The 121,973-nt window shown below is 40.5% G+C and overlaps 2 protein-coding genes across 2 annotated transcripts; both read left to right on the top strand.

The window, feature by feature from the left end:
- The first annotated feature begins 13,781 nt into the window (after window positions 1–13,781).
- On the top strand, window positions 13,782–18,890 carry UTP23 (UTP23 small subunit processome component). The gene is made up of 3 exons (XM_055546374.1): window positions 13,782–14,091; window positions 17,358–17,532; window positions 18,441–18,890. The coding sequence occupies exons 1-3, from the start codon at window positions 13,904–13,906 to the stop codon at window positions 18,822–18,824; spliced, it is 747 nt and encodes a 248-aa protein (XP_055402349.1). The 5' UTR covers window positions 13,782–13,903; the 3' UTR covers window positions 18,825–18,890.
- An 11,098-nt stretch (window positions 18,891–29,988) lies between these two features.
- On the top strand, window positions 29,989–113,126 carry LOC129626867 (endogenous retrovirus group K member 19 Env polyprotein-like). Its single transcript, XM_055546373.1, has 3 exons — window positions 29,989–30,199; window positions 101,013–101,061; window positions 109,758–113,126. Exons 1-3 carry the CDS (start codon window positions 30,151–30,153, stop codon window positions 110,251–110,253), a joined length of 594 nt encoding a protein of 197 aa, XP_055402348.1. The 5' UTR covers window positions 29,989–30,150; the 3' UTR covers window positions 110,254–113,126.
- Window positions 113,127–121,973: the final 8,847 nt, after the last annotated feature.

The following is a 121,973-nucleotide window of genomic DNA, read 5'->3' as shown; positions in this document are numbered from 1 at the left end:
CAGAGGAAATCAGCAAGGATATAAAGGAATTCAGCAAAATCATCAATCAAAGGATCTAATCAACATTTATAAAACATTCCACACAATACCAACAAGATACACAGAACCCCATGGAACACAGAAATCATATCCTGAGTGAGGAACCAACCTCAACAAATTTAAAGAAATTAAAATCATTCAAAAAATCATTCAGAGCATGTTCATCAAGCAGAACAGATTCAAACTGGAAGTCAAAATATAAAGGTAACTGAAAAATTTCCAAATACTTGAAAACTATACAAAATGCTTCTTTTAAAATTTATTTTTAATTGAAGGATAACTGCTTTATAACATTGTATACAACATGCTTTTAATAACCCATGGATCAAAGAGGAAATCTTAAGGGAACTTTTAAAACACACTGAATTTATTCAGAGGAAACTGAATGAATATGAAAATATTAATATAAAATGTCAAAATTCATGGCACACAGTTACAACAGTACTGAGAGGAAAGTTTATAGCTAAATGGATATATCTGCATTCAGATGCTTATATCTTTCCTTTTCTCCTTTGCTTTTCGCTTCTCTTCTTTTCACAGCTATTTGTAAGGCCTCCCCAGACAGCCATTTTGCTTTTTTGCATTTCTTTTCCACGGGGATGGTCTAGTGGAGGTGATAGAATTCCAACTGAGCTATTTCACATCCTGAAAGATGATGCTGTCAAAGTACTGCACTCAATATGCCAGCAAATTTGGAAAACTCAGCAGTGGCCACAGGACTGGAAAAGGTCAGTTTTCATTCCAATCCCAAAGAAAGGCAATGCCAACGAATGCTCAAACTACCCCATGATTGCACTCATCTCACACGCTAGTAAAGTAATGCTCAAAATTCTCCAAGCCAGGCTTCAGCAATACGTGAACCGTGAACTTGCAGATGTTCAAGCTGGTTTTAGAAAAGGCAGAGGAACCAGAGGTCAAATTGCCAACATCCACTGGATCATCAAAAAAGCAAGAGAGTTCCAGAAAAATATCTATTTTTGCTTTATTGACTATGCCAAAGCCTTTGACTGTGTGGATCACAATAAACTGTGGGAAATTCTGAAAGAGATGGGAATACCAGACCACCTGACCTGCCTCTTGAGAAACCTGTGTGCAGGTCAGGAAGCAACAGTTAGAACTGGACATGGAACAACAGACTGGTTCCAAATAGGAAAAGGAGTACGTCAAGGCTGTACATTGTCACCCTGCTTATTTAACTTATATGCAGAGTACATCATGAGAAACGCTGGGCTGGAAGAAGCACAGGCTGAAATCAAGATTGCCGGGAGAAATATCAATAACCTCAGATATGCAGATGACACCACCCTTATGGCAGAAAGTGAAGAGGAACTAAAAAGCCTCTTGATGAAAATGAAAGAGGAGAGTGAAAAAGTTGGCTTAAAGCTCAACATTCAGAAAACGAAGATCATGGCATCTGGTCCCATCACTTCATGGGAAATAGATGGGGAAACAGTGGAAACAGTGTCAGACTTTATTTTTCTGGGCTCCAAAATCACTGTAGATGGTGACTGCAGCCATGAAATTAAAAGACGCTTACTCCTTGGAAGGAAAGTTATGACCAACCTAGATAGCATATTCAAAAGCAGAGACATTACTTTGCCAACAAAGATCCGTCTAGTCAAGGCTATGGTTTTTCCAGTGGTCATGCATGGATGTGAGAGTTGGACTGTGAAGAAAGCTGAGCACCGAAGAATTGATGCTTTTGAACTGTGGTGTTGGAGAAGACTCTTGAGAGTCCCTTGGACTGCAAGGAGATCCAACCAGTCCATTCTGAAGGAGATCAGCCCTGGGATTTCTTTGGAAGGAATGATGCTAAAGCTGAAACTCCAGTACTTTGGCCACCTCATGCGAAGAGTTGACTCATTGGAGAAGACTCTGATGCTGGGAGGGCTTGGGGGCAGGAGGAGAAGGGGATGACAGAGGATAAGATGGCTGGATGGCATCACTGACTCGATAGACGTGAGTCTGAGTGAACTCTGGGAGTTGGTGATGGACAGGGAGGCCTGGCGTGCTGTGATTCATGGGGTGGCAAAGAGTCGGACATGACTGAGTGACTGAACTGAACTGAACTGAACTGTATACATTATAAAAGATGATATATCTCAAATCAATAACCTAATCTTCCTCTTCAAGATCCTAAAAAAATAAGACCAAAACAAGCCTGCAACATACAGAAGAAATTAAACAACACTAAACATATTTGATCATCCAAAGAAGGTTGCTCACAACCATTCAGTTGTACTTTTGCAGCCCTCCAAAAGGCAGTTTTGATGTTGTGGTTATTATTTTCACTATCGATATTCATATACTGGAAAAGACAAATTTACCCTATATTCCCAACAATATGTTCTTCATTCTCTCTATCCAAGGAACTAAAGTTTTCAGCAAAGTTCTATATTGGCTGGAAATATTTCAGATTTAGTCAGAGGCACAGAGAGAGGATGGCAAGGACCTTCCAAAGCAAGCTGTGGGCCCTGTCCACGGTTGATTACCACATGGGGACAAGAACCAAAGGAGAGCCTGCCATACATGAGTGAAAAAATGAAAAAAATAAACAGTCTGACTGGGTCTGCTTTTGTGGCATGGTAACTCAACCCACTTGGAAAACACAGCCCAGTGAGTGTCAGACTGTGACCAGTCCATGCCTTAGACCCAGCATTAGAGCTGTTTCTAATACTCACAGTATTAGAGCTGTTTCCTCTCACTTGGCTAAGACTTACGTAAATACCCTTCAATGCAATAAAATAGACACCAAAGTTGAAGCAAAGAATTTCTTAAAATGTCAGTTTATTCCTACTCAGTATTAGGATGAGCCAAAGGGTTTTGTTTTTTTTTTGAACGTCAATTTATTCCTGTTCAGTTGTTGGCTTTTTCCAGCCCTCTACGGAAGGCAAGTTTCCTTTGGACATCTTGACAGTCTGAGTTGAGCAGGGGCTTTTAGGCAACCTCTATAGGGCCAACTTAGCCTCGGTTCCAGCCTCGGTATGAAGGAAGAGGGTAGAAAGTCCTCTGACCTTTCTATTTACTGTCCCTCTGGGAAGTAACTATATGCTCATGACATACAAGTGAAGGATGGTTCTTCTTTGGTAACCATTAGGAACAAATAAACCACCATTTTTAATAAAATTTTCAGTGGGAGCCTGTAAGGGTGTATGCTTTTATCTCATCTGTGTAGATTATTTTCTAGGAAAGGAACATAAAAATCTCCTTTTCGCCTTTCATCCCCTGTTACGGGATGGTTACAAGTCCTCCCCAAACATTGGATTAGTCAGTTCAGTCGCTCAGTCGTGTCCGACTCTTTGCGGCCCCATGAACCGCAGCACACCAGGCCTCCCTGTCCATCACCAACTCCCCAAGTCCACCCAAACCCATGTCCATTGAGTCAGTGATGCCATCTAACCATCTCATCCTCTGTTGTCCATTTCTCCTGCTGCCTTCAATCTTTCCCAGCATCAGGGTCTTTTCAAATGAGTCAGCTCCTCGCATCAGGTGGCCAAAGTATTGGAGTTTCAGCTTCAACATCAGTCCTTCCAATGAACACCCAGGACTGATCTCCTTTAGGATGGACTGGTTGGATCTCCCCACAGTCAAAGGGACTCTCAAGAGTCTTCTCCAACACCACAGTTCAAAAGTATCAATTCTTTGGCACTCAGCTTTCTTTGTAGTCCAACTCTCACAACCATACATGACCACTGAGAAAACCATAGCCTTGACTAGATGGACTTTTGTTGACAAAGTAACATCTCTGCTTTTTAACCCTAACTCCATTGTTAGGGTGTCATAAGTAAGAGGGTATAGAGAGAAGCAGGAAGTCTACTTAACACTACTCAGTTATAAGGAAGGATCAGAAACACGCTACTCTGGAAATGAGAGGAAAGGGCAAGCGCTGTCTCATCTCCTCCCCTCTAAAAGAACACATAGCGCCATCACAATTGAACAAGGCCGGGGAACAAAACTCAAACATAAGCAAAGCCAGAAAAAACAACACACAAATGGGGCAAAACTGAAGTTGTGAATTAAATTCACACACTCTTTAGAAGTTCACAAATATTTGCTTGACCAAAGAAAATCATTTGGCTTAAAACGCTAAACACTTTGCTTAATATTTAACTAGAAATGAAAAGATGCCTTTGGGAGATACTTGAAAGCAGCTAATAGCAACACTTCTGCATTCCAGCCTCTTCACGATGGTATCTGGGATAAAACAAGAACATATACAGAACATCCTAAATGTCTTTAAGGTAAAACATTATACAGGTAATATTATTTTTCCTTTAAAAATAGATTTTGTTGTCTAGATTTAACAAACAGTCCATCGGTTAGGTTAGCCCATCAGTTTGGGCTATGAGCAACCAAAAATAAATAAGTAAACAAAAATCAGTTTAAATTATTTTAAACAAGAAGGACATATGTATACCTATGGCTGGCTCATGCTGATGTTTGACAGAAAACAAAATTCTGTAAAGCAATTATCCTTCAATTAAAAAATAAATTAATTAAAAAAGAAGGAAATGTATTCTGCCACACAATTAAATGTCTAGAGATATGTACACTACAAATGAAGCAGCATAAAGACTCCAGTTCTACATTTTTATGAGTCTCTTGTCTGTCTTCTGTCATGTTTTGGTTCTGTCCACACCCTGGCTGAAGCTCCAATACTCTGGCCACCTGATGGGAAGAGCCAACTCACTAGAAAAGACCCTGATGCTAGGAAAGATTGAAGGCAAGAGGAGAAGGGGATGACAGAGGATCACTTGTTTGGATGGCATCACCAACTCAATGGACATGAGTTTGGGCAAACTCCAGGAGATATTAGAGGACAGAGAAGCCTGGCATGCTGCAGTCCATGGGGTCTCAAAGAGTTGGACACAACTTAGCGACTGAACAACAACACGAATTGGCTAGCCACCCCTATAACCTCAAAATAGCTGCTAGTACTAAAGAACACAGTACACTTCATTTTTATAATTCTTGTAAGAAAAATAAAACCTATTCCCCAACTATGGGGAAAAAAGTCTTTCTCTTTAATCTTAGATTGATTTAAATCATATGCCTTCTTCTGTATACTTATGTGGAATGAGATTAAGGGAGGTTATACTATGAAGAACCAAATGGTTTGTTCAGTATTATGAAAAGTCACAATAGAGAGGGTAAAGAGAGAGCCAATGAAAAGAAAATAATACTATGAATTATATTACCTATGAATCAGCATGTAGGTATTTTCTATATGTTTGTTAAAATAATAATAGTTTTTTAAATGATATTTGATCTTCTCATTCCAGTATTTTGATGTATGACCTACCAACTAATATTAAAAGAAAATGAGTCCCATTGAAAACATTAGCACAGATTCTAAGAGTGACTTTTATTTGGTATAATATCATGTAATTAATACCTTGTATTGGTGTAATTCAGTTATAAATACAAGACTTTGAAATAGTATTCTACTGAAATATTTAAAGCCTGTTTAATTTCTTGCCACCAGAAATTCAGTTTCTGCCCTGAAGTCTCCCTGCTGCTTAAAAATATATACTAAACTGTGAGTGAAAGGGTTGTCTTCAAAATTTTGTTTAATATAAATAAATAATGTTTTTAGAAAATCCTTTAATGCCATATTTGACATAATTCTCAATTTTTAAACTCCTTTAGGTAATAGTAATAATATTTGGTTACCTAGAGTAATTTTATAAGGATTCATTAATCTTCTAAAAATGCTTTGATAGGTTAAAAAAAAATGACCCCATACAGCATGAACTTCTCTGGCAGTTTCAGTTATGATTTCATTAAATTTCAAATGATGGTTTATTTATTACGCATGTATCAAAGTACAACATTTTGCACATTGCTACCACTTTTCAACTTTTTGCTTTTCTCTCCCATTGTATGTTTTTACTACTTTAATTAATACCACTGAACACTTTGTTAGTGAAACTCCAGTGGAGAGCATTATTCAGACCTATTGTGAAATACTTAATTCCTTTTAACTTACCTCACATGGCAGTATTTTTTCTCTGTATAATTTCATTCAAATAAACTATTTAGCAAGCAAATTTGCTAGTCTAATTTTACACCCACCTGACAACAGCCATCTGATAACCAATGGTGAATTATGTGCTGATCACTGTCTGGTTTAGAAATATCCTTGACAAAGAGCAATCCCTTGTGATTTTTTTTCTAAGACACAGTTTCTCCTTCATCATTTCAGGAAGAGTCCATGGTACTAGCTAGGCCAACAGACAGAAATTTTGCTTGCTTCCTTTAATTGACAGCTGGGTGACACAAACATTTCCTTGATGTTTCTTGCCCAAGCAGCTAAGGGTCTTCATATTTAGCTAACTTTTCCAAGCAGGAGATACATCCAACTGACACTGTTAGTTCAAATCAAATTGTTTATACTTTCAAAATAAGCAAATGTCAAGATAGCCTCTATAGAATGTAAAAAAATTTAGTTTATTTTATTTGAAAAAGTATTTTACGTTTACATCTACTTCTGCTTTATTGACTACGCCGAAGTCTGACTGTGTGGATCACAACAAACTGTGGAAAATTCTGAAAGAGATGGGAATACCAGACCACCTTATCTGCCTCCTGAAAAATCTGTGTGCAGATCAAGAAGCAACAGTTAGAACTGGACATGGAACAACAGACTGGTTCCAAATCAGGAAAGGAGTACGTTAAGGCTATATACTGTCACCCTGCTTATTTAACTTATATGCAGAGTACATCATGCGAAATGCCAGGCTGGATGAAGCACAAGCTGGAATCAAGACTGCTGGGAGAAATATCAATAACCTCAGATATGTAGATGACATCACCCTTATGGCAGAAAGTGAAGAGAAACAAAAGAGCTTCTTAATGAAAATGAAAGAGAAGAGTGAAAAAGTTGGCTTAAAACTCAACATTCAGAAAACTAAGATCACGGCATCTGGTCCCATCACTTCACGGCAAATAGATGGAGAAACAGTGGAAACAGTGGCAGACTTTATTTTCTTGGGCTCCAAAATCACTGCAGATGGTGAATGCAGCCATGAAATTAAAAGACGCTTGCTGCTGGGAAGAAAAGTTATGACCAACCTAGACAGCTTATTAAAAAGCAGAAACATTACTTTGCCAACGAAGTTCCATCTAGTCAGAGCTATGGTTTTTCCAGTAGATGTACAGATGTGAGAGTTGGACCATAAAGAAAGCTGAGCATCAAAGAGTTGATGCTTTTGAACTGTGGTGTTGGAGAAGACTCTTGAGAGTACCTTGGACAGCGAGGAGATCCAACCAGTCCATCCTAAAGGAAATCAGTCCTGAATATTCACTGGAAGGACTGACGCTGAAGCTGAAACTCCAATACTTTGGCCACCTGATTCGAAGAACTGACTCACTAGAAAAGACCCTGATGCTGGGAAAGTTTGAAGGCAGGAGGAGAAGGGGACGACAGAGGATGAGATGGTTGGATGGCATCACCAACTGTATGGACAGGAGTTTGAGCTAGTTCCAGGAGCTGGTGATGGACAGGGAAGCCTGGTGTGCTGCAGTCCATTGGATCACAAAGTCAGACATGATTTAGCAACTGGACTGAAGTGATTTTACATTTCAAAAAAAAAAACTTATAAACTAGGATTTTGAAACTGTTCAAAGAAAGGGTAATTATATTGGCAAAAACTAACCAACATCAACGTTTCATCAAAGACATCTGCCAAGATAAAATTCTCTAATTCTGGCAAGTAGTTTTAACTTGGGCTTCTGTGATGGCTCAGCAGTAAAGGAACCAGCCTGTGATGCAGGAGACAGGAGTTCGATCCCTGAGTCAGGAAGATCCCCAGAAAAAGGAAATGGCAACCCACTCCAGTATTCTTGCCTAGGATATCTCATGGACAGAGGAGCCTGGAGGGCTACAGTCCATGGAATCGTAGGAGTCGAACACAACTTAGTGACTAAACAACAGCTACAACAAACAACAGCATACTTGCATGCCCTTACAACCGGAGCAAGCAATGGCACCCCACTCCAGCACTCTTTTGCCTGGAAAATGCCATGGACGGAGGAACCTGGCAGGCTTCAGTCCATGGGGTCACTAAGAGTCGGAACGACTGAGCGGCTTCACTTTCCCTTTTCATTTTCATGCATTGGAGAAGGAAATGGCAATCTACTCCAGTGTTCTTGCCTGGAGGATCCCATGGGCAGAGGAGCTTGGTGGGCTACAGTCTATGGGGTGGCAAAGAGTCCATTCGGAGTGAGGGACTGAGTACACACACACAGTTTTAACTTAGTTTAACTAGGTTTAACTTGGTTTAACTACATTTTAACTTAGTCTGTCAATGTTTGGGTAGGGCTGTATATAAAAGAAAAAATGTTTCGATATAGGGTTCTTCTTGGGTGAAAAAAATGTACCATTCTGGTGAGTGGTATTGATACTGGAGGAGGCTCTGCATGTGTGAAGGCAAGAGCTACATGGGGAATCTCTGTATTTTCCTTTAAATTTTGCTATAAACCTAATACTGCTCTAAAAAAAAATACAGTTTCAAAAATGAAAAGAAATCAAAAATAATATTTTTAAACTACAATAGAAGTTTACTTTTCTTCTTATGTAAAACAAGCTCAGAGGTAAAAAGGCTAGATTTGGAAAGGCAGTTTCATAGTCACCTATGGCCCAGGCTCTTTCTCTTTTCTACTTTGCTAGCTTAGCACATGGCCTCCATCCTCTCATTTACCTCTTGCTCTAAAATAGGCTACAAAGTCCACTTTATCACATCCAAATCCTGGAAGTGGTTAGAAAGATGATGGAAAAAAAAAAAAAACAAACAGAAGTGCCCACCACCAAATGAAACCAATTTCCTTTAAGCAGCTTTCCCAGAAGTCCGTTGTAACATTTATACTTAACATATCTTTGGCTAAAACTTAATGACTATACTTAACTGCACAGAGTCTGGGACATGGATTCTCTTTTCTGGGCGCACTACTGTCCAGAATGAAATTAGGATTCTACTACTAAAGAAAAGAGAAGAGATATTGTCAATTCACAGTTTGTGTCATATCCATTAGGTTACATGCGGGATTTTGTGGGAAATTTCATGCAGTCATTAAAAATAATGAAAAAGTACTATGCCAATTAACTCAGAATATGTGTGGAGAGGATTTTTACAAAGATCATTGGGTGAGAAAACTAAAATAGACAGAAGTGATAAAATATGATTTCATTTTTGAATAGCAAAGTGACAAAAATCTCTAAATATGTATGCAGATGTACATGCAAATGAGTATGTGAATATGAAAAAAATCACAGAAGGGTACCCAGTAGATTATTATGTATTATTTTGGCAAGGAAGAGGAGATGACTGTCTTGTGTTGTTCTATTGTTCCTCTTGTTATACTAGGCCTGTGTTATTTTTATAATTTGAAAACCATAAAATGTTTTTTTAAAATATGGCAGCAGAACCAACCTTTGTAACACCTTCCTTTATATATATAAATTCACAGTAAGCAGGTCCCAGATGGAGTTTAGAGGATCTTAGTGAAGGACTAATAGGCTCTCAATGCAAACCAGTCTACCTAAGTTGCTTTAAATTATTTATTTTGGGAAATTACTTATTTAAGGAATATGTTAGCTGGGTAACAGTAGGGGAACATTGCATTCCTTTGGAGCTAATGGATGTTAACAAATGTTTGTAAATATTTAAATATGAATATAAGGAAGAATAATATCATGACAGATATCTTTACTGAATTATTAGAATATGAGTGTTTATGAAATTAAACAAAATAAGCTTTATGAATTGTATTTAATATTTACCTATTTAATTCCATTTAGGACATGAATCTTTCATGAAAAGTCTTGTTTGGGAATTAGTCATACCTTGCAAGAATAAATCATACTTATGTCAACTTGGCTTCATCAAAATTTCATGAAGAAAGAGCTTCACAATTGTGTACAACAACATATAAATTATATTTGATCCAGGTGTAATAAAGAATACGAAGACTATGAAAAAATAAAGAAAAATAAATTAATCCCCTACTGCAACTGAATGTCTATTTGGCCTGGAAAATGTCCAGTGTTTGAGTGACCTGAGGAGGAAAAAAAAACAGCAGCTAGCAATGCTGAGACATTACTGTTCCTGCACTCTAAGATCAAGAGAATTTTCAATGATTATTTTTAAAAGTTAATAATATAATAATTTTCAAAGTAAAATTTCAGGTTCAAATTTATATCCAAATAGTTTGTCCAATAATGGCAATATTTGGTTCCTGCCTTTGTTGTGGCCAAATGTTGATTTTTCAATACTAGGTCATTTGGTATCAGGCAAAGACATACTCAGTAGACCCAGAGAAGGCAATGGCACCCCACTCCAGTACTCTTGAAAATCCCATGGATGGAGGAGCCTGGTAGGCTGCAGTCCATGGGGTCGCTAGGAGTCGGACACAACTGAGCAACTTCACTTTCCCTTTTCACTTTCATGCATTGGAGAAGGAAATGGCAACCCACTCCAGTGTTCTTGCCTGGAGAATCCCAGGGACTGGGGAGCCTGGTGGGCTGCCACCTATGGGGTCGCATAGAGGCGGACATGACTGAAGTGACTTAGCAGCAGCAGCAGCATACTCAGTAGACCACTTAATGAAAATGCCCCATTGGGCAAACAGTGACACTTTACTGCAGATAGTCCTTCTGGAACACTAATATGCATAATAAATGACTTGCAGGAGATTGTAATAAATGCCACCTCCTCTCTGAATAGTATCCTTCTCCCTCAATACTTGTTCTGAATCAAATGGGCATATTAAACAAGCATACTTGCAGCCTTTCTGCATGTCCCAGGATCATGTTTTGAGAAACACTGATGTAACAGAAAATTTCATTTTAAACTTGATAATCACCAGTATCTACTGTCTTCTTGCTTGTGAAATAAGGGATGGTTGTGTAAATAGCACTGTCACATACATAGACCTTGAAAAAAATTGCTACAGTTTACTAAATTGAAAAAAATACAAAAAAAGAATATGACTCAACCCTAGTCCTGAACCACATATTTCTTACTAGTGAAATATGGCCAACAGAATGGTAGATAAATCTGTGAGTCTGTTTTTAAAACTGTTTTAACTGTTTTGCAGGACTGGGATAGTATATTTTCTCTGTCTGTGGTGGGATTATAGTCAGAGTGGGGTTGTTGTCACACAGGGATAAAGAGAGTATTCAGATTGAAAGGTCATGAGGAATTCTACTCAAGAACTGTGATTCCAGTCCCACAGTAACTCTTCATGGCTTCCAACTCCTAGATTTATTTTCGGTTAAAAGATGCAGCCATTTAAATGATGTTGTACTGGGAATCAAGACAGGGTTTGCATTATAAATTTCAATTCCAGTTTCATAAACCTGTGTCTTCAAATAAAACCGCAAATGCAAATAACACATCTCTATCATTTTGTAAGTTATTCTTCTGTGTTGGTTCTTTCAATCTTCAGCTAGAACTAGATCTGGGACAGATCCAGGTCAAAAGAGAAAAATGCAAAATCCCATACTCCCACTCTCTAATTATTTTGCCTAGAATTGAAGTAGATATGTAGCAATTAGTCATCAGGACTCAAAATTTTCAGATTCACCCTCTTCATTAATCAAGTTGACCAAGTAATTTCTAAACTTTTGGTCTGCTTTGTACCTCCCTGTTAGTAGCCCAGTAGGTAATCTTCCTACCTTAGAGACTATAGACATAAAAGAGGTTCTTAAAAGTCATCTAGTCCTGCCAACCTATTTGACAGTGAGGAAGTTGAACACAGCTTTTATGGGGAGTTGCTCAAGGTCAAATGACTTGGGTTACGGAAAGAATGAGAACTCTAGTTAGGGACACTGACTCTTGGAAAAGGAGGCTCTTGAGAAGTCCTCCTGAAACATTCCTTGTGACTCATTTAGGATGGTCTCCAGAAGAAATGCAAAATGGTAGTACTTTTTGCCCTGACATTTGCCTCTTTAGAGAAAGTGGTCTTATGGGGGAGATGTGGAGGGGTGCCAGAACACTTGAACTTCAGTCAGGAGACCTGGGTTCCACTGGTAGTTCTGACACTAAAGAACCAGGTGACCTTAGTACTCAGGCTCAACATCTTTATAGGAAGGTAACCATTGCAAACTGGCCCAATCACAGTCATCCAAAATACTTTGATCCCTTTCTTCCCTCATTTAAGAATTATTAGCCTCTTGAGAAACCTATATGCAGGTCAGGAAGCAACAGTTAGAATTGGACATAGAACAACAGACTGGTTCCAAATAGGAAAAGGAGTACGTCAAGGCTGTATATTGTCACCCTGCTTATTTAAATTATATGCAGAGCACATCATGAGAAACACTGGGCTGGAAGAAGAACAATCTGGAATCAAGATTGCCGGGAGAAATATCAATAACCTCAGTATGCAGATGACACCACCCTTATGGCAGAAAGTGAAGAGGAACTCAAAAGCCTCTTGATGAAGGTGAAAGTGGAGAGTGAAAAAGTTGGCTTAAAGCTCAACATTCAGAAAACGAAGATCATGGCATCTGGTCTCATCACTTCATGGGAAATAGATGGGGAAACAGTGGAAACAGCGTCAGACTATTTTGGGGGGCTCTAAAATCACAGCAGATGGTGATTGCAGCCGTGAAATTAAAAGATGCTTACTCCTTGGAAGGAAAGTTAGGACCAACCTAGATAGCATATTCAAAAGCAGAGACGTTACTTTGCCAACAAAGGTCCGTCTAGTCAAGTCTATGGTTTTTCCAGTGGTCATGTATGGATGTGAGAATTGGACTGTGAAGAAAGCTGAGTGCCGAAGAATTGATGCTTTTGAACTGTGGTGCTGGAGAAGACTCTTGAGAGTCCCTTGGACTGCAAGGAGATCCAACCAGTCCATCCTAAAGGAGACCAGTCCTGGATGTTCATTGGACTGATGCTGAGGCTGAAACTCCAATACTTTGGCCACCTCATGGGAAGAGTTGACTCATTGTAAAAGACCCTGATGCTGGGAAAGATTGAGGGCAGGAGGAGAAGAGGACGACAGAGGATGAGATGGCTAGATGGCATCACGGACTCGATGCACATGAGTTTGGGTGAACTCCGGGAATTGGTGATGGACAGGGAGGCCTGGTGTGCTGCGTTTCATGGGGTCGCAAAGAGTCGGATATGACTGAGCGACTGAACTGAACTGAACATTAAAGGAGGAAATACAAAGTAACTCATCTAGAACAGTGCCTAGGATATATTAAGTCTCAATATTTTCACTGATTATTATAACGCCAATTTTTCAAGCTGCTGCACCAAATAACACGAAAGGGGGTGTGTGTGTGTGTGTGTGTGTGTGTGTGTGTGTGTGTGTGTGTGCTCGCGCGCGCGCGCGTGCGCCAAATCGCTTCAGTCGTGATCGACTCTTCGCGACCTTATGGACTGTAGCCCACCACCAGGCTCCTCTGTCCATGGAATTCTCAAGGCAAATTCTTGAGAATCTGAAGTGGGTTGCCATGCCCTCCTCCAGGGGATCTTCCCGATCCAGGGATTGAACTGCCGTCCCTTAACATCCACCTACATTGGCAGGCGGGTTCTTTACCACTAGCGCCACCAGCGTGTAGTATTTTCCGTCTGACACCTGACTGCGCATGCTCGCCCCTAATCACACAGCTAGTTGTTTTCCCGCTTAAGCGCAAGCTCCGCCTCCGAGGGCGTGCCCCTTAGAGCGCGGGCACCACGATGAAGCGCGCGCTCGACTGGGTGTGACGTAAATCGGGGCGACAGATAGGGTGTTTGCTTCCGGGGCCAAGGGTATTTGTTTCCGGGCAAACAGATATTGCCGGTCGTGGGCTAGTTTATTGGTTCGAAGCTGCCTCCTGGTCGGGTGGCCTGGGTCCGGGAAGCCAGGCATGAAGATCACCAGGCAGAAACATGCGAAGAAGCATCTTGGCTTCTTCCGCAATAATTTTGGAGTCCGCGAGCCATACCAGATACTGCTGGACGGCACTTTCTGTCAGGCGGCTCTACGGGGCCGCATCCAGCTGCGAGAGCAGTTGCCCCGCTACCTCATGGCGGAGACTCAGCTGTGCACCACCAGGTGGGCCTGGCCGGTCCGGGTGGAGGCTCGGGGGACCCGCGGGTGCGGTAGCAGCCGGGCCGCAGCTCGCAGGCATTCATTGCGAGCCCTGCAGGGGCAAAGCGCCCCGCCCAGTAGGAGTTGACCGTTCAGCCGGGCCGCGGAGGAGGGTGGGCGAGTATCTATCGTGTAGACAGATGGTAGTATCATGGGGGTATTTCCTTGTCGTTAGTCTGGAGGACAAGCACATGTCCTTTGCAGTCCAACCTGGCTTCCGACCCCAGTGCTACCGGTTTTGTGATTCCGGCAAGTTATTTAATCTCTCTTGAGCCTAGAATTACTCATCTGTTTAAAAAAAAAAAGCTCGTAACTACTTATAATTTTGCTATAGAAGTCTGACGAGGTATAGTATTTGGGGATCGTTTATTGGTATCTCAAAACCTATCTTCTCGAAGTGGTTGCTGGTGGTTCGCAAAGCTTTTCCCAGTTTAAGAATTTTTCAAGCTTCACAACTGCCTCATGGTGTAACATCTTCGATTCCCAGAAAGATAAGGCCAGACTCGATGTTAAGAACTTTGTGCAAGGTCCTCTGTTTATTCAGCTGCCTTTTTTGAGCGCCAACAATATGCCAGGCACTGCTCTAGCCAGAGGATAACTGGATGAACAGGATGATCTCCCAAACCGAATGGCCAGCAAAGTGCATCAAGTGTTAGTCGTTCAGTCCTGTCCGACTCGGCAATGCTATGGACTATATCCTCTCAGGCTCCTCTGTCCGTGAAATTCTCCAGGCAAGAATACTGGAGTGGGTTGCATAAATCAACCGCTAATTGATACGTTTGACTCCAAGTGTAGTTTCCCCATTTCCTCAAAGTGTGGAAACATGTAAGATGAAACCATGTGGGGTTGTTTAGAGGGAGGGTGGAATCAAGGAAGGTTTCATAGAGGAAGTGACTTGAGCTCAGTCACAGTTCAGTTCTGAAGGGAAGGACATATTTTGAGTGAAAGATCCCTTGTAGAACTCCTGAACGAAGGAGTGGAGTTGTGAAATGCAAGGGAAAGAGGTTAGAGCACAGTGTATACTCCGGAAAGAAGCTGGGAAGAAGATAGAGGCTGCATAACAAAGAACTACTATTCATAAACTTAGTTTTTTTTCTCCTTTGTAGAATATTTCCTTTAAAAAGTGAAAAAAGAAAATTTAAATGACTATAAGACCACACCAATGACTTACTACTGTCATTCATCCAGTTCTTTGCGCACACACACACATAAGAATGGGCTCTTACTCTGCATATGATATTAATGGCCTGCCCTTCTCACCTAATAGTACTCCATAAACAGCTTTCTGTATTCAGAACTTCATACAGATTTCATCCAGTTAGAGAGCTTCAGATGGGACATAGATATCCTTAATTTTTGATCCCCTTTTCCTTCAGGACTGCCAGATCCTGATGGCCTGTGCTCCAGAGTTGATTTCTTCTGTCTACAAGCCTTGTCCATTTAGCTCTATCTGTCATAAATATTAATATTTTTAATACAGTCTGTAATATACATATGTTTGAGAAGTAGTGGGTGAAATTATATTTTGCTGCATTTTTCCCCATAAAGAATTTAGCTTCTGAACTTCTGGAATATTTCATGCACAAAAATAGAATAGCATGACAAAATATCTACCACCCAGCTTTTGCAGTTATTGACATGACTATTCTTACTCATTTATTTCCCCCACCCCCCCTTAACCTTACTGATAGGTTATTTTAAAGCATATTGTTCTGTTAATTCTTGGTGTGTGTCAAGAGGTAAATGCTATCAGACATGATAAATATCTTCTAGAAAAGATAACTGCAGCTATGCAAGGGGTGAGTTGGAGAAGCAAGAGAATGAAGACAGGTAAACCCATTTTTTGGTTGTCTAGTCAAGAAATAATGGGAGAGAGGAAAGGCAGGAACCCCAGGGTTTTACAAGGAGATGTCACAGAAGTAAATACCAAGCTGAGATAGAACTATCCACCTATGGGGCAGGGTAGAGGTGGGAGTGAGAAAGGGAAGATCAAATAGGATTTCGGATTTCTAAACAAGGTATCTGAGAAGATAATAAATTCAAAGCATTAGCAAGCCCTGGAGAAGTTTGGAGACAGGAAAGTAGTTTGATTTTAGACATAGTGAATATGATGAAGAGCTGATGGTAGGCCATCCATGGGAAATATTCAGTAAATGTTTGCCAATTTACTCCTGAAATTCAGAATAGCATTCAAAATGGGTAACTGTAGAAAGCAAAATCTCTTCAAACAAATAAACTAATGGGATGATAAAGGGGTTGAGGCAAGGTAGAGACAGGCAAGGGTTGGCTCAGGTTGAAGAACCTTTTGACTCACTATTTTTCATAATTTTTAAGTGGAATAGAGGAAGTACCTGAGGATCTTATTAAAATGCTAATATTTCACTCCTCCATAAGAGGTTCAGATTTGTGGATGAGAAATTAGGCTTCCCAGGTGGTAAAGTTGTGAAGAATCGTCTGCCAATGCAGGAGACGCAGGTTCAATCCCTGGGTTAGGACGACCCTCTGAAGTAGGAAATGGCAACCCACTCCAGTATTTTTGCCTGGAAAATTCCATGGACACAGGAGCCTGGTGAGCTATAGTCCATGGGGTTTCAAAGAGTTGGACATGACTGAATTCCTGAGCACACACACATTGGTAACAGTTTGAAAAACGGCACCTTAATATGAAAATGCAAAGTGAAAGAAAGTTGTGATTGCTTTTAAACAAGCTGGTGAATTGAGAATGTTTACTTGTCTGAGCTGAAAATACTTTAAAGGTGTATCGATTTGTACTTGAAACAGAAGCCTTTAGCACTAGGGTTGGGGCTTCTGTTGTCAAACTACTTAGATTCACATTTCACTCTACAAACAACTTTTAGTTGTTTGAATTTGGGCATGTTACTTGAAATCTCCCAGAATAAGCTGTTCTAAAATAAGGATAATTTTAAAGGAAGCTGCCCAACTTTGTAGGGCTGTTTTGAGATAAGGGAGAATTTATGTCAAGAGCAGTTAGCATGCTGCCTGCATATGATAAATGTTCAGTACGTTTCAGCTCTTCATTAAGTTCCTTCTACTTGGTGTATGCATTTTTCCAGGTCTTTTGAGGTCATTTCCAGGTCATTTTTCCATGGTTACTGTATGGCTTGTAGTTTTTGAAAAAGAACTGAGATTGTTTTTTATACTTGCTTTATGTGAATAACTGATATGCATCTGTTATAATTGTGAGCTGCTAATAACATTTTATTTTCCAGATGTGTGTTAAAAGAGTTGGAAACATTGGGAAAGGACTTATATGGGGCAAAGCTGATTGCCCAGAAATGCCAGGTTCGAAATTGTCCCCATTTCAAGAATGCAGTGAGTGGATCAGAATGTCTGCTTTCCATGGTGGAAGATGGAAATCCTCACCATTATTTCCTGGCAACACAGGTGACACAAGTTTTAAAATCAGTCAATTTTAATCATCTCTGTTTATACTTTATGTGGAGCTATTTGTCATTAGAAGAAATTAGATGGATTAAGCATAATGGTTTTCTTCTTCATTACTAAAATATCCTTTTAAATAAAAAATTATTGACATAGAGATATGATGATATGTTTTAGGGCTCTTAAAAGGAAAGTAAGTAGAGCAAAGATTTTACATTTTATGTTTATACATGTTTTTTCATGTGTCTATATTTCATACTATTTATGTATATATGTATTTATATATTCATGTGTATTCATATTTACATATGAATACATATATTCAGAAAGTTGTGTTTCATATTATTTAAGACCATACCACCAGTATGGAACTCTTTCAGGCTTTTAAAGACTGGGATGCAGGGGAGGAGAGACTCTCTGGGTGAATATTAATAAGTTCACATACGTACAGATTTCCTTAAATATGCTTGTGGAATATTAAAATTACACAGTTAGAAGCAGAGCTAAGTGAAGAATCTGAGTCAGCTAGTTCCTACTTTATTTCTATTCTTTCGATCTCTGTGAGCATTCTTGAAACATGTATCAGAGTAGGAATGATGGATATCACCTAACATATTTACCTTTGCATTAGTTTGTATTTTGAGGTCCTAGAAAATTAGTGGTCTTAGAATACTGATCAGTATAGAATATTGATAATTCCAGTTCACATTGTTGATGCTTAACTGTGCTCAGTTTTTATGTTTTTCTTCTTTTGTCATAAAATATACTACCGTTAGGGGGACATACTGATTTGAAAAGTAAAACCGGTGATCTTTTATTTTTAGTATAATCCTCTTTAAGTTCTTAGAAATCTATTTAAGATATATAATTATTATATTTGAACTAAATAATTCTATTTTTCTCTGTAATAGGATCAGAATTTGTCTATGAAAGTAAAGAAAAAGCCTGGAATTCCTCTCATGTTTATTATTCAGAACACTATAGTCTTGGACAAACCTTCTCCCAAAACGATCGCGTTTGTTAAAGCAGTAGAGTCCGGTCAGCTTGTCTCAGTGCATGAGAAACAGAGTATCAAGCAACTCAAAGAGGAACAGGGTTTAGTAAAAGACCCAGAACAGAGAAGAAGAAAAAAGCGCAAGAAAGTAAGTGGCCCCAATCCTCTTAGCTGTTTGAAGAAAAAGAAAAAAACACAGGATATGAACTCATCTGCCTCGGAAAAGAAAAGGAAAAGAAAAAGAATCCGAAACAGATCTATGTCAAAAGTACTTGCTGAAAAGCAGAATGCAGAAGGGTAATAAGTCCTTTGGTTACTTTTAAAGACTTTCAAATATGAAAATAAATTTCTTTTAGAAACTGTGAAAGTACTTATTTTTATAAATGAATATTGACCCACAAGCCTTTATAAAATTATTTTTTAAAAACCAGTGGATGTATTTAGGTGTAATCATGTTTACTTTTCTTACAGAACTTAGAGGGTTTTTTTTTTTTTAAATGTAAAACTGTTAATCTTTTTCTGTCTTAGTGCTGTCCCCCACCCTCCAACATTATGTGGAGATGGTTTAAAAATATAGTACCAAAATGCTTGTGACTAAAAAAGAGGTAATCCTTCTCATCCTTCTTTCATGTTCACAGAAGAAACTTACTCTTGCAACTTATATAGTGTTTGTAGAATTTACCTTTATGTTTCCAAATAATATGAATATGTTGCTGTCTTTTGATCTGCTGATTATTTATTAACTTTCTACTGGAAAGAGTGAAAATTTTGCTTACTTATTTTACTTCACCATTTTTCTAGTAAATTAATATTTCAGTATTTTTACATCCCAAATTCAGTATTTTCATTATGAAGACTACCAACTTAATTTACTACTGAACCAGGTATTACTGCATGCTGTGGTTGACTTTATTTCTTATATTATTTTTTTTGTTATTTCAGAAGTTAATAATGGGCTCATTTTCTTCTAGCATCTGACTTGATCTTGCCATATTCAATAATTCTGGAAAGGATCTCATAATTTTCTATATGATTGTTGTTGTTCAGTTGCTAAGTCATGTCTGACTCTTTGCAACCCCATGGACTGCGGAACACCAGGCTCTTCTGCCCTTCACTATCTCCTGGAATTTGCTTAAATTGGTGTTCACTGAGTCCGTGATGCTATCTGATCATCTCACCCTCTGCCTCCCACTTCTTTTGCCTGTGATCTTTCCCAGCGTCAGGGTCTTTTCCAATGAATTGGCTCTTCTCATCAGGTGGCCAAACTATTGGAGCTTCAACTTCAGCATCAGTCTTTCCAATGAATATTCAGAGTTGATTTCCCTTAGGATTGACTGGTTTGATCTCCTTGCAGTCCAATGGACTCTGAGGAGTCTTTTCCAGCACCATGATTAGAAAGTATCTTTTTTTTTATATAAATTTATTTATTTATATTAGAGGCTAATTACTTTACAATATTGTATTGGTTTTGCCATACATCAACATGAATCCGCCACGGGTGTAGTTCTTTGGTGCTCAGCTTCTCTATGGTCCAGCTCTCATGTGTATATATGACTACTGGAAAAACCATAATATCAGGTAATTTCTTTCCCCTGGTGATACTTCTGGAGCCAGCTCTCTGACCTCCAATGTGGAAACATTTTCTGCCAGGTATATTCCTCAGCTATCACCTAGGTATTTCCTGTTCTTATCCAGAGAATCTATTCTGTAGCCTAGATTCTTCCTTCTTGGTTTCCTCTAATGTGGTGGAGCATAGAGTGTGCAGGAGGTACATTTTTTGAGGCTCAACCAGTGTGTCTAAACTTATATTTATTGTATCAATAATCTAGCAAGATAAAGAATTCTCTATTCCTAATTGTTTATAAGACCCTAGGGGGAAAAATCCCTTTACTCATTTTGAGTTCCATTTGTCCAGTGGAGAGGATGATTTTCTTTCAGGTATACATGTTAACTTCAATGACAAGAATTCTCTTCCATTCTTGGAATAATACTCTCTCAGATTGGCTTTAAATATTGTTTTTAAAATGTCTAAATAGTTCAATTAGGAATTGAATAATCTAACTTTTCTTTTTTAGGCCCCTCCCAAATTGTTTCAATCATCAATCAGGCCAAAATTAAAATGTTTTTACACTGTAAGATTGAAGTATAAAGTTCTTAGATTAATCAGTAGTTCCTGACTTTGAGAGTCTGTGATACCTTCAAATAGTGGTTCTTAGTCTGTATCCTTATAATATCATGATCATGTATGAAGTACTTCATGAATAAGTTCTTATTTATGGCTAAAATAAATGACTTTAAAAATATGAGACAATTCAAATTTATTCCTATAGAAATATTCTCAGTTGAATTTAGAGATGCTTTTTTGATGGAAAGTGGAATTTTAGCTTTACACCAGGAACACCACATAGGCTGTATTACCTCTCAAGCCAGGTGAGTGTTTTCTGTTGTCATTTCATGATTCTGTTTTAAATTGTTTATGTGGGAACATTTTTTTTAAAAAGGAAAGCGAAAGTACTAGAAAAAGGTGAATATAGTTCTATAGTTTTGTGAGGAGAAAACATTTGTCAGTAATGACAAGAGTTGAGATTACTAAATGTAGACAAACTGATAAAGCAAGTGAAATGCACACTGATGATACTTGTTTCAACGTTCTCAAATGCATAAATTTTAGGTATTTTTCTTTTTAACAAGGTTTGATTGCCTATTAATAGAACTGGTGAGCTGGGAAAGTCAAGTCATTTTTATAAAATAGTAATTTTTAAAATAAAAAAGTACTATGCATTATAAAACATTTAATATCTTAAAATTTTGATTGCTGCTAAGTTGCACACACAGTATCCAACTCTGTGTGACCCCATAGATGGCAGCCCACCAGGCTCCCCCATCCCTGGGATTCTCCGGAGTGGGTTGCCATTTCCTTCTCCAATGCATGAAAGTGAAAAGTGAAAGTGAGGTTGCTCAGTCGTGTCCGACCCTTAGCGACCCCATGGACTGCGGCCTACCAGGCTCCTCCGTCCATGGGAGTTTCCAGGCAAGAGTACTGGAGTGGGTTGGTGAGCTGGGAAAGTCAAGTCATTTTTATAAAATAGTAATTTTTAAAATATAAAAAGTACAATGCATTATAAAACATTTAATATTTTAAAACTTTGATTAGTCATATGTATTTTTTCTTGGCAAAGTTTACTCTAAATGTAACAAAAGGATCTCATATCTTTGTACTCGTTCTTCAGTGAATATTACCCGTTGCTAGTGCTAGTTGCTTTATTTCTCTGTACAAATTAGAGAAGGAAGTGGTGGGCCGTAGGAGTACGCACATATAGTCCATTTTGTGGTTTGGAAAAGAAAATGTTAAGAACCTCTTTACAGGATAGCAACTTGTGTTGTTGGGGATAAAATACATGTGCTTTTGCATTCTCTGAAGTTTGCCAGACTTCAGATTCTATATTCCCTATATTTTCAAAGCGCTACAGCCATTTCTAAAAGGAACCAGTCATAGCTACCTGGTGGCAGGTTGATTACACTGGATCCTTTCCATCATGGATGGAGTAGAAATTTATCCTTAATGGAATAGAGCCTATTCTATATATGAATCTTCTTTTCTTTCCCATTATGCTTATGTCAGTATCACTTAACAAAATGCCTTATTTGCCAACGTGGTATTCTGTCAACACTGCTTCTGATCAAGGAATTTGTGGTATTAAATGGTCTTGCTCTAATATGTCATTATGTAAGTAATGCTATTTTGGAGACAACACCTTGAAAGGATGGATATTCTCTTAGAAGAATATCTTAAGACACAGTATAAGATTTGAACCAGAGGTCACATATGGTGTGTCACTTCCATAGCTAGAATATATGGGTCCAGAAATTAAAGAATGGAAGTCTGAGTACTTCCTCTTACTATTATGTTTTATAACCCACTCAGAATTTTTACTTGCCCTCAAACTTTGAGCTTTGCTGGCTTGGGGGAGTCTAGTTCCCAAAGGAGAAATGCTTCTACCAAGGGAAGAACAATAATTCATTAATTTGGAAGATGAGACTGCCGCCAGGTCATTTGGGGGCTTCTTTTTTTAAACACTTATTTTTGTTTGGCTGCACTGGGTTTTGATCGTTGCACGCGGGCTTCTCATTGCAGTGGCTTCTCTCGTGACCGAGCACAGGCACTAGAGCGCGCAGGCTCAGTAGTTGTGGTGCACGTGGGCTTAGTTGCTTCACGGCATGTGGGGTCTTCCCAAATCAGGGACTGAACCCGTGTCTCCTTTTTTGGCAGGCAGATTCTTTAACACTGAGCCATCAGGGAAGCCCTCAGCTAACATCTTGGCTGATTTCATGTGAGACAGGACCACTCAGTTAAGTCACTCATGAGTTCTTAACCCATGGAAACTATGTGAGATACACGTTTGCTGCTGTAAGCAAATAAATTTTGCAAGAGTTTGTTATGTAGCAAAACAACTAATATAATAATGGAAGTTTAAAATATCAAATATGACCTTGTGACCAGTTACATAAATTGTGCCTCTAACAGCTATGAGTATTTTCTTTCTTGTTATGTGTATATGTATCTAGAGCTATATGTGCTTAGTTGCTCAGTCGTATCTGACTCTGTAGCCGGCCTACCAGGCTCCTCTGTCCATGGGGATTCTCCAGGCAAGAATACTGGAGTGGGTTGCTATGCCCTCTTCCAGGGGATCTTCCCAACCCAGGATCGAACCCAGATCTACATTGCAGGTAGATTCTTTACCATCTGAACCACCAGGGAAGCCCAATAACTATGTGTATATGTATATATAATATGCATACACATGTACATTATATAACTCTTGCCTGGAAAATCCCATGGACGAAGGAGCCTAGTATGCTGCAGTCCATGGGGTCGCTCAGAGTCGGACACGACTGAAGTGACTTAGCAGTAGCATACATTATATAAATGTTATATAAATATATGTGCATATACATTATGTATAAATGTACAATATATATATAAAAGAATCATACATTCACACATGTATACTATCTTTTCCTAATTAATTTTTACATGTTTTTTAAATTTATTTTTTATTGAAGTACAGTTGATTTACAATGTTGTATTCATTTCTTCTGTACAGCAGTGACTCAGTTTTACACATATATACATTCTTTTTTAATATTCTTTTCCATTATGGTTTATCCCAGGATATTGACTATAGTTCCGTCTGCTATATATTAGGTCCTTGTTGGTTATCCTTTCTATATGTGATAGTTTCCATCTATTAACCCCAAACTCCCAGTCCTCGCTCTCCCACCCACTACAAGTTTTTCTTATTTGAGATTAACTTTACCATTTAATCTTTTGGTAACAATTTCAGCTGGGACTGAGATTGAAATTAAGGGGTTATTAGCATAGCCTGTGTAGCTACAATGACCATTAGTATTTTGCATCTTCTGATTTTGTGAAGTGTGAGAATAACTTCTTTTGTATGAAGGATAGTTGCATCATACAACTGGGAGTTGTTGAATTATTGTATGAAAATTTAAAGTGTAAAGAAGGGTGCATATGAATCCTGGGTAGCCAAAGGTGAGTCAGCTCCAAGTCCACCTTTATGTACTCTATATTGTGGCGCTGGAGCTTTGCAAACCACAGTTCTCTGGTGGCAGTTTTCTCTTAGATTCTGCCAAGGAGGGGCACTAAGGCAGGACCTGGAAGGAGCATGGAAGAAGAAAGGTTGTGCTGCTTCCTGTGAACTTACTATAGACTCCTTGAGTGTCTGGGGTTCTTGAGAGTGCCACTTCTTCACTCTGCTGCAGTTTCTTGCCAGCAGTCCCTAATCTAATTATAACACTTGTAGAACAGGTCTTTTGCCTGCACCCCTTACCCCCACCAGAAAGCCGGCACTAGCTGGCTGGAGCCCATTCTGAGCTGAGAGACACTGGAGTTTGCCTTCTCATCTATTTCAGCTCCAAGGGCTCCTTCTCCGTGTTCTGTTTTAATAATCTTTAAAATTTCTTAAAATTATTTTTGGTTGTGCTGGGTCTTTGCTGCTTTTGTGTGGGCCTTCTCCAGTTGTGGCGAGCGGGGGCTACTCTCTGTTGAGATGTGTGGGCATCTCGTTGCGGTGGCTTCTCTCATGGAGCTCGGGCTCTAGGAGCGCGAGCTTCGGTAGTTGCAGCATGTGGGCTCTAGAGTGCGAGAGCTTCAGCAGTTGTGATGAACAGGCTTAGTTGCTCTGAGGCACGTGGAATCTTCCCAGACTCATGTCCCCAGTCTGCATTGGCAGATGGATTCTTATCCAGTGGGCCACCAGGGAAGTCCTGTTTTAATAATTCTAACCTCTTCCCTCTATCCCTTTGCTTTAAGGGCAGAAGTTGGTTCCTGCAGTTGCTACCTCCAGAATTTTTAGGGTTCTCTTCTACTGTTTAGTGTCCTGGTTAACAACTTGATACCTGATTAATATGTGTTTGTATTAAATTATCTCTTTCACATGACTGGTGTTGTTTTTCTCTCCCAACTAGTCCCCAGTCTAAGGGTTCCAATTAGCCAGGCCTGATTCAGGTGTTCATTCTGGAGCTAGAGGTGAAGGGGTCAGCTCTTCTCAAATTGTATAGACTGAGATTGGATAAGGTTTAGTCTTCCTCAAAGAAAAAATGGGGTACTATTATAAAGAGAGGTGAGGAGGGATCAGGCAAAAAAATCACATCTGAATATGAGGATAATCTTTAAAGATAATGAGAAGTTTTCACAACCTTTTTCTCCCATATAAAAATAGCCCAAATAAAATTATTGTGAAAGTGAAAAGACAAATGGAAATCAGATACCATTTCACGTTCACTAGGATGGGTTATAATCACATAGACAGGAAATAACAAGTGTTGTTAAGGATGTGGAGAAATTGGAACCCACATACATTGCTCGTGAGAGTATAAAATGGTGCAGCTGCTTTGGCAATCCCTCAAATGCTTAAACAGCATTATCGTTTTATCCAGCAATTCTTTCCCAGGTATATCCCCAAGAGAAATGAAAGCATGTGCCCACACAAAACTTGAACATAAAAATTCATAGCAGGATTATTCATAATACCAAAAAGTGAAGACAACCCAAATGTCCATTAACTGATAATGGATAAATGTGATATATATATATATATATATATCTCCATATAATTTATTTGGCAATAAAAAGAAATACCTATGCATACTACAACATGAATGAATCTGGAAATACGCTAAGTGAAAGAAACCAGTCACAAAGGATCATATAGTGTATTATTCCATTTATATGAAATGTTAAAAATGGGCAAATCTATAGAGGCAAAGTGGATACCTAGGGGCTAGAAAAGGTGAGAGGATGGAGGCAAGGGGTACAGGATTTTGGAGTAATGAAATATTCTACAGTTGATTATGGTGATTAGATGTACAACAGTGTGGGCATATTAAATCCTTGAATCTGTACACTTTAAATGGGTGAATTGTGTTATGTGAATTATATCTCAGTAAAACTGTTAAAAAGTATTGCACAAAAGTATACAGGGGACTTCCCAGTGGTACATAGAATGGTACATTCTTTACCATACAATGACTCTGATAAAGAATCCACCTGCCAATGCAGAAGACTCAAGTTCAATCCCCAGTTCAGGGAGATCCCCTGGAGTAGGAAATGGCAACCCACTACAGTATCCTGACCTGGAAAAGCCCATGGACAGAGGAGCCTGGTGGGCTATAGTCCATGGGGTTGTAGAAGAGTTGAAGACAACTCAGCGACTAAACAACAGGTGTACAATACATACTTTTTATTCATGAATTAGTCGTACAACCAAGTGGATTGAACAAAATATATTTCTGTGCTCTGAATATTTTAAAGGAGCAGCTGAAGAAGAAGAAAAAAAAATGTATGAATTGTTTCCAGTTTCTTTAAAGGAAAAAAAATTACCAACAAGCTCTTTGGGTGGTAATATTTCATTTCTTTTTGTCCTAGAAATGAATCTGAAGTGGCTCTCTGCCAGTTTGCTCATGCTCATTAGCCACTCCCTGATGCAGTCAGAAAAATACCATCTGTTCCTTTCAGTTGTCAAAAAGTTACAAATTATCTAAACCTTTCCACAGGTAGTAAATCCTGAAAAGGTACATCTTCCAAATGATCATCATTTTCTATAACTATTGTACAATGATATTTTGTTTAACTTGATGTGAAAATGATAATCCCTAGATAATGAAATCTCCAAAACTGAATTAGCAAATGCCAGTATTTTACATGGTGAGCAATATGAGCATGGTGCTGTTTAGCTGTATGATGTAACAATGTCCATACTGGCACTTAGAAAGTTTTCTGTATTCAGGAAGAGCAGGGCATGAAAGGAAATTATCTGGGAATCGCATGGATGTTTAGAAGAGTCATATTTATTGTTAGCATATGCTCTCCATGTTTGTGCCTGTTAGAATGATGGCGATCCCAGACATCTGGGCAGGTAGGTAGCATCCCTGATTAGAATAATTCAGTGTTTTTTTTAAAAGTAAGTTAATTTTTGGTTGCACTGGGTCTTTGTTTCTACACGCAGGCTTTCTCTAGTTGCGAGTGGGGGGCTACCCTTCGTTGGAGTGCACAGACTTCTCATTGCAGTGGTTTCTCTTGCTGTAGAGCACAGACTCTAGGCACACAGGCTTCAGCAATTGCAGCACGTGGGCTCAGGAGTTGCAGCCTGACGGCTCTAGACTGCGGGCTCAGTATTTGTGGCACACAAGCTTTACTGGCCCTTGACATGTGGAATCTTCCCGGATCAGGGGTCGTACCCGTATCTTCTGCGCTGACAGGTGGATTCTTGTCCACTATCCCACCAGAGAACTACTACGGTTTGTATGTCTCATCGTTTCTTCAAACAGTACCTTTACACACTTAGAGTTATCACTAGGCTTTTCTTTGATTAAAGTTCACAGACAACGGCTTTTATTTTACCCTTGTTTTCCAGTAGTGCTTGATGTCATTTCTGGCACCTAGGTCCTTAGTAAATGTTGAATGAGTGAGTGAGTGAGTGAATGAATGAATGAATGAATCAAACTGGATGGAATGAACTCTATTATTATCACCTGTATTCCAGGGTCTCTAGCCTTCCTAACTCATGACTGTCAGTATCACACTGTTTCTTTATTGTGTGACAAAATAGGGACCATTTAAATTTGCTTGCCAATGTAGCACATACATGAGGAGGGCATGGCAACCCACTCCAGCAGTCTTGCCTGGAGAATCCCCATGGACAGAGGAGCCTGGTGCGCCAGTCCATGGGGTTGCAAGAGTCGGATGTGACTGAGTGACTCAGCATAGCACAGCACATAGCACATACATAGCTCCAGACTTCATTCCTCGAGCACTTTGCTATTTGGAAATAACCAGTCGTTAGAAAAAAAGAATCTTATATTTTGGTGAAAGGGAAGAAATACTTAGAAATACGTTTGATTGGCAAAATACCATGTATCCTAACTGAAAAGTTGTTTATTTCATATGCTTCTAAAATCATTGACTACTTCTCTCTTCACTGTGTTATGAATTATTCTGATTGTGGTAAAATGACAATGGGTACATATTGTGGGTATTGAGAGTGTCCACTTCGTTGCACATAAGACACATTCTTTGTTAGAACAAGTGTGGTTGTAGTGCATGACTACCCATGGGGCCCCTCCATCAATTCTGGAGCTCCGTTTCTCAGAGGTCATCAGTACTTCCCAGAGGACAGAGATACACTATCTTTCCTTTCCATCTCTGTCAACCAAAAGAAAAGCCTATTATAAGGAAACATTCATCTAACCACATTCAGCAGTGCTGTCTGATTCAGTGTCCTTCCAGCTGTGTCATTATCCTTTGCGCTGATACACACTCTGCTCTGACATTCTGAAAAGACAGTTTCATACCATTCCTCATTATTTCTCTCTGCAGTGAGAAAGCATTTTAGTCTCTGGATGTAATGTCCTGTCATCATGTACCTGGTCCCTACCGTGCTCTGGCTAAACACACTCCAGACCATCTGAAATTTTGGGGGTGACTTTGGAGAGGTAACAAAAGGAGAAGAAAGTGACACTGGTAAAACGGAAAAGGGAATTCAGAAATAGGTATACATGATTGTGTCTCTCATTTCTGCTTTGCAAGTAAGATCACCTTTAGTATTTTTCTAGACATAGAGAACAAATATATGGATACCAAGGGGAAAAGGATGGTGGTGATACGGAGTCCTGCACCAAGGCCACAGACATGGAGCCAAGAACAAACCAGAGGGCTCCAGAGGAGCCCACCTCTGGAACTGAATGAACCCCTTTGTAACTGTTGCTCAAAATACCACCCCCCTGCCGCTCCACCCCCTCCCCTATCCTTACCAGCCAGCTTCCTGACCCCAAATTAGGCAAAAATTCTCATCCAGGTACTCACCCTATTACCATAACCAATCAAGTAATGCCAACCTGCCAGCAGCAATTTTCTTTGGCTTGAGGCTATAAAAATTGGTAGCCTCAAGGAATCCAGGAAAAACATCGACTCTCCCTGGCCTGTCAGGAGGTGTCAGCCCACTGCACTAGCAGTGCCCACATTATTTCTGCTCTTTGTTCGTAATAAACTCAATCCTTTCTGCAATACTCTGTGTCTGAAAATTCTTTTCCAACCTGTGTTAGGACTGCCACACAGGTGGGAGGAATTGGGAGATTGGGATTGACACATACATAGCACTGATACCATGTTATCAGTACTATATAAAATATATAGTTATACTACATAAAATAGATAACTAATGAGAACCTATTGTATAGCACAGGGACCTCTGCTTAATGCATTGCTGTGACCTGAATAGAAAAGTCCAAAAGGGAAAGGATATATGTAAATATATGGCTGACTCACTTGCTGTACAGTGGAAGCATTTATAAAGCAACTATACTCCAATAAATACTAATTTAAAAAAGAAATAGGTATATATGATAAACAATGCTGTGAGACAGTGGCTCGTAGTCTTACATGCATCAGAATCATGGGGAATAGTAAAAACAATGAATAAATGCCCAAACCCACCCGAGAGACCTAGATTCCTTTAGTCTGATGAGATTTGTGTAAATTAAATGTTCCTTATGTGTTTCTAATGTGCCATCAGATTGAGAACCCAGCATAGAAAAGAACTTGAGTTTGGGAGTCAGGCAGTTCCAGGTCCAATAAAATGGGGTAACTGTCAGCCTCAGTGTTTTGTTTTGTTTTGTTTTGTTTCCATGAGCGTATGTGTTAGTCATTCAGTCGTGTCCACTCTCTGCGACCCCATGGACTGTGGCCCACCAAGTTCCTGTGTCCATGGAATTCTCCAGGCAAGAATACGGGAGTGGGGTGCCATTTGGGTAAATGGGGGTTGTAAATAAGATAGTTTCTGGGCCTTAGTATATGGTTAACAAGCTCAGTTCCTAAGGCCACAGCAGCATCAGCATCAGCTGGGAGCTTGCACTAATGCAAATTGAAAGCCAGAACTTACCAATCAGAATCTTTGGGGGCGGGGTCTAGGAACTTGGGTTTTAACAAGTCTTCCAGGGGATCCTTATGCTGGCTAATGTAGGAACCATGCATTAGATGACAAGAGAACGCCAAACCAGGACAGAAGGCACTACCAGGAATCTGGGACCGCCACCGAAATTTTAAATGTATGACCAAGGAACCAGAGTCCGAGGCTAGAGCCAGAGACACCCCAAGGAGTAAGTATAAGGGAGAAGTGGGTCTTTCAAGGAAAGTGGTGGTGGTTCCAAACTAAGAGGAATGAACGTTAGTTAAAAACATGGCTCTTCCCTACAAATATGGAGGGGGTGTGGAATCATGGCATTTGTTTTTGAGTATGAAACAAAAATGATGCTGGCAGAAGTGTTTTTCAGTTAGTGTCTGGCCCATAATAAGTTTTTAGTGAATTATATGAATTATTTTTCAGAGAAGGCAATGGCACCCCACTCCAGTACTCTTGCCTGGAAAATCCAATGGGTGGAGGAGCCTGGTAGGCTGCAGTTCATGGGGTTGCTGAGAGTTGGACACAACTGAGTGACTTTGCTTTCACTTTTTACTTTCATGCATTGGAGAAGGAAATGGCAACCCACTCCAGTGTTCTTGCCTGGAGAATCCCAGGGACGGCGGAGCCTGGTGGGCTGCCGTCTATGGGGTCTCACAGAGTCAGACACGACTGAAGCGACTTAGCAGCAGCAGCAGCAGCATTAATTATTTTTATTAAAGTAGCACATTGCTCTTGCCTGGAAAATCCCATGGATGGAGGAGCCTAGTAGGCTGCAGTCCATGGGGTCACTAAGAGTCGGACACGACTGAGGGACTTCACTTTCACTTTTCACTTTCATGCATTGGAGAAGGAAATGGCAACCCACTCCAGTGTTCTTGCCTGGAGAATCCCAGGGATGGCGGAGCCTGGTGGGCTGCTGTCTGTGGGGTCGCACAGAGTCGGACACGACTGAAGTGACTTAGCAGTAGCAGCAGCACATTGCTAATTGGGGATGTTCAATTTAATTAGGAACTATAATCTTTGTGCTTTATGTTTCTGGCGTTAAATGATTAAAGAAAATATTTTAGGTGATACAAACAAATTTTAACACCTCACAAAGTCTCCTTTGGAAAGCCGCAAAATGGGGTGGAAAGCAAAAACTTTATAGGGTAAAAAGTAAGAAATGAGGAAGAGAAAAATAGGAGATATCTGATTGGCTGGAACCATAGTCAACCTTGTTTATATCCAAAATGTATGAACAGCTCACAAAATTCTATAAAAAACAAACAAACTTGATTTTAAAATGGGCAAAAGATCTGAATAGGCATTTTTTCCAAAGAAGACATATAAGTGGCCAACAGACACATGAAAAGTTACTCAACATCACTAATCATCAGTGTAACACAAAGATTATATCATTTGTAAGTTATATTATCATTTGTAAATATTTCTCCCATTGAGTAGGCTATCTTTTCATTTTGTTGATGGATTTTGCTGTGCAAAAGCTTTTAAGTGTAACTAAGTCTCATTTGTTTTTGCTTTTGTTTCCTTTGCCTTAGAAGATAAATACTGCTATAGTTTTTCAAAAAGTGTTCTGCCTATGTTTCATTCTGGGAGGTTTTTTTTTTCGTAGTTTCAGGTCTTACATTTAGGTTTTTAATACATTTTGAGTCTATTTTTGTATAAGGTGTCAGGGAATGTTCTCATTTCATACTTTTTGCAGTTAGCTGTCCAGTTCTCCCAGCACCACTTATTGAAGAGATAGTGTTTTCACCAGGGTATATTCTTGCCTCCTCTGTTGTAGATTAGTTGACTATAAGTGTGTGGACTTATTTCTGGGTTCTCTATTCTGTTCTATTGATCATGTCTGTTTTTGTGCCACAAAACCATAGCTTTGTAGTATAGTCTGAAGTCAGGAAGTATGATATGTCCATTTCTGTTCTTTCTCAAGATTGGCAATTTGGAGTCTTTTGTGTTTCCATACAAATTCTGCAGATAATTTGTTCTAGTTCTGTGAAAACTGTCATTGGTATTTTGATAGAGATTGCCTATTTTCCTTTTTGGTTGCACACTCCTGAGAGACTTGGGACTTTATCTTATACTCCTTTTTATCTAAATTAATTAGGATTTGCTTTGGCTCTGAATAATAGGTAAAAATGACAGTGTCTTGAATGAGTGTATCAGCTGTTATTGTTGAGTTGCCAAGTCGTGTCTGACTCTTTTGTGACCCAGTGGACTGGAGCCCACCAGGCTCCTCTGTCCGGGGGTTTCCCAGGCAAGAATACTGGAGTGGGGGTGCTGTTTCCTTCTCCAGAGAATCTTCCTGACCCAGGGATCAAACTGAGTCTCCTTGGCAGGCAGATTCTTTACCACTGAGCCACATAGGAAGCCCAGGTGTATCAATCAGGTAGGTATTCCTAAATAACAAGCCATGCTTAACTCACTGGCTTAAATCAGTAATCCTCTACAGTTGTTGTCTGTGTTTTAACTTGACCTAGGCTGAAGTTGATGGGATTGTTCTCAGGTTTGGCAGCTGAGGCAACTCTGCCACTCTCTGAGGTCTGTGGTTTGATTGGGATGGCCTCCTTCCTCCTTGGGTTGGGGTGGGGGCCAGGCTAACCAGGGTTGTTCTTCTGGTAAAATAAGAGACACCAAGCAGCAAGCAGGCCCCATAAGGCCTGGTCTCAGAATCAGCCCCTGTTGTTTCTACTCACGAAGAAGTCACATGGTTGAGCCTTCAGTCAAAGGGTCAAGACACGTTGCCCATGACAAGGCCATGAAAAGGATGGGGGTATAGGGGGGAGCAAAGAATTAGGGGTAGTTGTTCATTCTGCCACAACAAGATAGAATTTTTTTTCATCTAAAAGTCCAAAAGTTGGAAAAATTCTCAGGAACTCAGGTTGCTTGTTTTTTTAGGCTGTGTGGCCTGTGAGAATATTAGTTCCCCCATCAGGGACTGAACCTGGGCCCCAGGAAGTGTAAGTGTGGAGTCCTAACCACTGGACTGCCAGGGAATTCCCTGCTTCTATCTTGTTGGTCCTTGGTGCATGGCCTCATTGTCAGGGTTAACTCATGGATTAAGGTGGATTAAGGTGGCTTTTTTAGCTCTGTATCTGGTAGGAGGAAGGGACAAGACAAAGGGGACAAAGGGCACAGGCCAACTGTCACTTAAGGGAGGTTCCAAGTAGTTGTCACATGACACTTCATCATGTGGCCACTGTTGGTTCCAAGGGAGACTGAAAACATAACCTTTATTCTACTTAGCCATATACCCAGCTAAATCAGAGCATCTATTACTAAGGAGGAAGAGAAGAATGGATATTGGGAACAAGACAATGATTTCTGCATATAGCCTTATTCAGAGTATAGTATGCTATGCTATGCTAAGTCACTTCAGTCGTGTCCGACTCTGTGTGACCCCATAGACGGTAGCCTACCAGGCTCCCCCGTTCCTGGGATTCTCCAGGCAAGAACACTGGAGTGGGTTGCCATTTCCTTCTCCAATGCATGAAAGTGAAAATTGAAAGTGAAGTCGCTCAGTCCTGTCCGACTCTTAGCGACCCCATGGACTGTAGCCTACCAGGCTCCTCCGTCCATGGGATTTTCCAGGCAAGAGTACTGGAGTGGGGGTGCCGTTGCCTTGGTGCGATAAATATTTGTTGCTTTTACTGTAAATTTTTTACATGCTGTGAAACGGTTATTCTTTATGGAAAAAGAATAGCTATTCTTAATAATAAGAATAAAAAATGTTTTTTAAAATTCAATGGTGCACATGTTTGGCACTGTAAGTTCTTTCTGGTTCCACAGTCACAACAGACTGAGAATTTTTTGTATGAAAGGCAGTATTCTCTCTCAATCACTAGACTTGACTCAATGACTCTAACAGTATTCAAATCAAGGGATTGAAACTAATAAAATTCAAAACCACAACGTGGTATCACTATGCACCTATTAAAATGATGAAACTGAAAAAACAAACAAATGGTGGCGAGGATATAGAACAACGGGAACTCTGGTAGACTGCTGGGGGAAGTGCAGAATGGTCCAACGATGTTGGAAAACAGTTGGCTGTTGCTTGGAAACAGTCACTTACTGTGAGACCCAGTAATTCCACTCTTAAGTATTAATCAAGGAGAAATTGAGGCATATGTCCACACAAAAACCTTTGTTTTGTGCAAATACTTACCGCATCTTTATTCACAGTCACTAAAATGTACTGAAAACAAAGCGTCTATCTGTAGGAGAATGGATGAAGAAATTCAGTTACAGCCATACAATGGAATACTACTCAGCAGCAAAAAGAAATGAATTACTGAAGTAATTCATGCAGTAAGATGAATACATCTCAGAATAATTATGCCGAGTTAAAAAATAAAAATAAAAAAGCTACAAACTATGTGATTTCATTTATGTGACATTCTGCAAAAGACAGAATTATAGGGAGAGAAACTGATTAGTGGTTGATAGGGGCTGAGAGAGAAGAATGATGGTAAAGAGCATAAGGGAACATTCTGGAATAAGGGAGATATTCTTGATTCTTCAAAATTGTATTTTTTGTCATCTTTCATAGAACTGTACACCTAAATATAAATTTTACAGTATATAAATTATATATCAGCAAACGTGACCAAAAAAATTCTTTTTTACATCTTTTTGTTTTAATTGAAGCATAGTTGATTTACAATATCATGTTAGTTTCAGGTATATAGCACAGAGACTCAGTTACATAGATTATTTTTCTGAATCTTCCTTATAGATTATTATGATGTATTCAAATAGTTCTCTGTGCTATACAGTAGGTCCTTGCTGTTTGTTTTATATATAGTGGTATGTATCAGTTAATCTCACATTTCCATTTTATCCCCCACCACACGACCCCCTTTGGTAAGCATAAGTTTGTTTTCTATGTCTGTGAAAAATTATGTTTCTTCCATCAAAAAATAAACAATGCAAATTTGATGAACTCAGGAAGAAAAGCTGATTGATTTTAAAGTGGTGTCTGAACTCAGGAAGAAAAGCTGATTGATTTTAAAGTGGTGTTTGAAGCTATTTTTCACTAAGAAAATAGTGGGAATTCACTGGCAGTCGAGTGCTTAGAACTCTGCACTTTCACTGCCACGTTGAATCCCTGATTGGGGAACTAAGATCCCACAAGCCAGGCACGACCAAAAAGAAAAAAAAAAAGAAAGTCAATTATTTTTATAATAAAAGATTCATTTATAACCTAGAATTAACTCTAGCTTCAAATAATTAATTACTTTTGCATGTTTTATTTTAGCCTCATATCTGTAATTGTTCACTGTGAAACAGATAAACCCATTTGGGAAAGTGCTTCTCTCTCAGCATTGTTTAATAGTGACTCAGGTTATAGTCCATTGGGTATTGAAGGGCCAAAAGGAATTGTTTTCATAATGTAAAATGGCATATCCTGGAGCTGTGGAAATGATATGAGAAAATTCTGTAAGAGTAATTGTTCTGTTCTGGTAAAAGAATAGATTAATAATAGCTCTCTCACAGATTCGAGATAATAGTGCTTTGCTCTCATTATCACCTACCCTTAACTAAACATGAGAACCAAAGATTTCCCTGAGGAAGAGCTGAGGACCCCATGGTGTGAAGAAATACATCCCCCTGAGTGGAGATAAGAGGTGTGAGGGTGGGCTGAGGAGGCAAAGAGGGTATAGCAAGAAAGTTAGTCCCAGGGAGAGACTTACCCTCAAAAGGTTTAGGTCTAACCCTAGAGAAAGACACAGTGACAAGTAAGGCAATAAGGTGTGACAAGCGGACAGACGTGTTAAATTCCGCCTCTGGGGCCTTGGAGGTCACGTGGTTTACATGAAGGGGTAGTTCTACAACTGAGACAAGAGAGAGGAGTGAGTGTTCTGTGTAGCTGGAGTAGTTGAGCAGGGCATGTAAGTATGAAGGCTTCAGAGTGGGCAGTTGTGTGGGCTTGGAGTTTGGAGAACAGACGGGGTGTGATTACAAAAGAGGCTGGTACATTTGGGGAGACAGACAGGAGGCAGCTCTGTGAGTCCCTGCAGAGTTTCACCTCCATGCTCCGACAGGCATGGAGAGCCAGTGTGGAGAGTGGTATTAACAGATGACCCCCAACTTATGATGGTTCAACCCAATACACTTTGTTGGTGTTTAGTCGCTCAGTTGTGTCTGACTCTTTTGAGACCCCATGGAGATCGCCAGGCTCCTCTGTCCATGGGATTCTCCAGGCAAGAGTACAGGAGTGTGTTGCTATTTCCTTCTCCAGGGGTTCTTCCCAACCCAGGGATCAAACCCCTATCTCCTGTATTGGCAGGCAGATTCTTTACCACTGAGCCACCTGGGAAGCAATTCATATTCCATGGAGACCATACTTTGATCTTTTCCAAGGCAAGCAGTATGCATTATGATAGGCTTCCCTGGTGGCTCAGGCGGTAAAGAATCCACCTGCCATGGGTTCAATCCATGGGTTGAGAAGATCCCCTGGAGGAAGGTATGACAACCCACTCCTCTATTCTTGCCTGAATCCCAATGGACAGAGGAGCCTGGTGGGCTACAGTCCATGGGATTGCAAAGAGTTGGACACAACTGAGCGACTAAGCAGGCACATTCCCTTATGATGCTGGGCAGTGGTGTTGAGCAGAAGCCCCCAGTCATCTATGTGATCACAGGGGTGAACAACCTACACACTTAAAACCACTCTGTATCCATATAATCATTCTGGACCCATATGACCATTCTGTTTTTCACTTTCAGTAGAATACTCAGTAAGTTACAAGAGATATTAAACATTTTATTATAAAATAGGCTTTGTTAGATGATTTTCTCCAACTGTAGGCTAATGTAAGTGTTCTGAGCACATTTAAGGTCAACTAGGCCAAACTAGTACTTTTGCCTGGAAAATCCCATGGACGGAGGAGCCTGGTGGGCTGCAGCCCATGGGGTCGCGAAGAGTCAGACACGACTGAATGACTTCACTTTCCCTTTTCACTTTCATGCATTGGAGAAGGAAATGGTGACCCACTCCAATGTTCTTGCCTGGAGAATCCCAGGGACGGGGGAGCCTGATGGGCTGCCGTCTTTGGGGTCACACAGAGTGGGACACAACTGAAGCGACTTAGCAGCAGCAGCAGCAGACCAAACTATGATGTTTGGAAGGTTTAGATGTTGTTGTGTTAGTCGCTCAGTTCAGTTCAGTCGCTCAGTCGTGTCCGACTCTTTGCGACCCCATGAATCGCAGCACGCCAGGCTTCCCTGTCCATCAACAACTACCGGAGTTCACTCAAACTCACGTCTATCGAGTCAGTGATGCCATCCAGCCATCTCATTCTCTGTCATTCCCTTCTCCACCTGCCCCCAATCCCTCCCAGCATCAGGGTCTTTTCCAATGAGTCAACTCTTTGCATGAGGTGGCCAAAGTATTGGAGTTTCAGCTTTAGTATCAGTCCTTCCAAAGAACACCCAGGACTGATCTCCTTTAGGATAGACTGGTTGGATCTCCTTGCAGTCCAAGGGACTCTCAAGAGTCTTTTCCAACACCACAGTTCAAAATCATCAATTCTTCGGCACTCAGCTTTCTTCACAGTCCAACTCTCATATCCATACATGACCACAGGAAAAACCATAGCCTTGACTAGATGGACCTTTGTTGGCAAAGTAATGTCTCTGCTTTTGAATATGCTATCTAGGTTGGTCATAACTTTCCTTCCAAGGAGTATGCATCTTTTAATTTCATGGCTGCAACCACTATCTTCATTGATTTTGCTCAGTTGTGTCCAACTCTTTGTGACCCCATGGATAGTCTGCCAGGCTCTGCTGTCAATGGGATTCTCCAGGCAAGAATGCTGGAGTAGCTTGCCATTTTCTCCAAGGGATCTTCCCTACCCAGGAATAGAACCTGTGTCTCTTATGTCTCCTGCATTGGCAGGCAGGTTCTTTACCACTAGCAACACCACTAGGAAGCCCAACTCAGTTATATACATATATATATTCCTTTTCAGATTTTTTTTCCCTTATAAGTTAGCACAAAATATTGAGTATGGTTTTCTATTAAGTGTACTTTGTACTTAAAGATATTTTCAGTTTACTATGTGTTTATCAGGATGTAACTCCATCATAAGTCAAGGAAGAGCTGTATCTGAATTTTGAATAAATCACATTGGTAACTCTGAGGAGTGTAGGGTAAGAGGTAGTGGGGTGGACAGTGGTGATGGATAGACCATTAAGGAGATTATTGCAAAAGTCCAGCTGAGAGATGATGGGGGTCTGAAATGAGAGGCAGCAGCCATAGAAATGAGTGGGTCAATTCTGAGAGCTATGTAGTACCTTCTTCAGAATAAAGTTGTGAGAAAAATGTAGAATCTTGGATAAGGTTCATTTTTGGAAAAAAATAAAGATTAAAAGCTATATCATCATCTGCTCCAGCCTTACTTCTGTAGTAAATCCATCACCACCAGCTTACTGTTTCATGCCCTGGCGTCCTGTCTCATATCTTTTTATTGGCTTCATCTGAGGCAGGGTCTCCAGACAAGGCCAGAAAAATGGTCCAGCACTTTTAGGCTTATGGAGAAAAGACCTAGAACTGGGGATGCTGTTGAGTGCTACTTCTGAGGCTGGGTCACCGTGGGTGTGTGTGGACATATTTCACATAGAGAAGAGAGGTGTTAGTATCAGGAGAAGATAAAAGACAGCAGATGGCCTCCATTATATATTCCAGCTTTCCACAGTAGATGGAGTTTTGGATTGATATAGTATCATGTTGCTGCAAAGTTAAAGAGACAACTGGGCTAACTGGCTTGGGTGTTCTAGGAGTGCTGTTTCATCTGGCACCACCCAATGGTCTATGTCTGCTTTGTCTTAATATTTCTCAGAACGATTATTTATTATCTAAGCTGATTGACTTTTATCTCATACAAATGCTGAACCAGACCAATACTAGGGCAACAGATGTAAACCAGGATAATCCTGAACAAGCTGGAGTACAGGGTCACTCTAATTCTGGGTCTCTGCATTTAGCTCAGTTTCCGGAAGTCTCCTGGTTAGTTGATGCTTGCTTCCTTTGATCTGATTCTAAAATATGGTGCCAGAGTCATTATGATCCATCTTCTGCCTCCTTGCCACGTGCGTTGGGGTGGTTCCACTTCTTGGTCCTTCCTTACTTTTTCTTCCCCTTCATTCCTCCATCAACTCCAGAAGATATGAATGTTAGCCTGACCCCTTTCAGGAGATGAACCAAAGGCAGGATCCAGTGACCATTTGCATTATATCAAAATTTTCATCCCTAGGCTTGTGTTTTATGATATTATATTGATTTTTTAATTTTTTTGGAAAAATGAAAAAATTGCAGGTGACAACAAGAACGAATCATTTTGATTATTTGTGTGTGTCTATATCTTGAAGTATCTTAGCATTATCTGTATTTTTCTCTCCATAGACTGGGCACCTTGAGGACAAGAGACATGTTTTATTAGCCTTAGTGTCTTCATTTCTTATCACAGTGCTTGGGGCTTGTCGAACATTTCAACTAAACTAAAATCTAATATCAAGTTGATGGTTGTGCTGTTAAATTCTGCAAAAGAGTTAAACTGAGGAATTATTCGAATGGAGACCCTACACATTTTTATTTGTGTCCTCAATATAGATTGAGCAGTAGATCACATACATTGTTAGAGTGTGACCATGTTTAATCCACTGCTCTTCTTGGTAGTGATAACAGATACATAACCGTCACACCAACCCTGACAAGAGTATGGTGTTTGTGTTCAGTGGTATTTAGTGTCTGAGGAGCAAAGCAGGCCAGATGAGATAAGTTCTAATTGATCAATTCTCACAGCTAAAACTTAGCAATTCTCATGATACTTTTCACAATGTTAGGCCGAGGCGGTGTGCTGGTAATTGTTTACCATCCAGCTCTCCTAAGGATGAAGGAAAAAACAAAAAAAAAAAGGCCCTGATTTGTAAACCTTGCCAGTTCTATGATGTAAATACTCCGACCATCACTGATTCCCAACTACCAGCATGATGTAACCAGAGGAGGAGCTGGAAAGAGGTGCAGACTGGTGTGAGGAGGCTCCCGCATACCCTGAGTACATTAGTACAGGATTGTCCAAGCCTGAAGCGGATGTCTCCGTATTTTTAAAAAGTAGAATTTTATTTTACTTATTTAAAAACAATTTTTTTAACTTTTACTTTTGGATGTTCTGTGTCTGTGTTGCTGTGCATGGGTTTTCTCTGGTTGCAGTGAGCGGGGCCCACTCTGTAGTTGTGGTGAGCTGGCTTCTCATTGTGGCGGCTTCTCTTGTGGAGCACAGGCTCTACAGCGCTCAGACTTTAGTAGTTGTGGCACAGGGCTTGGTTGCCCTGAGGCTTGTGGAATCTTCCTTGACCAGGGATCAAACTCATGTCCTCTGCATTGGCAAGCGGATTCTCAACTACTGGACCACCAGGAAAGTCCTGGTGTCTCCTTTTGATATTCATTCATTCAACAGACAGCTATTCATTGACCACCTCCTATACAGGTGCTTGGGAAACAGAAAAAAAGCAAAGATTTCTAAGTCTATGGGATTTAAATTCTTTTGGGGACGGTGGAGACAGAAGAGGAACGATAAACATATTTAACAAATGAGTTATATAATATAGTAGAGGCTGATAGAAAGTGAAAGTCACTCAGTCACGTCTCTTTGTGGCCCCATGGACTATACAGTCCATGGAATTCTCCATGAATTCCAGAATACTGAACTCCAGAATACTGGAGTGGGTGGCCTTCCCCGTCTCCAAGAAGTTGATAAGTGCTACAAAAAACTAGGTGGATTGAGAATGTAGGAGAGATTGTAATTTTAAATGGGATGGTTGGACTGCTCTGAGATGGCATTTAAGCAGAAATTTGAAGGAGATGAAGGAAGCAAGACTTCTAGATGTCTAAGGCAGGGGTGATCTAGACAGGGGGTGCAGCTGGTGCAGAGGCTCTGAGGTGTGAGGCTGTGTGGTAAGTTCAGGTGGGAAAATGGAGGAGGGAAGAGGGAAGGAGGGAGAGACACTGATTGACTGAAGGCAGAAGGAAAGGTCATGGGAGAGTGTTCGTATGACAAGGGAAGACAGACCTCATAGAATATTGGGAGCATTCTGGATTTTACTCAGAAAAACTGGAGAGCCACTGTAGGCCAAGCAGGAAGTAAAAACCCGGCGAGTAACTGTGCTCATAAGAAAAATCATATTATCTATTCTGAAAATAGTTACTCAGTCCCCTGAATAAAAAATTTTAAATTATTTAAATTAATTGGAAGTTCTAAATATTACATTTCACTTCTGTCAGAACGTTTTTTTAAATTCACCTTGATTCAGATAGTTTAGATATCAGGGAGGAAAAAAACTCTGAAAATCTATAAAAAGCTTTTTTTGAAGTCTTTAGAAAGGCAGAGGTCATGAATCTAAGGAAACATTTACCTCATTATGTAAATTAGATGTAGGCGCCTGCGCTATTATAATATTTCATTTGAAAGTTACTAAATGTTCCTGGCTTTGAGACAGTGTCATTTGTATCATTCTTTGCACACCTTGGCAAATTACTGTTGTTTTAGGGATTTGATTGTACAGATTCTTTGTGACCCCATGGACTGTAGCCCACCAGGGTCCTCTGTCCATGTAATTCTCTAGGCAAGAATTACTGGCTGCTGCTGCTAAATCACTTCAGTCGTGTCCAACTCTGTGCAAGCCCATAAATGGCAGCCCACCAGGCAACCCCATCCCTGAGATTCTCCAGGCAAGAACACTGGAGTGGGTTGCCATTTCCTTTTCCAATGCATTAAAGTGAAAAGTGCAAGTGAAGTTGCTCTGTTGTGTCTGACTCTTAGCGACCCCATGGACTGCAGCCTACCAGGCTCCTCTGTCCATGGGATTTTCCCGGCAAGAATACTGGAGCAGGTAGCCATTCCCTTCTCCAGAGCTTCCAAACTCAGAAATTGAACCTGGATCTCCTGCACTGCAGACAGATTCTTTACCATCAGAGCCACCAGGAAGCCCCCTATGCAAACTGAAACTAGTCCAAAATGATGAAAACAAGGGTGGATTCAATGGAGGAGACAGTAATATGTCCCCATACCTAGGGAAGGGTGTGAAGCTCAGCTTTATGAAGACCAGGAACTAGGAATTGGATCAGAAATATAAATCTAACATAGCTACTCCCTCCAGCTCTGTGTCTTTCTAGGGTTTTAAGGGCTCTTGTCTCTGGATTTTATCTGTACATTTGCTTTACTTTTTTCACTTCCCAGATGACCACTTGCCTCTTCCCAAGCTTGCCTTTCTCCTCCTCCATTCACTGATGTCCTTAACCTCAGAGTTTATACCACATTATAAAGCCAGGACAGACTGCTCATAAATCTATATTCAGCACTGACATATTTAACTACCATATGTAAAATATACAGCTAGTGGGAGGCTGCTATATAGCACAGGGAACTCAGCTCAGTTCTCTGTGATGACCTAGAGAGGTGGGGTGGGTGGGGGTAGGAGGGAGGCTCAAGAAGGGGGGATGTATGTATACATATAGCTGATTCACATTGTTGCACAGTAGAAACTAGCACAACATGGTAAAGCAATTATACTCCAATTAAAAAATATCCATATTCTCCAGAACCTGAATTGAGTTTTTGCAAGAGCGAATCTAATTGGCCCCAGGGTCTGAAATAATTCAGTCTTGATCCAATCAGCTGAGCAGAAGGGAAATGTTCAATGCTCTCATTAAACAAATGTTGACTGAGTATCATGTACTACTTGCTCTTATAGGTTTTATGCGTGCTGCATGGACCATACTCTCCAGTGTCTATGAAGCTTAAAATGCACTGGGGCTTGCATTCCATCCTGTGTAGATGTGTGTGAAATAGGATGGTGTTAGAGAAAGGTGGACAGGCATCCTAAAAGAGTATCCTGTTTGGGGATCTGCCAAAAATAAAAATGTCACATCTCTCTGCACTAGGTCGTACTTTGATTCTTTTGACTGCAATTACAAGTTAAGGGATTCGCCTTCCCTTTATTCCATACCAAGCCAAGCAATCTCCTCTTTGCCAGAAAGTGAGACATTGCAATGTCATTTATCCTTTCCTGTCCCAGCTAATAAAGTTCTTTATGATGGAAGTAGGTACAGGGCAGGGGCTGATTCACTCTACAGTGAAACCTCAGTTCAGCGGACCAGGCGGTTGTTCCATCAAATAATTGTTAACAATATCAGTTGGATTTTTTGCAATGTTGGTTTGCAGTGGCTTAAGTACTTTATGTCTGTTAATCCTTACCAGTCTGTGGAGAAGGTCCTCATTTTTACACATGAGAAAACTTAGCAGAGAGGTTGAGTGAGTGGCTCTCGGTCTCTCAGCTGGTAAGTGGTGAGCCAGGATTTGAATGTAGAGTCTGTGGAACAATCACTACGTCACACACTTTCTAAGGCACTCCTGGTGATGGTGATTTTGGGGGTTTGAACTAGTTTTAGTGCCTTTCCTGGTACATAAACGATAGGTCCATAGAGATTGTCAGTCTCAACTTTCATCAGCCTATCTGTATGTAAGATGTCAGGCACTCTGATTCATGGAAATACGTATTTCAAATGAGTAAGCAAGCAAGATTTTTTAACCAAAGGGCCTCAAGCAGAGGATTGATGGGAATTACAAGTTCTTCTCCCTCCAGATATACAGCTTATCCTTTAAAAAGAGTGTGTCAGCCTTTAGAGTTAGATACTTCACTTCAGCGTCTTTCCCAGGTTCTTTGAGCTAGCACACGATGAAATCAGGATCTGAAAGTAGGACCTGTGGTCTTAACCACTAACTTACATTGTCTGAAAGGTACTTGTAGTGATGGTGATGGTAGGGAATTACAAGAGATGACACAAGTTGTGGTCTCTCAATCACATCTACTTGCCAGTAGAAGGGAAAATTTTGATGTTGTTGGTGATGATGATGATAAGGAGGTGTCCCAGGTCCATTATAGTGAATTTTCCTAAGGGTCTCTTCTAAAATCCTTCAAGACCAACCCTCCTATGACCATCCATCCCCTTAAAAGAGTTGATTGTTCCTTTCAATATCCAACAGTGTCCATTGGATATATTTCCATTAAAGTATGCAATCTCATTATAATACTTTTTTTTTGAATTTACAGTCTGTGAACTCTAAAGTCCAGAGATTTTCTCTATTCTGGTCACTACTGAATCCCTACCGCCTAAGCACTCATCCTGTTGTGTGTAGTGGACACACTGTTGTCAACAAGAAAAAAAGGCAGACAAACCAGTGCTTTACCGATAACCATCTTCTGTGGCTCCTTTGGAAACTTTTTCAATAATTAGTTCCCCTATTTCCAGCAACAAAATTCTTCAAAATATCCAAGGTTCTTTGAAGTCATTAAAGAACTCATCTGATGTCTTTGTGGTATTACTTTATGACCCTGTACTAAGTCCAAATCCAATTACTATTGAGCATTCTTGTTCATATTGCAATTTTTTCCCTTTTCCTTAGCATCCATAATAACCATCAGTTGCAAGTTTATGCATCTTGTTTATATCTACCATCTATTTAGAGGTCACACTATGGCTTTTCCAGTGGTCATGTATGGATGTGAGAGTTGGACTATGAAGAAAGCTGAGTGCTGAAGAATTGATGCTTCTGAACTGTAGTGTTGGAGAAGACTCTTGAGAGTCCCATGGACTGCAAGGAGATCAGTCCTAGGTGTTCTTTGGAAGGAATGATGCTAAAGCTGAAACTCCAGTACTTTGGCCACCTCATGTGAAGAGTTGACTCATTGGAAAAGACTCTGATGCTGGAAGGAATTGGGGGCAGGAGGAAAAGGAGACAACAGAGGATGAGATGGCTGGATGGCATCACAGACTTGATGGACGTGAGTTTGAGTGAACTCCGGGAGTTGGTGATGGACAGGGAGGCCTGGCGTGCTGCAATTCATGGGGTTGCAAAGAGTCAGACATGATTGAGTGACTGAACTGAACTGAACTGAATTTCAGTTCAGCAGAGTAGGCCATTTGGTTTGCCTATAAAACTTCTAATTAGCAGAAGTGAAGTTTATTCATTTAACCATGAATTTACTAATGGAATTCAAAATGTATTAATCTTATTAAAAATGAAGCCACATGGGTGAACTAAGGGGGATAGGAAGCCCTTAGGAATTTTAGGATAGAATAATAAAATGATGTGGGCTTCCCTGGTGGCTCATTGGTAAAGAATCTGCCTGCAATGCAGGAGACGCAGGAGACACAGGTTCAATCCTGGGTAGAGAAGATCCCCTGGAGGAGGGCATGGCAACCCACTCCAGTATTCTTGCCTAGGAAATCCATGGACAGAGGGCGTGGCTGGCTGCAGTCCATAGGGTCACAAAGAGTCAGACATGACTGAAGCAACTAAGCATGCGTGCAATAAAATGACGTAACTGTACATTAAAAGGTTCTCTCTGGAAATTGTGTGGAAAAACAACCCTAGCAATACAAAATGGAAGATGGGAGAGCATTTGAGAAGACACTGGAAGATCCTGAGAAGATGTAGGTTGCAGTAAGTTAAAGGTGGTAAGATTTTGGATATATTTTGAAGAAGAGCTAACAATTTGCTGAAGGGCTGATGTAAGGTGAGAGAAAGAGGGAGGCAAAGACACCTCCAGAGTTTTTTTTTTTTTTTAAAGTTTCAAGTTAAGGTTTATTGGGGGCAAAATGAGGGCTGCAGCCAGGGAGACAGCTAGGTCTAAGAAACGACTCCAAAGAGTAGTGGGGAAGGACAGCATACATGTGACTTTGATAAAGGAGTACGTGCAATCTGGCATATTTATTTTTTAGAAAGTTTCTGCTGGTTTCATGAAGCTTCTGCTAGTCACAAGAAACAGTTGTCACAATGAAGGATTCTAGTGCTTTTGTAGATATGAGGAAATACAAGAATTGGGCTCATAATATCAGCTCCTGAGAATATCTAACAAACTGAAGACCTGTGCTGCCAGTTTTCCGAGAGCACAGAGCGCCTCATTTCTGCTCTTCACCTTGAACTCCTCCAGTGGGTGTTGAAGGTCAGCAGCTGCAGCAGCACATGATTAAATCCTTGTAGAGGTAGATGGCAAGCACCCACGGCAAGTGCCAATTTGTAGCTGACAATCATAAAGGCTGGAGTGTCCCGGGACTCAGTCCCTGAACCTTGTCTCTTCTCCAGATATTCATATCATGGAAGATCTCATCCAAGCAAATCAATAAGCTGACAGTTCCAGCCAGGACTCTCTTGTTAACTCTTATAACAACAATGTTTACAGACCACCTAACCATGGGTAGCAAAACAATGACTAAAAGTAACACAGAGACTTTAAAATCTACTTTCAGGATATTTTTACTTTATCTTGGGAAGCAGGGTTCTCTCCATCAAGTCTTTTTTTTAATATAAATTTATTTATTTTAATTGGAGGTTAATTATTTTACAATATTGTATTGGTTTTGCCATACATCAACATGAATCCGCCACGGGTGTACACGTGTTCCCCATCCTGAACCCCCCTCCCTCCTCCCTCCCCGTACCATCCCTCTGGGTCATCCCAGTGCACCAGCCCCAAGCAACCTGTATCATGCATCGAACTTGGACTGGAGATTCATTTCATATATGATATTATACATGTTTCAATTCCATTCTCCCAAATCATCCCACCCTCTCCCTTTCCCACAGAGTCCAAAAGACTGTTCTATACATCTGTGTCTCTTTTGCTGCCTTGCATACAGGGTTATCGTTACCATCTTTCTAAATTCTATATATATGCGTTAGTATACTGTATTGGTGTTTTTCTTTCTGGCTTACTTCACTCTGTATAATAGGCTCCAGTTTCATCCATCTCATTAGAACTGATTCAAATGTATTCTTTTTAATGGCCAAGTAATACTCCATTGTGTATATGTACCACAGCTTTCTTATCCATTCATCTGCTGATGGACATTTAGGTTGCTTCCATGTCCTGGCTATTATAAACAGTGCTGCGATGAACATTGGGGTACACGTGTCTCTTTCCTTTCTGGTTTCCTCAGTGTGTATGCCCAGCAGTGGGATTGCTGGGTCATAAGGCAGTTCTATTTCCAGTTTTTTTTTTTTTTTTTTCCATTTTATTTTATTTTTTTTTGTTTTAATTTTATTTTTTAATTTTACAATATTGTATTGGTTTTGCCATATATCAAAATGAATCCACCACAGGTATACATGTGTTCCCCATCCTGAACCCTCCTCCCTCCTCCCTCCCCATTCCATCCCTCTGGGTCGTCCCAGTGCACCAGCCCCAAGCATCCAGTATCGTGCATCGAACCTGGACTGGTGACTTGTTTCACATATGATATTATACATGTTTCAATGCCATTCTCCCAAATCATCCCACCCTCTCCCTCTCCCACAGAGTCCAAAAGACTGTTCTATACATCAGTGTCTTTTTTGCTGTCTCGTATACACGGTTATTGTTACCATCTTTCTAAATTCCATATATATGCGTTAGTATACTGTACTGGTGTTTTTCTTTCTGGCTTACTTCACTCTGTATAATAGGCTCCAGTTTCATCCACCTCATTAGAACTGACTCAAATGTATTCTTTTTAATGGCTGAGTAATACTCCATTGTGTATAGGTACCACAGCTTTCTTATCCATTCATCTGATCTCCACACTGTTCTCCATAGTGGCTGTACTAGTTTGCATTCCTACCAACAGTGTAAGAGGGTTCCCTTTTCTCCACACCCTCTCCAGCATTTATTGCTTGTAGACTTTTGGATCGTAGCCATTCTGACTGGTGTGAAATGGTACCTCATTGTGGTTTTGATTTGCATTTCTCTGATAATGAGTGATGTTGAGCATCTTTTCATGTGTTTGTTAGCCATCTGTATGTCTTCTTTGGAGAAATGTCTATTTAGTTCTTTGGCCCAGTTTTTGATTGGGTCATTTATTTTTCTGGAATTAAGCTGCAGGAGTTGCTTGTATATTTTTGAGATTAGTTGTTTGTCAGTTGCTTCATTTACTATTATTTTCTCCCATTCTGAAGTTTTTAATCTGAACGATTGAAAGAATTTCAGTGACTGAGTTAGGACAACCTGAATGAATCTCAGTCTTATGAAATCTCATGACGGTATAAATACATTCTATTCCCTTGGGGGATAGGAAATGAAGCCATGTGCTTTTGGAGCATACCATTATCTTAGTCATATTGTGTATTTCTGTCAAAAAAGAATAGGTGTAGGGTGATGGTCCTGGAAGAGAAACTGTCCACAGACTTTGTTGTTCAGTTGTTAAGTCATGTCCGACTCCTTGGGACCCCATGGACTGCAGCTCTCCAGGCTTCCCTGTCCTGGAGGACACTATATCCCGGAGTTTGTTCAGCTTCATGTCCATTGAGTTGGTGATGCTATCTAACCATCTTATACCCTGCCACCCCCTTCTCCTAATCCACAGACTAAGAACTGGTGAAAAATGGAAGTTACACTAGGCAGGATACTTATGGTTACAAGTAACAGAAAACTCCCGTTTAAAAGACAGTTTATCAGGTCACACAACTAAAAAGTTCAGGGGTATGTTTAGCTTGTCTCATCTGGCTCCAGGTACTTGATTTTATTCAGACCACTCTCTGATTCCATCTTTCACTTATGCTTTTCTTTGTTTTGGTTTTACTCTCAGGTAAGTGTTCTATACTTGGTGGCTTCCAGAATCTGCAGTTTTGAGATGGAGCATAGAAGAAATCACCTCTGTGCACTGATATCTGTACATTAGAATTTATTAAATTGTCACTTGTATTATTTAATTCTTTAATTCTCATCTAAGTTTGTATAAAAATATAGTATAACTTACTATCAACCCTCATTATGATCAATTGAGTCTTGTATTATTATAATCATGTGAAGATCATACTCACCATTGAAATTAAGAACTTTGGAAGTTATCTTCACTCACTGCTGTTCATTCTTATTTCCTTCATTTGGCTTCAGTCCCTTGGTAAAATTATACACGTCCTTACAGGACGTGTATAATTTGGGGGGTGCAGTATAATGATGAATGCATTTGCTTTTCTGTAGGATTGCATTCTAGAAAAGAAGTTTAAATTCACTTTCTTCCCAGTCCTTTTTAGAAACTCTATTGCAAAGAATTTTAAACATGTAGGTATTTTTTTAAAAACCCCAAAATAAGGACCTCTGCTGCTGCTGCTGCTGCTAAGTCGCTTCAGTCATGTCCAACTCTGTGCGACCCCATAGATGGCAGCCCACCAGGCCCCGTCGTCTCTGGGATTCTCCAGGCAAGAACACTGGAGTGGGTTGCCATTTCCTCCTCCAGTGCATGAAAGTGAAAAGTCAAAGTGAAGTCGCTCAGTCATGTCTGACTCTTAGCGACCCCATGGACTGCAGCCTACCAGGCTCCTCCATCCATGGGATTTTCCAGGCAAGAGTACTGGAGTGGGTTGCCATTGCCTTCTCTGAAGGACCTCTAGTGTGGTGGTGTTTTTTTTTTTTTTTTTAATTTTTTAAATTTACAATATTGGTTTTGCCAAATATCGAAATGAATCCGCCACAGGTATACATGTGTTTCCCATCCTGAACCCTCCTCCCTCCTCCCTCCCCATACCATCCCTCTGGGTCATCCCATTGCACCAGCCCCAAGCATCCAGTATTGTGCATCGCACTTGGACTGGTGACTCGTTTCATACATGATATTATACATGTTTCAATGCCATTCTCCCAAATCATCCCACCCTCTCCCTCTCCCACAGAGCCCAAAAGACTGTTCTATACATCAGTGTCTCTTTTGCTGTCTCATATACACGGTTATTGTTACCATCTTTCTAAATTCCATATATATGCGTTAGTATACTGTACTGGTGTTTTTCTTTCTGGCTTACTTCACTCTGTATAATAGGCTCCAGTTTCATCCACCTCATTAGAACTGACTCAAATGTATTCTTTTTAATGGCTGAGTAATACTCCATTGTGTATATGTACCACAGCTTTCTTATCCATTCATCTGCTGATGGACATCTAGGTTGCTTCCATGTCCTGGCTATTATAAACAGTGCTGCGATGAACATTGGGGTACACGTGTCTTAATATTAGTGTGGTCTTAATATTAGAAATGATTATGTAATATGGGAAATTTTAGTTATATAATGCATTATTATTATCTATTATCACAATGTTCTGTCTTAGCTCTCTAGAACTTACCTTCTAACTGGAAGTTTGTATCTATTGACCCACATCTCCTGGTTCCCACATCTCCAACCCCTGGTAATACCATTCTATTCTCTGCCTGTATTAATTTGGTTTTTTTAAGTTCCACATATAAGTGATATCATATTGTATTTGTCTACTTGGTCTGATTTATTTCCCTTAGCATAATGTTTTCAGGGTCTGTCCATGTTGTCGCAAATGGAACTTCCTCTTTCTTGTGGCTGAATAATATTCTGTGCATAGCTGACCCTTGGACAAGATGGATTGCGCTACATGGGCCCACTGATACAAGGATTTTCTTCAATAAATTATACTACAGTACTACTCAATCTGTAATTGGTTGAATTTGTAGATGCAGAATTGTGTTTGTGGAGGGATGACTGTAAAGTTATGCATGGATTTTTGACCGGGAAGGTAGTGCATCAATGCCTCTAACCCTCACGTTGTTTAAAAGTCAACTGTGTGTGTATGTCTGTATATAGAATATTAATATGTGCTTCTTCTCTCCCTCAACCATTCATCTATTGACTTATGCTTAGTTTGTTTGTGTATTTTGGCAATTATGAATAATGCTGCACTGAACATGGGGTTGCAGATAACTGTTTGATACCCTGTTCTCATTTTCTTTGAGTATATTTTCATAAGTGAAATTTCTGGATCATATGGTAGTTCTAATTTTAATTTTTTGAGGAACCTCCATGATGTTTTCCACTGTGACTGAACCAATTTGCATTTTCATCAATGGTACACAAGGGTTCCCTTTTCTCCACACCCTTGCTCAACACGTTCCTTATCTTTTGTCTTTGTGATGATAGCCATTCTAACAGGTGTGAAGTGATGTCTCATTGTGGTTTTGATTTGCATTTCTTTGATAATTAGTGATGTTGAGCACGTTTTTATGTACCTCATGGCCCTTTGGATATTGTCTTTGGGAAAATGTTTCCTTTGCCAATTTTAAAGTCAGATTATTTTTGCTAAGTTGTATGAATTATTTACATATTTTGGATCTTAACCTCTGCTGTGATATGATTTGCAAATATTTTCTTCCATTTTGTGCATTGCTTTTTCATTTTTTGGTGGTTTGTCCTACTGTGCAGAAGTTTTTTAGTTTGATATATACCTTTACTAATTTATGCTTGTGTTGCTTTTGCTTTTGTGTTATATCTTAAAAAGATCACTGCCAAGACCAATGTCAAGGAGCTCCTTTCCTATGTTTTCTTCCACATGCTTTACAGTATCGGGTCTTTGTGTCTTTAATCCATTTTGAGTTAATTTTGTGAGTTGGGGGTCAGATTTCATTTTTCTGCATGTGGTTATTCAGTTTTTTCAACAGTTATTGAAGAGATTATCCTTTCCCCACTCTTAGCTTCTTTGTCAAATGTTAGTTGAATGTAAAGGGGTTGATTTCTGTGTTCTTGACTCTGTTACATTAATCTATGTGTCTGTTTATTAGCCAGTGTTGTGCTTTTTTTATTACTGTAGCTTAGCATTGCAATAACATAGTTTGAAATCAGGAAATATGAGCCTCCAGCTTTATTTTTCAATTAACTGAAATTGAAAAACGCTGGGTCTTCGTTGTTGTGCATGGGCTTTCTCTAGTTGTGGTAAGTGGGGATTACCCCCTAGTTGCAGTGCCTGGCTTCTCATTGAGGCTTTTCTTGTTGCGAAGCACAGGTTCCAGGCGCACGGCCTTCAGTAGTTGCAGTGAATGGGTTCAGTGGTTTTGGCTCACAGGCTCAGTTGCTCCATGATGTGTGGAATCTTCCTGCACCAGGGATCAAACCCGTACCCCCTTGCACTGGTAGGTGGATTCTTATCCACTGTACCATCAGGGAAGTCCTTGTTTTTCTTCTTCATGATTGAATTGGCTATCTGGGGTCTTCTGTGTTTCCATATATATTTTAGGATTGTTTTTTCTGTATCTGTGAAACATGCTATTGGAACTTTAACACAGATTGCACTGATTCTGTAGATGGCTTTGGGTTGTATGGACATTTGAACAGTATTCATTCCTCTGATTCTGATCATTGGTTATTTGTATCTTCTGTTTCTTTAATCAAAATCCTAGTTTCTGGACTTCCCTGGTAGTCCAGTGGTTAAGAATGCACCTGCCAGTGTAGGGGACACAGGTTTGATTCCTGGTCCAGGAAGATCCCACATGCAGCAGAGCAACTCCAGCTCTCAAACCGCAACTACTGAAGCCTGTGTGTCTAGAGCCCATGCTCTGCAACAAAAGAAGTCACTGCAATGAAAAGCCCGCACACTGCATCAAAGAGTAGTCCCTGCTCACTGCAGCTAGAGAAAACCCTCTAGCTGCACAGCAACGAAGACCTAGAGCAGCACCCCGCCCCCCCCAAAAAAACAGCTTCATTTCCATTGTACAAAACTTTCACTTCTTTGATTAAAGTTATTCCTAAGGATTTTATTGTTTTCCATGCAGTTGTGAATGGAAAGTTTTATTTCCTTTTTCAGATGTTTCATTATTAGTGTTTAGCAACTGATTTCTGAATGTTGAGTTTATATCCTGCAAATTTACCGAATTTATTAACTTCCAACGGTTTTTTGGGTTGGGTTTTTAGGGTTTTTGTATATAAGATTATACCACCTGCAAATAATAATATTATTTCTTTCTTTCTGATTTGGATGCCTTTTATGTCTTTATTTTGTCTAATTGTTCTAGGTATGACTTCAAGTGCTACGTTGAGTAAGAGTGGTGAGAGTGGGCACCTTTGCTGTCTTTCTGATCTGAAAGATTTTCGACCTTTCACTGTCAAGTGTGATGTGATCTGTGGGCTTGTCATATGTGCCTTTATGATGCTGTGGTATGTGCCTTATGTGTCTAATTTGTTGAGTGTTTTTAATTATAAAAGGATGTTGTGTTTTGTCAAATGCATTTTATACATATTTTGAGATATTCATTTAGTTTTCATCTTCCATTCTATTAATGTGTGTGTCACATTTTTTTATTTGTGTATGTTGACTCATTTTCATTCCATGGATAAATCCTCCTTGGTCATGATGTATAATCTTTTTAATGTGGTGTTGGATTCAGTTTGATAATATTTTGTTGAGGATTATTGTATCGATTGTGAAACAAAATTTATATTTTATGGCAAGAAAAATTTAAACATAAAATTTCTCTGCCCGTTGGTCTCCTCTCTCCCTTTCATTATGCATTGGGTATCTGCATCATGTATCAACCAAACCTCCACATCAGCAGAAATAACTGCTCAACCATAAAGAGCAGCATTTTCTTAGCATCACCAAGGCAACTCCTTAAAAGATAAGTCCTTTTTCATCTCCTAAGGGGTCACATGACCCATCACTTTGTACTTGCGAAAACTGTCAGTAGCATTTAATGTGCAGCCCACTGTCTGAAAAAACATGCCTGACTGTGCTCGGACTTTTAATGGACAGAAGAGTTCTCAGAACTTTCTGAGAGGCTGTTCCTGCATTATAATCCTCAATTTGGCTAAAATATTTTTTCATATCTTTCAAGGTTGACTGATTAATTTTTCTTTGATAGTATATTCATCAGAGATTTTAGCCTATAGTTTTCTTTTCCTGTGATGTCATTATCTCACTTTGATAGTGCTGACCTTCTAAAATGAGTTTGGAGTGCTCCCTTCTCTTTTGTTTGTTTGTTTTTTTTTTAGAAAGAGATTGTGAATGATTGTCACTAATTCACAAGAAACCCTCTGATCATGGGGTTTTCTGTATTGGGAGATTTTGATCACAGATTTAATCTCCTTACTAGATATTGTAAGGTTACATGATTTAGTCTTTATAAGTTGTTTGTTTCTAGAAATTTATTCATTTCACTAGGCCTTTATTTGTCCACAGTAGTTCATTATGGTCCTTTGTATTTGTGTAGTATCAGTTGTAATGTCTCCTCTTTTGTTTCTGATTTTGAATCTTAGAGTAGGTAAAGTTTTGTCCATTTTTTTTTTTTTTTAAATCCCAGCTGTTTTTGTTGATTTTTTTAAAAAATTGTCTTCTGGATTCTATTTCATTTATTTCTGCTCAGATATTGTTTTCTTCCTTTGGCTTACTTTGGACTTTTTTTTTTCTTTTTCTGGTTTATGGTGTAAAGTTAGATTGTTTAAAATTCTGATTTTCTTAATATATACATTTACTGCTATAAACGTCCAGAACATTTTTGCAGCATCCTGTAAGTTTTGGGATATTCTGTTTCCACTTTTGTTTTGAGACAGTTTTTTATTTTCCTTTGATTTCTTTTTGACTCAGGGGTTGTTCAACAGTATAGTGCTTAATTTCCACATTTTTGTAGATTTTTCAGGTTTCCTCTTGTTACTTATTTCTATTTTTATACTGTTGTGGTCAGAAAAGATACTTGGTATGATTTCAGTCTTAACTTTGCTATAACTTACTTTGTGGCCCTTTATATCATATCCTGGGGCTTTTTCCGTGTGCACTAGAGAATAGTGCGTATTCTGCTTCCATGAGACGGAATTTCCATAAATGTCTGGTTGGCCCATTTAGTCTAATGTATGGTTCAAATTCAACATTTCCTTGTTTGCTTTCTGTCAGCATGATCTGTTCATTGTTGAGAGTGAGGTATTGAAGTTCCCCACTATTCCTGTCTATTTTTCCCCTGAGATCTGTTAGTGTTTGCTTAAATCTATTTTGGTGCTTCAATGTTGGGTGTCTATAATTGCTCGTTCTTCTTAATTAATTGGCTCCTTTATCATTATGTATTGACCTTCTCTGTCTCTTCTATTTTTTGGCTTATAGTGTATGTTGTCTGATTTAAATACAGCTACCCCTGCTTTCTTTTGGTTTCCACTTGCATGAAATCTATTTGTACATCCCTTTACTCTGAGACTCTGTGAGCTGAAGTGAATCTCTTGTGTGAAACATATATGCGCATGCTCAGTCATGTCCAACTCTTTGTGACGCCATGGATTGTAGCCTGGCAGGTTTCTCTGTCCATGGGATTATCCCAGCAAGAATACTGAAGTGGGTTGCCATTTCCTCCTCCAGGGGATCTTCCTGATCCAGGGATCAAACCTGCGTCTCCTGCATTGGCAGACATATTCTTTATCACTAAGCCACCTGGGAAACCCCATGAAGCATACAGTTGAGTTTTAAAAAAATCCATCCACCCAGTCGGTGCTTTTTGATTAGTAAAGTCAGCCTATTTCTGTTTGAAGCTGTTATTGACATGTAAGGACTTGCTAATGCCTCTGGTTGTTTTGTATTTCCATTCTCCCCTCTCTGTTTCTACATAGCTTTGGCTTTTTTTCTTTTTCTCAATCTTTTATTTCCTTGAAAAGCTTTATCATTTGCGCTGAGCTATATGTTAGAAATTGAACACTGGAAATATCTTAATAGTCTGATTCTTGGAAACTTTTTGGAAAATGCAAAGAAATTATAAAGAAGATTAGGTCTGCAATGTGTGTGTGGAGTTTAACGAAAACATTCACAATTTAGGCTTGATTAATGGAAATCTCCACTTAGAAAGCTGAATACCTTTGTTAACTGGTGATTTTCCATGGTGATGTGCTGTTTCCTCTTTTATCTTTTGTGCATCAACTCTAGGATTATTCCATGTGGTTACTATGAGGCTTACATAAGACATCTCATAGATAAAAGTCTATTTTAAGCTGATAGCAACTTTGTTTACAGAAGTTTCAAACTTTTACTCCTTCATTTTATTTTTTTATGTCAATTTTGGTATTATAATTATGCCTCTTTTAATATTGGTATTGCTGCTGCTGCTGCTAAGTCACTTCAGTCGTGTCCGACTCTGTGCAACCCCACAGACGGCAGCCCACCAGGCTCCCCCGTCCCTGGAATTCTCCAAGCAAGAACACTGGAGTGGCTTGCCATTTCCTTCTCCAATGCATGAAAGTGAAAAGTGAAAGTGAAGTCGCTCAGGTTGTCTACTTGAAAGTTATACAGTGGTGTCCGACTCCTAGCGACCCCATGGACTGCAGTCTACCAGGCTCCTCCGTCCATGGGATTTTCCAGGCAAGAGTACTGGAGTGGGGTGCCATTGCCTTCTCCAATATTGGTATTAGTTGTAATTATAGTAGCTATAATTATTTTTAGTATTCTTTTCCTTTGACTTTTTTACTGTAGCTAAGTGGTTAACATCCCATGCAATTACAGAATTAGTTTTCTAAGTTTGACTTTATATTTACCTTTACCAGTATATTGTATACTTTTGTATGTTTTTATGTCATTTCATTTCAACTTGAGCTCCTTTCAACATTTCTTACAGGTCTGGTGGTGATTAACTCCCTCAGCTTTTGTTTGCCTAGGAAAGTTTGTACTTCTCCATATATGAAGGATAACTTTGCCAGATAGAGTATTCTTGGCTGGCAGTTTTTTTCTTAGAACATTAAGAATGTATCATTCCACTCTCTCCTGGATGTCTAGTTCTCTCCCCAAGTGTGGGAAGTTCTTTGCCGCTGTTTCTTTAAATCTGTCCCCTTCTTCCTCTCTTCTCCTTCTGGACCTTGATTATTCTATTTATTTTTGGCTGCACTGTGGTCTTTGCTGCTACATGGGCTTTTCTCTAGTTGTAGAGAGGAGGGGCTACTCTCTAGTTGCGGTGTGTGGGTTTCTCATCGTGGTGGCTTCTCTTGTGAAACACAGTCTCTAGAGGCATGAGCTTCAACAGTTGCAGCACATGGGTTCAGTAGTAGTGACGCGTGGGCTTAGTTGCTCTGCAGCGTGTAGAATCTTCCTGGACTAGGGACTGAACCCATGTCCCCTGCATTGGCAGGCAGATTCTTATCCACTGCACCACGAGGGAAGTCCCTGGACTCTGATTATTCTAATATTTGTTCTTCAGTGTTGTCCCATAGATCATGAATGCCTTCTTCTCTTTTTTCCATTCTTTTTCTTTATTCCCTATAACTGGGTTATTCTTTATTTCTTATAACTGGGTTATTTCAAAATTCCTGTCCTCTACCTCACTTGTTCTGTCTTCCGGATGCTCTGGTCCACTGCAGATGTTCTCTATTGCATTTTCCATTTCATTTATTAACTTCTTCAGCTCTAGAATTTCTGTTTGGTTCTCTTTTATGTTTTCTATTTCTGGTAAATATCTCATTTTGAACCTATGTTTTTGCGCATATGTGTGTGTAATTTCATTGAATTGTCTGAGTTGGGTTATATTTTTCTTTTGGTAGCTCATTGAGTTTCTTCAGAACAGCTATTTTGAATTCTTTATCAATCACACTACAAAATTTCGTGTGTTGAGCTCTGTTATTAGAGGATTATATTTATCTTTTGGTGATAACATATTTGTTTGAAACTTTATGTTCCTTATAGTTTTGCATTGCTGCTTTTGCATTTGAAGAAGCAGACACGTCTTTAAATCTGTGCTAGTTACCTTCAGATAGGTTTTCAGCTCCCTGGTGCTAGTATTTTCTGGGGTTTTCTCTGCCTTTGTGTGGGTACTACCTGTTCTATTCATCTTGCTCCCTCTTGTGGCGGAATTCTTAAACTCTTATTTCTTCTCTGGTTCTTAAAAACTCACTATGCTGGCTCCTGGAAACCTCTCTTGTTTTCTAAAAGCTCGAGCTATAATTTCCCCCTTGCCCACAACTCCTTGCCTGTTTTCTAAGCACATTCACCATCTGCAGAGCTTCCTCTTGGAAGCGTGCAGGGAGCCAGCTGCAGAGTGGAGGGAGGTAGGGGGGTGTGGGTTTAGCACTCTAGGTGTTGGGGGTGCCTGTGGACTTGGTGGCTTCCTGGGTGGCACTAGTGGTAAAAAAAAAAAAAAATCTGCCAATGCAGCAGACATAAGAAATGTGGGTTCGATTCCTGGGTGGGGAAGATCCCCTGGAGGAGGGCATGGCAACCCACTCCAGTGTTCTTGCCCGGAGAATCCCCATGGACAGAGGACTTGGTAGGGAGCTCTCTGACTGTGCGATTCCCAGAGGCTTGTGGGTGGGCTTCCTGCTGACTGTGTTCGCTTTAATGCCCCTTGACAGTCTTACTTGTCGCTTTGCTGATCTCCTGTCTCCTCAGAGACATGGAGGTCCCACCTCAGTCCTCTTGATGCCTCTGGAGAGAAACAGGTTTCTTTAGCTGCGTCTTGCACCCTTGGGATAGCTGTGTTCTCACTCACCACTCTCTTCTCTTCCTGCAGGGGGTTCACTTCTTTCTGATAGGTAACCCCCACGTGGTGTTTGGGGTGGGGAGACTGGTGCTGGTCAGGTTCTTACTGTCTTGGCTGCATTCAAACACTTTTTTCCCTCAGATGAGGTACTGGAATCTTTCCTCAGGTACGCTGGACTAATATGTCTGCCTTTTTTAAAATTAAATTTATGTGTTTATTTTTAAATGAAACAAAGATGAATATTTTTAATGATAAAAGGTACAATTCACAAAGAAGATAGGACATCATAAACCATTAGATACCTAACAACAAAGAAACAGAGATACATAAAGCAAATATCAGAAGAAATATAAGGGAAAAGAGAAAAAATATTTTTATTAAAAATTTAACGTTTCTCTGAGGCATATTAATATTTCTCTGAGAATATTCTATCAAGTACAGAAAAAAGAATAGGAGCATCTTGAATGATGTCATTAATAATTTAAATATGATACATTTCTATTTATGTTAATAAAATGTCTCTCTTGACGGTGGGTTTCTGCACTGATCAGCCCTCTCCAGGCTTTTTCCTGACTGCAAGTCAGGGGTTGAGACAGGTTTGCTGCTCAGCTGTTCACCCTGTAATGAGGTCTGGCTGCTTGTTACCAGATACAGGAACCCACTCCAGTATTCTTGCCTGAAGAATCCCATGGACAGAGGAGCCTTATGGGCCATGATCCACAGGGCTGCCAAGAGTCTGACAGGACTGAAGTGACTTAGCATAGCATAGCTGAGTGAGACCCCTCCTGGTTCCCTGGGCAAATGTTGCTGGATCTCATAGCTCTGTTCTAGGCTCTGTGGTTCATGGATGGATGTCCAATTCCTTGTTGGAAAGGGACGACTAAAGGAGGAATGTCTTATGCTGCCCCAATGCTGTCACCCTGCCTGCAGTGTAATGTTTTTATATCCTGTGCTCTTGAGATAATCACCACAATCAAGCTTATTAACACATCCATTACCTTATGTAGTTAACAGTTTTTGTATATGACAACAACTAAGATCTACCTGTTTTGGAAATTTCAAGTATACACTACAGTACTATTGAGTTGATAATATCACCAGGCTGTACATTAGTCAGTCCTAAAGGAAATCAACTGTGAATATGCATTGGAAGGACCAATGCTGAGGCCAGTACTTGGCCACCTGATGTGAAGAGCTGATTCATTGGAAAAGACCCTGATGCTGGGAAAGATTGAGAGCAAGAGAAGAAGGGGGCGACAGAGGATGAGACAGTTGGATGGCATTATGGACTCCATGCACATGAGTTTGAACAAACTATGGGAAATAGTGAAGGAAAGGGAAGCCTGGTGTGCTGCAGTCCGTGAGGTCGCAAAGATTCAGACACAACTGAGCAATTGAACAACAACAATTTATTTACCCCATATAACTGAAACTTTGTACCTTGTGACTAATAACCTCCTCATTTTCCTCTCCCCCTCTCTGCTTCTATGAATTTGACTATTTTTAAAAATTTTTATTTGTTTTTATTTTTTGGCTGTGCTGGGTCTTCATTGCACACAGGTTTTTCTCTAGTTGCAGCAAGTGGAGAGCACACTCGAGTTGCAGTGCCCAGATTCCTCACTGCGGTGGCTTCTCTTGCGGAGCACGGCTCTAGGTGCAGGGCTCAGTAGTTGCGGCCTGTGGGCTCCAGAGCTCGGGCTCAGTAGTTGTGGTGCACTGGCTTTCCTGCTCCCAGGCGTGTGGGGTCTTCCCAGACCATGGATGAAACCCAGGTCCTCTGCGCTGGCAGGTGAATTCTTAACCCCTGGACTGCCAGTGAAGTCCTGAATTTGGCTGTTTTAGATTCTGTATGTAAGTGGTACTAGATAGTACTTGTCTCTAAGTGTGGGACTTATTTTCCTTAGCATAACGTCCTCGAGGTTCATTTCTGTTGTCACAAATAACAGAATTTCTTTTTTGTTTTTTTGGAGGCTGAATGATGAATGGTATTTCTATGTTATATACACATCATATTTTCTTTTCCCACTCATCTGTCAATGAATGCTTCGGTTGTTCCATATCTCGGCTATTGTGAATAATGCTGCAGTGAACATGGGAGTTCAGGTATCACTTTGAGGTACTGATTTCATTTCCTCTGGATCTATATCCCAAAGTGGGATTGCCATATCATGGGGTAATTGTGTTTTTAATTTTCCATGACCATCTGTACCATTTTCCATAATGCTTTACCAGTTTGCATTCCCACCAACAGTGTACAAGGGTTCCTTTTTCTACATATTTCCCCATTCGCAACTTCATCCAAATACCCTGTACTTTACACAGAACCTGGTGTATAAAAGATACTTTATTTTGCTGGATGGCTGTTAAAGGAGCGTTGTTAAACCTGCTACTCTGTTGTTATGGTGATGTTGCTATGTTTTAAAACATTAGCTTTTTTTTCTTCAAGAAATTTGCTTGCAGTGTCAGTGGTGCCTTTTTGAGAATATTTTTTAAAAAAAATTTTCATTGAAATATGGCTGATTTACAATATTGTGTTAATTTCTGGTGTACAGCAAAGTGTTCAGTTCAGTCGCTCAGTCGTATCCGACTCTTTGCGACCCCAGGAACTGCAGGATGCCAGGCCTCCCTGTCCATCACCAACTTCTGGAGTCCAACCAAATCCATGTCCATCGAGTCAGTGATGCCATCCAACCTTCTCATCCTCTGTCATCTCCTTCTCCTCCTACCCTCAATCTTTCCCAGCATCAGGGTGTTTTCCATTGAGTCAGCTTTTCAGATGGCCAAAGTATTGAAGTTTCAGCTTCAAAATCAGTCCTACCAATGAACACCCAGGACTGATCTCCCTTAGGATGGACTGGTTGGATCTCCTTGCAGTCCAAGGGACTCTCAAGATTCTTCTCCAACCCCACAGTTCAAAAGCATAAATTCTTCGGTGCTCAGCTTTCTTTATAGTTCAACTCTCACATCCATACATGACCACAGCAAAGTGACTCATATATATATATATATATGCATATACTTTTCCATTATGGTTTATCACAGGATATTGAATATAGTTCTTTGTGCTGTGCATAAGTAGGACCTTGTTGCTTATCCATTTTCCATTTAATAGTTTGTATCTGCTAACCCCAAACTCTCATCCTTCCCTCCCAAGCTCTCCTGTCCCTTGGCAACCCCAAGTCTATTCTTTGTCTGTGAGCCTGTTTCTGTTTCATAGATGTGTTCATTTGTAGGACCTAATCATTTTATTCTGCAGGTGGGAAGGTACCCCAGCTCAGCTGACAGCACAGTAAAATCTTTTTCCTTGCGTGCAGCTGTGCACACACACAGATAATGATGTCAGCCAGGGGTGCAATGAGCAATGCAGGCAGCAAAGGTCAGGAACAGCCAACTCTGCGCAGAGGAGGTAGGTACAGAGTCAACAGAGAGAGAGAGAAAGGCATTCCAGGTCCAGGGAATGGCAGCACTGGAAGCTGTTTGTTTAGTTACTAAGTTGTGTCTGACTCTTTTGCAACCCTATGGACTGTAGCTCACCAGGCTCCTCTGTCCATGGGATTTCCCAGGCAGGATTACTGGAGTGGGTTGCCATTTCCTTCTCCAGAGAATACTTCTTTTGGCCCCTAAAGGAGCTTCAGCCTCCTCTAGAGGTCCCCTCATCAATAATCTCCATGATTTTGTTATTCCATACCTAGAGAGGTGCTTCCCTGGTGGCTCAATGGTAAAACCTCATTGGCTGCCTGCCAGCATAGGAGCCTCAGGAGCTACAGGAGACACAGGTCTGATCCCTGGGTCTGGAAGAAACCCTGGAGGAGGAAATGGCAACCCACTCCAGTATTCTTGCCTGGAAAATGCCATGGAAAGAGAAGCCTAGCTGGCTACAATCCATAAGGTCAAAGAGTTGAACACAACTGAGCACACATACAAAAATAAAATTGTACCCTCAGTACCCAGCTGGGTGTGACCATCTTCTTGGGCTTCCCAGGTGGCATTAGTGGTAAAGAATCTGCTTGCCAGTTAGAAGACATAAGAGACATGGGTTCAATCCCTGGAACAGAAAGATTCCCCTTGAGGAGGGTCTGGCAACCCACGCCAACATTCATGCCAGGAGAATCCCATGGAGAGGGGAGCCTGGCGGGCTATGGTCCACAGCATCACAAAGAGTCAGTTACCACTGAAGTGACTTAGCATGCACGCATGCATGCCTAAAGGAAAGATTTGAAAATCTGCCAATGACAAAAGCATCTACTGACATGTTTTTCAAGGTGTGAGTTTCTCTCTTGATCATACAGCCATAGAAAGACTGGTTCTTGGCTATTGATCTCTGGAGCTGCCTCTCTTAGGAAGACCTTGAGTTGTTGGATTTATTTACTTATTTAATATATGTTATCTGGATGCTTGGCAGTTGCCAGGCACAGATCTAAGGCTTGAAATTCAGCAATAAACAAGTGATAGGAGGTCATGTATGGATGTGAGAGTTGGACTATAAAGAAAGCTGAGTGCCAATGAATAGATGCTTTTGAACTGTGGTGTTGGAGAAGACTCTTGAGAGTCCCTTGGACTGCAAGGAGATCCAACCAGTCCATCCTAAAGGAGATCAGTCCTGGATGTTCATTGGAAGGACTGATGTTGAAGCTGAAACTCCAATATTTTGGCCACCTGATGGGAAGAGCTGATTCATTTGAAAAGGCCCTGATGCTGGGAAAGATTGAGGGAGGAGGAGAAGGGGATGACAGAGGATGAGATGACTGGATGGCATCACTGACTCGATGGACGTGAGTCTGAGTGAACTCCGGGAGTTGGTGATGGACAGGGATGCCTGGCATGCTGCGGTTCATGGGGTTGCAAAGAGTCAGACACAACTGAGCAATTGAACTGAACTGAAAGAGGACACCCTGGTATAAGGTTCATTTTCTGCCCTAGTCTCTAAAGAAACTCAATACAGGTCCAACCTCATCAAGCATGCCAGGTCCATAGCCTCTTTGTAATCCCAGGGAGTCTTGCCTCTACCACTCCAAAGGTGGTTCTTAAATACAAATTGATACTGTGTTAACTTAAGGTTCCTCCTGCCTCTCCCTCCCCCAGTTTTCCCTGAACAAAATTCCTTGAATAGGCCAAGGATGGGAATATGATCAAACAAACCAATCTGTAGGTCAATTGATAGAATAAACTTTTCTGAGAATTTTGCCCAACAAGGACCAGTCATTAATTTGGACCCATTAGATTCTCTTCCCTTGAAATTTGACTGAGATGCAAAAAAATTGGTTCTTTGCTGGGTGGGGGAATATTACCCCAAGAGACATCAGTGCCATGAGGAAGCAAGAACTTTTGAGTATGCAGGGGATAATCATATCAATAGTACCTATATCTTATTGAGGTTAAAGAATTAAATCAAATACAGTATTTATTGGCGTTTACTTTCACCACCAGACACATCCACAGCTGGGACTTATTTCTGCTTTGGCTCAGCCTCTTTATTCTTTCTGGAGCTATTTCTCTGCTCTTCCTCAGTAGCATACTGGACACCTACAGACCTGGGCAGCTCATCTTCCAGCTTCATATCTCTATGCCTTTTCATACTGTCCATGGGGTTCTCACTGCAAGAATACTAAAGTGATTTGTGACTGAAAAACAACAAGAACATATGCACTATTTAGCACAGTTCTGAAATATATGGCTTTTATTTTCCCTGTTCTGCAGATAAAGAAAATGAGTATACTAGAGTTCTCCAGAGAAACCAATAGGTGATTAGAGAAAGAGAGAAAGAAGAAAAAATTATTTATAAGGAATTGGTTCACATAATTATGGAGTCTGAGAAGTCCCTTGACCTGCCATCTGCAAGCTGGAGTCAAGGAAAGCCAGTGGTATAGTTTCAGTTGAAGTCAGGAGGTGGCCTGTATCTCAGCTAGAAAATAGTCAACATGATTTATCCCTTACTCCATGTTGTTGTCATTCAGTCGCTAACTCATGTCCCAGTCTTTGTAACCACATGAACTGCCGCATGCCAGGCTTCCCTGTCCTTCACCATCTCATCCTTGCCCCCTTCTCCAAGTTGGGGTGGGCAATCTGCTTTACTTAATCTCCTAACTCAATTGTTGATCTCATCCAGAAACACTCTTACAGACACACCCAGAATAATGTTTAACCAGCTATCCCACTTCCAAGGGCAAAGGAGAAGCCCCAGCAAGATGGCAGAAGGGGTGAAACTGCATTTAGAATCAAACCCCCTACCCACCAGAGATACTCAGAGGGCTCAAACATACCTTGTGCCAGAGACCCAAAGACCCCACAGAGACTGAGACAGAACTGTGTTTGGGTATCTCCTGAGGTGGTATGGGCCAGCAGTGGACTGCTTCTGGGGCAGGGGCTCTGGGTGCAGTAGACCTGGGTATGGCATAAGTCCTCTTGGAGGACGTCACCGTTAACCCCACCATAGAGCCACCAGAACTTACACGGGACTGGGGAAACAGACTCTTGGAGGGCACAAACAGAACCTTGTGTGTATCAGGACCCAGGAGAAAAGAGCAGTGACCCCACAAGAGACTGACCCAGACTTGCCTGTGAGTGTCCAGGAGTCTCTGGCAGAGGTGGGGGTCAGCAGTGGCCTGCTGCAGGGTTGGGGGCACTGAATGTAGCAGTGCATGCATGGGACATTTTGAAGGAGGTTGCCATTATCTTCATTACCTCCACCATAGTTTGGCCTCAGGTCAAATAACACTGGAGGGAACACAGCCCTGCACTTCAACAGAAAATTGGATTAAAGATTTACTGAGCATGGCCCCGCCCAACAGAACAAGACCCAGTTTCCCTCTCAGTCAGTCTCTCCCATCAGGAAGATTCATAAGCCTCTTATCCTTCTCCATCAGAGGGCAGCCAGACTGAAAACCACAATCACAGAAAACTAACCAATCTGATCACATGGCCCACAGCCTTGTCTAATTCAATGAAACTATGAGCCATGCCGTGTAGGGCCACCCAAGATGGACAGGTCATGGTGGAGAGTTCTGGCAAAAAGTGGTCCACTGGAGAAGGGAATGGCAAAGCACTTCAGTATTCTTGCCTTGAGAACACCATGAACAGTATGAAAATGCAAAAAGATAGGACACTGAAGGATGAACTCCCCAGGTCAGAACTCCAGAAAGAATGAAGAGACAGAGCCAAAGGAAAACCAACACCCAGTTGTGAATGTTGCTGGTGATCTAAGTAAAGTCTAGTGCTTTAAAGAGCAATATTGCATAGGAACCTGGAGTTAGGTCCATGAATCAAGGCAAATTGGAAGTGGTAAAAGGGGATGGTAAGAGTGAACATTGACATTTTAGGAATCAGCGAACTAAAATGGACTGGAATGGGTGAATTTAACGTAGATGACCATTATATTTACCAATGTGGGCAAGAATCCCTTAGAAGAAATGGAGTAACCATCATAGTCAACAAGAGTCCAAAATGCAGTGCTTCGATGCAATCTCAAAAACAACAGAATGATCTCTGTTCATTTCCAAGGAAAACCATTCAATATCACAGTAATCCAAGTCTATGCCCTGACCAGTAATGCTGAAGAAGCTGAAGTTAAACGGTTCTATGAAGACCTATAAGACCTTTTAGAACTAACACCCAAAAAAGATGTCCATTTCATTATAGGGGACTGGAATGCAAAAGTAGGAAGTCAAGAGATACCTGGAGTAACAGGCAAATTTGGCCTTGGAATACAGAATGAAGCAGGGCAAAGGCTAATAGAGTTTTGCCAAGAGAACGCACTGGTCATAGCAAACACCTTCTTCCAACAACATGAGAGAAGACTCTACACATGGACGTCAGCAGATGGTCGATACCAAAATCAGACTGACTATGTTCTTTGCAGGCAAAGATGGAGAAGCTCTATACAGTCAGCAAAAATAAGACCAGGAGCTGACTGTGGCTCAGATCATGAACTCCTTATTGCCAAATTCAGACTTAAATTGAAGAAAGTAGGGAAAACCACTAGACCATTCAGATATTACTTATATCAAATCCCTTACAAGGGAAGTAACAAATATATTTAAGGGATTAGATCTGACAGAGTGCCTGAAGAACTATGGAGGGAGGTTTGTGACCTTGTACAGCATTCATGTGGAGTTGCTCCTGAGTATTCATTTACTCAGTACCTTATGTGCTAGGATTCAGTGAGTGAGATATAGCCACCTTTTCTAAAGTTTGTGATCTGTCTGGGGAACAGACACATAACGAGTAAATTTTATTACATTGAGACTAGTGTTATAGTAAAATTCCTTTCAGCCATAAGATTCTTTGATTATATAATATATAATATCTAAATTTTTTTCAGGGGGCACAAGCCAAGGTATATCTATAAATAAGAAAGTAAATTTATAAATTTTAAAGATTCATTCAACCTGAAGGCTTTCAGAAAGGCTTGACAGGGAAAGCAATATTTGAAGACTGAGTAGCATTGAGATATGTACACTGTCATGTGTAAAATGGACTTTCCTGGTAGCTCAGTTGGTAAAGAATCCTCCCGCAATGCATGAGACCCCGGTTCAATTCCTGGGTCAGCAAGATCCACTGGAGAAGGGATAGGCTACCCACTCCAGTAGTTTTCTTGGGCTTCCCTGGTGGTTTAGCTGGTAAAGAATCTGCCTGCGATGTGGGAGACCTGGGTTCAATCCCTGGGTTGCGAAGATCCCCTGGAGAAGGATAAAGGCTACTCCATCATCCTGGCCTGGAGAATTCCATGGACTGTATGTATAATCCATGGGGTCTCAAAGATTCGGACACAACTGGGTGGCTTTCAATTTCACTTTCATGTGTAAAATACTATTGAGTGAGAAGATGTTGTATAGCACAGAGAATTCAGCTTAGTGCTCTGTGATGATCAAGAGAGTGCGATGGGGGTGGGGAGAGAGATTTAAGTGAGAGGGGATATATGTATACATATAGCTGATTCACTTTATTGTACAGCATAAACCAACACAACATTGTAATTATCCTCCAATTTAAAAAAAAGTGAAAAAACAGATATATGCCAGAGACAAAGAGGTATTCAATAAATGTTTCTTAAATCAGTGACATAAGGAAGTACCAGTCTTTCTTGACGCTGGTATATATAGTGTTGAGCCTTTATAAAAGCTGATTGCCCTATTTAAATTAAGTGTACTCTGGTAGAAAAAGTCTTCTTGAAGCTTCATTCTAAAGTAGGCATGTTGGCTAACTGAATGAATAAATGAATGTATTAATAGCATAAACTACTAAATGTAGGCCAAATAGATTTATGTTGCTCACACTAGAGCCTTGACAGTTATGATCAGGGTCCAGTAGCCTTGGTTTCATGCCCCTGGTCTTTCATTAAATCATCTCTAAGGACTTTCTAGAATTAAGCCAAGATCTAAGGGACTTAACACTTTCCTAGCTTACATACTCAGTATTTGCTCAAGATTAACTGCCCTTTAGTGATAATTTTCTGAGTATTTTCAGGCCCTTCCCCATGAAGTCACAGGACGGGATCATAACAAGAGCTGGGCCACTCTTTTCTTCATTCACACTTCATTAAGCTTGAGCATCACCATTATAGCAGGATAACTCCTGTTCTGACTTGACTCCAATGGGACCAATGTGTATTTCTCGAATGGGGTTCATGGACCAGCAGCATCAGCTTAGCTGGACCATCACCTGCTTAGCATGCAGATTCCTGGCCCCACTCAAACCAACCAAGTAAAAGCCTTTTTTTTTTTTTTTTTTTTTGTGGCAAGAAAGTATGATTTTTTTAATAAGCACCCTAGGTGACTGTGAGTCACCAAAAACAAGACTAGGAGCTGACTGTGGCTCAGACCATGGACTCCTTATTGCCAAATCCAGACATAAATTGAAGAAAGTAAGGAAAACCACTAGACCATTCAGGTATGACCTAAATCAAATCCCTTATGATTATACAATGGAAGTGAGAAATAGATTTAAGGGACGAGATCTGATAGGTAGAGTGCCTGATGAATTATGGAATGAGGTTTGTGACATTGTACAGGAGACAGGGATCAAGACCATCCCCATGGAAAACAAATGCAAAAAAGCAAAATGGCTGTCTGGGGAGGCCTTACAAATAGCTGTGAAGAGAAGCGAAAAGCAAAGGAGAAAAGGAAAGATATAAGCATCTGAATGCAAAGTTCCAAAGAATAGCAAGGAGAGATAAGAAAGCCTTCTTCAGTGATCAATGCAAAGAAATAGAGGAAAACAACAGAATGGGGAAGACTAGAGATCTCTTCAAGAAAATTAGAGATACCAAGGGAACATTTCATGCAAAGATGGGCTCGATAAAGGACAGAAATGGTATGGACCTAACAGAAGCAGAGGATATTAAGAAGAGATGGCAAGAATACACAGAAGAACTGTACAAAAAAGATCTTCATGACCCAGATAATCACGATGGTGTGCTCACTGACCTAGAGCCAGACATCCTGGAATGTGAAGTCAAGTAGGCCTTAGAAAGCATCACTATGAACAAAGCTAGTGGAGGTGATAGAATTCCAGTTGAGCTATTTCAAATCCTGAAAGATGATGCTGTCAAAGTGCTGCACTCAATATGCCAGCAAATTTGGAAAACTCAGCAGTGGCCGCAGGACTGGAAAAGGTCAGTTTTCATTCCAATCCCAAAGAAAGGCAACGCCAAAGAATGCTCAAACTACCCGACAATTGCACTCATCTCACACGCTAGTAAAGTAATGCTCAAAATTCTCCAAGCCAGGCTTCAGCAATATGTGAACCGTGAACTTTCTGATGTTCAAGCTGGTTTTAGAAAAGGCAGAGGAACCAGAGATCAAATTGCCAACATCCGCTGGATCATGGAAAAAGCAGGAGGGTTCCAGAAAAACATCTATTTCTGCTTTATTGACTATGCCAAAGCCTTTGACTGTGTGGATCACAATAAACTGGAAAATTCTGAAAGAGATGGGAATACCAGACCACCTGACCTGCCTCTTGAGAAACCTATATGCAGGTCAGGAAGCCACAGTTAGAACTGGACATGGAACAACAGACTGGTTCCAAATAGGAAAAGGAGTACGTCAAGGCTCTATATTGTCACCCTGCTTATTTAACTTCTATGCAGAGTACATCATGAGAAATGCTGGGCTGGAAGAAACACAAGCTGGAATCAAGATTGCCAGGAGAAATATCACTAACCTTAGATATGCAGATGATACCACCCTTATGGCAGAAAGTGAAGAGGAACTAAAAAGCCTCTTGATGAAAGTGAAAGAGGAGAGTGAAAAAGTTGGCTTAAGGCTCAACATTCAGAAAATGAAGATCATGGCATCTGGTCCCATCACTTCATGGGAAATAGATGGGGAAACAGTGTCAGACTTTATTTTTCTGGGCTCCAAAATCACTTCAGATGGTGACTGCAGCCATGAAATTAAAAGACGCTTACTCCTTGGAAGGAAAGTTATGACCAACCTAGATAGCATATTGAAAAGCAGAGACATTACTTTGCCAACCAAGGTCCGTCTAATCAAGGCTATGGTTTTTCCAGTGGTCATGTATGGATGTGAGAGTTGGACTGTGAAGAAAACTGAGCGCTGAAGCATTGATGCTTTTGAACTGTGGTGTTGGAGAAGACTCCTGAGAGTCCCTTGGACTGCAAGGAGATCCAACCAGTCCATCCTAAAGGAGATCAGTCCTGGGTGTTCTTTGGAAGGAATGATGCTAAAGCTGAAACTCCAGTACTTTGGCCACTTCATGTGAAGAGTTGACTCGTTGGAAAAGACTCTGATGCTGGGAGGGATTGGGGGCAGGAGGAAAAGGGGACGACAGAGGAGGAGATGGCTGGATGGCATCACCAACTCGATGGACATGAGTTTGAGTGAACTCCGGGAGTTGGTGATGGACAGGGAGGCCTGGCATGCTGTGATTCATGGGGTCGCAAAGAGTCAGACACGACTGAGCGATTGAACTGAACTGAACTATCACATCTCCCTAATCCATTCATCTGCTGATGGACACTCAGGCTGTTTCCATACGTTGGCTATTGTGACTAATGCTGCAGTGGACATGAGAGGGTAGATATCTCATTGATATCCTGTTTTAGTTTTTGGATTTATAAGTATAATTGCTGGGTTATATTTTATGGGAGTTCTATTTTTAAGTTTTTGAGGAACCTCTCTGCTGTTTTCCATACTGGCTATAGCTATATTCATTTCCACAAACAGCATAGTCAGTCAATTCAGTCGCTCAGTCATGTCTGACTCTTTGTGACCCCATGGACTGTAGCACGCCAGGCTTCCCTGTCCACCACCAACTCCCAGAGCTTGCTCATATCCATCAAGTCAGTGATGCCATCCAACCATCTCATACTCTGTCATCCCCTTCTCCAACAGAGGATGAGATTCCCTTTACTAGAATTCCCTTTTTCTCCACACCCTTCCCAATACTTGTCTCTTGTCTTTTTGGTGATCGCTCTTCTGACATTAGTGAGGTGCTCTCTCATTGTGGTTTTGATTTGCATTTCCTTGATGATTAGTGATGTTGAGCACTTCATGTACCTCTTGGTCATTTAGATGTCTTCTTTGGAAAATATCTGTTCAATTTCTTTTTCCATTTTAAATCTAATCACTCATTTTTTGTTATTAAGTTATATGTGAGTTCTTTATATATTTTGAATATTAATCCATTATGAGGTATATGGTTTGCTAATATTTTCTCCCATTCTGTGGGTTGCCATTTTTTTTTTGATGTGCAGAAACTTTTTAACTTGACATAATGCCACTTATTTATTTATGCTTTTGTTGCTTGTGCTTTTGGTGCCCTATCTGAAAAGCCATTCACAAGACCAATGGGAAGGAGCTTCTTTCCTATGTTTTCTTTTACAAGTTATATGATTTCTGGTCTTATGCTTAAGTCTTTAATCCATTTCAAGTTCATTTGTATGAGTGGTATAAGATAAGAGCTGAATTTCATTTTCTGCATATGGCTATCCAGTTTTCTCAGCACTGCTTATTGAGAAGAGTGTCCTTTCCCTGTTGAGGATGATTTGCTCCCTTGTCTAACAGTATTTGATTATATATATGGGGGTTTATGTCTAGGCTCTTAATTCTGTTCTCTTGGTCTATATGTCTGTTTTTATGCTAGTCCCATACTGTGTTGACTACTGTAACTTTGTATTATTGTTGGAAATTAGGACGTGTGATGCCTCCAGCTTTGTGGAATCTAAAAATTTGAATGCACAATTTCTCACTAGCATGCCATGCTGTATAATAGCATTTTACCCACAGTGGAACTTCTTTCAAAATTGGAATCAGTCCTCTCAAACCCTACCACTGCTTTATCAACTAAGATTACATAATATTCTAAATCCTTTTGTCATCATTTCAACAGTCTTCTACTTCTTTGACAGGAGTAGAGTCCATCTTAAGAAGCCACTCTTTTGCTCACTCTTAAGAAGCAACTCCTCACCCATTAAAGTTTTATCATGAGATTGCAGCAGTTCAGTAACTATTACGAAATTCCAGCAATTCAGTCACATCTTCAGGCTCTACTTCTAATTCTAGTTGTCTTGTTAGTTCTACCACATCTGTAAGTACTTCTTCCACTGAAGTCTTGAGCCCCTCAAAGTCAACCATGAAAGTTAGAATCAACTTCTTCCAAATTCTTATTAATGTCGATGTTTTGACCTCTTCCCATGAATCCCAAATGTTCTTAATCGCATCTAGAGTGGTGAATCCTTTCCAGAAAATTTTCAGTTTACTGTTCCCAGATCCATCAGAGTATTCATTGTCTATGGTAGTGATAGCTTTACAAACTGTATCTCTTAAATAATAAGACTTGAAAGTCTTAATTACCCCTTGGTCTATGGGATGCAGATCAGATCAGATCAGATCAGTCGCTCAGTCGTGTCCGACTCTTTGCAACCCCATGAATTGCAGCACACCAGGCCTCCCTGTCCATCACCAACTCCTGGAGTTCACTGAGACTCATGTCCATCAACTCAGTATTGCCATCCAGCCATCTCATCCTCTGTCGTCCCCTTCTCCTCTTGCCCCCAGTCCCTCCCAGCATCAGAGTCTTTTCCAATGAGACAACTCTTCGCATGAAATGGCCAAAGTACTGGAGTTTCAGCTTTAGCATCATTCCTTCCAAAGAAATCCCAGGGCTAATCTTCTTCAGAATGGACTGGCTGGATCTCCTTGCAGTCCAAGGGACTCTCAAGAGTCTTCTCCAACACCACAGTTCAAAAGCATCAATTCTTTGGTGCTCAGCCTTCTTCACAGTCCAACTCTCACATCCATACATGACCACAGGAAAAACCATAGCCTTCACTAGACGGACCTTGGTTGGCAAAGTAATGTCTCTGCTTTTCAATATGCTATCTAGGTTGGTCATAACTTTCCTTCCAAGGAGTAAGCGTCTTATAATTTCATGGCTGCAGTCACCATCTGCAGTGATTTTGGAGCCCAGAAAAATAAAGTCTGACACTGTTTCCACTGTTTCCCCATCTATTTCCCATGAAGTGATGGGACCAGATGCCATGATCTTTGTTTTCTGAATGTTGAGCTTTAAGCCAACTTTTTCACTCTCCTCTTTCACTTTCATCAAGAGGCTTTTTAGTTCCTCTTCACTTTCTGCCATAAGGGTGGTGTCATCTGCATATCTAAGGTTAGTGATATTTCTCCTGGCAATCTTGATTCCAGCTTGTGCTTCTTCCAGTCCAGCGTTTCTCATGATGTACTCTGCATAGAAGTTAAATAAGCAGGGTGACAATATAGAGCCTTGACGTACTCCTTTTCCTATTTGGAACCAGTCTGTTGTTCCATGTCCAGTTCTAACTGTGGCTTCCTGACCTGCATATAGGTTTTTCAAGAGGCAGGTCAGGTGGTCTGGTATTCCCATCTCTTTCAGAATTTTCCACAGTTTATTGTGATCCACACAGTCAAAGGCTTTGGCATAGTCAATAAAGCAGAAATAGATGTTTTTCTGGAACCCTCCTGCTTTTTCCATGATCCAGCAGATGTTGGCAATTTGATCTCTGGTTCCTCTGCCTTTTCTAAAACCAGCTTGAACATCAGGAAGTTCACGGTTCACATATTGCTGAAGCCTGGCTTGGAGAATTTTGAGCATTACTTTACTAGCGTGTGAGATGAGTGCAATTGTGCGGTAGTTTGAGCATTCGTTGGCATTGCCTTTCTTTGGGATTGGAATGAAAACTGACCTTTTCCAGTCCTGCGGCCACTGCTGAGTTTTCCAAATTTGCTGGCATATTGAGTGCAGCACTTTCGCAGCATCATCTTTCAGGATTTGGAATAGCTCAACTGGAATTCTATCACCTCCACTAGCTTTGTTCATAGTGATGCTTTCTAAGGCCTACTTGACTTCACATTCCAGGATGTCTGGCTCTAGGTGAGTGATCACACCATCGTGATTATCTGGGTCGTGAAGCTCTTTTTTGTACAGTTCTTCTGTGTATTCTTGCCACCTCTTCTTAATATCTTCTGCTTCTGTTAGGTCCATACCATTTCTGTCCTTTATCGAGCCCATCTTTGCATGTAATGTTCCTTTGGTATCTCTGATTTTCTTGAAGAGATCTCTAGTCTTTCCCATTCTGTTGTTTTCCTCTATTTCTTTGCATTGATCGCTGAAGAAGGCTTTCTTATCTCTCCTTGCTCTTCTTTGGAACTCTGCATTCAGATGTTTATATCTTTCCTTTTCTCCTTTGCTTTTCGCTTCTCTTCTCTTCACAGCTATTTGTAAGGCCTCCCCAGACAGCCATTTTGCTTTTTTGCATTTGTTTTCCATGGGGATGGTCTTGATCCCTGTCTCCTGTACAATGTTATGAACCTCATCCCATAGTTCATCAGGCACTCTATCTATCAGATCTAGGCCCTTAAATCTATTTCTCACTTCCACTGTATAATCATATCATAAGGGATTTGATTTAGGTCATACCTGAATGGTCTAGTGGTCTTCCCTACTTCAATTTCAGTCTGAATTTGGCAATAAGGAGTTCATGATCTGAGCCACAGTCAGCTCCTGGTCTTGTTTTTGCTGACTGTATAGAGCTTCTCCATCTTTGGCTTCAAAGAATATAATCAATCTGATTTCGGTGTTGACCATCTGGTGATGTCCATGTATAGAGTCTTCTCTTGTGTTGTTGGAAGAGGGTGTTTGTTATGAACAGTGCATTTTCTTGGCAAAACTCTATTAGTCTTTGCCCTGCTTCATTCTGTATTCCAAGGCCAAATTGCCTGTTACTCCAGGTGTTTCTTGACTTCCTACTTTTGCTTTTCCCACTTCTGACAGAATGTGGTCCACTGGAGAAGGGAATGGCAAACCACTTCAGTATTCTTGCCTTGAGTACCCCATAAACAGTATGAAAAGGCAAAATGATAGGATACTGAAAGAGAAACTCCCCAGGTCAGTAGGTGCCCAATATGCTACTGGAGGTCAGTGGAGAAATAACTCCAGGAAGAATGAAGGGATGGAGCCAAAGCAAAAAGAATACCCAGCTGTGGATGTCACTGGTGATAGAAGCAAGGTCCGATGCTGGGAAGAGCAATATTGCATAGGAGCCTGGAATGTCAGGTCCATGAATCAAGGCAAATTGGAAGTTGTCAAACAAGAGATGGCAAGACTGACTGTCGACATTCTAGGAATCAGCGAACTGAAATGGACTGGAATGGGTGAATTTAACTCAGATGACCATTATATCTACTACTGTAGGCAGGAATCCTTCAGAAGAAATGGAGTAGCCATTATGGTCAACAAAACAGTCCGAAATGCAGTACTTGGATGCAATCTCAAAAACGACAGAATGATCTCTGTTCGTTTCCAAGGCAAACCATTCAATATCACAGTAATCCAAGTCTATGCCCCAACCAGTAACGCTGAAGAAGCTGAAGCTGAATGGTTCTATGAAGACCTAATGGGATGCAGAAAGGATGTTTATTAGCAGGCATGAAAACAACATTAATCTCATTATCCATCTCCCTCAGAGCTCTTGGGTGACCAGAAATGCTGTCAATGAACAATAATATTTTGAAAGAAATCTTTTTTTCTGAGCAGTAGGTATCAGCAGTGGGCTTAAAATATGCAGTAAACCATGTTGTAAAGCGATGTACTGTCATCCAGGCTTTGTTCCATTTATAGCACATAGGCAGAGCAGACAGATCATTCTTTTTTTTCTTTTTTTTTTATTTTTAAACTTTACATAATTGTATTAGTTTTGCCAAATATCAAAATGAATCCGCCACAGGTATACATGTGTTCCCCATCCTGAACCCTCCTCCCTCCTCCCTCCCCATTCCATCCCTCTGGGTCGTCCCAGTGCACCAGCCCCAAGCATCCAGTATCGTGCATCGAACCTGGACTGGCAACTCGTTTCATACATGATATTTTACATGTTTCAATGTCATTCTCCCAAATCTTCCCACCCTGTCCCTCTCTCACAGAGTCCATAAGACTGTTCTATACATCAGTGTCTCTTTTGCTGTCTCGTACACAGGGTTATTGTTACCATCTTTCTAAATTCCATATATATGCATTAGTATACTGTATTGGTGTTTTTCTTTCTGGCTTACTTCACTCTGTATAATAGGCTCCAGTTTCATCCACCTCATTAGAACTGATTCAAATGTATTCTTTTTAATGGCTGAGTAATACTCCATTGTGTATATGTACCACAGCTTTCTTATCCATTCATCTGCTGATGGACATCTAGGTTGCTTCCATGTCCTGGCTATTATAAACAGTGCTGCGATGAACATTGGGGTACACGTGTCTCTTTCCCTTCTGGTTTCCTCAGTGTGTATGCCCAGCAGTGGGATTGCTGGATCATAAGGCAGGTCTATTTCCAGTTTTTTAAGGAATCTCCACACTGTTCTCCATAGTGGCTGTACTAGTTTGCATTCCCACCAACAGTGTAAGAGGGTTCCCTTTTCTCCACACCCTCTCCAGCATTTATTACTTGTAGACTTTTGGATCACAGCCATTCTGACTGGTGTGAAATGGTACCTCATAGTGGTTTTGATTTGCATTTCTCTGATAATGAGTGATGTTGAGCATCTTTTCATGTGTTTGTTAGCCATCTGTATGTCTTCTTTGGAGAAATGTCTAGTTCTTTGGCCCATTTTTTGATTGGGTCATTTATTTTTCTGGAGTTGAGCTATAGGAGTTGCTTGTATATTCTCGAGATTAGTTGTTTGTCAGTTGCTTCATTTGCTATTATCTTCTCCCATTCTGAAGGCTGTCTTTTCACCTTGCTAATAGTTTCCTTTGATGTGCAGAAGCTTTTAAAGTTAATTAGGTCCCATTTGTTTATTTTTGCTTTTATTTCCAATATTCTGAGAGGTGGGTCATTGAGGATCCTACTGTGATATATGTCAGAGAGTGTTTTGCCTATGTTCTCCTCTAGGAGTTTTATAGTTTCTGGTCTTACGTTTAGATCTTTAATCCATTTTGAGTTTATTTTTGTGTATGGTGTTAGAAAGTGTTCTAGTTTCATTCTTTTACAAGTGGTTGACCAGATTTCCCAGCACCACTTGTTAAAGAGATTGTCTTTAATCCATTGTATATTCTTGCCTCCTTTGTCAAAGATAAGGTGTCCATATGTGCGTGGATTTATCTCTGGGCTTTCTATTGTGTTCCATTGATCTATATTTCTGTCTTTGTGCCAGTACCATACTGTCTTGAGAACTGTGGCTTTGTAGTAGAGCCTGAAGTCAGGTAGGTTGATTCCTGCAGTTCCATTCTTCTTTCTCAAGATCGCTTTGGCTATCCGAGGTTTTTTGTATTTCCATACAAATTGTGAAATTATTTGTTCTAGCTCTGTGAAGAATACTGTTGGTAGCTTGATAGGGATTGCATTGAATCTATAGATTGCTTTGGGTAGTATACTCATTTTCACTATACTGATTCTTCCAATCCATGAACATGGTATATTTCTCCATCTGTTAGTGTCCTCTTTGATTTCTTTCACCAGTGTTTTATAGTTTTCTATATACAGGTCTTTAGTTTCTTTAGGTAGACATATTCCTAAGTATTTTATTCTTTCCGTTGCAATGGTGAATGGAATTGTTTCCTTAATTTCTCTTTCTGTTTTCTCATTATTAGTGTATAGGAATGCAAGTGTTTTCTCTGTGTTGATTTTATATCCTGCAACTTTACTATAGTCATTGATTAGTTCTAGTAATTTTCTGGTGGAGTCTTTAGGGTTTTCTATGTAGAGGATCATGTCATCTGCAAACAGTGAGAGCTTTACTTCTTCTTTTCCAATTTGGATTCCTTTTATTTCTTTTTCTGCTCTGATTGCTGTGGCCAAACCTTCCAAAACTATGTTGAATAGTAATGGTGAAAGTGGGCACCCTTGTCTTGTTCCTGACTTTAGAGGAAATGCTTTCAATTTTTCACCATTGAGGATAATGTTTGCTGTGGGTTTGTCATATATAGCTTTGATTATGTTGAGGTATGTTCCTTCTATTCCTGCTTTCTGGAGAGTTTTGATCATAAATGGATGTTGAATGTTGTCAAAGGCTTTCTCTGCATCTATGGAGATAATCATATGGTTTTTATTTTTCAATTTGTTAATGTGGTGTATTACATTGATTGATTTGTGGATATTGAAGAATCCTTGCATCCCTGGGATAAAGCCCACTTGGTCATGGTGTATGATCTTTTTAATGTGTTGTTGGATTCTGATTGCTAGAATTTTGTTAAGGATTTTTGCATCTATGTTCATCAGTGATATTGGCCTGTAGTTTTCTTTTTTTGTGGGATCTTTGTCAGGTTTTGGTATTAGGGTGATCGTGGCCTCATAGAATGAGTTTGGAAGTTTACCATCCTCTGCAATTTTCTGGAAGAGTTTGAGCAGGATAGGTGTTAGCTCATCTCTAAATTTTTGGTAGAATTCAGCTGTGAAGCCGTCTGGACCTGGGCTTTTGTTTGCTGGAAGATTTTTTATTACAGTTTCAATTTCTGTGCTTGTGATGGGTCTGTTAAGATTTTCTATTTCTTCCTGATCGAGTTTTGGAAAGTTGTACTTTTCTAAGAATTTGTCCATTTCTTCCACGTTGTCCATTTTATTGGCATATAATTGTTGATAGTACTCTCTTATGATCCTTTGTATTTCTGTGTTGTCTGTTGTGATCTCTCCATTTTCATTTCTAATTTTATTGATTTGATTTTTCTCCCTTTGTTTCTTGATGAGTCTGGCTAATGGTTTGTCAATTTTATTTATCCTTTCAAAAAACCAGCTTTTGGTTTTGTTGATTTTTGCTATGATCTCTTTTGTTTCTTTTGCATTTATTTCTGCTCTAAGTTTTAAGATTTCTTTCCTTCTACTCACCCTGGGGTTCTTCATTTCTTCCTTTTCTAGTTGCTTTAGGTGTAGAGTTAGGTTATTTATTTGACTTTTTTCTTGTTTCTTGAGGTGTGCCTGTATTGCTATGAACTTTCCCCTTAGGACTGCTTTTACCGTGTCCCACAGGTTTTGGGTTGTTGTGTTTTCATTTTCATTCGTTTCTATGCAAATTTTGATTTCTTTTTTGATTTCTTCTGTGATTTGTTGGTTATTCAGCAGCGTGTTGTTCAGCCTCCATATGTTGGAATTTTTAATAGTTTTTCTCTTGTACTTGAGATCTAATCTTACTGCATTGTGGTCAGAAAAGATGCTTGGAATGATTTCTATTTTTTTGAATTTACCAAGGCTAGCTTTATGGCCCATGATGTGATCTATCCTGGAGAAGGTTCCATGTGCGCTTGAGAAAAAGGTGAAATTCATTGTTTTGGGATGAAATGTCCTATAGATATCAATTAGGTCTAACTGGTCTATTGTATCATTTAAAGTTTGTGTTTCCTTGTTAATTTTCTGTTTAGTTGATCTATCCATAGGTGTGAGTGGGGTATTAAAGTCTCCCACTACTATTGTGTTATTGTTAATTTCTCCTTTCATGCTTGTTAGCATTTGTCTTACATACTGCGGTGCTCCCGTGTTGGGTGCATATATATTTATAATTGTTATATCTTCTTCTTGGATTGATCCTTTGATCATTATGTAGTGACCATCTTTGTCTCTTTTCACAGTCTTTGTTTTAAAGTCTATTTTATCTGATATGAGTATTGCTACTCCTGCTTTCTTTTGGTCCCTATTTGCATGGAAAATCTTTTTCCAGCCCTTCACTTTCAGTCTGTATGTGTCCCCTGTTTTGAGGTGGGTCTCTTGTAGACAACATATGTAGGGATCTTGTTTTTGTATCCATTCAGCCAGTCTTTGTCTTTTGGTTGGGGCATTCAACCCATTTACGTTTAAGGTAATTACTGATAAGTATGATCCCGTTGCCATTAACTTTATTGTTTTGGGTTTGAATTTATACACCGTTTTTGTGTTTCCTGTCTAGAGAATATCCTTTAGTATTTCTTGGAGAGCTGGTTTGGTGGTGCAGAATTCTCTCAGCTTTTGCTTGTCTGAAAAGCTTTTGATTTCTCCTTCATACTTGAATGAGATCCTTGCTGGGTACAATAATCTGGGCTGTAGGTTATTTTCTTTCATCATTTTAAGTATGTCTTGCCATTCCCTCCTGGCTTGAAGAGTTTCTATTGAAAGATCAGCTGTTATCCTTATGGGTATTCCCTTGTGTGTTACTTGTTGTTTTTCCCTTGCTGCTTTTAATATTTGTTCTTTGTGTTTGATCTTTGTTAATTTGATGAATATGTGTCTTGGGGTGTTTCGCCTTGGGTTTATCCTGTTTGGGACTCTCTGGGTTTCTTGGACTTGGGTGATTATTTCCTTCCCCATTTTAGGGAAGTTTTCAACTATTATCTCCTCAAGTATTTTCTCATGGTCTTTCTTTTTGTCTTCTTCTTCTGGGACCCCTATGATTCGAATGTTGTAGCGTTTAATATTGTCCTGGAGGTCTCTGAGATTGTCCTCATTTCTTTTAATTCGTTTTTCTTTTATCCTCTCTGATTCATTTATTTCTACCATTCTATCTTCTAATTCACTAATCCTATATTCTGCCTCTGTTATTCTACTATTTGTTGCCTCCAGAGTGTTTTTAATTTCACTTATTGCATTATTCATTATATATTGACTCTTTTTTATTTCTTCTAAGTCCTTGTTAAACCTTTCTTGCATCTTCTCAATCCTTGCCTCCAGGCTATTTATCTGTGATTCCATTTTAATTTCAAGATTTTGGATCAATTTCACTATCATTATTCGGAATTCTTTATCAGGTAGATTCCCTATCTCTTCCTCTTTTGTTTGGTTTGGTGGGCATTTATCCTGTTCCTTTATCTGCTGGCTATTCCTCTATCTCTTCATCTTGTTTAAATTGCTGAGTTTGGGGTGTCCTTTCTGTATTCTGGCAGTTTGTGGAGTTCTCTTTATTGTGGCGTTTCCTCACTGTGTGTGGGTTTGTACAGGTGGCTTGTCAAGGTTTCCTGGTTAGGGAAGCTTGTGTCGATGTTCTGGTGGATGGAGCTGTATTTCTTCTCTCTGGAGTGTAATGAAATGTCCAGTAATGAGTTATGAGATGTCTATGGTTTTGGGGTGACTTTGGGCAGCCTGTATCTTGAAGCTCAGGGCTGTGTTCCTTTGTTGCTGGAGAATTTGCTTGGTATGTCTTTCCCTGGAACTTGTTGGCCCTTGTGTGGTGCTTGGTTTCAGTGTTGGTATGGAGGCATTTGATGAGCTCCTGTCAATTAATGTTCCTTGGAGTCAGGCGTTCCCTGGAGTCAGGATTTGGACTTAAGCCTCCTACTTCCAGTTATCGGTCTTATTTTTACAGTAGTTTCAAAACTTCTCCTTCTATACAGCACCATTGATAAAACATCTACGTTAAAGATGAAAAGTTTCTCTACTGTGAGGGTCACTCAGAGAGGTTCACAGCATTACATGGAGAAGAGAAGTGGGAGGAGGGAGTTAGAGGTGACCCAAATGAGATGAGGTGGAATCAATAGTGGAGAGAGTGGGCTAGCCAGTAGTCACTTCCTTATGTGCACTCCACAACTGGACCGCTCAGAGATGTTCACGGAGTTATACAGAGACGAGAAGAAGGAGGCAGGAGACAGAGGTGGCCAGAAGGATAAAAGGGGGAAATGAAAAGGAGGGAGACAGATCCAGCCAGTAATCAGTTCCCTAAGTGTTCTCCACCGTCTGGAACACACAGAAATTCACAGAGTTGGGTAGAGTAGAGAGGGGTTAGGGAGGAGATACAGGCGACCTGGTGGAGAAAACGGAGAGTCCAAAGGGAGAGAGAGCAGTCAAGCCAGTAATCTCGTTCCCTAGTGAAAAATGGGTCCTGAAGATTGGGTTCTTAAAGGTACAAAATTGGTAACAAATACATAAAAGCAAAAATTAAAAATCTAGAGTAGAGTTTGGAATTTCAAAAATGCGATGTTAATGAAAAGAAGAAGGAAAAGAAAGAGAGAAAAAACGAACAAAGAAAAACAAACAAGGTTGCGAAAATTATAAAGAAACTACAGGTACAAAATTGATAACTAATACCAAAAAGCCAAAATTAAATATCTAGAGTAGAGTTTGGAATTTCAAAAATACAATGTTAAAAAAAAAAAAGAAGAAGAAAAATAAAGAGAGAAAACAAACAAACCAACAAAAACAATGTCGCAAAAATTATAAAGAAAATACAGGTACAAAATTGATAACAAATACCAAAAAGCATAAATTAAAAATCTTGAGTAGAGTTTGGAATTGCAGATATACGATGTTATATAAAAGAAGAAGAGAAAGAAACAGAGGGGGGAAAAAAAGAAAAAAAAGTCACAGAAATTATAAAAAAAAAAAACTATATGTACAAAATTGATAACATATACCAAAAGGCTAAAATTAAAAATCTAGAGTAGAGTTTGGTATTTCAAAAATACAATGTTAAAAGAAGAAAAAGAAAAAAACAAAACAAAGCACGGTCAAAAAATTATAAAATATATATATGAAGTTTGCTGAAGAAGAAAAAAAAATAGGGTTTTTTTTTTTTTGCAAAGTAATAGTTATAAAAGTGAAAATTAAAGGACAATAGAGGACTTAAAAAAAATTTTTTTTATTAAAAAAAAAAGAAAGAAAGATTGATCGTAAAAATAGTAAAAATATATCTAGGTCTTTCTCTGGTTTTGTTGTGAGTATTGTGGGTTCAGTTCATTTTTGGCTAGTTCCTTGGTCTGACTTATATTTCTCAAGATCTATAGGCCCCTTCCTATGTAGTCCGTAGTAACCACAGGGTTTTAATCAATGGCCTGTAGCTTCCAAGGCGTTTCCCTCTGTTATAGCTTCTTCTGTTTGCTGGTCTCTTTAGTGTCTGGTTTCCGCCCTGACACAAAGGGGATGGTTGAGGACACTATTTTTTTTTTTTTTTTTAATTTAGGCTCACTTGTTCAGCTGCGCTGTGGGGAGGGAGGGAGGGATGCTGCAAACAGATAACACTGGCGTGCGCTTGCAGTGCCTCAGCCACACTGGGTCTGCCCCCGTTCACGGTGCGTGTAGCGTCCCTGCCCACCCTGCTCGGGCTCTAGGTTGTTCCGCTGGGAACAATCAGAGGCCGGCCCTGGGCTGAGCTCCCAGGTCCAAGCCTCTCAGGTTCAGGCACTTGGGTAGTCCTCAGAGGCGCAGACTCGGTTGGGCCTGCGTTTTGTGCTCTTCCCAGATCTGAGCAGCTCAGGTGATGTGTTTGGCGGGCGCCAATGCTGCGACTTATTGCCTCCCCGCCACTCGGTTATCTGGGTGTAAAACCGGCGCACCTTCTCAGGCAGATGTTGACTGTCCAGACCCCCAAAAGTTTTAGTTAGCAAAGAAGCCTGCTTACAGTTTTATAGATAGTGTCTCTTGGGCTGCGATTGCCCCCTTACGGCTCTGGCTGCCTGTCACCGGAGGGGGAAGGTCTGCAGCCGGCTATCTCTGTTCAGTCCTTTGTTCTGTGCGCGGGCCTGCCGGTGTCTTAGGTTAGGGCTGGCTTTTCGCGTGGTAGATATCCCACAGTCTGGTTTGCTAGCCCAAATTATTTCGCTCAGATAGCGCTCAGGACATTTGGGCCAATTCTTACTCTAAGGGACACAGCCCGCGCCGTGCTTCCCTGCCCAGCCCCCGCTTGCTAATGCCGTGTGCAGGCGTCTGCGCTGCTTCTCCGCTGGGGGAGTTACTGTAGGGCTCACAATCTGCGATTTTTAATTGTTTATTTATTTTTTTTCTCCCTTTTATGTTGCCCTCTGTGCTTCCCAAGCTCGGCACAGATTCCGCCGTGAGAAGGTTTCCTGGTGTTTGGAAACTTCTCTCTTTTTAAGACTCCCTTCCCGGGACGGAAGTCCGTCCCTCCCTCTTTTGTCTCTTTTTTTGTCTTTTATATTTTTTCCTACCTCCTTTCGAAGAGTTGGGTTGCTTTTCTGGGTGCCTGGTGTCCTCTGCCGGCATTCAGAAGTTGTTTTGTGGAATTTACTCGACGTTTAAATGCTCTTTTGATGAATTTGTGGGGGAGAAAGTGTTCTCCCCGTCCTACTCCTCCGCCATCTTGGCTCCTCCCCAGACAGATCATTCTTAAGGACCCTAAGAATTTTGCCATTTTGGAATGGTAAATGAGCATTGACTTCAACTTAAGGTCACTAGCTACAGTAGCCTCTAGGTAGAGAGTCAGCGTATCCTGTGGACATTTGAAGCCAGACACTGACTTTTCTTTAGGTATGAAGCCCCTGGATGGCATTTTTCCCCAATGTAAGGCTGTTTTATCTACGTTTAAAATCTGTTGTCTAATGCTTGTGCTCATACTCAGTCACTCAGTCACATCCGACTCTCTGTGACTCCTTGGGCTGTAGCCCACCAGTCTCCTCTGTCCAGTGGATTTCCCAGGCAAGAATACTGGAGTGGGTTGCCATTTTCTACTCCAGGGAATCTTCCCAACCCAGAGATTGAACCCATGTCCCCTGCATCGGCAGACAGATTGTTCACCACGGCCCCACCTGGGAAGCCTGCTGCCTAGTGTGACCACCTTCATTCATGATCTCCACTGGATCTTCTGAATACCCTGTTGCAGCTTCTATATAAGCACTTGTTTCCTCACCTTGCACTTTATGTTATGGAAATGACTTCTTTCCTTATGAACCTCTGTTAGCTTCAAACTTTTCTTCTGCAGCTTCCTCAGCATGCTGAGCCTTCATAGATGTGAAGAAAGTCAGGGCTTTGCTCTGGATTAGGCTTTGGTTAAAGGGAATGTTGTGGCTGATTTGATTTTTCCAGACCACTAAAACTTTCTCCCTATCAGCAATAAGGCTGTCTCACTTTCTTACAGTTGGTGTGTTCACTGGAGTAGCACTTTTAATCCTCTTCAAGAACTTTTCCTTTTGTGTTCATAACTTTATAACTGGGCTCACTGTGCAGAAGACCTAGCTTTTGGCCTGTCTCAGCTTTTGACTTGCCTTCCTCACTAAGCATTATCATTTCTAGGTTTTGATTTAAAGTAAGAGACATGTGACTCTTCTTTTCCGTGAACACTCAGAGGGTATTGTAGGGTTTTTAATTAGCTAATTTCAATATTGTTATTTCTTCTGGAATAGGGAAACCTGAGGAGAGGGAGAAAAACAGGATTGACCGACTGGTGGGTGGAAGAGTCAGAACTTGCACATTTATCCATTAAATTTGTGGTCTTATATGGGGTGGTTTGTGGCACTCCAAAGCAATTACAATAGTAATATTGAAGATCACCATAACAAATATAATGAAAAAGCTTGAAATATTTCAAGACTTACCAAAACATGACACAGAGACAAGTGAGAAAATTCTTTAGGAAAAATTGGTGCCAATAGACTTCAACACAAGGCTGCCAGAAAGCTTCAGTTGGTTAAAAAAAAAAAAAACACATCTGTGAAGCACAAAAAGTGAAGTGCAATAAAATAAGATATGCCTGCATAGATGTTTAATGCTATATATTTCTAAGTTCTTTTTTGATTGTATGCCATAAATTTTGACATGGTGTTTTTCATTTTCTGTTATCTCAAAGCACTTTGTAATTTCCCACTTGGTTGGGTTAGAATATATTGTTTGCTTTCCAAATTTTTTCGTTTCTAAATATTTGGAGATTTTCTTGATATCATTTTTAATGGATTTCTAATTTAATTCTGTTGTATTTAGAGAGCATACTTTGTGTATTTTGAAAGTTTTTAAATTTATTGAGACTTGTTATATGGAACAGAATGTGATCTGTTTCTGTAAATACTCCATGAGCATTTGAAAAGATGTTTTCAGCTGTTATTAGGTCACGAGCTCTATAAATATCAGTTGGGTCAAGTTGGTTGATAGTCTTGTTCAAGTCTTCTATATCCATAATATACTAGTCTGGGTTCTCTAGAGAAACAGAACCAATAAAATACATATAAGAAGAGATTTATTAAAGGAATTGACTATAGTTATGGATGCAAAAAGTCCCACAATCTGCCTCTGTGAGCTGGGGAACCAGGAAAGCTGGTGGTATAGTTCAGTCTTGTCCAAAAGCCTAAGAACCTGGAGGCTGCTGGTTGAAGTCTTAGAGTCTAAAGGCTTCAATGTCTGAGGGCAAGAGAAGATAGATATTTCAGTTCAAGAAGAAAGGGAATTCACCCTTCCTTCACATTTTTGTTCTATTTGGGCCCTGAAGGAATTAGGTGATGCCCATCCCCTGGTGGCTCAGATGGTGAAGAATCTACCTGCAATGCAGGAGACCCAGGCTCGATCCCTGGGTTGGGAAGATCCTCAGAAGGGAATGGCAACCCACTCCAGTATTCTTGCCTGGAGAATTCCATGGACAGAGGAGCCTGGTGGGCTACAGTCCATGGGGTCACAAAGAGTTGGACATGACTGATTAGCACACACACATCCCCATGGAAAGGCATCATTGGAAAGATTTCATTGGAATGGCTGATGCTGAAGCTGAAGCTCCAGTACTTTGGCCACCTGATGCAAAGAGCCAACTCATTAGAAAAGACTCTGATGCTGGGAAAGATTAAGGCAAGAGGAGAAGGGGGTGACAGAGGATGAGCTGGATGGATGGCATCACAAATTCAATCGACATGAGTCTGAGCAAACTCCGGGAGATAGTGAAGGACAGGGAAGCCTGGCATGCTGCCATTCTTGGGGTTGCAAAGAGCTGGACACGACTCAGTGACTGAACAGCAACAACATTGCCATTGGTGACATCTTCTTTACTCAGTCTACTGGCTAAAATGCTAATCTTTTCTGAAAATACTCTCCAGACACATCCAGAAATAATATGTGTGAAGCGCTATGAAGTGAAGTGCAATAAAACTAGGTATGCCTAAACTATCATATACAGTATTTTCACTGCCCTAAAAGTCCTCTGTGCTCTGCCTATTCATCTCCCTGTACCCACTGCAACCACTGATCTTTTTATTGTCTCCATAGTTTTGCCTTTTCCAGAATATCAAATAGTTGCTATCATCCAGGATGTAGCTTTTCCAGATTGGCTTCTTTCACTTAGAAATAGGCACTTAAGGTTCCTCCATGTCTTTTCCTAGCTTAATAGTTTATTTATTTTTAAAAATATTTATTTATTTGGCTGCAGCAGGTCTTGGTTGGGGCACACAGGATCTTTGGTCTTTGCTCTGGCATGCAGGGCATCTCTAGCTGTGGCATGTGAACTTGTAGTTGAGACATGTGAGCTCTATTTCCCTAACGAGGGATCCAGCCCGGGCCCCCTGCATTGGGACCACAGAGTTTTAGCCACTGGACCATCAGGGAAGTCCCACTTTGCTTATTTTTAGCACTGACTTTATTTTTTGGGGCTCCAAAATCACTGCAGATGGTGATTGCAGACATGAAATTAAAATTTCCTTACTCCTTGGAAGGAAAGTTATGACCAACCTAGACAGCATATTCAAAAGCAGAGACATTACTTTGTCAACAAAGGTCCATCTAGTCAAGGCTATGGTTTTTCCAGTGGTCATGTATGGATGTGAGAGTTGGACTGTGAAGAAAGCTGAGCACCAAAGAATTGATACTTTTGAACTGTGGTGTTGGAGAAGACTCTTGAGAGTCCCCTGGACTGCAAGGAGATCCAACCAGTCCATCCTAAAGCAGATCAGACCTGGGTGTTCATTGGAAGGACTGATGTTGAAGCTGAAACTCCAGTACTTTGGCCACCTCATGTGAAGAGTTGACTCATTGGAAAAGACCCTGATGCTGGGAGAGATTGAGGGCAGGAGGAGAAGGGGACAACAGAGGATGAGATGGTTGGATGCCATGATCGACTCAATGGACATGGGTTTGGGTGGACTCCGGGAGTTGGTGATGGACAGGGAGGCCTGGCGTGCTGTGGTTCATGGGGTCATAAAGAGTTGGACACGACTGAGCAACTGAACTGAATAGGTGTATAGTGGTACCTCCCTGTTGTTTTAATCTGTGTCTCCTTGATGCTATATGATGATAAGCATCATTTCATATGCTTATTTGCCATCTGTTTATCTTCTTCAGTGAGATGTTTGTCAAGATCTTTGGCCCATTTTTAAATTGGGTTGCTTATTTTCTTACCATTGATTTTTAAGAGTTCTTTGTATATTTACTGTAATATTTAGTCTGTTGTTAGATATGATTTTTGGGAAGATTTTCTCCGAATTTGTGGCTTGTCTCCTAATTCTCTTCAAGTCACATTGTTTTCTGAGAGTTAAAATATTTTGATCTATATTCTCCTGGCTTTGCCTTGTTTTCAGTATGTGATCTTCTGTCTTCTTTTCTGTTTATCTCTACTTAATGCCTTTTTTTTTTTTGGCCACACCACACAACATGGGGGATCTTATGGGATCTTAGTTTCCCAACCAGGGATAGAACCAGTGCCCCCTGTGGTGGAAGCATAGAGTCCTAACCACCGGACCACCAGAGAATTCCCTAATTTACTTCCTGAATCCCATTCAGTTGCTTGTCTGATTTTTCATTTCAGACATTATAGTTTACACTTCTAGATGTTTGATTGGGTTCTTTAAAATTCTTTTCCCTATCTCTACTAAACGTGCTTCATCTTCCCTCTAGCTCTTAAAATAATAGGATATATTCTATTAACTGTTTTAATGCCCCTCTCTACTAATTCTATATCTGTGTCCTTTGGGGCCTGTTTCCATTGATTTCTTTTTCTTCTTGTCATGGGTTGTATTTCCTGCTGCTTTGCAGGCTTAGAATTTTTTAAATTGGATTCCATATACTGACTGTTAGATCTTGTTGAATGACTAGATATTTTTGTATTGCTAGAAGTATTTTTAAAATACAGTTGAGTTCCTTGGAAGAAATTTAATCCTTTTAAGTATGTTTTTTAAGCATTGTTAGGTAAGACCAGAGCAATATTTAGTCTAAGGCGAATTCTGTCCCACTATTGAGACAGATTTGTTTTAAGTATCAGCACAGTACCCTGTAAATTATTATATTCTCTGTTCTGGCTGGTAGGAACTATATTTTAGCCCTGTTTGAATTCCAAGTGTTCTTCCCTGTAATGCTTTCAGATGGTTCTTTTCCTGCCCTTGGTAGTTTATTTACATACACGTGCTGATCGTTAGTTGAAGACTCAAGGAACGTCTTCTGCCGATCTCTGAAGCTTGTTCTCTGCTTCTCATTCATCTCTGGTTCTCTGTCCTCTGAATTCTAGTCTCTGGACTCCCTAATTCATCTCCTCCTTCCAGAAGGTTTGCTGAGTTCTTCCTAGGTTCCTTTTTTATATCCTGGAGCCTAGAAAGTGTCTCCAGACAGAAAGCCATGGCAGTTATAGGAAATTTTTTCTTCCAGCTCTCAGGGAACATAGTCCTTTGTTGCCAATGTACAATGACTTGAAAGCAGTTGTTTCATATATATTGTCCTGTTTTTCAGTTATTTCAGATGAAAGAGTACTAGTTGCTGTTATTTTATCTTGGTTAGAAATATAAGTTACTTAAAATTTTTCTAATTTTATTTTTATACATACATTCTTTTTGTGTTCTTTTCCATTATGGTTTATCCCAGGAGATTGGTAGAGTTCCCTGTGCTATACAGTAGGACGTTGTTTATTCATTCTAAATGTAATAGTTTGCGTCTACCAACTCCAGCTCCCAGTCCAAACCTCTCCCTTTCACCTTCCCCACAACAACCACAAGTTACTTCTGTATGTCTGTGAGTCTGTTGCTATCTTGTAGATAGGTTCATTTGTGTCATATTTTAGATTCCACATATAGGTGATATCATGTGCTATTTGTTTTTTTCTTTCTAACTTATTTCAGTTCGCATGATAAAATCTCGTTGCATCCATGTGACCACAGATGGCATTATTTCATTCTTTTTTATGGCTGAGTAGAGAAATAGAAGTTTCTCAAGTGTAGTGTTTTTGAGACGTTATTCCTAAAATGTTAGTAAACTTTGGAAAGGAATATCTAGAGGAAAGAGGTCAATCATGGTTTAGTTTCCAAAGAAGAGGAGGAAATGCGTGGATATGCGTAAGGTGAATCCAAATGTGAATATTAGGATTATTGGACTATTAGGAATGAGTCTTCTCTTTTTGATGGTGGACATTCTATGGACCAAGATGAAATCATTTTTACTTAAGGTCTCACCACTAGATGGGGCTATGTGGGAGAAAAAAATACCTGGGGAGATGGGTCTTCCAAATTTGGGAGCAGTTCTCTGTATTCAAGGGGCTTCCCGGTGGTTCAGACAGTAAAGAATTCACCTGCAGTGCAGGAGACTTGGGTTCGATCCCTGGGTCGGAAAGATCCTCTGGAGAATTCAAAATGGATAACCAACAGTGACCTACTGTATAGCACAGGGAACTCTGCTGAATGTTATGTGGCAGCCTAGATGGAAGGGGAATTGGGGAAGAATGGATACATGTGTTTGTGTGGCTGAGTTGCTTTGCTGTGCACTTGAAACTATCACAGCATTGTTAATTGGCTATACTTTAATCTTCAATATAAAATAAAGTTAAAAATAGATAAAAGCAAGGTCATACTGTATAGCACAGGGAACTATATTCAATATCCTATAATATACTATAATGGAAAAACATGAAAAAGCATATATAGATATACTTATGCATATTTATATATATCTGAATTGCTTTGGTGTACACCAGAAACTAACACAACATTGTAAATTAACTGTACTTCAATGTAAGAAAAATAAGAAAAAAAAATGTAGAAGAAGTAATAAACCTCTATGTACCCTTCATAAAAATTAGGGGCCGTTGGGTATATGTTGGATCAGACCTTTCTCTCGAGCCTCTTGTGTGGGATAATAGTCATTATTCATGACAATAGCAACTATTACTTCTTGAGTACTTGCTATGTGCAGGAATTCCTGAGATGGTTGGATGGCATCACCGACGGGATGAACATGAGTTTGAGTAGGCTCCGGGAGTTGGTGATGGACAGGGAAGCCTGGCGTGCTGCAGTCCATGGGATCACAAAGAGTCAGACACTACTGATCGACTGAACTGAACTGACACAATTTATGTAAATACACAACAATCTCTGTGGATAGGTATTTTATCATCATTTTCTAAATGAAGGAATCAAAGTTCAGATAAATAAAATGACCCATGTCTCTTGGGTACTGAAAGTTATAGCTGGGATTTAAACCCAAATCAGTATTATCCCAAAGCCAAAATGCTTATATACTACGGCATGCTGAAGGAACTCTAGCCGGCTACTTTAGTTTCCTCTGGAGAAGATGCTAAGGGACTAAGAATTTGGGATGTTTTTTGGTACCCAAATTCTGCAAAGCATCTTGAGGAGGAAGTTGTCATGCATAACCAGTATTGGCCTGGCTTGAATCAGTCCTGGAAAAGACAGACTAAGGGACTTGATGGAGCTCTCATTCATCATGAGTTCATTTGGACATCCAGGGCACGGTCTGGATTTTACCCTTTGAAATCTAAACTCACCTTAGACAGACTGTCAGGTTTCCTCTAGAAGGCATCTCATGTTTATCCAAGGCCTGGAGGAGAGTTGGTCAGGATATCATGTAGTTCCACTTTAGCAAGTTCTTTCTATTCTATGTTAATAGAATCAAGAAAATTGAATTCTTATCATCTTGGGTAAGAGTTCAGAGCCTCAGTTGTTAAGGCTAGGATTTAATTTAATTTAATTCAATAGACATTATTGCTGCTGCTGCTAAATCGCTTCAGTTGTGTCCGACTCTTTGCTATTCAATGCTGATTCAATGCTCTATCTACACCAGGCACTTAGGTTGGGAAATCAAAAAAGTGTAAGACATAGACCACACCCTAGAGGAAATCAAAGTCCAACTGGGGAGGTGGATGGATAAACAGATAATTATGATAAGGTAGATTAAGTACAGGAGAAGGCAATGGCACTCCATTCCAGTACTCTTGCCTGGAAAATCCCATGGAAGGAGGAGCCTGGTGGGCTGCAGTCCACGGGGCTGCTGAGAGTCGCACACGACTGAGCGACTTCACTTTCACTTTTCACTTACATGCACTGGAGAAGGAAATGGCAACCCACTCCAGTGTTCTTCCCTGGAGAATCCCAGGGACGGGGGAGCCTGGTGGGCTGATGTCCATGGGGTCGCACAGAGTTGGACATGACTGAAGTGACTTAGCAGCAGATTAAGTACAACAGAACATATGCACAGAAGACTATGAGGGTTCAAAAGAGGGGCAAGTGATCCTGGCCTGAGGTTGAGAATGTTAGACCAGGACTCTTCAGTTGGTTTCAAGAGCCGTGTGCAGAGTTTCAAGACCTTTAACTTATTATTGACTGGGGTATTTTTGCAGAAATTAATGCTGATGGCTGGCAATTTTAATTTTGGTTGGCCCCAAATTAATTGTTATTTCACTTACACTTTGTAGGTTATTATATTCAATAGTTACACGTGACACACCTGTAAAGTCTTCCAATTTTTTGTGAAACGTTGTCTTCAATCCACTCATCTCTAGAAGCAGAGGAGCACTCTCCAACAGCATGAGTTTAATTTTCACTTTCCATACCAGAATCAATCACTAAGGTTTTTTTGTTGGTCTCATATTCACTTCATCTGAATCAGAACTATATTCTGAAGAACTATCATCTTCTGAGACACTAGTATATGTCACTCAGACAATCAGAAAGTGTCTGCATGAAATTCACTGAAAAATTCTTCCTCACTCAAAATTTTGCGATGTGTGATTTTTGAAAATTGTGTGTGTATTATGATACACAGAGTTGGAACAAAAACCTAATGGAGCAAAATGTGAATGATAACAAAATCATAAGTTATATGATGAACCCTTGATCAATTTTAAGCTCTAATGACTTTGCACGGTGCTGTTAATTATATCACTCTCTAAAAATGTATTGATATGTCTTTGGTCAATTATACTAGATGCTTCCAGGCATGTAGCAGTCATGCCACATTGGTGGTGATGGTGGTGGTCCTATATGTGAACCCAGAGTCACTGAGAGGAGAGTGGAGAATTCCATATGGCATTATGAGTTTGCCTTTGATGTGCTTTGTGATTTGAATATGTCAGTGGGCCTTTTGGGTTTTATCAGGTGTCAGTCTTGTGAGTGCATTTTTTAAAAAGTGAAAGTGAAAGGGAAGTCGCTCAGTCGTGTCCGATTCTTTTCGACCCCGTGAACTGTAGCCCACCACGCTCCTCTGTCCATGGGATTTTCCAGGCAAGAGTGCTGGAGTGGGTTGCCATTTCCTTCTCCAGGGGATCTTCCGGATCCAGGGATTGAACCCAGGTCTCCCGCATTGTAAGCAAGATGCTTTACCGTCTGAGCCACTGCTAAAAGATGTATTTATTTTTTGACTGCTCTGGATATTCATTGCTGCACCTGGGCTTTCTCTACTTATCACCAGTCAGGGCTGCTCTTTGTTATGGTGCAAGGGCTTCTCGTTGCGGTGGCTTCTCTTGTTGTGAAGCATGGTTTCTAAAGCACAGGCTTAGTAGCTGTGGCACGGACTTAGTTGCTTTGTGGCATGTGGGATCTTCCTGGACCAGGGATTGAACCCATGTCCCCTTCATTGACAGGCAGAGTCTTAAACACTAGATCACCAGGGAAGCCCCTTGTGAATGCATTTTAAGTCACTTGTTGGATATTAACAGAAGTCAGGAATTCTTCTAGGAGATGATGGGGTCAGGATTCTGTTAGTGCAGAGAAGATTCTCCTGAAATATATATTGAAATAAGACTTCAATCTGATTACATTCTACAGTCCTAGAAAACAACAGGAACCAAGCTATGTTAAAATGTAAAAATAATGATTAATATCACCTCTTATAGCAAGTTGTACTTAATCCTTCTCTAAAATTAATTTGTTTTTTTTTTTAAGTAAGATATTGATCAAAGGAAAGTACAGAGACAACCACTATATTTGTTTTCTATTGCTGCTGTAACATGATCACATGGATGATATCTTACAGTTTTGGAGGTCAGACATCTGAAATCACTTTCATTGGGCTTAAGTTAAGGTGTTGGCAGGAGTGGTTCCATCTTAGGGGTTCTGAAGGCAACATATTTCCTCGCTTTTTCCAATTTCTGTGACCAGTTTCCTTGGCTTGTAATTTTTTTCCTCTCTCTTGAAAGTACATCACTCTGATTTTGCTTCTGTCGTCGTGTCGTCTCCTCTGACCCTGACCCTGCCTCCCTCTTACAAGGACCAGTGTGGTTATATTAAGCTGACTCCAGCACTCCAGGATAGTCTTTTCCCTTCATGATCTTTGATCACATTGGCAAGCCCGCTTTGCCAAATAAGGTAACATTCACTAGTTCTGGGAATTAGGTCATATTCAGGAACCCCATTATTCAGCCTACCATAACTGCTGTTTATGTGTTTCCAGATTGACTTTTAGTATTCTTCAAAAATTTATACAGTTCAGATTATTCTGTATATCTACATTGGTATTATGTTTTTTTTTTTTTTAATCATTTTTTAAAGTTTTTACTGCATTTGTTACACTGTTGCTTCTGTTTTTTTATTTTCTGGTTATTTGGCTGGGAGGCATGTGGAGTCTTGGCTCCCCAACCAGGGATTGAACCTGCACCCCCTGCATTGGAAGGCAAAGTCTTAACCACTGGCCCACCAGGGAACTCCCTCAGTTTTATGCTTTTTCACTTAATCTTATATTATTCATCTTAATATAGTTTTTTGAAAGAATGATTTTTGATAGCAGCATTATTCTTCCATGGGGTTATGTCATAATTTTTTTTAGCCATTATATTATAATTTTTGTTAGGAACTTTGATTGTAAGTAATAGAAAGCCAACTCTAGTTGGTGGAAACAAAGAGACAAAGTTGACTCTGGCAGTCTGAAGTGCGAAGGGTTGAACAACCAGGCTCTGTGGGTTTCAGCAGGGCTTCAGAAGCCCTTAAATGCTCTTTCATTGAAGCCTGCTATTTTTCCCATGTCATGATTTCATCCACTAGAGGGGGGCTGGATTACCACAAGCCCTCTGTCTAGCCTGGCCAGTGCAAATTCCCTAACAGAAAGCAAACTCCCAGTCTCATTAAAGTCTGAATTTAATCTCAGGGAATTCAACTGCAGGTCCTGGTAGTAGAGGTCCTTGCTATTTAGAATGGCTCATGGACCAATAGCATCAGTATCGTTTGGGTGCTTGTTAGAAATTCAGAACTCAGGCCCCACTCAGGACATAATGAGCGTCCTACGTTTCTAGAAAGGCTGGTTATAGATTATGAGATGGGACCAGCCTTATAATCTGCCTTTTAACAATAGTCCAGGTGGTTTGCATGCCCATGGATATTTGAGAAGCACTGTTATCATAACTTATTTCTGTGCTTCTGTTTTGGTGGATGTTGACAAAGCCTGTGTTGACTGCCTGGCAATCAAGTTTTGTAGCTGTGAGGATGGACCAGAGAGACAATGAAAACAAGCAGCCCCACAGGCATTGGGAATCACACTTATACCAACTGGTCATTACCGCTGCACAATGGTTTCTGACCTCACGGGAAACTAAACTAGAACAGCCAAGATCTGCAGCTGTGGCATCCAAAATTTGTCTAAAGCACCCCTGGAAAATATGGCCTTGTCAAGTAAATCTTGGGTCCTTCTGGTCTGGGCTCTGCCCCTGCCTGGCTTACCCCAGAGCATCAGCCAAGTCATCCTCCTGTATGTTTGTTACTAAAGTAAAAACAATGGGTAGTCAAGGGTGATGTAGTATCATTTTATGGATTACCCATGAGCTTTTTCCTATTCTACACACACCACCTACGGACACCGGCATCTGGGACTGCTGTGACTCTTCTCCTGTTAAGAAGTGTGTTTACAAACTCTTGCTAGCCAGGAAATGTCCAGTTTTGAATAATACCTAAAAAAGAAAACTACAGGAATTTGCAGAATGATTTAAAAATGATCCCAAAATATAATAAATAATTGGTAACATGGGACTTCCCTGGTACTCCAGTATTAAAACCCCATGCTCCCAATGCAGTGATGCAGGAGGTACAGGTTTGATCCCTGGTTGGGGAACTAAGATCCCATGTTTCATGGCACAGTCACACAAAAAAATTTGGTAACACATACATGGGTTAGTGGGGCAATGTGGACTTTGGCATCTGGTAAAGCTGTATTGTCACAGAGTCAAGATACAGAACCTTCTGTGCCTGGGTCCAAAGCCTAGAGAGGATATTAGGATCTATCAGATAAGGTAACAGGGCTTCCCAGGTGGCACTAGTGGTAAAGAACTTGCTTGCCAATACAGGTAGACGTAAGAGATACAGGTTTGATCCCTGGGTTTGGAAGATTCCCTGGAGAAGGGCATGGCAACCCACTCCAGTATTCTGGCCTGGAGAATTCCAAGGACAGAGGAGCCTGGCAGGCTATAGTCCACAGGGTTGCAAAGAGTTGAACACAACTGAAGTGATTTAGCACTGGAGCTCTGGAGATAAGGTAACAGAAAACTCACAGTCCAACCAGATTAAGTAATAGGGGCCTTGAGCCTCTAACCTTAACAGCTGTTCAGAGGGAGGGCTGCTCTAGCCACTGGATGTCTGGGCTTTGTCTCTGTTTTTTCATTCTGCCTTCCTTTGTGTTGGCTTTGTATTTAGAGTAATGCAGACCTAGGTTCGATTCCTGGGTTGGGAAGATCTGCTGGAGAAGCGATAGGCTACCCACTCCAGTATTCTTGGGCTTCCCTGGTGGCTCTATTGGTAAAGAGTCTGCCTGCAATGTAGGAGACCCTGTTTTGATTCCTGGGTCGGGAAGATTTGCTGGAGAAGGAATAGGCTACCCACTCCAGTATTCTTGGGCTTCCCTGGTGGCTCAGCTGGTAAAGAATCTGCCTGCAATGCAGGAGACCTGGTTTCTATCCCTGGGTTGGGAAGATCCCCCTGGAGAAGGGAATGGCTATCCACTTTAGTATTCAGGCCTGGAGAATTCCCTGGACTGTATAGTCCATGGGGTCCCAAAGAGTCAGACACGATTGAGCAACTTTCAGAGTAACAACAAGATGGCCACTTGTTCCAGACATCAGTTCTTACATTCTACTGGTCCAAATTTCATCATGTGTCACGTCTACACCAGTAGCAAAGAAAACAGGTCCTCATGATTGGCTTAGACAAACAAAGACATACTGAATGGACTTGACGATGAGACCAGCCTTTCTAGCAACATAGGATGCTCAGTGGATTCCGCCCTATTTTCATTCTAATTCTCCCAACAGGAGATGAAGCATGGGGATGTTTTAGATCACAGGTGGGATGGGACTGGAGGTGGGGCAAGAGGAGGAAATATGGGGCAACATGAGGGATCCTTGTGTGAAAGAAAATGGTGTCTTTACTGTTTTAATATCTATCACCTAATTATATTTTCCATAGTTTTGTAAGATGTTACCATTGGAAAAAACTAGACAAAGAGTACCAAGAATGTTATTTCTTATGATTGCATATCAATCAATAGGGATCTGAAAATCAGAATTTTAAAAGATTGTATTAAAGTAGTAGTTATCTTGAGTTTTTTGAGTTTTTTTCACATCCCCTTGAATTTTTCTCCCTTGGCAAGTGCCTCTCTTGCCTCTCCCACACCAAAGGCATACAAACTAAACGCCACTTTCTAGTACATAATCTTCAGCAAACAAATGATTGTCCCCTAAGCCTAAGTTTCCTTATCTGCAAAATGGGAATGACCGTAATTGTTACCTCCTAGGGAGAATCCCCTCTGCCTTTTCTAAAACCAGCTTGAACATCAGGAAGTTCACGGTTCACATATTGCTGAAGCCTGGCTTGGAGAATTTTGAGCATTATTTTACTAGCGTGTGAGATGAGTGCAATTGTGCGGTAGTTTGAGCATTCTTTGGCATTGCCTTTCTTTGGGATTGGAATGAAAACTGACCTTTTCCAGTTCTGGGGCCACTGCTGAGTTTTCAAATTTGCTGGCATATTGAATGCAGCACTTTGACAGCATCATCTTTCAGGATTTTAAATAGCTCAACTGGAATTCCATCACCTCCACTAGCTTTGTTCATAGTGATGCTTTCTAAGGCCCATTTGACTTCACATTCCAGGATGTCTGGCTCTAGGTCAGTGATCACACCATTGTGATTATCTGGGTCGTAAAGATCTTTTTTGTACAGTTCTTCTGTGTATTCTTGCCATCTCTTCTTAATATCTTCTGCTTCTGTTAGGTCCATACCATTTCTGTCCTTTATTGTGCCCATCTTTGCATTAAAAGTTCCCTTGGTATCTCTAATTTTCTTGAAGAGATCTCTAGTCTTTCCCATTCTGTTGTTTTCCTCTATTTCTTTGCATTAATTGCTGAGGAAGGCTTTCTTATCTCTTCTTGCTATTCTTTGGAACTCTGCATTCAGATGTTTATATCTTTCCTTTTCTCCTTTGCTTTTTGCTTCTCTTCTTTTCACAGCTATTTGTAAGGCCTCCCCAGACAGCCATTTTGGTTTTTTGCATTTCTTTTCCATGGGTTTTAGAAAAGGCAGAGGAACCAGAGATCAAATTGCCAACATCCGCTGGATCATGGAAAAAGCAAGAGAGTTCCAGAAAAACATCTATTTCTGCTTTATTGACTATGCCAAAGCCTTTGATTGTGCAGATCACAATAAACTGTGGAAAATTCTTCAAGAGATGGGAATACCAGACCACCTGACCTGCCTATTGAGAAATCTGTATGCAGGTCAGGAAGCAACAGTTAGAACTGGACATGGAACAACAAACTGGTTTCAAATAGGAAAAGGAGTACGTCAAGGCTGTATATTGTCACCCTGCTTATTTAACTTATATGCAGAGTACATCATGAGAAACGCTGGGCTGGAAGAAGCACAAGCTGGAATCAAGATTGCCGGGAGAAATATCAATAACCTCAGATATGCAGATGATACCACCCTTATGGCAGAAAGTGAAGAGGAACTAAAAAGCCTCTTGATGAAAGTGAGAGTGGAGAGTGAAAAAGTTGGCTTAAAGCTCAACATTCAGAAAACAAAGATCATGGCATCTGGTCCCATCACTTCATGGGAAATAGATGGGTAAACAGTGAAAACAGTGTCAGACTTTATTTTTTTGGGCTCCAAAATCACTGCAGATGGTGACTGCAGCCATGAAATTAAAAGACGCTTACTCCTTGGAAGGAAAGTTATGACCAACCTAGATAGCATATTCAAAAGCAGAGACATTACTTTGCCAACAAAGGTCCGTCTAGTCAAGGCTATGGTTTTTCCTTTCGTCATGTATGGATGTGAGGGTTGGACTGTGAAGAAGGCTGAGCGCCGAAGAATTGAAGCTTTTGAACTGTGGTGTTGGAGAAGACTCTTGACAGTCCCTTGGACTGCAAGGAGATCCAACCAGTCCATTCTGAAGGAGATCAGTCCTGGGATTTCTTTGGAAGGAATGATGCTAAAGCTGAAACTCCAGTACTTTGGCCACCTCATGAGAAGAGTTGACTCATTGGAGAAGACTCTGATGCTGGAAGGGATTGGGGGCAGGAGGAAAAGGGGATGACAGAGGATGAGATGGCTGGATGGCATCACTGACTCGATGTATGTGAGTCTGGGTGAACTCCGGGAGTTGGTAATGGACAGGGAGGCCTGGCGTGCTGCGATTCATGGGGTCGCAAAGAGTCGGACACGACTAAGTGACTGAACTGAACTGACTGACTGAGGGAGAATCCTAGGGACGGTGGAGCCTGGTGGGCTGCCGTCTCTAGGGTCGCACAGAGTTGGACACTACTGAAGCAACTTAGCAGCAGCAGGGTTTTTGTCAACTTTAAGCAAGATAATGCATATAAATAACTAATCCAAGGCCTAGTATATAGCAAATTCTATTTGTTTTATTAAAATTTTTTTGTTGTGGTATAATTACAATGTTGTATTAGTTTCTACTGTACAACAAAATGAATCAGCTACATGTATACACATATCCCCTCTTTTTTGGATTTCCTTCCCATTTAGGTCACCACAGCATAGATTCCCTGAGCTATACAGTAGATGTAAATTCTATTTAAATGTTAGTTATACAACCTATTGTAACACGGTAACCAGCGCATCCATGTAAAAAATGTGCATACACGGTAGCAGGGAGTAGATTAGATGGAAGATTCATTTTATTTAGTGCCTCAGTGTCCAAGCGCCATGAGCACTAAAAATGTAAACCTCCTCCTCAGGGCATGTGACCTGTATGGACAGTTCCCCCCGGGTCCCCTGTTTGGTTTAATGTGCTATGGTCACCATCTTGAAGTTCTTATTAATTTTTTTAACAAGGAACCCATTTTTTTGCAGTGTCCCCAAAATGTATGTAGCCAGACCTATCCCTCCTTAATCAAAGCCCATGTCCCCTTGGAGAAGGTAAGATGGACCAGTCTCTGCCTCCTCCCTTGCTTTTCCCCAGTAGCCCTGGGAAGTAGGTTCAACTCAAGTAGAGGGAGTTCTCCTCCCAGACTTGGTCTCCCGTGGCCCCATATCTCCTCATTCAAAGATACTTTCCCAGCCCACCCCCACAAGTAATGCCGACCCTTAAGTGGAAACCTCCTTGGTTTCATGAGTATGGGTGGGGTCATCTGTAGAGGGTTTTCCTCCAAATTTGTGGGTTTAGGTACTTGTGCTTGATCAATTTTTTATTAGGCGGAAGAGTTTTTTGGACAAGACCAGGGCTCTACTTTGCCACAGTTTAAAAAAAGAGAGAATCTGTGGGTCTTGAAGAAACAGAGGAGGTTCAGGAAGAAAAACCCATAAAATCATTAAACTATCACTTTAGTGGTATTTCCAAGTTGTCAAAACCACTCTGAAGTGTCACTTGCTAAGGAGAAGCATTCCTGGGGTTTTACAGACCCTGGATTGGGAAAGAATTTCTCAGTGAGAGTGCTGAGGTTGTAGTCAGTAAGATGATCCAGTGGAGAAATATTGCCCTTGGACTTGAAGGGTTTGAGTCCTGTTTGTCCAGGTGCAGCACTTGTGTGCAAATGTGTGCACTCAGCCGCTCTGCCACTAGGGTCTGCCAAGACAGGCAGCTGTGCCCTGGGCTGGTGGGCTTAGCCTGGGGGTGGGGGGTGGGTTGCACCTTGCACCTCGCAGGAAGGTGGGGGGAGCCTGGGAGGGGGGCCTGTGGTTCCTCGTGGAGAAAGGATGTGCCTGGAATAACAAAAGAAAGAAATCAAAACAAAACAAACCCGCAGCATAGGAGTTCCAACCAAGCTTAGAAGTGATGAAAGTGAAAAGAAAATTTTAGCTGGAGTTCAAACTGTGGCTAGGGTTATGACAGTTAATAAATCAGTGCATCTGGAAAATGTTCAGTCTCAACAATAAAATTAGGAAGCAATACTTTCATTCGACTAGTGTTATTAAAAAGTAGTAATTATTAAAACATTTATATCATCTTTCTGCAGGCATCTTTTATTTATTCATCATGAGGCTTGCCCTCTCCAAGAAATTAAGGTATGTTGTGTGTATTGATAAAAATGGATTCTGCCACTTACTAACCATGTGGCTTTGGGTGGATTACTTAAGATCTCTGAACCTCTATAAATTGAATTTCACAATAACTGTAATTTTTTGTTATTTTAAAACCTTTTTATTTTGTATTGGGGGATTGCAAAGAGTCGGACATGACTGAAACAACTAACACACTTTCACGTGGCTGATTAACAATGTTGTGACGGGTACAGGTGAACAGCAAAGGGACTTAGCCACACATATACATGTATCCATTCTCCCCAAACTCCGCTCCCATCCAGGCTGCCACATAACACTGCGCAGAGTTCCATGTGTTATATAGTAGGTCCTTGATAACTATCCCTTCAAGTGGTGGTTTTCAAATATTTTGGCAGCAGCCTGGAGTAAAAAACAATCTTGATCACAGTGTAATATGCGACATACACCCATATGTGCATTAGCAAAACAAAGCTTCCATACATTTATCTTGTTTTTTTTGTTTGTTTGTTTGTTTTTCATTGCATTTTATTTAAGAAATACTGGTGGAGACCTACTAAACTGATCTCATAGCTCACTGTTTCAAAAATGGTATTATGGGTTCGTCTGCCCATGAAATGATGTTGTCTCACTATACAGAGAAAGCAGTGGTTATGTTTTGGTGTGCACATTTCCATTCCTGTCATTATGCATGTGTACATGTCTGTGTTTGTATAGTATATGTGTATATAAGAATATTATACTCACAGATTTGTTACCAAGTTTTACATTTAATAATATACCATCAACATACCCTTGTTTTTCTAATTTTTAAAATCTCCTTTATCCTTAAATACTCCCTCAGGTTTGTCTTTGCCTGACAAGCAATCTGTTACCAGGAATTTTTCACATTCTTTGGTGCAGCATCCATGCCTTTCAGGGCCATTTATGCCCTCCTCGGATTATAGAAATTATACCATGGGGTGGGCACTGTAGGTGCTTCATGTACACAGTAGGTGCTCAATGAAGTAACAGGCATTGAACAACTCACTTGTCCCCACAGTGAGCTCAGATGTTAAGGCAAGATGTTCTAAGACCTCTTTCAGGAAATGAGGTCCCAGCTTAGGGCAACTTTCCTATCCAACAACCTGTAACTCTGGAGTTTGGATGACATAGCTGAATTTATTTGGTCCACTGACACCCTATATATTATAGAACCCAAGCTCTGCTATACCAGGAATTTATTCTGTAACCTGAAACTCTGAGTCTTCATTTTTTCGTCTGCAGTGATGACGATCCTAACACCCACATCACAGGGAGATGATGGAACAAATGAACGCTCTTGCACGTCTTGAACATTCTCAAGAGCTGTTGTGAAATTAGTTTTTTCTATAAACCCTCACCTGAATGGGACTTTTGTCCTTTGTAGACCATACTTCAAATCACAGCGTTTTCAAGTTCCTTTTGATGAATAAGTACACCTGGGTAGACATCCTAAAGGAGCTGTATTTTTTTTCAAGTTAAAATTTAGATTTCACTTATAAACATTTTTATTTATATTCATGACAAAGACAACCAATGTACCTTTTGGTCTCTCGGAGTCTGGTTTGTTTTGTGACAGCATCTTCCGACAGAACTTGATTTGTTTCTGGTGAGAACCCCCCCTAAACACTAGTAGATATACTAGAGAAACCGCTAGCCTCTAGACATACCACTGAACATAATTTTAGGTTATGCTGACAGGAAAGGGGATCCTGGAGGCCTGTGTGGTTTATTCATCTATTGGCCTGTGCATTGATTTGTTCAATAAACATTAAGTACTCACTTATTTTTGCCAGACACTGATGCTGCCAGAGGTGCTGGAGTTGAGGTAGTAAGGATGGTCTTTGACCCTGGGAGCTCACATTTCTGTGGAGGAGGCTGACTCGTCAACCGACAACTCTACTCTAATATGACAGGCCTGTAATAACATGGTAACTACTTGTTGAGCTCTTCCAACATGCCAGAGACAGTTGTAGAGCTGAGACTATATTGTGTACACAGAGCCCTTGCCATCGAGAGCTCATACGCTAGTGTTAGGGGAAGAATTATGTTTTGGCAGTTACAGTCATAGAGGTGATGGCAGCTAACTTTCCTTGGGGAAATCATGGAAGACTTCCTAGAGCAGGTGATGTTTAAGCTAAGCCTTAATGGTTGAGTAGGGCTTCCTGGGTGGTTTGGTGGTAAAGAATCCACCTGCAATGCAGGAGACTCAGATTTGATCCATGAGTCAGGAAGATCCCCTGGAAAGGAAATGGCAACCCACTCCAGTATTCTTGCCTGGGAAATTCCACGGACAGAGGAGCCTGGCGGGCTACAGTCCATGGGGTCGCAAAGAATCAGATATGACTGAATGACTAAACAGCAATGATTGAGGAGGGTCTTTGCAAATGAAGGCTATGGAGGTAGAAGCTATGGGAGAGGGTGGATGGGAGAGAGAGGGCTTTCCAATCAGAGGAAGCAGCATCTGTCAATGCATGTGTGGTTACATCTGAGGGGAGTGGGAAGAGATGAAAAGATCAGATCAGAAAGGGATTTATGTACCTTAAAAAGGAGTTTAGACTTCATTCTTTAGATGTAGAGGCTCAACATTGTGAGACTTATACGTTAGAATGATTTTTCAGTAGCAACGAGAAAAATGGATTTCTTTGGGACTGAAGTGGGCAAGAATGTTGTCAGAAAGAAAGGTTAGGTTAGTTATCCAAATGGAAATTGGATAAGTGCTTGAACTAAAAACAGTGGGGTTAAGAACAGAGAATAAGGGATGGATTCAAGAGAAATCTTGGCTGTAAAATCTGTAGACCTTAGAATGTTTGCTGGAGACTTCATTCAGGAGTATTAGGGGCGAATTTAGTGAACCCTAGGTGTCTGGTTTCAGTGACTTAAGTTGTGGATACTTGATGGTATCATAAAGAGACCATAGGAAATTACCCTGTATGTGCCTTTGCTAATTTTCAGGTTGTTGTTTGAAGAAGTCATCACTGTCCATGGTGCGGGCAGACACCTAGTTGACTTGTGCAAGTCCTTTTAGGCTCAGAAGATAGTTTTGACATAGAAGACCTGGGTTGGGAATATCCACTGGAGAAGGGAATGGCTCCCCACTCCAGTATTCTTGCCAGGAGAATCCCATGGACAAAGGAGCCTGGTGGGCTACAGTCCATGGGTTGCAAAGAGTCAGACACAACTTTCACTTTTTTTCAAGTATATATACCTGTATGTATATATATGACCTAACCAATACTGACCCCGCTTGTTTAAGTGACCACTGCATGTGTTTATAGATACCACTTTATTTTTTCTCATTTAAAAATATTTGTTGTGGCTTTCTAATTTCAAAAGTAATACATGTTCATTATTAACAACAAAAAAAGGAAATTTCAGAGAAGCATAACAAAGAATCAACACAGCACCATACAGAGATAACCACATTAAGATTTCCAGATTTTTTCCATGAAAATACAGATAATGTACAAAATTACAGGTAGGTAAACACTTAAACGTTGCTTCTTAAAATTGAAATTGCATTACTTCATGGGGTTTCCTACCGTTTAATAACCTAGTTTTACATTTGATATTCTATGTACTCACTTTAAACTATTCCCAAATTTAACTTAGAAACAGGTCTAACCCAGACACCTGGTCTTTAAACTCCTTCTACACTGAGCTAAAGCCCCTGCCCAGTTAGTGCCAGCCACTACTTTTGAAATCCTTTCCTGTGAGATATCACTTTGTTTACTTTTCTAAAATAACTTTATTTATTTGTTTATTTTTGGCTCTGCCGGGTCTTCCTTGCTGCTGGGGCTTCTCTCTGGTTGTGATGCACAGGCTTCTTTCTGCAGTGACGGCTCTCGTTTCAGGGCACGGGTTCCAGGGCATGCAGGCTTCAGTGGTCGTGGCACACGGGGTTAGTTGCTCCGCAGCATGTGGGATCTTCCCCGATCAGGGACTGAACCTGTGTCTCCTGCATTGGCAGGCAGATTCTTTACCACCAGGGTAGCCAATATCACTTTATTTTTAATGACATGTTACTCCAGCAGTACGGTGTGAAGTTATGTTCCTAGGATCTGGAACCACACCACCTGGGCACAGACCCTGTCTCCATGCCTCACTTGCAGGCTGACCTGGGGCAACGAATAGAACTACTTCATCCCCGAATCTCCCTGCCTCTATTAAATGATTATCACAACTATAGTTGCTTCGTAGTGGTATTGTGAGGATTAAATAAGTTAACCTCTGGTAATTCACTTAGAACATGATGGCCTGCCTGGTACATAGTAAGTACTCTATGACTTGCATTTTATTATCGTGCCAAGAACAGCTCCATGAAGCAGCTCCTCTCAGAGTCCCTGATGCTGCTTGAACGGCGTGTGTGCCTGTTGCTGACATGCAGAGCCCATGCTCTGTGCCACAGCTGTGCATGCATTCCATCCTTCAGTTGCACAGCAGAGTCTCGAGGCCCTGAGTTTAGACAGTGTCATGATCCAGTGTTAAGTATAAAGACACAGAGGTGAGAGATGGTGAGCAACCTGCCCCATGTCCCACAGCTAGTGAGTAGGGGAACCAGGACTACCTAGCTCTAATGCCCATGGATATAATCCAGGCTGTTGCTCAGGCAGCCAGTGACCAGAGCGGCCAGTCATTTCTAGTAGGACACTGGCTGGAAGGGTCTCATTATTCCAACAGCAAGAGCTGCCTTGGATTTCTGAGAGCCTTAGTCCAGTGCCACACAGGAGGATGCGCTGGGACCTAGCAGGTGTCCTTCCCTCAGTGTGCAGGAGAATGATCCCACTTCTCCCTTTATCTCTTCTCCCAGCCGTCCTGTCCATCATGTTGTCTCTCCTCCTCATCCTCTTCTTTCAGGGATTTAAACCTGCTTGTAGAAGCCTCGACACAAAAGATCCAATTTAGCAGGTTGCAAAACATTATAAGACTATGATCTAGAAAAGGTTTCAAATGGCAATTGCCTCAACCATGTTTAGCTGAACCGTGTAAGCCTCTTAGAGGAGAATATACTTTGAATACACATGGCCTGTGTGTGTTCAGCTTATCCATTTCCACATCATCACCTTCATGTCCTGCAGGAACTTGGTAAATATCAGGTCTCATTTTTCATTGTGGCTTTCAGTTAAGTTCTGCACATGCTGCTGAGTGTTAAGATGGATGTTGCCATCTTTCACAAAGCTTTCTCTGAAGCACAAAGATCACAGGCTGTTTGATACAAGTGTGAAATATTACTAATCACACTGTCTTTTTTGATTGCAAGCTAGGACTCTTGAAGGAACTTAGGAGCAAGTTATTGATATAGCTTATTTCTAGGGCGCTGAAGTCAGAAATTTGTGCCATCCCAGATCATTGTTTATCATCTCAAAGCAGACTTGGGACCTATTCCAGCCCAAAAGTCTGCTATGAACAGCTTTCCTAAGTTTGTGGAAGTTGAGTTCTCTAAGCTTAGCATCGAAACACATGTTTTTCTCATGAAGACATACCCAACCTTTAGCAGTCTCTCATGTCATTTTCTCCAGATAAAGAAACCTGGTATCCACCCAAGTCTCACGTGTGCTGTCTTACTCCTGGATATTTGAAAATCTACACAGCAAAAAAAAAAAAAAAAGAGAGAGACAAAACAGATAAACTGAGTCAATCTAGCAGCAATCCATGGCTTTTCTGAAAGGATTCACTCCAGAGATTCTTTACATTAAAAGCTTTTCTTGAAGCTTTAAGGTGATCTAGAAAACCCAATTTACACAAAACTTTTCAAGAACTTATATTTTCAGTGTGTGCTAAGTTGCTGCAATTGTGTCCAACTCAGTTGGACACAGTGGGACACAATTGTGCGACCCTATGGACTGTACCCGCCAGGCTCCTCTGTTCATGGGATTTTTCAGGCAAGAATACTGGAGTCCGTAGCCGTGCCCTCCTCCAGGGGATCTTCCTGACCCAGGGATCGAACCCATGTCTCTTACATCTCTGCATTGGAAGGCAGGTTCTTGGTCACTAGTACCATTTGGAAAACATATTTTGAGTAAAATGCTATTATTTATGTTCAAAATCATTGGTTAGCATAGTTTAAATGCAGATCTGAAAAAAAAAAAAGATCCCTTACATCCATATTTTAAAATATGGTCCTTTGGTACTCCATATTACAAGCAGACAGGTCCACAAAATTTTTGGTTTGAGAGGAAGTGAATTCTCATGGACTCACGTATAGTTCCTGTATTTCATTTTTGAACACATTGACATATTCATGGTGTCATCTTATGAATTTGAAGGTGACTTGAGGCTTCATACAGTACAAGCTCACAGAATCGAGAGAGAAATGTGTGGTTTTGTCTTGTTTTCTTTTAAAGCTACCATTCTCCTGGGTGCTTGTTAAGGACTGAAGGATTTGCAGAGTGCTTCATATACATCTCATTTCATCCTTGCATGAGATTGATGAGGCTAGAATTGATTGTCTTCATCTTGCCTATGAGAAAACTGAGGCTCTTCTAGGTGAAATAATTGGTCCAAGGTCACACAGTTAACTTTATAGTTCTTGATTTAACTGCAGTCTTGTGCTGCGTAAAAGGTCATACTATGAGCCAGTGCACTTTCCACTTGACCTCAACTCTATCTCCAGGCTGAGTCATTGTGTTGTCAGGTAAAGATTCAATGGATACCTATGTGTTGCTATTCCCCAGCAGGTGTAATGAGGGCAGTGGTATCTGTCGTGATTGTGGTGAAGGACAGGAGACATCCTGGATGAGAAGATACTTTCAGAGTACCTTGATATTATGTAAAGAGTGGCGATATGAGCTGGCGTCTCCCTCTGAAAGAGTGGAGGGTTTAAACCACCCTGTATTGTGCTTTTGTGTATGTCCACATACATTATTTCTTGAGAGATCAGGAATGCATCTCATTATTTTAATATACTTCATAGCATCTAGCAGGTTAATGAGTGCTAAGTAAACATTTATTGAATGAATAATAGGGTTAGTAGTTAAAATTTTTTTGAGCCCTTACTGGGAACTCAGGCAGTGTTCTAAATATTCAATATATGGTGAGCTCATTTAGGGGCTTCCCTGGTGGCTCAGATGGTAAAGAATCTGCCTGCAATGCAGGAGACCCAGATTTAATCCCTGGGCTGAGAAGATTCCCTGGGGAAGGAAATGGCAACCCACTCCAGTATTCTTGCCTGGAGAAATCCCATGGACTGAGGAGTGTGGTGGGCTATAGTCCATGAGGTCTCAAAGAGCTGGACACGACTGAGCAACTAACACATACACATACACACACACACACACACACACACACACACACACACACACTCATTTAGTCCTTATAACAGCTCTTTGTGGTAGGCTCTAACATCCTTCCCATTTCACAGATGAGGAAACTAAGGTACCAAGAGGTTGAATGACTTCGCCAAGAACACAGCTAGAAAATGGGAGAAGGAGAATAATAGCTTATGTCCTTTGGCTCCAGAATCTTCTCCCCTAACTATTGTGCCCTAAAGCATCTCTATAAAATCCTGCCTCACTATTTCTCCCACTTGCATTGCAATGAGTAGGCCCCTCCCTGTTTTATTTTTACCATAGCATTTCTCAATGCTGCCGTACTTTATACTTGTTTAATTGTTAGTTTGTTTTCCTTTTTGGTTTATCCTCCTACATTAGAAACGTAAGCTCCAAGAGGGCAGAGGTTTCTATCTTCTTTCTTTACTGCTGTGTCCCTGACACTTATTCCTGACACATTTATGAATTACTAGTAAATATGGAACAGTGCCTGGCACACAGTAGGCAGCGAATAACTCTGCACTGAATGAAAATGACTGAATCATGGGCATGTCTGTAAGTTCATCGGAACTGGCCACTCTTCAGGATCCATCCTGCTGTAATTCTGCTTGCAGTGGTGCTTTTGAATACAGTATAGTAAATGGTAGGTATATAAAACAGATTTCTCTAGGCTAAAGAATGCATAAGAAGTCACCCTTTGCTTCATCAGAACTTTGGTCCCCATGTCTTGCTTTCTTTCTCTTTCTCTCTGTCTCTCTCTCTCAGGCTATTTCTTTGGAGCACAGAGGTCCTCTGTGTTCACTTTCCTGCCCGGGCTTCTGAGACCCTCTCTAGAAGGCGCTCTGCGCCTTCACCCCATCGAAAGGACTCCTGAGGCCTTTGTGAACAGAGCAAGCCCTGTGCAGGGGCTTTATTGGCTTTCTGCATAAGCCAAGGAATATCAGCCTCTTTCTCTCTCCTTTACCTTCTTATTGGTCGACTCCGGACCACCAGGTTCTGGTCCATTAAAGGACCTCAACAGGTGGCGCCCAGTGTGGGGCTTGGTACACATAGGCAGATTCGGACAGAGTGACCCCAGGGCCTATTGAGGCCGATTCGACCCAAGGGGCCCCCCGACATTCAAAATGGAGATGAAACAACAAGAACCCCAGGAAGAAGAAATTCCAGTATGGGCTATGTCCACTCTAAAGATCTCCAGAAAGCACCACCCTCGGCAGCATCACCCCTATGATCTCCCCACTTGGGGACAAATAAGAACCCTTACTAATCGAGCTGAAAATTTGGTCTCTCAACAGGGATTGCCTCGGAGTCCTGAATACATTCTCCTGGCAATGCTCAGTCTTTTGGCCTGTACCTCCCCCCCACCCACCCCTGCTAGAGCTCGGACTAATACCTAAACCCCCTCTGTTACAGGTGGTCGAATGGACAGAGAGAGGACCAATCGTTTCAACTAATGACTCTATACATATGCCCCCTCCCTTCACACCCTGGGGAGGAAGGAAAACTAATTAACATTTCTTTAGGCTATGAAGTCTTTCCGTTGTGCCTGGGCCCAGAGAAATTATGCATAAACACCAACCGACAAACTTGGGCTTTCGGCCTGCCTCCAAAAGAAGAATTTCGGACATTGCTTGGATTATTTACTGCCCTTTCTTTGTTTGTAAACCATGTTTATACTACTGAGACTTTAGGGAAAGAGTTAGGAAAAAATAAAAAAATATTATACAAAGGGTTTACTTATAAAAACTTTACTTATACTCCTGTTCATTGGGACAAATGTCAAGCCAAATCAAAAAAATCAATGTTTGTGGCTAATCATACAATTGTTGATTGGGAACTCCATGGTATGTGGTTATCTGATGGCTCAGATGATATTAACAACACTGTGTGTGATATGGAAGGTCACTGACACTACGATGGAACATTACTATGACAAAGGACTTCTTGAGTGGCTTGACGGTGGATTAGCCCTACCTCATCCTAGGATCGTCTTCGATAAACAGAGTGGGCCTGAACAATGGGACATTTGGAAACTTGCTGCGAATACCAGAACACCGAAGAACTTAAAACTTGGACCAGACATTTCATAGGGACCAGTCGTGGTCATAGTAACTCTTTCTTTCGCTATAATCAGTTATATTTTATATAGGCCTGTGTCCCACTTCCTTTTGTTATAGCCATAGAAAATTTACAGTTTATTAAGACTTTTACGTTCTGGAACTTGTATTAATTGCAAACTATATACTTGTCTTAAAAAAAAAAAGAAGTCAAGAAGTAGATACAGAATGGTAGCTGGAAGGGGTATCAGTGGTAGAAGAAGGTGTCTGTGGGTGGAAAGATTTACAGACCAAGAGGAAGGAAGATGTGAGTGGAGGTGATTGATGACTCAGCAAAGGGAGACAGGAACTGGTTCAGAGAGCCAGTGAAGGGGCCAACCTCTGAGAAGGTGGAAGACTGCCACTGCTTCTGAAAAACGCAAGAGGAGGTGATGGCTGGTAATAATGCAGAGAGATTTGAAGTACAGAGAAATTGACAAAGACCCTATTGCATGCCCTCCCTTGATTTTCTCAGGATAATAGCAGGATGAAGGTCTCTACAGATGATACTTAAGAAAACTCTGATTTAAAAAATGATGTCAGATAAAATGATGGTTTGCCACTACTGAAACAGGGAACAGGGGACCAAACTTCACCTCATTTAGCACATTCATTTCTTGTAGGCAGTCAGTAACAATGACAGGTAGTCAAGACTGGGATATAATTAGTGTGAAATTTCTCTGTGACACTGTCAGGAAAAGGAGGTCTTGTTTGATAAAAGAGCACTGACGTAGGCTGTTTTCATTGACTACTTTTATTGGAACAAAGCAATTGCTTCATGCCTTGATGTTCCTATAGGATCAACCAAAGGTTCAAGACAGTTGGAAAAAAAGGACATCTTCCCTCCCAAAGTGATGTATGTAGTCACTGACTTTCTTAGACCAGGAAGTCACTTGTGATTCCTGGTTACTTGTGGCAATCAGATGCTGCTCTAACTAACATCACCAACTATATTGTTCTAGTCAGTCTAACATCTGCTTCTAATTTATTACTCAAAATTTGCTTTTGCACCCTTTCTTTGTCTTCCCAATATTCTCTGAGACACTAATTTTTTCTCATTCTTTTCTTATTGGCAATCATTTCTGTTTTTCAGGAATTCTCCTACTCAGGAACTCACTCTTTGTATTAGTTATTGCTGAATATCAAAATTACCCCCAAATTTAGATGCTTAAAGCAACAAACATTTATTATCTCATAGTTACTGTGTCAAGAGTCTGGGAACAGATTAGTTGATGGCTTTGGCTTAAGGCTTCTCACAAGGCTGCAAAGGAGTCCTGGCTTGAGCTGCAGTCTCATCCGAAAGCTCTCCTGGAGGAGCATCAACTTCCATATTGACTCCTCCATGGGGCAGCTCAAACCTGGTAGCTGGCTTCCTCAGCAAGAGAGGCAAGAAAGAAGTCAGTCTTTTTGTAACTTAATCTTAGAAGTGACATCTCATCACTTTTGCCATATTCTATTCATTAGAAATAAGTCACTAGGTACATCCCACATTCAAGTAGAGGGAGAAACTTGAATATCAAGAGGTGAGTGGGGCTTCCCTGGGGGTCCAGTGGCTAAGACTTCATACTCTCTACACTGGGGGCCCAGGTTTGAACACTGATCAGGTAACTAGATCCCACATGCTGCAGCTAAATATCCTGCATGTCTCAACTAAGACCCAGCACAGCCAAATAAATAAATAATAATCAAAAGAGGTGAGGATCTCTGGGGACCATTCTTGGAACTGCCTGCCAGTCACACTGGTGTCTCCCCGCTAACCCCTTGCAACTAGCAATAGTAAATCAGCTATAGCTCATTGTTGTCATCACTCTGCATAGACAAGCTATACTCTCCCAACCTTCACCCCATTAAATTTGGTTCAGATGTTGGAACTGAGGCCACTGCACATGCACCAGGAGAATATGAAATGATTTATTGCTCACATAATGATGCTTTCTAGGGAGATCAGGACTGGTTCCCAAGCTGGTCCAGTAAAGGAGAAAAAAAAAAGACTTGAAAGAGCAAAGAGAAGAGACTGATATGTAGTTTCATGGTGGTTAGGGGGTGAGTGGGATGAGGGTCCCTGTGTGTGGGTCAAGGCTTGTGTGGTTTGAACTGCCTGCTGGCAGCAAAGGATGCCACATGTGGGCTTTCTTATCAGTTTTCCCAGATGTACAGCAGGAGGGGAAAAGGAAGTGGTAGGGCTTGAAAACTGTCAGCAGTCAAATATCAAAAACGGAGTCAGACTCTTTATTACCCTTGAACTTCAATGGATAAGATCAGGTATTAAGATTCTAAGGTCTGATTCTGTGGTGGATCTGATGATTGATTATTTTGTGTTTGAACTCACCCACTCACAGAAGCACATGCCTAAAAAAGTGAGTAGACTATAAATGTGTCCACATAGTTTAAAAATGTTCCAATAGTTTTGTCCTCAAAATAGTCACCTTGGGGAATCTTTTCTCCTCCAAATCACAATGTTATGATTTATCTAAAATATATTGGCATTTTGACAGTTGTATTCAGCAAGATTATATTTTGATAAAAAGAGCTCAGTGTTTTTCAACTTTTGCTTTTCAGTTTTAAAATGATTTTTCTTTGTTTGCTACATCTCTTCTTTTTTAGAATTAACTTTATTAAGGTATAATTTACATACAATAAATCAAATTTATACATTTTGATGAATTATGACAAATATGCACACCTGTGAAACTATTGCCAAAATAAAGATACAAAAAATTTCCATCACAACAAAAATTGTCCTGTGGACCTTTGCAATCTATCCTTGCCTATCCCCCAGTCAGGTGAGGCGGCCGCTTTCCTGCTTTTTTGTCACTGCAAGTTGTTTACCTTTTTTTTTTTCAAGTTTTATAGAAACTAACTTACGTAGTGCGTTCCATTTTGTGCCTTTCACTTCACCTAAGTGAAGAGGAACTAAAAGGCCTCTTGAAGGTGAAAGCAGAGAGTGAAAAAGTTGGCTTAAAACTCAACATTCAGAAACGAAGATCATGGCATCTGGTCCCATCACTTCATGGGAAATAGATGGGGAAACAGTGGAAACAGTGTCAGACTTTATTTTTCTGGGCTCCAAAATCACTGCAGATGGTGACTGCAGCCATGAAATTAAAAGACACTTACTCCTTGAAAGGAAAGTTATGACCAACCTAGAGAGCATATTCAAAAGCAGAGACATTACTTTGCCAACAAAGGTCCGTCTAGTCAAGGCTATGGTTTTTCCTATGGTCATGTATGGATGTGAGAGTTGGACTGTGAAGAAGGCTGAGCGCCAAAGAATTGATGCTTTTGAACTGTGGTGTTGGAGAAGACTCTTGAGAGTCCCTTGGACTGCAAGGAGATCCAACCAGTCCATTCTGAAGGAGATCAGCCCTGGGATTTCTTTGGAAGGAATGATGCTAAAGCTGAAACTCCAGTACTTTGGCCACCTCATGCGAAGAGTTGACTCCTTGGAAAAGACTCTGATGCTGGGAGGGATTGGGGGCAGGAGGAGAAGGGGACAACAGAGGATGAGATGGCTGGATGGCATCACTGACTCGATGGACGTGAGTCTGAGTGAATTCCGGGAGTTGGTGATGGACAGGGAGGCCTGACGTGCTGTGATTCATGGGGTCGCAAAGAGTCAGACACGACTGAGCGACTGAACTGAACTGAATGCTTTTAGATTCATTGATGTCATCATGTGTATTTATAGTTGAACCTTCTTAACTGTTGAATAGTGTTCTGCTGCATAGATATAACACAATTTGTTGATCCAGTCACCTGCTAATGGACATTAGAGTTTTTTTCATTGTTAATTAACTTTTATGGGCATTTGTGTATAAGTCTATAGATTGACCTATACTTTTATTTTTCTTGGGTAAACACCTGGGATTGAACTTGGTTATATAGTAGGTAAATATCCAAGTTTTTAAGAAACTGCCAAACTTTCAGAGGTTTCCCTGGTGGCTCAGTGGTAAAAAATCTTCAGTGCAGGAGACATGGGTTCAATCCCTGATCTGGAAAAGGAAATGACAGCCTACTCCAGTATTCTTGCCTGGGAAATCCCATGGACAAAGGAGCCTGGTGGGCTACAGTTCAAGGGGTCACAAGGAGTTGGACATGACTGAGCAACTAAACAGCAGCAGAAGTTATATGTTGCAACATGTCATTGTGGTTTTCATTTGTGCTTTCCTAGTGAGGAATTATCTTGAGCAGTTTTTCATGGCATTATTTGTTCTCCAAATCTCTCTTCTCTGGTAGATTACTATTTAAGTCTTTTGTCTCTTTTTAACTGGATTTCTTGTCTTACTGTAGAGTTGTGCTTCTTGTATATTCTGTTTACAAATCGATTTCTATGTGTGTATATATAAAGTATCTTCTCCTAGTCTATGATTTGACTTTTCACTTTAACAAGTGTTGAAGAGCAAAAGTTTATGATATTGATGAAGTTGTTTGTTGATTTTTTTATTTTATAATTCATGCTTTTTGTTTTTAAGATACCTTTGCCAAACCCAAGATCATTACAGTTTTCTCCTGTGTTTTCTTTTTATGGTTTCATAGTTTCAGTTGTATTGAGGTCTAGGATTCATTTCAAGTTAATTTTTGTTATGGTGTTGAGGTTCATTTTTTTCCTCAAATGGCTTCCCAATTACTCCAACACCATTTATTAAAAAGATTATCCATTTCCCATTGCATTGTTCTTGTACTTTTTTCAAAAATCTAAACTTATATGTGTTTGTTGGTCTATTTCTGTATTCTGTGTTCCATTCTCTTGATTTGTCTAACTGGATCCAGTATAACATTGTAATGATTACTGTAGCTTTGCAATATCTTTGAGGGATTCTCAGAATCTATCTGCCAATGCAGGAGACACAGGACTCAGGGTTTTGATCTCTGGGTTGGGACGATCCCCTGGCAAAGGCACCCCATTCCAGTATCCTTGCCTGAAAAATCCCATGGTCAGAGGAGCCTGGCAGGCTATAGTCCATGGGGCTGCAAAGAGTCAGACATGACTGAGGACTGAACACACACATTTTTGAAATTAAAAAGTGTATTTTCTTTAACATTTTAATTCATTTGCAAACTTGTTTCAGCCATACTCAGTTCTTTGTATTTCCATATGCTGTTGGTCTTTTGATTGGGAGTACATGGAACTTATATATCAATTTGGGAAAGAATTGATATTTTAACAATGAGAAGTCTTCTGATGCAAGAACACAGTATATTTCTCCGTTTGTTATGTCTTCTTTAAATTTATACTCCAATACAAATTTTTAAAAAATAAAAAATTCTCTTAGCAATGTTTTATAGTTTTCAGCACACAGGTATTACCTACCTTTTGCCAAATATGTCACTAATTTTTCATATTTTTAAATGCTATTGTCAAAGATATTTAAAAATTTAAATTTTCTGATTATATGTTGCTCACACAAAAAAATATAAATAATTTTTGTGTATTGATGTTGTTTCCTATAACTTTATCAAAGCATTTTAATATGTATTTTGGGGACTTTTTTACACAGTCATCCCCTATGAATGTAGCTATAAATTTTTTATACATGCCCTTTATTAGGTGGAGGACATTTTCGTCTGTTCTTAGTTTGCTGAGAATTTTTATCAGGAATAGATTTTGGATTTTGTTAAATAAAAGCCTTTTCAGTAGTTACTGAAATGATATGACATTTTGATTTTAGTCTGTTAAAATGGTGAATGACATTGATTTTTCAAATATTGAAACAACCTTGAGTTTCTGAGATTAAACCCCACTTGGTAATTGTGTGCTATAGTTTTTTATATGCTACTAGATTTAATTTGCTAACATTTCATTGAGAATTTTTGCATGTATGATTATGAGAGATATTGGTCTATATTTTTGTTGTTAATGTTTTCTCTCTTATTTTTCTCTGGAGTAGTTCATGATTTTCTGCTCCTAATTATTTCCTTTTCTATTTTCACCCCTTTCCTCTCCCCATCAGTAGCCACTGGTTAGTTCTCTGTATTTGCAAGTCCATTTCTGTTTTGTTATATTCATTCCTTTCATCTTTTTGGATTCCACATATAAGTGATAACATAAAGTATTTGTGCTTCTCTGACTTATTTCATCAAGCATAATATCTACCAGGTCCATCCATGTTGTTGCAAATGGCAAAATTTTGTTCTGTTTATGGCTGAGTAATATTCCATTATAAATATGGACTTCCCTAGTGGCTCAGACAGTAAAGAATATGCCTGCAATGCAGGAGATCTGGGTTTGATCCCTGGGTCAGGAAGACCTCTGGGGAAGGGAATGGCTGTACACTCCAGTGTTCCTTATTGGCTAGAAGGTGATATCCCTCAGTGGGGTTTTCATTTGCTTTCTTCTTCTTATGTGTGAGATTGAAAATCTTGTATTATATTTAAGGGTCATTTGCCTTTCTGTATGTTCCTGTTATTTGACTTTTTTTCCCCATTGAGGAGTTGGCATTTTCCTGTCTTCAATTCTTCGAGTTTTTTAGACATGGTGATCAGCCCCCTCTTGTTGTAAACCTGTTCCAGTATCTTGTGTATGTTTTCACTTTGTTTATGGTGTTTTTTTTAATCCCATGCATATGGTTTTCATTTTTATGAGGTAAAATTTACTCATGTTTTCTTTTATTACATTGGGATTTTGAGTCATATTAGAAAGGACTTCTGGTCCTCATGCATATTTTTAATATCCTCAGAGTTGAAATTCTTTGCCTACTGAGAATGGATGTTATATTTGCCAATAGCCTAAAATTATTTGGAATAAAATCTGATGAATAAGGTAGGACAGCAAATTGAATAATGACAATTTTGATTAAATCACAATGTTTTTGTGTAGTTAAGAGATTGGCTTTTATATCAAATGCATACATTTTTCTGAAGTTGATTCCAAAGTGGAATTTTAGAAATATGTAGCTGGATAATATTTTTAAATATTAACTTTCCCTTCTACTGTAGTTCCTTCCTTCCTTTTTCCCACTTAAGAAGGGAGTCTGGGGACAGTCCCGTGGTTAAGACTTCATGCTTCCATTGCAGGGAGCACAGGTTCAATCGCTGGTCAAGGAACTAAGATCCTGCATGTCATGTGGCGTGACCAAAAAAAATGGAGTCTATTCTGGACTTTACAGCCTTGGAGGAAATCGGCTATGACCAACCATGGGAAGGTTGATGGCTCTAGAGAGAAATAGCTAATGATACCTTTTAGCAAGAAAAAGCTTCAGCAGACTTATAAAGAAAAGTTTCTATGTCTCAAGCAACAGAGAACCACTGAACCTGAAGAAGCCATCAGAGAGGAACAGTGGATATCATATGGGTAGCTTGTGTGGACAGATGATCAACACAGAGAGCCCCTCCTGAATGATGTGAGACTGAGGAAGAACTTGGAATCACGAAAGATTCCCAAGCTGGTTGGGTAGAAACACCAAGAATGATATGCGGTTTCTTACCAACTTGGTTGTATAGAGTCTTGATTTTGAAGTTTAGTTTATAGAAAAATAAATATGGTGTATACATTTAGATGAGATCTACTTTTTTTATTTTTTTCAAATATTATGAGCAATGGTTAACATAAACTTGTAGTTTCCCAAGTAAGGGATTTGAAGAGATACATTCATTTGCTTGTCTGCTGAGAAGGTGGGTGGCTCAACTGAATGTTTCTGTCACCTTATCACAGGGCTTTTAATTTGAATGCTTAGATCCCTAAGTGATCCCTCAGATCACTAGGAAATTGGAAGGCAAAAAGATTACATCTTCAATAACTTCTAATTGAAATATAGAATTTTTTTCTATTATAAATGTTGGCAACAAACCTTAGAAGTGTTAGCAATATTTATCATTTCATCAACAATAGACCTCACACAGATTTTCATCTCATAATACAGTTACTACAGGTGTATCAACATGCTCTTTACTACTTGTTGTTTAGTTGCTGAGTAGTATCTGACTCTTTGTGACCCCATGGATTGCAGCATGCCAGGCTTCTCTGTTCATGGGATTTCCCAGGCAAGAACACTGGAGCAGGTTGCCATGACCTTCTCCAGGGGATCTTCCCAACTCAGGAATAGAAACCTCATCTCCTGCAATGGCAGGTGGATTCTTTACCACTGAGCCACCAGGGAAGCCCCAAATTGTGGTAGTTTATAGATTTATTGCTAGATATTCTTATTTATTTAACAAGTAAGCACTATTACTATATCACAAATATTTTAAATATTTTGGTAATTTATATTTGAACATAATTTGTTTTCTTTGTGTTCATATGTTTTGTCTTGAGCATTTGCAGACATTATCCTGAAAAATGGCCCATAGGCTTCAGTAGATAGTAAAATATGTTCTTGGCATAATACAATTTAGGAGTGCCTGTTTGGTTAAATTCCAGGCTGGAGTCACCCACCCCAAGAAGAGACAAGATAGCAATAAGGCAGCTCCTAGCTTTTCTTTTCCAGCTCCTCCTCAGCCAGAAGATTTGAGGATGTAACTTAACTCTGAGAGGATCTGACCTTGTACAGTCATTTCAGGCTCAATAAACTACAGGAGTCCAGCAGTTTATCTGTCTGACTTGACAGCTTCCACCAGGAGTGGCGTTTACTAGGTCTGAGGGCCTGAAACTGCTCTGCAAGCCTTGGCTGTTGACAAATTTGCCTCTCTTCTTAACTTATGAGCTGGTGCCAAGATGACTTCTCATATCAGTGAAATATCTTTAAAGCTGACATTCTGGGCTTAGGGCCTCTTCTCATTTCACCAGCACCAATTCCATCCTGTCTGAATCCACTGCATTCAGGGCCCAAGGCCTCTATCGTCTGACTCGCTTCTGCCCTCCCAAATGGCTTCTTCTCTGTCCACATCCCCTCCAGCTGTGGCAAGGGGTGATGGTGCCAAGGGGCTGGAGGATTCCAGCATCCAAGACTTGCAGGCTCCGCCAGGCCCAGCTATCAGCTTTCACCGTCCGAGAAGAAGAGAATGGAATCAAAAGCAGGCCGAAAGCAAAGGCTGTGCTGAGCTGAAGTCTCTGGTCTTGTCATTTTTTTTTTTTAAACACAAAACTGTCTGATCCAGAACCCCCTTACTTAAAGATCAACCCGATATTAAGACTTTCCAGTCTCTGCTACCAAAGAACGTTTTACCGCATGCAACTCGATCTTCTGTTTTAACTGTAGTAATGAGAACTAACATTTTATAATGTCTGAAGTGCTTTTTTAAAAAAATTATTTATTTATTTTTTGGCTGTGCTGGGTCCTCATTGCTGCATGCAGGCTTTCTCTAGTTGCAGTGCGTGAGGGCTACTCTTCAGTGTGGTACATGGGCTTCTCATTGCGGTGGCTTCTCTCATTGCGGAACACAGGCTTTAGGTGTGCAGACTTCAATAGTTGCAACATGCAGGCTCTAGAGAGCAGGCTTCAGTAGTCGTGGCACATGGACTTAGTTGCTCCATGGGATGTGGAATCTTCCAGGACCAAGGATTGAACTTGTGTCCCCTGCATTGGCAGGTGGATTCCTACCCACTGCACCACCAGGGAAGTCCTGAAGTGCTTTCTTAATTATGATTTTATTTGCCCTCAGAGCAATTGTGTCCATCGAGTTTTCTTGCTCCCATATGACAGAGGAGATGTCTGAGCCCTGATAGGTTTAAGACTATCTCTATAAAAGCACTGGCTGGAAGGTAACCTTGGACTTCTGACTCCAGAGGCAATGCCAGTTTCACTGCCCTGTACTTTCTGCTGTCAATGTATGTGCATGCTCAGTCCTGTCTGATTCTTTGCCACCCCATGGACTGCAGCCCACCAGACTCCTCTGTCCTTGGGACTTCCCAGGCAAGAATACTTGGAGTGGATTGCCATTTCCTCCTCCAGGGGATCTTCCTGATCCAGGGATCAAACCCATGTCTCCTGCATTGGCAGGCAGATTCTTTACCAACTGCGCCACCTGGGAAGCTTTCTACTGTAGGAAGAAGTAAATGCTCAAGCTTGTGATTTGTTGGCTGTTTGTGTTCTGCACTGAGGTTTTGTTTCTTTCAGACAACGTTTTAAAAGAATTCATATGCATTCCTAACATTTAGAAATTTGTAAATTTCACATCAAAATCCAGGTTCCTGAATTTTTCCCTCTCTGGATGAACTAAAAGGTTTGTATGTAGGGTATACAATACTGCAAGGCAATAATGAACTAGAGCTGAGTAGTGAGGTTTCTTTTAGATGGTATGTGAATTACCTAGATTGCCACAGCCCCCACCACTCCCTGTAGAATCCTGACATTGAGGCTGAATATCAGTTGTCATTTATTATTCTCTTTGTTCTATTTTTCTTATAGTAGAATTAAAAGAGAAATGGAAAACAACTCTTAAACTCATATCTCAAAAGTGGGAAAGTGAAATCTAGGCCTAGAGAAATTTGTTTACTTTTAGCCTTAATTGCCTGAGTCATGTAGGAATTTGAGTGTGTGATTCCTTATGGAGACAGTTGTTCCCAAATCTGGATGCCCATTGTAAACATTCTGGAAGATTTTTAAAAATACATGACTCTGGGCTGTGCCACAGACAGACCCATTGAGTCAGAATCTTCAGGTGTGGGCCCCAGGATTGGGAAAGATTGAAGGCAGAAGGAGAAGAGGGTGACAGAGGATGAGATGGTTGGATGGTGTCGCTGATTCAATGGACATGAACTTGGGCAAACTCCAGAAGATGGTGAGGGACAGGGAAGCCTGGCATGCTGCAATCCATTGAGTTACGAAGAGTCAGATACAACTTGGCGAATGAACAACAATGGTCAATTTTGTTAATGTTTCATTGAATGAAGACTTTGGTCTGGTCAGGTCTCCTGAGGCTTGAACCAGCATATAGGGTGGGGTTAATACCAGGCGAGTAGGGTGGAGGGACCTAGCTCCAGCTTCTGGGGGTACCTGCCGGGAACTGCCATATGGAGGCTTCTGGGAACAAGCTATGCCTAGTAAACAAATAAAAGTAGGGAATATAATGAATAATTATGACATTTCATTTGGAGTTACTTTCCAAAGCAATTTTGTGTATGTGGTTTTATTTCATGCTCAGGTGTGTATACTACAGATAGCCTAAGCAGAGATTCTGTACTTAAAGTGGGTCAGGGGTTGTTAATAGCTGCTGTGTGTTATGTTCCCCATAGACTGTCAAGACCCCTTCCTCTCTACTAAAACATTGTTTAAAAAAAAACGTCACTTAATAGGGACTTCTCTGGCAGTCCAGTGCTTAAGACTCCGCACTTCAGGGCTTCCCTGGTGGCTCAGCTGTAGACAGTCCACCTGCCAATGCAGGAGACATGGGTTCGATCCCTGGTCTGGTATGATCCCACGTGCCTCGGAGTAACTAAGCCTGTGTGCCACGACTTCTGAGCCCACACGCTGCAACTACTGAGCCTGTGCCCTAGAGCCTGTGTTCCACAAGAGAAGCCACCACAGTGAGAAGCCCTTGCACCGCAACTAGAGAGTAACCCCTGCTCACCACAACTAGAGAAAAGCCCATGCAGCAGTGAAGACCCAGTGCAGCCAAAAATAAATAAAAATTATAAAAAAGGGTTCTTCACTTCTAC

Source organism: Bubalus kerabau, chromosome 14 (genome assembly GCF_029407905.1).
Source record: "Bubalus kerabau isolate K-KA32 ecotype Philippines breed swamp buffalo chromosome 14, PCC_UOA_SB_1v2, whole genome shotgun sequence".
Lineage (NCBI taxonomy): Eukaryota > Metazoa > Chordata > Mammalia > Artiodactyla > Bovidae > Bubalus > Bubalus kerabau.
The sequence above is the reverse complement of the archived record's forward strand: the minus strand, read 5'-3'. Positions and strand labels throughout refer to the sequence as shown.

Excerpts from the sequence above, each read along its gene's own strand:
- LOC129626867 (XM_055546373.1), top strand. The coding sequence starts at position 30,151 with ATGACCAAGGAACCAGAGTCCGAGGCTAGAGCCAGAGACACCCCAAGG. Across the intron at positions 30,200-101,012 it reads AGCCAGAGACACCCCAAGGA|GCATCTTTTATTTATTCATC; the intron begins GTAAGTATAAGG and ends ATCTTTCTGCAG. Across the intron at positions 101,062-109,757 it reads GCCCTCTCCAAGAAATTAAG|GTGGTCGAATGGACAGAGAG; the intron begins GTATGTTGTGTG and ends CCTCTGTTACAG.
- UTP23 (XM_055546374.1), top strand. The coding sequence starts at position 13,904 with ATGAAGATCACCAGGCAGAAACATGCGAAGAAGCATCTTGGCTTCTTC. Across the intron at positions 14,092-17,357 it reads ACTCAGCTGTGCACCACCAG|ATGTGTGTTAAAAGAGTTGG; the intron begins GTGGGCCTGGCC and ends TTTATTTTCCAG. Across the intron at positions 17,533-18,440 it reads ATTATTTCCTGGCAACACAG|GATCAGAATTTGTCTATGAA; the intron begins GTGACACAAGTT and ends TCTCTGTAATAG.